The sequence below is a fragment of the Pagrus pagrus genome (genome assembly GCF_965226575.1).
Source record: "Pagrus pagrus genome assembly, chromosome: 3".
In the NCBI taxonomy this organism is placed as follows: Eukaryota; Metazoa; Chordata; class Actinopteri; order Spariformes; family Sparidae; genus Pagrus; species Pagrus pagrus.
The window spans coordinates 16,954,537-17,098,715 of record NC_140187.1 but is presented as its reverse complement, the minus strand read 5'-3'; the positions used below and the strand labels follow the sequence as shown (position 1 = coordinate 17,098,715).

The 144,179-nt window shown below is 41.5% G+C and overlaps 7 protein-coding genes across 8 annotated transcripts in view; 3 read left to right on the top strand and 4 right to left on the bottom strand.

The window, feature by feature from the left end:
* Nucleotides 1-14,812, bottom strand: part of erc2 (ELKS/RAB6-interacting/CAST family member 2) — a 42,204-nt gene extending 27,392 nt beyond the window's left edge. Inside the window, exons 1-2 of the mRNA XM_084348842.1 lie at nt 14,613-14,812; nt 7,626-8,439 (exon numbers count right to left, since the gene is read on the bottom strand). Coding sequence (XP_084204968.1) covers nt 7,626-8,303 — 678 coding nt within the window. The 5' untranslated portion in view covers nt 8,304-8,439; nt 14,613-14,812. The remainder of the gene's footprint in view (nt 1-7,625; nt 8,440-14,612) is intronic.
* Nucleotides 14,813-25,592: 10,780 nt separating this feature from the next.
* Nucleotides 25,593-100,239, bottom strand: bsnb (bassoon (presynaptic cytomatrix protein) b). Of its 2 annotated transcripts, none has more exons than XM_084349434.1 (13): nt 99,926-100,239; nt 91,316-91,706; nt 72,900-73,823; nt 46,507-47,298; nt 38,750-45,082; nt 34,644-36,738; nt 33,385-34,271; nt 32,823-32,934; nt 32,585-32,731; nt 32,367-32,422; nt 32,027-32,145; nt 31,323-31,533; nt 25,593-28,894 (listed from the first exon to the last, which is right to left on the bottom strand). In XM_084349434.1, the coding sequence occupies exons 1-10, from the start codon at nt 100,102-100,104 to the stop codon at nt 32,382-32,384; spliced, it is 11,901 nt and encodes a 3,966-aa protein (XP_084205560.1). In that variant the 5' UTR covers nt 100,105-100,239; the 3' UTR covers nt 25,593-28,894; nt 31,323-31,533; nt 32,027-32,145; nt 32,367-32,381. The 2 variants fall into 2 exon arrangements, with proteins under 2 accessions (XP_084205560.1, XP_084205561.1); XM_084349435.1 differs by having other exon boundaries at nt 34,644-36,735.
* A 3,001-nt stretch (nt 100,240-103,240) lies between these two features.
* On the bottom strand, nt 103,241-112,823 carry bap1 (BRCA1 associated deubiquitinase 1). The gene is made up of 17 exons (XM_084349134.1): nt 112,639-112,823; nt 112,317-112,346; nt 112,125-112,179; nt 111,798-111,930; nt 110,648-110,767; nt 110,467-110,528; nt 110,161-110,303; nt 109,073-109,151; nt 108,847-108,970; nt 108,236-108,377; nt 107,943-108,121; nt 106,484-106,617; nt 105,901-106,364; nt 105,099-105,319; nt 104,810-104,902; nt 104,643-104,715; nt 103,241-104,154 (listed from the first exon to the last, which is right to left on the bottom strand). Exons 1-17 carry the CDS (start codon nt 112,673-112,675, stop codon nt 104,021-104,023), a joined length of 2,223 nt encoding a protein of 740 aa, XP_084205260.1. The 5' UTR covers nt 112,676-112,823; the 3' UTR covers nt 103,241-104,020.
* A 430-nt stretch (nt 112,824-113,253) lies between these two features.
* On the top strand, nt 113,254-128,322 carry rad54l2 (RAD54 like 2). The gene is made up of 22 exons (XM_084349354.1): nt 113,254-113,373; nt 115,050-115,248; nt 115,455-115,743; nt 116,019-116,155; nt 116,245-116,385; nt 116,477-116,709; nt 116,815-116,997; nt 117,113-117,246; nt 117,324-117,520; nt 117,663-118,005; nt 118,113-118,290; nt 118,816-119,046; nt 119,265-119,383; nt 120,294-120,412; nt 121,148-121,247; nt 121,332-121,537; nt 121,771-121,940; nt 122,792-122,988; nt 123,234-123,418; nt 123,569-123,658; nt 123,748-123,840; nt 124,376-128,322. Exons 2-22 carry the CDS (start codon nt 115,101-115,103, stop codon nt 125,392-125,394), a joined length of 4,512 nt encoding a protein of 1,503 aa, XP_084205480.1. The 5' UTR covers nt 113,254-113,373; nt 115,050-115,100; the 3' UTR covers nt 125,395-128,322.
* Nucleotides 128,323-129,019: 697 nt separating this feature from the next.
* On the bottom strand, nt 129,020-131,029 carry cyb561d2 (cytochrome b561 family, member D2). The gene is made up of 3 exons (XM_084349355.1): nt 130,614-131,029; nt 130,485-130,522; nt 129,020-129,649 (listed from the first exon to the last, which is right to left on the bottom strand). The coding sequence occupies exons 1-3, from the start codon at nt 130,741-130,743 to the stop codon at nt 129,146-129,148; spliced, it is 672 nt and encodes a 223-aa protein (XP_084205481.1). The 5' UTR covers nt 130,744-131,029; the 3' UTR covers nt 129,020-129,145.
* A 3,554-nt stretch (nt 131,030-134,583) lies between these two features.
* rassf1 (Ras association domain family member 1) lies at nt 134,584-142,642 on the top strand. The gene is made up of 7 exons (XM_084348036.1): nt 134,584-134,688; nt 137,324-137,842; nt 139,508-139,632; nt 141,237-141,341; nt 141,439-141,727; nt 141,806-141,921; nt 142,034-142,642. The coding sequence occupies exons 2-7, from the start codon at nt 137,551-137,553 to the stop codon at nt 142,181-142,183; spliced, it is 1,077 nt and encodes a 358-aa protein (XP_084204162.1). The 5' UTR covers nt 134,584-134,688; nt 137,324-137,550; the 3' UTR covers nt 142,184-142,642.
* Nucleotides 142,643-143,725: 1,083 nt separating this feature from the next.
* The window catches only part of tusc2b (tumor suppressor 2, mitochondrial calcium regulator b), a 3,881-nt gene continuing 3,427 nt past the window's right edge, over nt 143,726-144,179 (top strand). The window contains exon 1 of the mRNA XM_084349142.1: nt 143,726-143,882. The gene's annotated coding sequence lies outside the window, so the exon portion shown is untranslated. The remainder of the gene's footprint in view (nt 143,883-144,179) is intronic.

Below are 144,179 nucleotides of genomic sequence, written 5' to 3'. Positions count from 1 at the left end.
GATCATATTCACAATACACCTACAGACAAAATGTGACTTATCACTGAGGTTACCTTTCTGGAAAGAGATGAAGATGCGTTTTTAAATGGCTGTAAAAATGGTTCCAATAAAATCAACTATGATCACACATACTGATCTGGTATTCGAGATCCAAAACATTGTTATTAGTAGTAGCATTAATATTCATAGTCATAAACAACCTCCACATTACGCTTGTTTAAATATCCACAGTGCTAGTACAGTAGTAGCATTAAAGGGTGACTGCTTATGTGAAAAATAGTAGAATAAAGTCTTTTGTGGTTCCAGAGGAAGCTGCATGTAATCTGATGAATTGCCTCCAGTGATGTCACTCAGTTGTTAAGTTGCATTGTGGGTGATGTAGGCACCAGGTATAAAAGGCTTTATACTATTTTTTAACATATGCAGTAGTACTCCCCAAGACCTGTAAACACAAACAACAAATTTGAAATTGGTGGAGTGACCCTTTAATGACATTAGTAGTAGTGTAGTACTGATCAGATAATGATAAGATAAGGTATTAGGTAAAAATTTAATTTATTGATTAACAATTTGAGTATTTCTTTCAAACAAAATTACTAAACAATGCTGAAAAAAACATCATTCTCTGGCTCCAGCTTCTCAAACATATATTTGAGGTGTTTTTTTGTGTATGTGATATTAAATTGAACATCTTTTTGCTGTTTTTACAAAACGACTAACAAAAAGATGGCTCTCACACACCAGGGCTCCAATCTCCACGTATTTAAAGCACCAAAATAGTTTTGTTTTGTTTTGCTCATTTTACTCAGCACCTGCCCCCTTTATGGTTTCGATGTGTGTGTTTTTACAAAACAAGAAATGTAAAGATGTCTCCTCACTCTTTGGAAAATTGTGATGGACATTTTTCACTATTTTCTGACATTAACAGATCAAACAATTATTTGAGAAAATAATTAGCAGTTTAATCTATAATTAAAATAGTCACCATTTGCAGCTCTGATTTATTGAATCAATTAACACAGCACAATTAAAAGAAGCAGTGTATCAATCTTGAAACATATTCAAAGAACAAATACTAAAGTAACAAACTAATTGTATTTTCTGTCTCTCTAACACTCCTTCTTGGTTCATTTTGTCAGCACAGGACAGACAGGATGTGTAAGCGTGTGAAGCTCTTCCGACCACCAGAGAGCAGTGTTTGTGATGTTTGTGACTTTTCTGCTGACTGCTGCCATCTTCAGTTTTGGTCACACTGCCTCGTGTGAGTCAGTGCTATTCGGTCCGGCAACAGATATGAACATGAATCTCAAATTCTCAATTACATGCGCATGCAACCACATGCTGATATTTCACTTGTAAAATCTATTTTATACTAAAGAAACGATCTGTAGGCCGCTATTGCAACCTTCAGAGTTATCTTCCTCACATGTAGAATCACAATGTGCATAGAAAACACTTAAACTACCTCATCTTACCCATAAAACATTAAGTCCCTGCACACATTGACCTGCTGCTGCCCTTCTTGTACTAAATCCATTTTATTGTGGCCCAGAGCAGTGTCCAAACTGTTAAACTGAAACCTTTTTCTCTCTCCTCATATCTTCTGTCTCTAATCTCCCATGACATCGCTCCCTCTCCCCCTCTCATCAGTCCTCCCCCTCTCTGCCCTGATCAATAAGCTGCCGTCTTGGAACTAAACTGCACGAGACAGTCCAGTGACTCCATTTGCATGATTGCGCTGTAGGTGAAAATGACTATAAGGCCTTTCCTCCAGTATCCTCCAGCAGAACCGGACCAGTTCCTGTGAGTCAGTCATGACTCAGCGGATATTGACATTGTGGTCATCCTGCCTCAAGAGAAGGCTTCTGTTTCGCTGCATATCCTAAAATTGAGCTTCCAGAGGTTTCACTGAGTCCAAGAAAGATGTTGAGCTACAGTGCTCCCGCCTTTAACTGACACCTGGGGCAGCCAGGGGTAACTGCCTGTCAGAAATCCTTTTGTGCAGAAACACAAAATCCTTCCGAGAGCTACAACAGACAACGAGTCCTATTCTGTCATTTCACCCCCAAAAAACTCATCTCAAAATGCCAGAGGCTATATCTGCTTACATGCAGCTTGATTACACACACACAGACGCAAACTCGAGGTAGATTTTTTTTTTAACAATGTTAGCATTGTCACATGAGTTTAACTGTGAATTAACGATACTAAGAGTCTACAGGCAGGCTAGCGGCTAGAGCCGTTGCCAATGATTTACCAAATCAATTTGATTCTCATTCACGAGGTCCAAATTACATTGCATCAGATTTGATTTGATTCATTATTGATTTAGTTAGGGTTGTTTCAGGTATAATACCAAGTTTGGTTGGATATGAGAGATTCTGACACAACTAATGCTGCAAATTGTACAAGAACCCTCTGACCTGGTGCATTATTACTAGCAGTGACAGCACCGGCTGGTAATGTTTTTAGTTTCTGTGTCCGTGTGTGTCATCATTGTAAAATGTTGTCCTGGGGACACCTTCTGTAGAGGGAACTAACACAGAATTAATTTGTAGTATTTTGCTAGGTGTTTATATATCTGTCTGTGTCTGTCTGTCCATTCGTGCATCTGTCCATCTGTCCGTCTGTAGACAGATTTTTATCTGCGAGATAGCGTCACAAACGTTCAAGATACAGCAAAAAAAAAAATGGGCGTGGTTCATGGTTGTGCCAGCTGGTGTGACCCCATTGTGAGATGGTCTTTAGTTAAAAATATTAATTTCAGTCTGGACTGAAGTGATGGACAAACCAGCTGACCGACATCCGTGACTTCACTAAAAATGTGTTGTTCAGGCAGACATGTAAACTGTGAACACATTGACTTACAGCTGCTCTGAGCTGCTACACAGATTGATACTCGCAGCTGGTGACATTCAGTTCTTTAACCAGGTGGTACAGGGGCCTATAGAGCTGCTATATCTGTGTGATTTAAGAGAGAGTGGGTGTGTTGAATCTGACAGATGGACAGCTCTGAAGCGCTGAGTCAGAGCAGCCTACTGCTTACTACATTCGTAATCTCAGTGTCGTATGCCGTGATGGCTGACAATATACAATTACACCCCCGGCGACGGCAGCAAACGCGGCATTTATTCATCGGTGCTCAGCTAAAAGAAAGGTAGAGAGCAGAGGAGGTGAGTAACACTGAATTCTGAAGTTCTCCTCATGGAACAGATCAGCAAACTGGAGAACTTGATCAATATCTAGTCTGATAAAGCCAAAGACTGATCACTCTTTAGGCTTCTGTTAATGATAATATTAAGTGTAAAGTGTTTTTTAATCTCAGAATTTGCAGCATCAAGTCCCGGAAAGATTTAAAGATGGCCCTCTCAGTCCGACAAATTACACTCATGACAATGACGATAACGATGATGATGACTCCTACAAAAGTCATAATGTTATAGAAATATTATTAAAAAAGGCTGCGATGCACTTTGCATGTAAATATCTTGTGAAAGAATATTTTTCTTCCCTTTTCAACTGATTTTACACATCGAGGTCTGCTCACAGGTCTTGGGGGGCTCTGGGGGTGTTGAGTTAGAGAAGAACAAGTTTACGGTTTATAATAGCTGTACAATGTCAATACAGGCTGCACATGCACCAGTACACCATTAGGCTCTGGCATATGTACTATGTATGACAGTTATATGATTGAATGCTACATCTTAAATCATTGGCTTCCCATTTATGAAGCTTCTGTGAAATAGTGACGTGAAGCCATTATTTAACAGTGATTCTGCATGAAAACCAGACAGCCAGTCTACCAGCACAGGCAATCACACAATCAATAAACTATTCAAGGAAATACGAAGGCTGGGCTTCATCTCTAAATGTCACCAAATTAATGCCTTCACAAAATCGAGAGTCATTTATACGTGTCATTTATAAATAATGTGCAAAAGGATCAATATGATTGTTTTTTTCTTGAGTGTCACAGTGGGTATACCAACACTGGGAAAGTATACAGTCAAGATAGTTAAAAAACAAGGAATGAGTTGCTACTTACATTTACACTTAGTCATCAGTATCAAGTATATCCTGCATATTGTTCCTACTTTTTAAAAATCAGACCAGAAAAGTGTGGGTTTTGTTCTGCTGTCTAATTCCGTTTTTTCCCGGTTCAGAGGGGATATCTCTTTATTACTGGATTCTCACTTTGCTTGTCAAGATGGACATTTTTGCCCTGTTGGCTCTGCTCTAATCTAAAACTGTGCTGTTCTGGAGAAAAAGACACCAGCCAACTGTAACACATCTTATCCGCTTTGCTTTGTTCCTCCATCCTCCACTCCCACCTTAATCTCACCAGCTTTACCCTCGGTGAATGTTCCCTGCTTCTCTGCATTTCATCTCATCTTGTTGAGATGAAGTGAGGAAGAGAGACTCCTCATTTCATCACCTTCCTGTCCTCTGGATGAAGCAGCAGCCATCTTACGCGCTCAGACGAGGGGCTGGGTTGCTACGGGAAGTACAGTATCAACGGGCTCTCTGGGCTGTTCACATGATACATCCTGTGTCCTCATGAGCTCACCGTGTCACGACATCACCAGAAACATCGATACCTCTGCTCATCATGTGTATATGACAGCTGCATGTGTGTTTGCCACAGAGCTGGATGTTACCTCAACATACTGCATTAATGCACGCTGTGTAGTGTGCACACCTGCTGAATCACGTGTGCAAACAAATTATTGTGACTCTCACACACAAAATACAGACTGCTGCTTATGACTAACCCTCTGCACACACATTAGCAGCTGGCACAAACACAAAGGGAAGAAAAGTGAACAAAAACAGACACTGCACACAGCAGACTGTATGCTACACACACAGAGAAGTAACACACTGTGCTGAGACACAAACCTGTTCACATGTTCACACTTTCACTGCTCAGTGACATGTAACAATGTGCAGCTCACAGTAAAGGATTATAAAAATATGTCATGTCTCAGACATGGTATCCATGCACAGACAGAGCAGTGCGATATGGGAGGCTCAGCCTCCATTTTGGGGATTGCATTGATGAGGGCTGACTGGGTGGCTGAGCAGCAGTGGTCATGACTCAGTCAGATATGGTACGCTCTAGCTCACACACTTCCCTCCAGCAGCTCTCGTCCAGCTTCAGCACGGCAAAAAAATCTGCTGAATTCAAGTCAAAATAGTTCAGCATTGTAACAGCACGAGCTTTAGTACATTAAAAATGCACCTCACAAATCAGTCCTGGGCTAATCATTACCTCCAGCCATCATGACCATCGTCTGTCTTGATTAAAGCTCTGCAGGCTGTGGTTGGTATTTCACTCACAGTGGAGAGTGTGCTTTACAAAACAGATGAAAGACAAACTCTGATGCCTGATTGGATTTCCTCTTTCCCTAAAAAGAAGCAAATATAAGCAGATCTTATTTTTCACAAAGTAAAGAATGCATGCCATTTGCTCAAGCTAATAGAGGCCTGAGGCACCTGATGCAATCGCAAAGGGCACTACAAGACAGATGTAATGATTGGCCTGAAATTACTCCATTATTAATGAGGCAATTTGCTCCTCAGTCAGCCTCTAAAACCATCCCACCGTAAGTATACACTTACGTAAGGACGCCTCACAGCCCAGAAATCAAGATAGAAACGACCAATTATAGTAACACGGCACATCTGCCTTTTATTAGCCGACATACTTCATTAATGACCCTACCAGGAAGGATATAAATATAATTCAGTGCAGTCAGAGCGAACACTGATGGACAAGGCTGAGGATAAAAAAAAAAGTATTCTCTTTGTATCGAGCACAAAGGCATGAAAGCCCACACTGTACAGCTCTCATATTCTCCTGGACACATTCAGCTCCCACATGAAGCCGAGCTAAAAATATATTCAAGGATTCACGCTGAGTATTTAATCGCACCGAGCATAAGGAATAAGTGAAATGATGAATGGCTTGGGCCCTGTCGTAGGCACATCCTCCTCCCAAACACTGTCCCTTACACATTTCCATGAATCATAAAGATATAAAGGACTCAAGGTTCCTCCGGCTCCCCTCGAGGGATCACCAGCAGGTAAAAACCCATCCAATTTTCAGGCTCGACATCCTTCCCTTTAGCAGCATGGCACTTGCTTCAGGGATGAGCAGGCAATTCCACTCAACTCAGGTAAGCCATTTGTTCTAACATATACAGAAATGCAAGCAGACAGGCACAAATACAGACATTTAAGGGTCACGCTAATGGTATCCTGCGGTGACCTTGAAGGGCGGAGTGACAGTGTCTGCCGCTTTGAGTAATGAGTGGCCTACTGGCTGCCCAGAGTCTGACGGCATCACTCAACCAGATGGACAGAAACGCTGACAGACTGGCACAAAGACCACAACCAGCTGGCAAAATTCAACCTTTCCGTTGCTTGGGGCGGCGTGCAATTAGCTGCATCATGCCACAGCCCACCTCCAAAAGGAAAAAGAAAGAAACGCTGTAGAGCTCAATCTAGTCGGTCAAGCAATACGCTGACCTATTGCACAATCTACCCCTGTGTGTCGTGCACTTTTATCCTTGCAGCTGAAATATCAAACGACAGAGAGCTTTATATCTAAACATTCTGTCTGTACCGTAAGGAAGCAAATTATTTGCCGTTATATATATCCCAAAGACAAGCTTAGAAGATAATGTAATCCTGCATCTGAGATTAAACCCCAAAATCATCCTTTATTTCCATTTCCTTGCAGCCTAATTTTCACTCGACTGTCAGAAAAATGAGCGTGGGGAGAATTTGTTGAATTTAGAAGAAGAATTTAACTAAATCTAAATTTTTCTACATTTATTCAGACTGTTTATATCTACTTGAAGATAGTGGAGGCCAGCTGAACAGACAGTGAGAGATGATCAAAGTCAGAATACGTAAAGGAAACACAGAGGAAAAGGGAGGAGAGAGAAACAGTAAGACAGAGAGTGTTTAAGCATCTTTGACATCCGTCTCTGGGCCTCGTGCCTGCTCTTGTCAGTAACTGATTTAACTGGGCCATGACTACACACCCACATTGAAAGGATGCAAAAAAATACCTTTTGACATCGCACACACTGGGGTCAATCTGATGATAACCTCTGAGAGTAAACTAAAACAAACTCATGCTGTGGCCAGATTGTGTGCAGAAGTTACGGTTCACCTGCTGGCAGCGACAACGTGCTTTTCATTTTAGCATTAATTGAGAGCAGGTTTTCAAATATGTGGATTATTAAATGGTTTCTTTTCAAAGCGCAAGGCTCAGATTTCAAAAACTAGATTATAGGCGACTAGATTAAAGGGTTTTGTATTTCCTGTGGCTCAAGTGGTCTCTCTGACATTGATTCTGTACTATGCGCTGAGAGTGTGTGTTAAATATTTATGCACACAAGAACTCTTTCCAGAAAGGTTTCCACAAGTATCGAAACAACATGACTGACTGCAATATTTCTGTGAATTCTTGGATTGAGGATGACAGCGGTCTATTGCAGAGAAGAGAATGGCGAAAGCAGAAACACACAGATCCAAAAAGAAAACAGAAAGACAACAGACTGGCAGCAGCTGAAATAAGAGTGGATTATGACAGCTGAGAGGGCTGTTCTCACCTGGTTCTCCTCATGAGTGACTCTCATCTGCTCTTTGAGGATGGATGTGCGAGCCGCCTCCTCTTTCCTCATTATCCTCTCCTTCTTCAGCTCGGGACTCCAGAAGCTCTTGATGCTGTTGGTGGAAGATCCCAACTTACTGTCCTTCAGGTCAAGCTCTCTGCGCAGCAGCTCATTCTCCCTCTGCATATCCCTGAGCTGGGCCTGCATCTCCAGCAGCTCCCCCCCACTGCCCCGCACTGCCTGCCTCAGCAGGGCAGAGGGCACCCCCTGGTGGTGGTGGTGGTGGTGCAGCATGGAGATGGAACCCAGGTCACTGTAAGACAGAAGGTCAGCGTGATGGGGCAGCCCCACTGAAGCGATGTTGGGACTGCTGCCCATGGCTGTGACGCGGCCCCCGTACATGGCCCGACTGGTGGCGCGGCCGAGAGTCATAGTGCCTTTTGGGTAAGTGGCAGTGGAGCCCACGCCCTCGTGGTCGCTCAGGTACATGGGCCCCGAAGTGGCATAGGCAGCGTTGAGGGACTGGATGTTCTCCATGGAGAGCGTCTTGCCCCCCGCACCACCCCCGCCCCCGCTGTTGGCCCTCCGATGGCCCAGTCTGGGGGACCTTGGCAGGCGCGGGGACCGTGCGGGGCTGCTCTCTATATGGCCTACAGCTCTGGCACTGCCGTACATGTCCTGTGAATCGGCGGGATAGCCACCAGAGGGTCCTTTAACAGGGGCGCACTGAAATGAGGCTGCTCTGACTCTCTGAACCGCACATGGGTGAGTTATTTCATGCCTTGATAGGTGGAGCACATCAAAGTCGGATCTGAGGAAACAAGAGAGAAGCACCTGTTAGATGAACAACAACTGTTTGTACAAGTCAGATCAAAGAAATTCATTCACTTGTAAAAATACACGGTACACCCCTCAGATACTGAGCAAGTTTAAACGAACAGATTTGGCCGGCGAGACGCTGCTGATGTTGGCTTTAAGACTGGATTAGTCAACATCAGCAGCAATCTGTCACATTTTATGTGGCTACTATTTCAAATGGCATTCAGGGATTTTCCCAGCATCATCCTGGAACTCCCACTGGCTAACATTTATCTCCATCCCATTAATGCTGCTAATACAGTCAAGACAGACAGTGCAGCTTTACAGCCACTCAGTGTATCAGCTAATTAATAGACTAATTAAGACATGGGATACAATGTCATGGATCAAGGTTTATTTAGTTGTCAGTTTACAAGACAGAATTGCACAATAAAATGCAAGTTTTAGTCCCTTTATAAACTGCAGAACGGATCTTATATCACATCAAGTTGATCAAGTTTTTTAGATTAGTGTTAGTATCAGAGTCAAAGACCTATTATGCTTTCTCATTTCTTTCCTTTACTTCAGTGTTTCATATTGGACATTTTGCATGTAAAAGATCTTGAAAGTTCAAAAGGTCCGCACCAACAGAAGCTCCTCTCTCCCACAGAAAACTTTGTTCCTGAAACACCTCGTCAATAATCCCGCCTTTAATCCTGTATCTTTGTGACATCAGCCTACGTCACCATGGCACACTTTTGCATAATTTATGTCTAGCTGCTAGATTGGCAGGTAAGAATTAATTTAGCACAGTTGCTCTGTTGCTGTTGCTGTTAGCTGTGCTGGGTCAGGCGTGTGTGAGCTGACCAATCAGACTTGGTATTCGGAAGGAGGTCTTTAAAGAGACAGGAGCTAAAACAGAGCGAGGGTGAATACAGTGCTGCAGCGCTGGACCGTAGGAGAAAACTGATGTTTTTTGATCATTAAAGCATGTAAACCTCTTCTAGTAGTAACCCAAAATACAAATAATGAAACTTCAAAGGCGCATATGTCTCCTTTATGAGTGAGTGGACTCTCTGACTCCCACATGGTTAAGTCTCATATTTTCTGAAGAGAACACAGTGATTTTAGATTCAGGGTTTATTACTGTAATGAGTGTAAGAAACTGAAATAAAGTAAAAGATTATAACCTAATCAGAATTACACAGAAACAGAGCTGTTTGTGCTGTTAGAGAATAAATCAACATACACCACCGTGTTGCACCAAACACAACTACCAATACAATACCCTCAACTCAATCCAATAGAAGTCAATTATAAAAGACATAATCATAATCCTCTGCTGCACTGTATTGTCTCATGAACACAAGGGATTTATAAATTAAAACAAACAAGGGATGCCACACCAGTCACAATATTCTATACAGCTTTTCTAGCCACAAATTTAACTAGAATTAGAGTGCATACCTCCGCCAAGGCACACACTCCTTTTGTACTCACTCATAGATACTAGCCACCTAAATACTGACCTGATTTTCCATGCATTAATACCTAAGAAATTAACAAAAATGTTGAATAATGCCCTATCTCGCAATGTTAATGAAAGTAAGAAACATTCATGGATGTATCCCTTTATGTGAATCTACACCAACACAACTAATGAGGTCTATTCTGAGCTAAGACCCATCCCATTTTAATGGAAATCCCTTTAGTAGTTTTTGTGTAATGCTGCTGACAAACCAACCGACCAACAAATGGACACGGATGAACACATACTGTAACCTCCTTGGCAAAAGTAATTAAAATGGCAAAAAATGAAAAGATTTTAAAATACTGCAGATCTTGCTGGCTAACTAGAAGTAAAGGATGTGGAAGCCTTAATTTTTAATGTGGTAATAATGGATTCTGCCATTTCACACCACAGATATATCACAGTTTATAATACATTTAAAGCTCGAGGCGACACACGATCACATGATGGCGGTGTCAGATGGTGGATATCTTTGTAGGTAAAATAAACAAAGCTGTTAAACAACAAATGCTGAAGACAGAGACGGAGTTTGTTAATGTCACCGGCTGTCTGGTGATGAATAATATTGGACCGTCTGTGAACAAAAAAAAGAATTAGCCTCTTCCATCAAAGTGAACTACAATACTTTCTCTCCGCTGGTGACACTTGCTGCTCAGACCCAGTTGCCATGGTGACTATGCCTGGGCTAACAGAGATGAAGCACCTTGTTAGGGTAGCACAAGTTTCCAAAAGGTGAGAAAAAAAAACGTAGGTGACATGACCGCCTGCAGGCTCCATGTGAGCTTTCTCTTTGTCTTCATGCATATTCTCTTATTTTTCTCTTTGAGGGACAGATGAAATAAAAATTCAGGGCGCCGACAACCACGTGTCAACAGGTCTCCCCTAAGATTTTGGATGACAGGAACACTCCGCTGCATTCGCTGAAGCATCGTCTGTGTGGAAACGCTCGGCCAGGGGGCAATCGCTGCGTCCCGGCAGAGGAGATCAGACAGGACGCTATCATCTCTGTTAGCTGTATTAAATTAAACGTGTCTAGAGATGGGATGGGACACATTTAAAACGGCAGAACACATCAAGCAAAATTCGCTGAAAGGCTTGGACAGAGCATGTGTTCAGATTCAGGCATTCGGAGCCTATGAACAGTGTGAAATAATATCTCCTTTTCTTCTTTAGTCCCTTTGAGAGACACAAATTAAAATCTAAATATGCAGACATGTGCAACAGCAAACACTGCAGCTCTTATCTACAGTGGTCAAGCTTGCCACGTCAGGTCTGTGAAGTCCAGTTGGTGGATGTTTCAGAAGCCAATGGGCAGTACAGGCGAAACATCTTGTGATAACTAACCTGCTGCTGTATATCCAGCCTGGTGAGCCTCATGATTTCTGTTCTCTGTGGTGAAACTGTTGGTGACGATGATTCAGTGGACATTTTTTGAGGCCATACTGTGGTAAAATATCCTATGAAGCATCATTCGGTCAATGTTTGTTAGGATCAACTTTTCATGACTGTTCCTCTTTAATGAGGTTTTTCTGTGTGTGGTAATGTTGTCCTCATTTCTCTACCACTGATTCAGGCACTGACTTTCTTGCTTGTTTTTGCCTCGAAACTTCTGTGTTTCCGTGTTTGTCAGCCCCCTTACTAACGCTTTTTTAGTGATATTCAACTTGAGCTGTGATTCACTCACGTAGCTGCCTTTGTAATTGTGAAATGCAGGAAAACTGTGTAATGTGATGAGGGGAAAAGTTTTAAAAATGATGCCAACTGTGCCTGTGCTGGTGGGCCAGTGATCTGGGATGTGTGCCATTTGACCGCGACTTCCACGCTTTGATTCCAGCTGGGGATCTTTGTCGCACGTGTCCTCCCCCTCGCTCCTAATGCTTCCTGCCAATCTTCACTGTCAGCTATTCAGTAAAGGCTCAAATGCCAGAAATGTTTCCTTTAGAAAATCATGATGACATATGCCAAACAGAGGGAAACTGCACTGGGGTGAGGAGTCACGCAAATGTTGCTTGAAAGAAATAAGTCTCAAATCAGACATCTTCACTGCTGCTTGCTTCATTTGTATTGTACAGTACAATGTTTCTGCTTTTCTGTCCACCAACTTATGTACTTTCTAATCACATGGGTGTGCCACAGTCACAGACTGTACTGATTGATCGCCTGGAGCTTTGAAGCATTGGAATGGGAAAATCCATGAGGGATGATCAAAGAAGGTGTAGGGCTGCTACTAAGTGAACATTTTCATTATCTGTTGATCGGGCCAGGCAACTAATCAATATCATATTGTTATCTTGATATTAGAATATACATCATCTTAGATTTTGGATGTCGTGTTGTCTTTTCCTTCTTTTAAAGGCTGCTTTACGGTAAACTGATGTCATTTACTGATCAGACTGTTCTACTCATTCTAATACTTTCCTTTACCCAGTCATTATATACACATTAATGATGATTATGTGTCAGAAAAGTCGCTATGTTGATAGTTTGTAAGAATAACAATAGTCACCCCTACAATATGTAACATCAATATCAAGTATTTGGTCAAAAATGATGCATATTTGATTTTGCCAAATATTTTAAAATATCAATATATATATTGTGTATCTCAATATAGCCTAAAAGCACTGCAATATCAAATCCTATCAGCACTTGTACAGTGGACATATAAGTGAAATATGGAATAAACTGTCTACAAATCCTTGACAATCATTGTCTACATCAATGAAAAGCATTTCTCGGATCCTTTAATTCTTCTTTTAAGACGTTGTTCTACGGTAAAAAATAAATAAATAAATAAATAAGGGGGAAAAAAGAAAAGCAATCTATATTAACGAGGGCTGGACGTATAGCCTTAAATAATAATGTGATAATCTGAGGCTATATCTGATATTTTGAAATCTCAGTACTTTGACAAATTATTAACATAAAGAGATTTTTGCTAAATAATCATCAGGATTGTGGATATAATGACTAAGTGTGTAAAGGCAAGTATTAGCACAAGGAGAACAGTCTGATAAGTTCAGAAAATGACATCATTTAACTGCGATGCAGCTTTTAAAACCAGGAGGAGACAACACTTTATGTTGCCATATGACGATATAACAATATCCTAAATCTAAGACGATATAGTCTCATATCACGATGATACGGATGTAACCCAGCCCTGGCGTTAACAGATTTCACCCACACACATCCACACAGCACAGAAGCACATATCTCAGGAGGCTGAGCAGAGGGAAACGACCAATAAGAGAGTATGGTTTTATTGCAGAAACAGTGAGAACACAGGAGAACCACAAGGGATGCCAGCTGAGAATGCCAACTGTAATCCTGGACACCACCCCCACTCTACAGTAACTTTACAAAGGATGGCAACACACAGACGATGCATGAAGTATGACCAAAATTACTAATGCTTATTTTCCAATCAATTATGAATGTCTGCTCAAGGCTGTTGCAGCGTTTTGCACCTCATGGCCACGCTGTCCCTGTCATTGATTTCTCGCCAGACGTCATGCACACACTGCTCAGGTATTACAGGGCAACTACAGCTAACCAGGGCCCTCAAAACCTGTCTGCAAATGCCAGTATGAAGAAATGATCAGAGGCAAATCACAGAGCAGTGGTGCGTTAACAGCGGGGAGGATACAGATGTTCTGAGACAAAGATTTCACCACAGGCGATGCTGCTGCTGCTGCTGCTGCTGAGTGTATCTGTGGAGTCAGGGAGGACTGTTTCCTACAAGGCTATCATGACATTTTGAGAGCCCAGCAAGCAGGCATTTTGTCCCCTCTCTGGCAGAGCTGTGTAGAATAAGACTCCTGGTTGAAGCCACAGTTCTTTGGCTGTGAGATTTGAGGTCAGGGCGCATGTCTAGGGCAGGCATTTCTCTATAAATAGACAGCCTTTACAATGGGGATGATGATGGAGAAATTGTGAAAAGAGGTAGCCTACCATCAGTGCGGTGCAACACATGCAGCCTCCACATCACGTATTCTACTACAGAGTCTGACGCCCCCGTGATTCCCATTGACTTCAATGGTTGGTTGGATGGATGAGAAGATGTATGTGCTATTACAGATGGCCTTTGTAGTCACCAACCTCAGTCCTGCCTATGAATAAGAAATGGCTCGAGAATGTGTGAAGCGTCCCCGACAGATGTTGCATCCTAATCACGCACAGGCAGATGTTTTTTTGTTTTGTTTTAAATAAAACACCCCTGTTTATTCTAATGTCTCCTGACGCGTGTGTAGGCTGAATCACATCTGATGCAGCATAGGAAGCACGACCGAGCCACTGACAGATGACCGGGCCTACATTTTCGATGGCTCCAGCGTGGTGCGCGTCGAGCACCTGACTACACCAATGAAATATTAGTCTAACCCGCCGGCTGAAAACCTTTATTTTGAAATACGGACGCTGCTCTATCGCATCAACACGGCGTTTAAAATGCAAATGCACCGGTATCAAGTGAGCACTGACTGGCTGTGTGCATGCAATCAACGAGCACGACACGAGAAGGGTTTTTTTTTTAAAACGGACACAGCCGGAGGTTTTTTTATATCCGCCAGCAGACACCTCACGCGTTTCCACTGTCTTTGCCTCTATAACGCAACGCGCATTGAGTGGGAGCGGAATAAAAGGAGCAAATGTACCTTGATCGATGTTAATTCCTCTCCTTCGCCGCTCTAGACGGCATCTTGTCGCCTCCATTCACCCCAGCAGCCTCTCTCAGCATCCTGCGCTGTCATTGGGCAGCGGACGCGCTCTCTCTCCTCCTCCACACAGCAGGGAGCAGCATCACCACTACTGCAAGTGGCAGCTGGCAGGAGGGGCTGGGCGGAGGGGATGCGGTGGAGGAGCGGCCCGCACTGAAATCTCACATCATCTCGGTGCTGAATGGAGAGTAATTGGCCGTGCCCACTCTCCTTTAGTTGTAGATGTGTGGGTTAGTTTTTTATTTTTAATTCGAGTCCCTTTTTGTTGCCAACATTACAGTCTGGTGTGGTTCACAGTTCATGTCAGGTTAGGTGGGTCTGATTCAAAAATTAAATGTGTAACTTGGATCAGCAGTCAGACCTGTGGGCAGAGGCAGCCGCACAGTTTTCTGTGTATGGTTTGTATATTATTCCCGGAAATTGGGCTGTCAGGCAGCGTCTCTCCTCCCACGCCTGCACCACCCTCATCAAGTAATAGAGAGCTGAAGCCACGCCCCGCCCGGTGGAGCCTCATGGGATCTTATTTCTCTCCACCCACTTGTTTGCTTTTTGTAAATATCTTATGTTTTTCTATTTATTTTCTATTTGACTTTGTGCATATTTCCTGATTCTTTTTTACTGTACTGTTGCATCTTGAGCTGTTGTAACAAGTGAATTTCCCCGTTGTGGGATAAATAAAGCCAATCTTAATCTTTAACTTAATCTTAATCTTGATTTGTCTTTTCACAATCGCCTCTGGTTTGGTTAAAGAAAGTTGTTGATTCACTGAGTAAGACGTGGAAATGTTCCACCTCTACATGACTTTCTACACCCGTTACCCCTACTTTCTCTCAGTCTACTGCTGCTTCACTCGTCCCCTGCCTGCCATGCCTTCTCATACCCAGAGTCCTAGTTATGATCAGTCACCTCCACATGGCATCTGTCAGAGGCTGGATTTGGTCCCGTCTGGTGTCCAGCCCCGTTGACCATGGTGACATCCTCCAGTCAGTCTTCAGTCAGCTAATGGACACTGAGCTACTTGCTAACGGCAGCTAGTCGATAACTTACAGCCAAAGATGACCTAAGCAATTAGTATAGTGAGAAGCAGTTGGCTGTTCTGCTGCCCCTTTAGTTTTGAAACTACATTTGAATTCTGGCCATTTCTTATAAATTACACCTTTAATGCTTCACAATAAATATGTTGTTGTATTACCAAGTGACTGGACTTTAGTCTGCTAATCCTAGCGAAGGAGGAGGAATTTGCACACCTGACAGTCTGAACTCAGGGCAGCACAGTCCCCACTCTTCATCTGGCATTGTAGTGTAATTTCTTGCTCCTTCATTACTCTTGCACATCTGATCTGGTTAATTCTTATTGGCTGAGGAAAACAAAGCAGCATTACCCCGACACTGCTCACACTGAAGTGGAGTGAGTGTGCAGGAGGAGATGAAATAGAGGCTTGTAGCACATGGAGAGACTCGCTTTCCTGTCTAGAGTCGGATGAGGAGATCGATACAACTCTCACGTCTGTTAAGTATGAAGTCATAGCCAGACGCTTTGCATAGCTTAGTTTAAAGACACGATGCAGGGGGAGAAAGCTAGCCTGACCTGAATCTATCAGCGCCTCTAAACCACATTAACATGTTTTAGCTCATTTGTTGAATTCATGAAAACACAACAACAAGTGTAATAAAAATGACACATTGTGGTTTTACAGGTGTTGTGTGCCAGATTAGTTCTTGGCCCAGGCAGTAGGCCCAACTTCTCAACTGGTTGGTTGCCAGGTCTCAAGAAACAAGAAAGCAAATAAGTGTATTTCCCGAAGTGTCAAACTATGCCATCATGTTTGAACTGTAAGCGATACAGAAGTGGGACCGACAGTGGCTTTAAATCAAACAGTTGGTGGAAACACACAACCAGTAAAGCAGTGATGTAGTGTCTTTTGTAAAACAATGAGCCGGCTCCTCTCCAGTATTCAGCCAACATAAATCAGATTTGCCTGAGGGCGACCACAGACCCGGTGAGCGGCTCTGACGGAGGAACTTCTGTTGCTGCATAAATCAACCTGAACTCATGACATCACAAACTGTGACTTCACCGTGAGTTGAGTACGTCCTTCAGAACTGTCAAACAGACAGGCCCGCAGGCTTTTCCAGAACAGAACAATGTCCCCCCGGCTCCTGACTCCCTCAAGCCCCGGCAGCCTTCAGGCCTCCTGCAATTACAGGAAGTTTCTCCCAGTGTTGTTCATTGGAAACACTGACGATAAGTGTGCTTGACAGAGCCCAAAGGAGAGGCATCAGCATTTCTGCGGCCTCCACACAAACACACAGACTCTCTGTCTCCCTCTTTCTTTCGCTCTCGTGCAGACATGCAAGGTTAACACACAGGAAAGAGGGGAAATGTGTTCAGCGAGAAGCCCTTTGTGCTCCAGTTGATTGAGTGCCTCTTCCTCTATTGCACTTACATTTCCATCATGAGGTCCCAGCAGCAGGTGCATGTGAGGCCACGTAGAGGCATTATTCTCACGATTTGACCTACAATATGCTCCTGTGTGTCAGTGCTGAAGTGCTGCCAGAAATGTCCCCTTTCCGTCTCCTCGATTTACCTCAATTTTTCTCCATCATCAACATCTGAATAAACACAGATTACACTTTGGGTGAATGAAAGGCCCACGCTCGAGAAGAAAGAGTAAATTGTCTATTAAGTTACTTAAAGATAGAAAATTAGATGCTTGCACTGTCAGCAGTAACTAGAATGGTTTCACTTGATTTTTTAAATAAGGATCCATGCTTTACTCCTTGACAAATTAATAAACATGTCACAAAAACAATCTTGCAGTGTCAAAGAAATTGAGAAACAATTCCTGGATCCGTCCCTTTATCCAGATTTGCACCAAACGTTAATGGGGTCTATTCTGGGCTGAGACCCATCCTCCATTCAGGTTTAGAGGAAATCCGTCCAATAGTTTTTGTGTATTCCTGCTTACAATCCAACCAACAAACCACAAATGGACACAGTTGAAAACATAACCTCCTCGGTGGAGGTAGTAAGAAATTAAATTCAAACAAACCTGCATTACCCTGTGCCAAGCCAGCATGGGTTTACAACACAACAACAAACTAATATCATTGCATAACAAATCAAAATGAATTAAAAGAAAAACATCCAAAAAGATCTAATTTCCACAGCTGTCCTATTGTGAAGGCTACAAGATACTCCCTTCCCCCATGCTTTTTATGGAGACAGATAGAGTTCGCTATTAAACACACAGTATGTTATTTCTCCTACGAGGGGTCTCTCAATCTAAATAATGAAAGAAGATAGTTTGATGACGTTGTGAAGTAGTGTGGGATCATGGAAGTTGTTGTTAAACAACAACCATTGGCAATAAAAATCGACCTGGTGTGACTCGTGCCGAAATCATGTTAATTGATTAGATAATGTTTAACATTATTTTCATGTTATGTTTAGTCATTTCCTTTTACACTCTCTGACGTATCACCTGGTTTTCCTCTTAAGTTCTATCAACAGGCCACCAAATAAAATGCAACAATACCTCAAGTAAAACTACAAACATTTTAACACAGAAACGTTACATAGATAAGCTATTATGAAATAAGTTGCGATTGAGAAATTATCAAAACCTATTATCTCGCTATTATGAAATGTTAGTCCATACAATGTCACTTTCCAGAACAGTGGGAAAAAAGTCACTGCCACCTCGCCTTCGGCCAGCCACATGTATGGACCATATATACATTTGAGAGTACTGTATACATGAACTGTGAGAGCGAGCAACACACCAACTAAAACTGAGCGTCACCTGTTCCATTTGACCTTAAAGTGATCACAAAAAAATCTTCATCAGCGGCGTTATATAACCACCAGGTGGAGACGAAGTGTATTTGATGTCTGTATTATTAACGCCAAACACTTAAATTTGATGGCAAGTGATCAAACTATGAAGCCAATTCAGCCAGAGTCAGTTTGAGATTCAAATGAATTTAAAAGTGATTAGTAGATTTGTGTCATCGTCATGTTAGCTTCGTGTTAACGTCTATTTCTAGCGTGTCTAGTTTTCTGAACCAAATGTTTTTTATTCTTTAGCAGTTTTTATAAAGAAAAGTTTTACAGAGAATATTTATGCATGAGGCTCATTATCACTTCTGAGCAGAACGATACCCCAGAAAGCTAATGAGCCTGATACGGGACAGTTGTGTTTACTGTGATCTGATCCAAGTCCATGTGGGATTGAAAAACTAAGAATTTAAATAAATTATTATACAATATTATTATTCAGAATGACAGTATTGTCAGGATAGGCTTGGCTCAAATCTGGCATACCGGTATGAATAAGCTGGCTGTGTATGAGGATCAGTTGGATCACTACAATTCAGCTAAACTTCAGTCCACTTTGCAGATTCACAACAATAAGGCACACGGGCATAAAATTTGTAACTCAAATGTCCAAAATAATCTTATGGTTGCCAATAGCTCCTAGCAAAGAAGCAATATATTCAAAAGCTGACAAGCTGAAGCACCTGACTTCTGGATGTGGATGTGTCCTGTTGCAGCTTGCTTGTCAAAACTGTGATCTCTTGTGATCAGAAGCAGCCGGAGAAAACTGAGAGAAAGCAGACTCGTAAACAAGCCTGCGCATGATCAGGGTTGCACAATGAAATCTGATTCTGATTTAATGAATCCAAGTCTGTGTCCTCTCAAATGTTGACGTGCGAACCGAGTAGTGCTCCAAATCTGTTTTGCGCTTTAGTCATCATTATGCTTCCTGTTCTGCAGTTTTTCTTATTAAACATTCATAATAAAAAATTCAGGTGCGCTCCTTTGATGCAAAGTATGAGGAAGAGTAAAGATGGCTGTGAAAGCCCAATACAGGACACAGACTCAGCGAGGTTGTCACAGTACATCAAGTTTATTGAATACAAGCTTTAAACCTGCAAGATTTTGGGGCCACTTGAGGGCATCTGAAACACATTATAAATACTGCACTAATATACAAAAATATAAACACAACACTTTGTTTTTGGTCCATTTTCTGAGTTTTTTTCATGCACACAAAATAATTACCTCATGCAGATTTTGAGCACAAATCCAATAAGATAAGCCATCCACCTGACAGGTGTGGCAAATCAAGATGCTGATTAAACAGCATTCAGGCACAGGTGTTCCTTGGACTGGTCACAATAAAAGGTCACTTTAAAGTTTTTTGTTTTATCACACAACAAAATGCCACAAGTTTAGAAGGAGTGTGTTCTCGGCATGCTGACTGCAGGAATGTCCAACTGTTGCCCATTAAGTGAATTTTAATTTCACTACTATTTATAAGAACCTTCATGATGTCTTTTTTCAAGTTTAAACTGCACATTTTAGAGTGGCCTTTTATTAGTGGCCACACACCTGTGCACTAGTCATGCTTTAATCAGCATGTTGATATGCGACACCTGTCAGGTGGATGGATTATCTTGGCAAAGAAGAAGCGCTCACAAACGACACATTTGTGCTAAAAATCTGAGAGAAATAATCATTTTGTGTGCATGGAAAATGTCTTCATTCTTTTACTTCAACTTGTTTCAAAAGTTTGCATTTTTATTGAGTGCATTATCAGCTTTTAAAAGTTGATAATATGCAAATGTGTTAGCAAACCTTTCATCAGTCAGATTTCTGACACCCTGGCGAATGTCCAATATTCACTCTCTTTTAGCTCTGGCTTTGTTCTCCACCAGCTCCTGAGGGAAATATCTGTCTCTTTGGCTGTTAATCCTTCACACTGTTTGTCCAGCTAGTCATTAACTTTGTCTGCCTTTATTAGGAACATGTTGATTATTTCATCATTATGTCTTTTTTTCCCATCTTTAATTTTGCATAAACAAATAAAACACTGAAAAGCTAACTGAGCATATAATATGTAGAGAATGAAAAAACAAATTAGTAGAAGTCTGATTTTAATTTAATTTAATTGGGGAAATACAATGCAAAACATATCTTATCTTCAATACCAAGACTTTAAAAGCACATAAATCATGTACATATTCCTTTTATATTGGCTTATATTGATTGGTAAAGAAGCATAGCAGTTCTCACTTGAGCACATAAGGATGACAAGTATTAATTCATATGACAAAAAAGTGAATATAACCTTCCCAGTGGATCAAAGTAATCACAAAAGCACAGGTTCTCCCCTTTGAACCCAGTGAATCAGCTAATTTGTGAAAGTGATTTAAGGTTATAAATGCCTTTTTGAGGTGAGACAGCAGTAGTCCACAAACAAACCCTGTAGAAGGCCTGGAAGAGGATTGTTTCATTATCAAAGGGTTGTGTATTGATTAAACAGGCTGTCTGTAGGATTCTGAGGCAGGCAGATTAAGACTGTGAGTGACAGGTGAGCGAGGAAAACCTGAGCAGCCAGTTCTCCCTCGGCTCCTTTCGTTTGCCATTCTGCTTGGCAGCCTGATGGATGTGGACATATTCATGGCTGATAGAGTTGTGGGTCCTCTCTCTGCTGACCTCTTGTGGCCTGGTTACAACACATCAAAGTCATTGTAAGAGGCTCCTCAATCACTTCCTTTTAGATTACTTTTCTACATCAGAGAGGTCTCTGGCAGATATGTGGCTCAAGTCATTTGGTCCAAGTCATTTTTCTTGGTCCTTTGTTAAGGCATGTCAAGTCCACAGTCTTACCTACAGTATTGTGTCTATAAAGAGTAAAGACAAGGTATTAGCACCTGTCCAATGATGATGTTATTGGCCAATTTATCAACCCGATCACCAGAATAAATGTTAGCTAAGTACGTTTCTGCAAAACCACAAATAAGTTAAAGCTTAACGTTTATGTGGCAACCTCACGTTTGTTTAGGTTAAATCTTCTATTTCTCTCGTCACAACACTGTGCTTATGGGCTGGTAAGGTTTAGACAAAAAGCCCTTTGTTAGGGTGAGGAAAATATCACGGTTTGGCTTTAACTAGTTTCTGCCGGCACAAAAATGTCTGGAAATCTCCCCACGGAGTCGAACTGCAGTCGCCCGCTTGGATGCCATCCCCTCAACATCCTGTTGTGAAAGTCAGTTAATAAGCACACAATATGAGCGCGAAATGCCACGTTTGGTACAAATGTCAACCCTGGACACATCTTTAGTTTGCAGAAACGTTAACTTCTAACATTATGTCCTGGTGACCTGGCTGCAATCGATGAACTTATCTTGGTTTAAACTAGGGAAAACTAATAACTTCATTAAAGCTTTTATCCTCAATTTCTTCTCAGTGCAAAAAGAATATTCCCTTACCATCACTTTTAAACAGTGAAATACTGAAAGCCAGACTAAAAGAAAAAGTAATTAACTAAAGTGAAAGTGAGCTGTCAAGTCAAGTTGCAAATCATCAAAAAAGCGAGTCCACATCTCTGGTTTCTGGTCTGTTTTACGCTTAGAAGAAGTAGATATGGATGGGTATTCAAAAGAAATGTCGCAGTGGCATCATAAATCAATCGCAGCATGTGCTTACATCACAGTGAATCAGCTTAATTCTTAGAAATGGGCTCAAATATGGTAAGTGGCTGTGATGGCACTTGTAGCAATGACAATTTGTTGGATGAGTGGTCCTTGCTTCCGGTAGTTCCTTCCTCTACCTCTACACGTCACGCTTCCCACCAGTTGATGATGAGTCACAATCCTCCTCTGAGGTCATTGCCGATGGAAACCGCTGGTTAATCCTCAGAGGCTGAGGCTCCCATCATGACTTTCAGGAAATGGATGAAAGCAAGCATCCCAATTATAGTTTAATGACTTACATTTAAGACAACTTGTAGGTCATGTGACCTATAACTGAGGACAATAGTGACAAACCATTAATCATCCTGCTGTAAACAAGCATTCACCTGCTCTGCAGCAGGGGATGGGACAGAGAAGACCACCACTGCAAAAGAAAAATTTAAAGAATGTCTATTAAGTAATAAAGTGTACGTGCAGCAGTTTCATATATCATGATGATTTTAACCTGATGGATAAAAGGTTGGACATCAGTACGGTAAAGTCGGCTGCTGCAGGGCTGGGAAATAAGTCCTTGTTAGAGCCAAAATTGAGCACTTAAGGCTTCGTAACCCTCTCATTGATGGGTCGTAGAGAAATTTTAATGGTGTTTTTAACCTTTGTGGACCCACGTCGCAATCTTCTATATGAAAAAATATATCTTCTATTAAGTATAATACTTGCTTCCTTGAAAATTGCTGGTAAACGTCTTTGGCACAGTTGGTTATGGTTTGGTACAGCAGGGGGTCAATTTGCTTTAAAAAACACTTTCACCTTTTAAATCCCAACAAACACTTTCCCTTCTCCAAGACTGCTCATATCTCAGACTGTGGATAAAGATGTTTCACGCTTTCAGGAATCAAAAGATCATTTCTAGTTTGGGTTGCTGCTCAGAGACTGACCTCATTAAAGAAACCAGTGACCTTCTTTTGGCAGCAGAACTGGGTGAAAGTTCAGTTTAATCCTTTCACATCTTAGTGTGGGCTTTGATTATGTAGACCATGCAATTATAACTGACCACTTCAAATTCTGGATTAGCAACAAGAACCGAGCACTTAAACTCAGCGTTAGGCCTCATCCTGCTCCACTTGGTGATAGTGTTGAGTTATCTTCTTGCTTTGCTAATCTGACAACATGCTGATACACATATTATTGACTCTAAACAGGCAGAATGCGTAAATAGTATTTGCCAAAGGCTACCAACGGGACTCCAGCTGCAAAAAACTTGCCAAGAAAGAAAGAAAACAATAACAGTATTACATGTGACAGTAAACATCCAAGATTAAATGGTAGATGTTGAATTTTTGGAAAGAAATATTGTGTGTAAAGATACATTTATAATTTAGCAATCTGGTCTGCAATCCTTCCATTTCTGTGCCTTACCAGATGAGGGCAGCCAAGATCTGCAGATGTGACTAATGATGCCTGACTCTTTGGGAAAGGGGAGCTGCAGGATGGATTGCAGTTTCACAGTAACCTGATGGCCCATTCAGCTTTGTTACAGTAGAGTAGCCCTGGGCCACACATTCAAGCACAATACAGGAACATGACAACCTGTGGCCTCAGTTTGCCTGTAAGTTAATACCAGAGCTGCACTGCAGTGTCAGCGTCAATGTGCTGTTCTCTTAAGTGTTAAGTGTATTCCTGCCGTGAGGAATACACATATTTACACATGATTAAAAAATAATCACACTCTTTGTATTCAACAGTGGAATCAATCTTTAATAGAGGTTTTATCTGATGAGCTCTCTGTTGCTTGGTTGAATGGGGCAGGCCATGTCATGCTCGAGACCAGGAAGGAGGCATTCAACTATGTTAGAAACATCACTTTTGAGTAAATTTCCTGAATGTGTAGAGTGATTCAGCAAAAGACCCGTGGGGAAAGGTTTGGTCAGGGATCAAAGGCGCAGGTGTGTGCTTGTTGATGTGTACCTGCAAATAATGTAGAAAATCAATAAAAAAAACATTGGACACACAAAAATAACCCCTGAAAAATGACATGGCACACAGGAGATGAGCCAGTTCCTACATGCCTACAGCCTCCATGTTAGATCCGTCATAAAAGAAGTGATTGAAGCCATGAATGTCAAACAACACTTGAATACAGCAATATGAAGTTAGAATTGAATTGTCCTAAATATTTCACACCCCGATTTATGTTAAACACGAGCAGCTCTCATGTGACATCAACAATCCTCATGTGATAGCAGCGTGTTGACACCCCTCAAAGTAAAGGTCTCAGCATGCGTCAAATGAACTGGGACATAGAAATGTGTCATCTGACATCTAACAGGAAGATGTTTTATGCGTGTTCTCAAATGGCGACACTTGAATGTGGGGTGAAAACCCTGCTGCCATTAAGAGGGACCATGAGTCACACTTCCAGGCAGGGGAGCACAGGAAGCTGCATTAAATCTGATAAATGACCTCGAGTGATGCCACTTGAGTCAGCACTGGGAGGGGCAAAAATGAAAAAAAAAAATAAAATAAAAAAAATAAAAATCTGGGAGTGAGGAGTCACACAAAAGTGATCTTACCAGAACTTTGTAGTCCCTTCTCTAAAAACCTAGCTTTGTAGATACTCATCTCTGTGTGAGGCTGGCAGCTCAGGGCTACATTAGCTGCTACTAGCATAAAGGGCCCCGACACACAGTATCTCTGTTGACCTGCATTGATTTTGACACCTTGTTTTATAACAGAGGAGCATGTGAAGCCCTCTTTTAATTAATGGCGTTGCTCTCGCTTGTACTGTACTCTAATGAAACATTAGAGAAGTTGTGTGAAGTACAAAAAAGCTTGAGAGTTCAAACCTACATACTTTCACAATTCACAACAAACTCTAGCCTTTGTAATGTGACAGTTGGCTCCTTCTCTTTGTTGTAAATGATACTAAACTATAAAATAAAGAATTTGAAGATGCCACATTGGGCTCTGGAGAATTATAATGGCATAAAAGCATGAGAAAATTGAAACAAAGTTAATAACATTAGTACATATTATAAGATCACACCACACTGTACCCACCAGGACAATAATTCTAAAAATGCCTGGAGAATTTAGCAAAAATACAACTGTTCAAAATCTCGCTCTTTTCCTGATACACACATGCAGATTCAAACGCACTCACACCTCCTTCTCTCCCTTTGGCAAACACTTCTTCTCTCGCTGCTCCTGCCTCTACTGTGCCACCCAAACTGGGATAAGTCATCGCTGCTTCAGCGCGTAAAGCCTGGTCTTATCTGAACAGTGGCGTTGCCTTCTCGGTCTTATTGTTGATCTCCCCTCTGTCTGCAGCAGAGCTACTACACAGCTTACCAAGCGTCTCCGTCAGCACTGCAAGAAAACAGGTGACACATACATACATACAAACACACAGACTGAAGACAGTAAACACGATATATTCCTTTTCTTTTTATTCTTCTCTCTGTTTGGAAATTGCAGGGTCAATATTTTCATTAATCACATTACTTGACATGATGCACCAAAATTTACTCTATCTGTTTACAGGAATACACTGAATAGAACACAAGGTTTCACAATGGATACACGACTGACGTTTTGCCCATTGCACTTACAACAGTGAATGACATTTTCCAGATTTTTTGATTCATTTTTTTCCCTTCCCTTCCCTTTACCCTCATCACCTCACAGATCACATCCATCAAACTGAAGACCTCCTGATAGTCTGACAAGACATTCTACTCTGCAGTTGTTTGTTGGAGGTTTTTTCTTCTTGTTTTACAAGCACGATATGTATAGAAACTATACACAGACTGGATATGTTTCTGAATACGAGTTTTGTTCCACTGTTGTAAACAGTCAATACAAGTCAGCCACATACACTATGCTTATGCAATAATTAGAATAATCATCATCATTAGTTTCATCATCATCCTCATTATTGTGGTAATAAATATTCTTTTTATACACAAAAGTTGGCAGCAAATACGGCATGGGGATGCACATGACAGCCGTACTCAAAACTCAAAAGCTGTACAGAAGAATGACTTTGTATTTACAATAAGAATGTGTGTCTGTCTGCTTTTCTGTCAATCGGACGGCTGCACCGAAGGCTGTTTTGTCTCATGCACCTCATATCGACCAGCTAGCGTCTCCGCCTCTTATTTTGATACAGATCTTACGCTGTTCTGTTGGAGGCACTTACGCAACCTCCACATTTCTGCACCTCATCGATCAGCGAGTGCTACCAGTCAGGCTTGTGCTTTCAAAATGACATGCCCTGATTTGTGAATGACTGGCTGAACATTTTTACTCATCAATATTCTCTACGTTGGCCTGTGAAAGTCAAGGTTCGTTAGGCAAACCTTGGTGAAATCATGCCTTACCTTTTTTAATTCCAAGAATATAAGATCTAATCATGCACCTGTCCAATGGCTTGGCTGCTGAGTGGTTTAATCAACAATGAAATATCCGATAGAAGCATTCCATTCACCCCACAGGTTATACTGACACCCAATATGTACACTGACAAGTATTAATGAGAAGTGCTGACCATCTGTATCACAGGTTTATAGCAGCACGGACAGTCACTGCAAGCCAAACACTGAGGAGCCCAGGTCAGCCAAAAAACGCACGGAAAACTGAATGAGGGCTTACAAACAGCCAGACAAAGCCAAGCAAACCCATGCTTCAAAGCAACATGATGGTGGACATTCAAAACTGACAGTCTACACAGTTTACCCTTTGGCAACAAGTCCCCCGACAGAGGGGGTAGTGAGGGGTCAAAACATGCCACGAAAATAAAAACAATTCTAGATCAATATTCAATATTCAAATTCATACAGACAAGTTGCTAAGTAAAAACATTTTCATGACCTTTTTTTTTTTTTTTTTTACTCTTTTAGTTCATAATTTTGTTGTTTTCTTGTGAATACAGTGATGATAATAAACTGTTTTAGGCTGAATCACTTCCAGGTTCAAAATCAGTCATTGCATAGAACGTTTGAATTGATAATTGCTTTCATCCTCTCCTATATCTGTATGTGTGTGTGTGTGTGTGTGTGTGTGTGAGTGTGTCTTTGCACAAATAGAGGCAGTGGGCCCAGCTTGTTAGTGAGATCATCTTGTAGGTGAATTAGTAACCTCATTAATCAGCAGGAGGTTAACAGGTCTATTCAGTGGAGAACACAATTAACCTTGGCTCTGACGTGTAACTAGGATGCAAAGTGTATAATGTGTGAAGTGTGTGTGTGTGTGTGTGTTTGCAAGAGATAGAGAGAGAGAGTGTGTCTGTGTGAATGTGTTTGTACCTGTCTGCATGCTAATGTGCATCTGCACTACACATGCACGTCTGGACGCGGTACTGTGGTTGTAAACCCTCTGACAAATTGTATTACGGCTATTTATCGACAGATGTGTTTGATATTTCCCATCACTAATTTAAACAACATTTATACGATTGTGCTATATACCATTTTCTGCATGCTATTGCTTTTAAAAATCAACAAGCAAATTATTTGATGCAAGAAAACAGATTCAAACAAATAAAAAGTGAAAAATATAAAGTTTTACCAAAGAAAAACACAGAACAACAAAAAAAAGAAAGTCACCGGAGAGTGATTCCATAAATACACAGATGACAAATTTACATAATTAGATCTCTGATTTGTTTTATGTACATACAATAGTATACAGTTGTGTAAAAAGAAATGCATGATGACATGGACATTTTAAAACATGTGAGGTATACAAGTAAAAACATGTACTGAATAAGGCTCTTCCATTCAGTGAATATCAGGCAAAAATGAAAAGAAACTAAAAGATGAGACAAATCAATAAAAAGGATAAAACCCCACTAGGGACTTTATCCTTTTTATAGTCAGCCCCAGAGCGTTACAGTCAGCTCTGGGGCTGACTATAACAATGGCTTTGCGATGGCTGATAAAGAGCCGTGGCCACTCTTTCATTTGGTCCTCTCATCTGTGTGAATCTCACACTTTGTGGGCACACCGGTAGTTATTCCCTTCCCTAAAAACCTACAGCTAATGACTAGTGGCATCTCATAGGTGGTGAAAAAGTATTTGATATGGGCTTCTTTTTTTTTCAGTTTTTTGACATAGTTGTGCGTGCATTCTCATGTCCACGTTTACACAATGCATTCTGTAGACATCAAAACAAAAAGAGGAGAAATAAAAACACATTCAAAGAAAGGGTCAAATTCCCTATACTGGAATGTACTGTAGAGATCAGAGAAACCAAGCATTCGAGGATTGTGGTGGAGTTGTCAGGTTGGTTGTCATTGCCGTGATACACCTCGTCTACTCCAGATATGTGGTGTCATTGTGGGCTAAGACCGGTATCTTTGGTACCAGAAAAACCTATGAAAATCTGACTTCTTCTTTCTTCTGTTTTTGTGTATTTTGCATGAAAAGACTCTAAAGACATCAATGTAGAATCAAATATCCTTGCCAGATGTGTAGTCCTCAGACACGAGTGGTGTGAAACATCACTGAAACTCCCATAGAGGGCGCTGTGGGGCTTCCTTTATTGAGTGGTTGAGGCATGCAAACACGCTGAATTTCTCCCATGATATCCAGGTGCCTCAGTTAGTGGGCCTTTTACTGTCACACGGATCCCAGGAGGCTTTTATAGGAGAGGAGGGGAAGCAGGACTCGCGTCCCCCCTCCCCCTCTCTCCTCCGCTTCACCACATCCTCATCATTGAACGTTGATGTCATCCTGAAATAAAGACAGTGAAGATGCAAATGTTAGTAGGAAATAATTCATTGTAAATGCACAATATCACAGTTGCATATACAAAATGAATACTGCAATAAAGACTAAACCAATATAAATAAAGTAAATAAAACAAGGTATAAAAATATGTATTAATCCAGCCCTCGAAAAATTCCGAATGTTTTGCAAAGGCCATTACACAGCTGATACCTTCTGCAATGTTTATGTTGCAGCTCTGCTAGCCCACTCTCCCTCTCTTGCTTCTTGTGATTCTCCAGCCAATCAAAGCCCTGCTGCCGACACCAGCATTAATCCAATGGGCTGAGCTGACTGGCCTGCTGCTCAAAGAAGCCCTGAGTCGGGTTTATCTCCACATTCCCCCACTACCCACAGACACACAGATGACTCCTGATATTAATCTGAGTGTCAACACAGACAGCGTAACAGCTGAATGAAGGACAGTCATTCAAATGAACCACAACTTTATCCTGCCCAAGTCACAGCATGTGTTTTGACAGCCGCTAAATAAAGTGCATTGAAATCTACTTTATTTGCACTTCTGCACTTCTGCTCCATTGAGCAGAATTAGTTTTCGTTAGCTCATTCTACCATGTAATGAGTGATGCTTACCATGAGTCATGAATCTGTGTGCCTGCATGAGTTCTTGTCCCTGTGTGTCGTTGCGTGTGTGACATTAAAGCAAAGCCACAGTTAGCCTTCTCAGGCTAATTATAGCCCTGTGTGCTTGGCCCAGATTATTTGACGATTGTGGAGTCAGAAGGTAAACTGTACCAGTGCTGACCTCCCTTGTTCTTGGCTTTGGCCTCTCACCTCTGCAGCAGAAAGTTCAAGCAGGGTGTGACTTTAATTACCTGACCTAACACAGCAGCGAACCGGTTAAATTTAACACTAAAGCAAAAAAAAACACAAAAAAACAAAAGGAAAACCGACAACAAAACCAAATTCAGCAAACAAACACTGATCAGCCTCAACATTATAAGGACATTTCTAGAAAAAGTGCAGTGAATAACAATGATCCTCTTGTTATAATGCAATGTTCTGCTAGGATACCTTTTTTCTTCATTTATGTGGATGCCACTTTACACACACCCCCAACCCAAATTGCAGGCCAAGTGTAACCACCCCTCCCTTCCTCACAGCAACTGCCCAAGGAACTCAAAAAAGAGCTCAAGGTTTCAACCTGGCCTCCAAATTCCCCAGATCCCAATATGATTGAGCATCCGTTGGGACACAATTAAAGGAGCCGTCTAAGTCCTGTTACCAGACACTACAGGACGCCCCCAGAGGTCCTGTGTCCATGCCTCAACGGGTCAGAGCAAAGCCTGATCCACAGCTAGGCCTCTGTGGATCAGACTGGTTCCAGCATGTCACACGGATGCTCAATGAGACCGGGATACGTGGAATTTAAAGGCCAGGTCAACAACTTGTACTCACTGTAGCCACTTTCCTCTGATATCATGGCCAGAGTGGGAAGCTCAAATGTTTTATTGCTGTGTTCCAGGTTGCAAGGTCTATAGATGTAGGGAATCTGACAAATGGTTATCGTTTCACAGCTTCCTGATAGATCAGCAACTGAAAAGACGATGGGTAGTGAAAATCTGCATTCTGATCGGAAAGGCGCAAACTAATTCTACACTAGAACGGATACATCCGCCATGGCCCCCTTTGTGCTCACTCGCATGTAACAGCCACCTAAATATGCCAGATTTTTTTCAACAAGATCCCTGCATTATTCCCTAAGAAAATAACGAAAATATCTCACAATGTTTAAGGAGGTAAGAAACAATTCCTGAATCCATCTCTTTCTCCCAATCAACACCAAAAGTGAATGGGGTCTATTCTGGGCTGAAAAACTCATCATCCATCCAAGTTTCGTGGAAATCTGTTCAGTAGTTGTTGTGTAACCCTGCTGACAAACCAACCAACAAATGAACACGTGTGAAAATATGGTAAATGTAAAGGTAAATAATAACACACATCTTGGAAAGATTTATTTAAGCCTCGAAGTGAGGCTTAAATAAATACCGGATATCATACCGGATATGGTTGAATGCTAACGTTAGCTAATCTTTTCAGTTGTTGATCTATTCTGAAGCTGTGAAACGATAACCAGATTCACCAGATTCACCAGATTCCCTACATTTATATGACTTGCAATCTGGAACAGAGGAGCAAAACATCATCCCAGGATTTGAGCTTCACACCTTAAGCATGATGTCAGAGGAAAATGGCCACTGTGTAAATATGGTCTATTCCGGAGCAGTTGTTTTTGGTGTGGTAGGGTGCATTGTCCTGCCAGAGGGACACACTGGCGTTTGTGTGGATGACTCAAGATCAGTGTACATACATAAGAGCACACACACACCCATACATACATAAATGCGTGTGTGGAGCTACTTTAGTCACCTACCATTGGTCTGATGAGGCATCAGACGTTTCCACAATCAGCATTCTGGGACTGTAGTTCTCTGAAGGCATCCACTTACTTACAGGCCTCTTCAGTCCTCTGCTCGTGTCTTGTAACACCATGCTGACGAAGCATCAGCCTTTTTTAATTCACTTCAATCGTGTGCCCATGTCTGGGGAATTCAGTGCTGACAAGGCATCCTTTGATTCCAGCTCTGTTCAGTAATTTGGGGTAAGGGAAAGGTGCAGCGGATCAGTCCGAATATACAATCACAGGATTTAATCAGTCATCACTTTCACTTGAGTCTTCTCATTATGCAGCCACGGACTATGCTAATTCATGTAAATATCCAGCTGATAAATCACTTAATCCGTTAATCAAAAGTGTGACAGCATTCTATGTTTTCACAGCCTGGGGTCTTGTAGTACTGAATAAAACAAAAACTAACAAGGTTTCACCAACAATCAGCAGTTTAACAAGTTACCACATTATTGCTTTTGTTTTACATGATGCAAGTGTCACAAAAGTGAATAAACACATTATTACACTTTGAAATTGTTTTCTAAAATGACATGGTTTTCACTCGCCTAGTGGAGCAGGTGACACAGTGTTCATCAAAAAGACAATGATCCCCCCACCAAAATTAAACACGTCCAAAAAAATTATCCATTTCTCACGGGATAAAGAAGAGTTAAAGAGATACTCACTGATGCCCTCAGGATCTCACTTCCTCTTCTTCCTCTGTCATGTGAAATGTATTTAATGCAGTTTCATAGGTTTTTCAAGTACAGAGCTACCAATCCATCTCATTTCAGCTCTGCATACCCTGGAAAAAAGAGAACAGTTGAGTCAAAATAAACAAGTGAAGCGATAACCACGGACACTACCAATTCTCAAACAAAGAGGAGACAAATTCATAATTTTTGTTGATAAGCAGGCTGCCATCTGTTGTCTCCCTTTCTGAAAATCAATTCATTCTTCTAAATTGAAAGTTTCACTAAAACATTTTGACTCCCTAATAATGCCTAATAATAAATAATTACTTACCCTCCTCTCTTCAGTTCACCAAAATGAAGTGAACTTCTTCCCGAGGCCAGACAAAGCTGCAGGAATGACAAAGAGGAGACAAATAGAAGAACTGTGAAATACCCTTCTAAGGAATCCCAGTGTCTTAATTTATGCTGTAAAAATAGACTCTACTTTAAAATACACTGAAGAGAAGCTGTATTTCAGTTTCTTAAACATTTATTTATTCATGACCGTACCATCTCCCAGTTTCCCCGCCTGCTCTGCTGCCCCTCCTTGCAGGATTTTGGTGAGAACATTGTCCCCTTCAGCAGGTGGCTGTCCTGCTGCAGCACTGCCTATACCTCCAGGTTTGCTACCGATCCCAACAGGGGCGGCCTTGGAGCCTTCAAACGACAAACAACATCACTATCCCATATACTGTCATTTACCTGTGGTCATTGTGTGGGTTATGGTAATGGTAGTACTGAGACTCACCGATGCCTGTTAGAGGCGGTGTAGCTATTTTAGTAGGCTGTGGTGCTGCTGGGACTGCTGTTGTAGTTTTCATTCCTGGGGCTGCTGCTGCAGGTGGAGCATCCATTTTTGCCTATTGTTAATCAAACAGAGACAAATACAGAGTAAGGGCACTATATTTTGCGACTATATACTATTACTATTACTATACTATTATTTTAGACAATTCTAAATGTAATATCACAAAAAAAAATATAATACATACATATGTATATATATATATATATATATATATATATATATATATAAAATATATAATCTAACCCAATTTTGCATCAGCATTGGGGTGAGTAGGACTGAATTTTCTGTTTTGGGTGAACGTTTTCCTGTAATGTTTACCAAGACATCAAAATTATGGTATTTTATGTCGAGAACTATTATCTGTCATCATAATAAACCTCTCAGCAATATTTCAATGACAAAAGTGGCAAATTTAGGATTTTCAAGTAGCACGTCCTCAAGAAATATATAAAGTAGGATCAATTAATGTAGGAAAAGTAAAACCAGGCTTAGGTCTACTCACAGCTGTGGTGGCTGGCTGCCCTGCTGCAGACCCTCCTCCTGGCTGGCGTCCCTGTGCTGGGGCTTGGCCAGATTTGGGCTGCTGCTGTGCTGGTCCTGCTCCTGCGGTGGTTGTTGTAGGCTGGCTGCTCTGAGGGGTCTGGCTGTGCTGCAGAGGTTGTTGCTGCTGCTGCTGCTGCGGCTGCTGATGCGGCTGCTGCTGCTGCTGCTGCTGCTGTTGTTGTTGTGGACCCTGTTGATGTTGCTGCTGGGCCTGCTGGGTGCCATCAAGTGGTTCAGCTGGATGTCTCCCAGACTGGCCCTGACCACCTGACCGCTGCTGCCCAGCATGGCTCTGAGGGGACTGCTGCTGCTGCTGCTGTGGTTTAGGCCCTGCTGCAGAGGGGTCCTGCCTTCTGGAGGTTGTGCGTTCTCCTTGGGGTCTCTGGCTCCGTCCTCCAGTGCCGTGGTGATGACCAGAAGCTGGGTCTCGAGAGAATTCGCCTGAGTTCCGGGGGCTTGCCTGGGCGGAACGGGAATCTGGACCACTCCGTCTTTGTGCAGGTGTGGAGTTTCTGCCATCAGTGCGGGCATTTGGGTCTTTGGGGTGTGTCCTGGAGGAGCGGGAGGACCTTGGATCCTCTGAGGAGTGGCGAGAAGAGCTGTGTCTGCCAGAGCTGCTGACAGTGTGGTGACGGTGGTCTCGTGATGTTGTTGTGGAGGAGGGGTGGCGTTGTTGGTTGTATTCATCCTGGGCAGAGTATTCCTCTGGAGGTTCGTCATAATCATGGTAGGTGTGTTTACTACGCCTACCTGTGGATGAGTGACCACCATGATGTCTTGAGCGATCAGAACGGGCCTCCCGTGGCTTCTCAAACCAATCAGTCTCCTCTTGGCCCAAATGATAGGCTTTTTGAAACCAAAACAAAAATTATCAGTCAATTGTTTTATGTGCCGAGAGGAGTAGCATGCAGATTGAAGCCATGCAAAATAACTGGGGAAAAAATGCTCCACATCCCAGAGCCATGCAAATTTTTTGAGGAATCCAACAGAACAAAACAACTTAAAAAACAGACATCACCACACACTAAAAAATGATGCGTGCAAAACAAATATATAAAACAGGCATTTTTGGCTTATCACATGGAACAATCCATTAAAAAAAAAGACAAGACAAGCGAAGTAATAGCGTTCTTCTCAAAATTCCACACTTCGCATGCAGTCCCTTTCCACCACACAGGAACGAATGTCAGGCAGCACAAATTATTCAGCACCAGTTACCTTCACTGTCAGAAACAGCACAGTGCATGTCATCTACGAGGTAAGGGTCATCTGGTTTATAGACATGACTCCTGGGCAGGTCCTTCTTGTGATGATCCTGCACATCTGGCAACGAATGGCTGGAGCCGTACTGGTTCCTCACATCATGGGCGTCTGCTATTCCAGTGCCTCTTCCCATGCCTACAGGCTTCCCGACAGGACTGAGCGGGCTCTCCTCTTCTGAATTCTGGTTGCGCATGGGAGGCCTTCCACTGCGGCTGCTTCTCTGAGACCGCTCCATGGCATCCCTCTCATAGGATTTACTTCTGTGGCCTGTGGCGTCTCTAGAAGAAATCTTGTCCATACCATATCCAGTTGACCTTGACCTCCCAGAGCTGTACATGCGGTCCTCCTCCTCAAGACCCTCGCGACTGGTGCCATAATATTTCTGCTGATCATACGCATTTTTCTTCATCCCGTAGGTGACATCATCCTGATGTTTCTTGGACCTGGACACAACTGTACAGCTGCCTCCTGTTGATGTCGTCATCGTATAAGAGGCAAGGTCAGACTCCACATCCCGTGCCTCCTCAATAGGGGAGAATTTAGAAATCTTCTGCTCCATCCCCTGCTTCCTGTGCTTACTACGTTTAGAGGAGACGACTGCAGGGGCGAGATTCTTGGGCGTGAGTTTGTGGCTACTGGAGTTGCTCCGTGATGAGTGTTTATAATCATCATAATAATACGAAGAGCCACCACTTACTGTGGTGCTGGTACGACTGTCCACTGTACTGTAACCCGTTGTGCCTGTAGGTCTGCCATAAGCATCCACAGGCTCATCTTCAGGCCTACCATAAGCACTGCCACGTGCAGGGCCATTCTCAGTGCGATACCGCCCTCCTACAGGATGGCCAAGAGCATCAGTGGCTTGGCCAGCGTTTTCTTTAGTCAATTCACTGATGTCTTCAATCATGACGTAATTCCGAGGAATATTCTGCTCAAGGTTAGAGGTGTAGAGTCCATCTGAAGCATAAGCAGAGGTGGGGCTCTCCACACCATGCGTCAGGCCAGGCTCAGGGGGACGGTATTGTCCATACGCGTTGCTGTAGACTGAGCCAAAGTTGGTATCTGGAGCCGATGTGGCCACTGACACTGCTGGGTTGCTGATGACCTCATAGTTGGTGGGTAGTTTTTGCTCAAGGTCAGCTAAGGATGTTTGCCGAGGTCTTTGATGGACTGTAAGGATCTCTGCCTGGGGCTGGTAAGAGAGACCAGGCTGGTAGGAGCTGTGGCTGGGGTAAGGAAGACTCTGGCCTGGCATAGGCTGACCAGGTGGATGGAAACCCTGGTGACCATGCTGCTGCATGCCAAGATCTGTCTGGTAAGAGGACTGGCCATACATGCGGGAGGAATAGGTTCCCTGGTTTTGGTAGCCTGGGCCTGGTGGAGGATGGGGCTGGAATGTTCCTGGCTGGGGTGCAGAGGATGAAGGGTACTGAGGAGGTTGGAAACCTATCTGCTGGTAAGCAGAGCCCTGCTGCTGTGTTGATGGTTGACTTTGAGGATATGGATAAGACATATAAGATGAAGTTGAAGGATACTGTGAGGTTGCATTGAGGTCATTAGTAAACTGACTCAATGGCGCAGTGCTGGGCCTTGTCAGAAGACCGTTAGCATCAAAGGTTCCTGTTGCGGCTGCCAGCCTGAGGTTATTGAGCTCACTGTCTGACATGTAGTCCCGAGCGTCACCCATACATCTCAGGTAAGCCAGCTCTCTCCTCTCTCTCTCCTTCACCATGGTCTCCTTACGTTGGGTGATCCCGAGCTCCAAGTAACGTAGCTTGGCGTCAATCTCTTTCTCCTCTTCCTCCAATTCAGCCTGCTGCTTACGGAGTTTCGAAGACTCTTGTTCCACAGCCTTTAGTTCACTCAGCAGGCCGGCCTTGGTGACACCCTGAGCAGGTCTGGGTAGGACCCTCTGGGGCATGCCAGGAGAGCTGTACATTTGTGCTGGAGTAACAATGGGGAGTGGAGACTCCTCTGGAGGGGGGCTGGGAAGAGTCCTCTTTACTTTCCTCATCAGAGAGTTCTGCTGCTGCTGCAGGGAGGCCATCTGCTAGGAGAGGCAGAGACACATCAGCAAACACTGAGCTATAAACAGAATGTGTTTATGTAAATTAGACTCATTACTGTACAGTGGGTACTCACAGAGGGTCTGTACATTTCTTCATCCCTAGACCTAAGTCAGGAGTGATGCAGCCTGATATGTTGTCAGGCTACTTGAAGTTAATTAACTTATGTAGTATGAGAGCGATGACTTCATCAGGAGTTTAATTAACACAGTTTGATTTCATCATATTGATTAAAATGTTGTTTCACTGAAGCCAGACACTAAGTGACATTCTTCCTTTTATGCCTGATTAATAGTGTTAAGTAAAATGTTGAGAGGTGGCAGTCAGTGTAACGCAGAGTCCCTTAATTACATGGTAATATTGCAAAGGGGCTCAACTTAGGTCTACAATTTTACCATGTTACTTGGTGTACTAAACAAGTAACATAAGATTAGTACTTGCAATGAATCAAGTATTAAATATGTCTATACCTGTACCAATAAGCAACATTTGTGTTTTTTAAATGTATGTCTAATTAGCTAAATATGAGATCCATTGTCATAATTTTCTTTTTAATTAAACAAAATTCTGAACAAATAATGTGAGTTTGAATAGCTTGGTAAATGTAAGCATAAGCATGAAATGCTAAAACATTCTTTACAAATCACCAGAAGACAACTATAATGAAGCAGTTGTGTCTTTTGATTTCATGTATTTTTCAGAAATATGTAAATTTTCCCTTTACTCCTTTGATCAAATATCCACAGTTTCTGGCCTTTTTCCACATTGCTCAAAATATTTACATATGACATGCAAGTAAGAACAGTCAAACACTACTATAAAAAAAGACATCTATGCTGGTCTAGTACTTACAAAATAGTTGTGCTGGGTAGATCCATGGTGATTTTTTTTAAGTATCCACAAGAGAACCGTGTATGAAACACTAACACTTTAGATTAGAGGTAGAAATGTGTAAAACGCCTGGAATCTGATTTCTATGTTTGCTTCTCAGACTAATTTTGGTCTAAGTGCAGAGCAATGTTAATTTACTTTGACCAGCTGCTAACAATCAGGAAGACAGCAAAGCACCACCACATTGTATGTCCCCTTGGCAAGTCTTAAGGGTTTGCCAGATATAGAAGACATGACAGAAAGCGAGAGAGAGGGAGAGAGAGAGAGAGAGAGAGAGGAAAACAGACTAAAAGAGTAGAAAGGGGAAAGATAAGGGAGGAGATATAGCAGAAAAGGATGATGGGAAAAAGCTTTTCTGGCATGGCCAGCTGCTCTCATGAGAACATTCTGTCACCTACTCGATGCCAGATCCTGTGTGATCAACTATATCCACACAAAGCATATTCTGAATACACATATATCTATTTTAAATTGTGTTTTTGATTCTGAGACATGAATCGACAAACACTTGCCTTAATTAAAATGAAGCTTTTTTTGTTTCTCTATATGCTGATTGGCATTTTAAAATGTGAAATGAATTAAAAAATTGTATGGGTGTTGGCACCGGTAGCACTTGAAACATTTAATGAAATATGAAATATGAAACATTAGTTTGTGTAAAAGATGTGACAAATTTTTATGTATCTTGTATAATGTCAGACGTTTAATACTCCAAATATACTACAAATTTATGATGCATTAATTAATACTCCAACAAAAACATATAGCATATTATCCCATGCAAATAAATATGTATGGCAAACTTGAAATGAGTATATACTGTATATCGGCAGCAGAAACATGCTGCATGTTGTATTTCATAAAAAAGACTCACATCTCTGTGGGGGACCTAAGGCATTATACTGATTTATGCACTGTAGCTTTCTTTGAAGAAACTGCTCCAGATTTTGCTGGGATCTTGCATTTCTAAAAATAGATATTTCTTCTGAATACTTCCCCTAAAATCTATTTTTTTAATATTCTACTAATTAATATTTTTGGTAAGCCTTCATGAAATCCAATAACTGATAAGTTGAGTTTAAAGAAAAAGCAATGGTTTCGTACCTGACTGTTGGACAAGGCTTGCTGATGATATGGGGAGAACCTGTTCTTGGCAGGGTCCTCTGATGTGGGGCTGAGAGGCTTCGGATCGGACATGGAGCGCTGCACACTTTTTATGGGTCTTGGTAGGGTCTGGTGGCGTTGGGGTGATTCAGCAGTAAAGGCCTTCTGCTGGGGTGTAACATGGGCCTTGTTGAGTTTCTCCTGGGAGGCAAATGTTGTCTCCAGCATGCGATGAGGAGACAATGGAGAGACAGGGGAGTATAACACCTGGGGAGATTTGGGGGGCTGGCGGGATGGAGACTCATTTTGTTGCTGGTAGCCAATTTCAAGGGGATCTGGTTTCCTCCTCTCAAACTTAGCAACTCCTTGGAGTCTAGGAGAGGTTGGGTCAGATGTGTTCGCACCTACTATATGAAGACTTGTGGAGTACGGACTGATCGTTGTAGGGACACTCAGCTGAGGGACGACCACACCCTGTGACTGAGACTCTGGTTCTGTCTGGCAGGCCAGACTCTCTCCTTTGTGGGTCCTTTCAGGGGCTGCTATGTAATGTAATAGGTCAACCTTTGAGGTCTCTGCCATGGTAATGTGGATTGCAGGAGAAATCCTGCCCAGTTGGTCAGGCTCTGTTTGGCATGATGAATCATTTGTGGTCTGACTAGCTATACTTGAGGAGGCCACTTTAGATGACCCATCTGATTTAGCTTCACCACTGGATTCAGAGTGCTTGGATGCACGTGATCGCCTGCGCCTTACTGGCTGCTGGTCCCATTCTCCCTGGTCCTCTTCATCAGTCTGCACACTGCAGTCTGCAATACGTCTTGTTCTCCTACGCCTGTTCATGAATCTGTCCTCTCCATCTTCATCGTCTGTTTGCACACAGCTGTCTGTAATCCTTTTCACAGAGTCCTCTTCTGAGCCATCCCTCAGCCGAGGCATGGAATTCTGCTTTTTCATAATCTTGGATTCTTTGTCACTGCTTCTCAAAGACATTTCAGAGGCGGAACTATGAATAGGTCGAGCAGACACCACGGCTTGGACCACTTGCCCATCCTGCCAAAATTGAACACTCTGTCCATCTTGTTGAATAACTCTACCACTCTGGTCACAAATAATGAACCCTTGCGTGGGCCCTCCTCCAACAACTACTCCTTGTAAAGTACCCTGGGCAGATGTTGCTGCTGCTGCCGCAGCTGCTGATGCAGCGGCTGCTTCTGCTGCTGCAACAGCTGCTGCTGCTTCCACTGCTGCTGTCTTTTGTCTTTTCTGTTCCTCCAACTGTTGCTGGAGCTGCTGCTGCAGAGACTGAATTTGTTCAAGCTGCATTCTCTGCTGGGCCAGTTGTTCTCTTTGCATTATGAGCTGTGTCTCCCTCTCTGCTTGCTGTTGGTGTAGGACTTGCTGTTTGATTGTATGTAGTTCTTGAATCTCACGCTGAACAAGTAGTTGCTCTTTTTCTCGGTGTCGCTGCAGCTCCATACGATCTCTCTCAAGCTCCTCGTGTAGACGCAGCTGCCGTAATTTCTCTAGTTCAACACGCTCTCGCTCTAGCTGCAGCATGTGCTCTTGTTGCTGACTCAGTCTCTCATCTTCCTGACCTTTCTGGGCATCTGTAGGAGGAGAAAGTTTGGACGTTGGTGCTAGGGCAGTACCTTGGGGTGTCACTTGTGGCTGGACCTGTGGCAGGGCTAATGGTTGAGGTTGACTAATGGGTTGCACTTGAGGTTGGGTTTGAGTCAAAGATAAAGGTTCAGTTTGAGCAGGTAACTGCTGTGGCTGCATTTGAGCCTGCACTGACTGGACAGTTGGAGGTTGGCCTTGAACTTGAGAGAGGGATGTACCAATCTGTGAAGGAAGTTGAGTGCGGGGTGGCTGTTGATCTGCTGTGGTTTGCATTCCAGTTGCTGGTAAACTTTGCGCTCCTAAGTGTGTTGCAGGACGGGTTGGTGAAATGGTTGCAGCTGACTGCGCAGCAACTGTAGTTAAAGGCTTTCCAAGGTACATGGGAGTTTCCTGGTGTAAGCTGCTTACATCAGGCACACTTCCTGATGGTGTGGCTGAAGTAGGGTACTGGTTTGGAGGAGGGTAGGAATATGGTCCCTGTGTAGACAGAGGCATTCTTGGAGTCATTTGAGGCAACCTGGTCAGGCTTGCCAATGGTACAGCAGTTACACCTGTTGGGTATGGTCTGTAAATTCCTCTAGGCATGGGACGCAGGACAGAGGCAGGCTGGGTGGTAATTGGCAAGGTAGAAGCTATGGGAGTGTTTATGGTGGAATATATCATGCCATCACCTCCTCTCATAGCAGCAGGGTACAAGGCGCGTAAACTTGCTTGTCTAGCATTTATTAGGTTCGTTAGGGTTTGGCCGTTTGCTGTTGGTCTTCCATCTGGGCCATACAGCAGGTTAGCTCTTATTGATGCTAAACTTTGCTGGAGATTTAGCCGAGCTAAAGGTCCACCTCTTCCAGCCCCATATGGCCCCAGCTCAGGGTTATTTCCATATCGGCTCCCAAACTGGTCCACTGAGTTAAGAGCCGCACACATGCGACTGATCTCCCTGGCAGTGGTTGCACTGTACTGAGCCAGATTGGAGTCCTGTGATGCTGCTAGGTCACGTGAACCGTAGGCATATTCTGAATTGATATTTGACATGGAGCCATATCGGCGAAGGGGTAATGAAGGGGCTGCAAAATCTCCTTGTTGACGCAAGTCTGTGTAAGATCCGTACTGTGCTCCCATGCCAAGGTATCCACCATCATAAGCTTGACTCATGCCACTAAGATCTACTGCCAGACCCCCCTGGACATTACTCTGAAAGTGACCAGCATCAGTCGCAGAAGGCAGATTAGTATCAGACATGGAGGGCTGTATTCTTCCTAAGGGGACTGCGGGTGGTTGATATGGTTTATGTTCCTCTGTCACCCCTTGTGAGGCTTGAGGCTGTTGTTGTTGTTGTTGTTGTTGTTGTTGTTGTTGTTGTTGATGTTGATGTTGTTGTTGTTGTTGTTGGCTGACATTGTAGTGTGGTGGATGGGGAGGGTGGGCTGTTTGAGAGGTTTCAGTGGTGGGATTATTATCTGAGGATACAGTTGTAGGCTTTTGAGTGAATGACCCTGAACAGGAACCAGCAAAGGGCAATTTGTAAACAACATCACAACAAGCCACCTGATTTTCTGGTTTGATCTGTCCAGTGAGATCCAAGACCTGAGGAGGTGGAGGAGGTTCCTCTCGCTTTACCAGTTGGGTCACTGTGGCACCCTGTGATGTGTTGCTCTCATCAAGCTGCACCATCATAACGTGGGGCTTACCCGTGGACAAGTTCATTACTGTTGGCTTGTTTTTTAGCTCTAAGGCAACTCCACCATAGATTTCATGGGGAGCATTAGAAGCAGGAGCCCCAGACACTGATGGTGGAGCCAGAGGGGACACTTTTGGAATGGCACTAGCAGTCACTACAGCCTGGGCACTGGTTGTCTGGCTCACTACGAGGTCTTTTTTCATCAGTAGTGGCTGGACCTGATTAGCTAAATTGTAACGAGCAAAAGAGGATTGCTGTTGGTGCTGTTGGAGCTGCTGCTCAAGAAGCTGTTGCTGCTGGAGGAGCTTCTGCTGCTGTAACTGCAGTTGTTGCTGTTGTAAACCCAGGTTCTCCAGACAGGCATCAATTTTGGGAATAGATGGGTCAGTAACCATCGGCTTATTCTGGGTTAAACACACAGCTGCTCCAACACCCTGCCCCAAATCCACACGGTTTTGCAAAGGATCTCCATACACAACTGGTGTCTTGGGTTGGGACATGAACATAGTACCTGCGACTGTGATGCTAACTGTGGTTGGTGTTGATAAAGATACATGTGGTTGCTCTTGTGCATTCAGGTTCATAATAAGAGGTTGCACCGCTGTGTGTCGACCAGATGACTGCTCTGATCCTAAAGAGTATCTTCTTGTGTCAGAAGCAAGGGATGTCAGGTCCATCCCCTGGTCTGTTATTATAATTGGAGCTGGCCTCGCTGGGGCTCTCAGATCCACCACATTGGTGCTTGGAATATTTGAGATTTTACAGAGAGATATATTTTCCATAGATCCACGACTATATGCAGTTGTGGTTACCGTGCTAATACCAACATTAACTTTTTCAACATTTTGAGCCATTTGTGGAGAATGTTTGGGAGACTGTGATGGATGCATTTGTGGTGATGTTGGGGAACTTGTGGAATGGGGCTGGGAGCTGTACAAGGTTTTACAAGTTACCTGTGTTGGTGATGACAAAGGGGAAGTGGAAGAATTTACAGTAAGTGGCTTGGCAGGACTTGTTGTATCAGAGCCTAGTGTTATCACCATCACTGGTGAATCTTGAGAAGACTGTTGTCTGGCAAGACGTGGTGAAACTGCCCTTTGAGGTGTCTGAGCTCCATGGGATGCTGCAGCCGATGTAGGACCACCAGGCAAAGATGGCAGCTGCCTGCCACTACCACCAGTTGGTCTTACAGATGGCGCATGAGTTGGGCTTTGTGTTGGAGAAGTTATTGGGGAGACTGGAGGGCTTGGACCTTTGAAAAGGGAGAAGACTTTGGAGCTAAGGGAGGATGCTCCAGGGTCAGGTGATGCCTGTGTTGGCCTCTGGGAGCCCGGTCTGCTGCCGGCAGGCACTGTGCTACCTGCCTGTCGAGGTGTGGCAGTTTGACTGACTTGGGCTTTGGTTGTGGCAACTCCAACAACACCTTCAATTTTGGCACTCTGCGTCATCATCCTATTTTGTGTTTCTTTAGATAGATGCTGTGCTGCATGAATTCCTGGAATTCTTGGATCACTCCCTGTTGTGGAGAAGGACATAGGTGCAGTAACCTGTGTTGGGCTTGAGCCAGGGGTCAGGGAAGTTCCTGCTTCAAGATGATGTTTGTTGTCAGGCTGACCTTTCTGCTGTCCTTGCCTTTGCATGAGCTGTGCTTTCTTCATCATCTCCTCATAGACCTCTTCAGCACTTTTTAGTGTTTTATCAGATGGTGACATTGCTGATGTCTTTTCTGTGGGGGAGTAGAGTGATGTGAAGGTTGGAAGGTTATATTCATTTCCTGATTTGTAAAGCTTCCCACCAATCATCTCAAAGCCCTCTGCCTCCGAGTCCATAGATGGTGAGTATTCAGAGCATGATGATCTGTGAAGCTCCTCCATCTCTGCGGCTTGTCTCAGCTCTTCCGTTGGTGATGCATCCTCAATAGGAGAGAGATTACTGGGGGGAGTTTTGGATCTTTCCCTGCGTCTCTGTGCCCGTAGCTCCTCTTTATCCCGCTTTGTTTTTCGAGCAGTACTTCGGATCCTCTGTTGCTCAAGATCTCTCATCTGCTCCTGTTCTCTAAGCAGTTCTTCCTCTTCTCTGAGCTCATCCTCTTCAGATGAATCCTCAATGGTTGGCAGCAGAGGCCCATGGGATCGATGTCGAGCTTTCCTCTGCTGCTTTGCCTCCTCTAGCCTTGCCCTACGACTAGGGCTGCTGTCACTGTCATCCTCCATGGATGACACAGATGTGGGTGATGTTCCAGAGGTGTAGCTCGGAGTGGTCGCAGGTAGGGTGGATGAATACTCTCCCTTGGACCGCTCCTCAGGTGAACCAGTCAGACTCTCCATCTCTAGCTCAGGCTCTCGTAGGTCATGCTCAGTACTGAGCTCCATGTCTCGGTTGTAGCTGTTGGTGTTATTCAGCTCAATAGTTTTAAAACGCCGAAGGCCTCCAGCCATTACAAGATCTTCCTCTTCATTTGCCTTATCTGTTGCTTTGGTGTCATCCTCAAAACTATTTGAATGGTGAGAGAGTCGCCGTCTCTCTTTGCTCAAATCCCCACTGGTTTTATGTCCCCTTTTAGTCTTCTGGGTTCCTTGTTCTTCTAACTCCTCTTCATCGGCACTCATCTCCATAATTTGCCTCCTCATAAATTCCTCATCTGTTAATTCTTTATGTGACTTCTTCTGTCTTACTGGCAATGGTGAGAGACCACTTTCACTGCTGTCTTCCACATAATCATGGCGAAGCTTACAACTGAGTTCGTCCTCTGATTCTTCCCGTGCTGCATCATCCTCAGGACTGTAGTCCCTGTCCTGTCCTACAGACAATGAATGTGGCCTGTGCTTTCCGTCTGCAGTAGTCTTTGACTCTAGCAGAGGCTTCATAGAGCTCTCTAGCTTGGTGATTTCTGAGGGGATGGAAGCGCCTCTTTCACTGAGCTTGATTCCTTCTTCCCGGATCTGGCCTGTAATCTCCCCATGAGAGCTGGAGATCCCATCTGAGGAATATCCAGTGTCACTTAAACTCTGTGTACTTGATTTGTTGTAATCCTGAAAAAAGAGAGAAAGAAAGAGATAGGTCAGAATAAAAAAAATGGCATATTTTTTTCCCCTAAATTAAGTCATGGCAAGTTCTATTACAAGCCTCAGTTCACACCTTGTATCACATTATTTCATCAAACTCATCAGCAGTAACATGTTCATGAGCATTTTTCTAGATAATAGGGAGTAGAATTAATGCACTGGATCTAATGCAGTTGGAAAAAGTCTCATACTAAGATAAAAGAGAATAATTACATTGGATAGAACAAACTCTTCAAACAACCAGATATAATAACACTTGAGGCTAAAATCAACCCAAATATTTACTGTCCATTACATTTCGGTGTTAAACAAATTGGACTGCATACAGTTTACACATCTGTTTTTCATCCCTGAAAAACACACTAATTTAATGTCAAAATATTTCACTCTTTAAGTATATAAAAAGTACAACAGTATAATCCATCTGAATCTTGATCAGAGATTTTATTTTGACTTGTCTGTGAATATAATCTTATTTGGTATGTTATTTAAGCTATTGATCATATTCTATTGATTTGGGTTCAGTTTGCCTGTCAAGGTTTTGTACACACAGATGGATAAATACACTGGCACACAGAGTGAATGTAACAGACAATTGAACATACAAACATCTACAGACAAATGTCATTTGGTTACATGCTTGATTGTCATCTTTGACGCATTCTCCATTGCATTCTTCGAACCGTTGAAGAATAACGAAACATGCTCAGAATGCTTAGAATTTCATCACGAAGTGTCACATTAAACAAAAAGCTTGCGTTTGATACAAATAAAATAAAAGATACAAAACCAGGTGTAGAAATGGGGGAACAGGCTGAAAATGAGTAATGGTGACTGAGACAATAATAATGATGACAAGGATGATATGGATGACGATGGTGATGATGATGATGATGATGATAAGGATGAAGAGCGAGGTGATAAGGATATCATGATGACAAAGAAAGTTACATTGAAATTATTTAAACAAAGGTGTGATCAAAACATATTTTATCTATTTAATAACTATCATTACTAACATTATTAGTAGTAGCAGAAGTTATGACTATTACTAACTTTAATAGCACTGAGAATGAACATGATGATAAAAATGATGATGATAGAATGATTAAACTAATTATTATGAACAACGAATAAAAGAAAAGAACAAAAGTTTGGATAACAGCAATAAAAAAATTATAATTACGAGAAGAAGATTGAAAAAAAAGACAGATAATGATATGATGATGATGAAAAAAAGTGATGTGGAATGAGTGATGAAAAATGATGATGATGATGATGATGATGATGATGATGATGATGAAAAATGGTTACAATTAAAAAATTAAATAAAAATCATAATGGTGAATCAAGAGTAACAGGTGAAGGCGAAGAAGTTGCAGGTAGCTCACTTCATGGTGTCTTGACTTCTGTGCATCTTCAGTGATCTTCATGTCTTTTGGTGAAGTGATAGTCTCTGACAAAGCCTTCTTTGGTGAGGCCTTGACGTCTTCTTTTAGAGATTTAGACATGACTTTAGTCTTCTCCTGGCTCTGCGGCTGTTTGCGGGCCTGGTTGTTACCTGTGGGTTTAGACTGAGTGGGTGCTGTTTTTGATTGGTTGGGAGAGGCCTTGGCATGGGTGGGTGCGGCTTTACCAGGGGTAGATGACGCTTTCACACCAGAAGGACCCTTAGTCTGAGCAGAAGGCTGAGCAGATCCCTTTGTCTGAGTCGGCCCTTTGGCCTGGCTCGGGCCTTTTGTTTGGTTAGCAGACTGAACAGGGCCCTTACTTGGAGCTTGTGATTGATTAGGACCTTTAATTTGAGGTCCCTTACTCTGAGCTGAGGGTTGTGTTGGACCCTTTGATTGAGAAGGTGGCTGAGTTGAACCCTTAGGTTGGGCAGAGCCCTTAGTTTGAGGGGAAGCTTGGCTGGGGCCCTTGGCCTGAAGGGCAGGCCCAGCCTGTTTCACAGGAGAAACAGGGCCACTTACTTGGGGACCCGTTGGTTTCAGTTGTTGTTGGGGACCAGTGGGCCTAGGCCCTGAGAGTTGATTGGGCCCTTTCTGCTGAGGTGGCTGTTGATTGGCTGTAGCAGGTGGCCGGGGGGATCCCACGGGCTGTGGACCGGGAGCTGGAATATCTCCCAAGCTTCCTGACAGAGCCCTCTGTGTCTGGCAGTTCAAGCAGAGCCATTCTTTCTTCTGGAAAACAAGCACAAAGAGAACATATAATCAGGCAAAAGCACATGGTTTCTTGTAACACTGTTAGTCATTTACATTATTCAACAATGCAAAGTACCATGACTCAGTTTTCTTCGTGTCAGCTGGATGCCAACTGGTGCCGACATAAAGCCAAATAGTTTAAATGGGCAGCAATCTGACTAAATTAACATTAATGCTCAACATTGGTGTTACCTTTGATATTGACAGTGTCAACGCATTATTTGATTACTATTTATGATGATTGATGGGTTCAGAAGTATGAATGTTTAGTTAAATAAATCAACTTAGAAAGTTGTTGCACTGTAAACGGTCATGGAGTGCCAAAGACTCAGTTTAGCGAGTCTGAACAAGTGAATATTTGAAAGCCTGTCCAAACAGGGCCTTTCATCTTTTCCTGAAGACTTAATCATTTGACAACATTAAGCACTCTCAAACAGGGTACACAGAGGCAGAGTGCTATGTGAATACAAATTAACACATCTGTTAATAGATTGGAGGAGTGTAACTGTCATTAGACCTTTTATGGAGCCCACAGCAAATCTTCATTCTGCAAGAGGAGGATTTGTCCTTCACAGCCATCCTCATTGAACCTTGTGTTTAGAGGTACTTATAGAGCCTGACACTGCTAAAAATCTTGAACAAAACCCATCAAAGACAGGATATTAACATAAACAGATTCAATTTCAGGTCAATGCAGCAGATCGATGGAACTGCTCAATGGAGAGAAATGGTTATATTACAGGTTATGAAAGCTGAAAAGGGAGTAGGGGGCACCATGTTTGTAACACAGCCCTCCATTTCTATGATAATCATCTGTGCCTGAAGCCTGAAGAGGGAGCGTTCTCGTGTCGCAGTCTCATACAACAAAACAAATAACCTCATAAACACCTCCATTGCCGATTACCATCTGCCCAATAAATAATTTCTTTTATTGGCGTCACACTTAAAAAGCAGAAATACAGAAGACGCACTTCAACAACATGCCCAGAAAACAGCTGATAAATAAAAACAATGCAGGTGTTGAATACTGTATCAGAGGACATCTTTACTGTGGTCCAAACGGTCTAGATGACAGAGAGGGTTGCAAATATATGATTTATTTATTTATTTTCAAATGCCCTTACATTTTTCTCATGATGCAACTCTCAAATACAATCAGTACTCATGGTGGAAGTTGGAGCGATTCAGTCACATCAGCCACATGTCTGACATGCTGGGTACCCTAAAGAAGAGTTATGTGCTATAATCATATAAATAATGGAGGAAAAGCAACGAGCAAGACCAAGAGAGATGGAGAGTGACAATCTAGTCAGGAATATCTTATCAGCACGATAAAGATCTTAAAGATGCAATATGTGGATTAAAAATGAACCAAAATTTGTAGTCAAAATGTGAAGACTTAACATTTTTGACATTAAGGTTGTTGTTACTGTTGACAGTATTGTCTGATTCATGGAGTGATAAAAAGAGATATCCAAAATTTTCTCTGACTCAGTGCATACTTCATTAGCTAATGCCTAGTTTGCATATTAAAACAAAACATTTCCGAAAATTTGTAATACAAAAAATGATTGTCTTGATATAAGTAATCAACTGGGAAAGTTTCGTGGTTAAATATATTCGTTATTTTTACCCCATTCACCTGCAGTGTCTTCCCCTGGATCTTAATCTAGAAAGCAGTGTTTGTCTCCAGTGATAAGGTGTGGGCGAAGGACACAGTCTGTTTTCTTTTTCACCTCATACTAAACCCGTGTGGAGAAATTGATCAGACGCTGTGTGAGTGAGAGACTGATTAATTCTTCTCCTCCTCGTGGGTGCTCTGGATTCCTCATACTGCCACAGTGAAGGGGGGATACAGACCATCACAGGCCACTTCTACTATTCGTCCAGTAAAACAGATTTCTACTAACAATGCTTAAGCGCTTGCTGATGTGGGTGGTCGGAGAAAAAGCTACAGCCAAAATGTAACAGAAGGGCATGAAAAAGGAGGAGGAGGATGGAAAAACAGAAAGAAGAAGCGGTGGTAGAATAACGATGTTGATTATAGGAAGTAGAGAGAAGGTGGGGATGACGATAGCCACAAAAGATGCCATATTTACTATGTGTGATGCTGTTACTGTTTATTGATTCCAATCAATCTAAAATAAATAGCTATTTATGAGGTCACAGCAGATAGCGTGTCTGCCTGGAGAATCACAAATAAATATTTCTCTGTCATAGGAAAATCACAAGAGGCAATTTCCCTGATAATTTTGTCGATTAATCATCAATTGTTTAGTCTATTAATGTCCAAGGTGACGGCTTCAAATGCCTGCCTGATGTGCTGAGAATGATGTCCAGTTTACAGCCATACAAGTCTAAGAATATGAGGATTATTCTCATTTGATGAGCTTAAACCTGAGATTTTTTTTTATTTTTGCCTGAAAATATTTAAACAATTAATTGATCGTTGATGGCTATAATTACACCGATACCAATACATAGCCGCCAATATAAATTTCCCCATATCAGGATAATTTATCAGTCTAATATTTGTCATGCTTTCCTAACAAATCATTCAATCAAGTAATTGTTGCAGGTCTAATTTAAAGCTACATTCATCAGTTATAAAAACAAGCTGAGAGACACGCAGCCCTAATTGATATTACTATGGTGGCCTTTTTTAGTTATTTCAGTCGTCATGGCAGTGAACAATTGCCAAATTACATATTCAGCATACACAGAGCAATATTATCATCCCATCCCACATGTAAGTCACTTTTAGCACTGGTTTGGTCTCCAGCAACATCTGAGTTAAATATTTTGGCCACAACTATTAATCAGCCAGTTTTTTCTCAAACAATTGATTATCATTTAGTCTATGTAACATCAGAGAAGAGTCCAGGGTGATGTCTTCAAATGTCCAAAACCTAAAACATATTCAGTTAATCACAATAAAAGACAAATAGCTAATGAATTCAGTGCTGCTGGTCTTGGGTCTTTAGTCGGCGTACAGCTGCCTAATGTGAAGAGAGCGCTGAGACTAAACTTCTCTGATATGGAAATTTTGATGAATTCAGTTTTGGTAACTGTACACTTCAACTGTTCCTCTGTTAACAACAACTCAATTAGAGCCCTTATGCAACACAAGTGTTAAATTATGCAACTCCCTAGTTTAGAAACGGTAATGTTTGAATCATGACTACTGTGAAAATATGCAGTTCATGCTGGAATAGTGTGGGCAGCTACAATGTTTTTCAGCACAAAATAAGAGTGTGTTAACACTTGGCTAGTTGAAAAACCTTTCAAGGACAGTCAAACCACAGTGTCTAGAAGAACTGTTGGCAACTGCTTTTAACTTACACCCACACACAATAAATGTAAATGCAATATAACATAAACAGATATTGTGGCGACATCTGAAATCTATGTTTAACAAGCTATTTTTAATGGCGCTCTTTTTCCATTGAGGTGGAACCTTTCTTAGCGTGCCCAAATCCTGCAGGAATCTGTTGTCTCAACTGAGACCACGGAGCGTGGATGGAGCCATTGGCATGCCAAACAGACAGACTTGCTTTGTTTTCATCTCTCTCAAGTGCTCTACTGAGAAGCTATATATAAACAGGTGCAGTACTCTCAGAACTAGCCATCTGTGCCGGCTCTTGCTCATGTAAAAAAAAATAAATAAATAAATAAATAAATGTTTTTGTGCTACTGAAGCTATGCTAAAGTATAGACGGTGAAGGCTATGCTACGTGTGTTGACTGCACGCACACATGTATCCATCTGATCACACCCGATCCCCTGAAATCTCTCCTCACTTCCAACTTCCTCAAACTATATCAAACCTGCTTTCTGGGGTATGTTCATAACTGTAGAATTTAACAAGATACCTTAATTAGACACTAATAAACATTTGTCTTCCGTGAAGGAGCTTTCTTCCTGCCATTTTGGCACTGCCAAACCTCCCCTCTTTGCTCCTGAATCAGCATAACATCGCTGCGTGGGTGAAATGGAGAGAGGAGCAAGGCCAAACTGGAGCTGGGAGTAGCAAATTATTCATGTAGAGTGTTTTAGCTTGTATAGCAGTCAGCGATGTGGGCTGTGCTTCCTACCTCTCCCCACAGTGTGGAGAAAATCAGGTCCGTATAAAAGACCGAGCCTCTGTGCTTCTGAGACAGGCCTTTAATGCACCCTGAAAACAGAGCAACCAATTCACTGTGGCAATCCCCTTCCACTTCTTAACTGCCCGCTGAGAAACAGCACTTCAACAGCTCAATACACAGAAATTACACTCCGGCTCAAACTACAAAAGACACAGATAATGAAATATTTTCTTCAAGCAGAAAATAATTCGTTTTTTTTTTATTGTTAGCACCAAGAAACTGACTTACTGTAGCTCGACAGCTCACTTTTTGTGTTTTGGGGGGGATTCTTCTTGAGGGTGTGTGTGTGTGTGTGTGTGTGTGTGTGTGTGTGTGTGTGTGTGTGTGTGTGTGTGTGTGTGTGTGTTTAGGTCTATTCTCTGTGTGTGTGGCACAGTTGTGTGGCGGCAGCAGGCTCAGTTTGTTCGTGAGATCATCTTGTTAGTAAACGGCTAACCTCATTAAATGGCAGGAGGTTAACTTGTCTGCTCAGTAGAGAGTGTACTTATCCTTGGCTCTGAACTGTAACTTGGCTGACAAGATGGCACACTGACTGTAATCTATCAATTACATTTGAAGCTATTGGTGTCTGTTCTTATCCTCTTGACATGCAATGAGTCAACAACAGAGCTTTTTTCCAGCATTCAGTTTGAAGACACTGTGAGAGGAAACTTGATTTTTTAAACACTTGGAGAGAACCTGCATCCTTCTGACAGTCTCTACTGTCACCAGTGCAGCTTTAGCACCATTGTGTTTATTGCATCTTGAATGAAAATCTCAATATGTCATATTTAACATTTCAAATTCGACTTGAACCTTGTAGTGACTGTTACGCAAGACAGTCACAGTGAGAACTTGGTGGTTAGAAGACAAGCTAAATCAATTTCTACAATAAAGCCAGAGCTGCAATCCTGTCTAATGTCATGTCCTTATATCACCAAGTTATAGCTAATCTTTAACGGATAAGTTTACCCAAATATTAAGTTATTATCTGCTCTTAATTATGCTGATGGAAAGTTGGGTGAAGTTTCTTAGTCCACAAAACATTTCTGGAGCTTCACAGCAAGCGATACTGTGTTGCAGCATTCTTTAAACAACTGAAGTAGATGGAGACTTGTTTTCTTACATTAAATACATTAAATGGCTCCATACAGCTCGTCCAGCATAATCCAGATCTCCAGAAGCCCTGACATCCCACACTGAGTTGAAAAGATGCTATTTACATCATTTTTTTAAGCAGAAATCTTGAATAAGCTTCTAAGCTAAAAGCGTTAGCAAGCACCTCGTCTATAGTGGGTGCATGAGCTGGACCACGCATTGAGGGTATAAATAATGTCTTTTAAAATCAATTTTGGATCTCTGGGCTTCTAGGGACTTGGATTACGCCGGACGAGCTGCATAGAACAATTTCATGGTTTATTTTTTCGAATAAGAAAATTCACCTGACTTTCCATCAGCATGAGGGTGAGTACATAATGACTGTTTTTCATTTTGGGTGAACTGTTCCTTTAATATTGTATGTCTATGAAAATGAAAATGATTTCTGCAATGTCCCTAAGAGCTCAGTGCTGCTTGACAGATGTGGCATAACAAAGCGCTTTCCGTTTATCTCACAGTAACAACAACACAGGAAGAAAAAAACGTTTTTACATCTAGTCTATAATGGAGTCGTGAATGCAGATTTTTCCCGGGAGATTTTTCGCCCAGTGGCAGACAAAACTGCATCATGAAAGTGATGTTTATGGGACAAGCCTAAACACTGATGGTGTCATTATTCTACAGCCATTATACTGTGCAATCAACATTGACCTCATAATGATACATTGGAGCGAAAAACACGTATAATGCCAGTTTAAACATTCATGAATGTATGATTGAGATGTTATTGCAGTGTCTGTGTGACGGGGCGTGTTCATCGGTTTGTAGTGTGTCCTGGAAACTGAGTTTTGTTTCTGTTGTTAACGTTTTCTCCATTTGCTGTATGTGTTTCCTGTATATCGTTGTGTCATTGTCATTGTGTTTGCAGCTTGTTTCTATATTTGTTTGTTTTCTACATCTGTTATGTTGCATATGTGTTGTCAGATTAGTGCAGATATTTATGGGGGCATTAAATAGAAATCTACAAAATATTTATCTTCATCTTAAGAGGAGGTGGGTGAATTTTGAAGCTCTTCCAACAACTGTTTTCACTGTTGTACATCTCTGCAGTAAATATTACAACACATACCAAGAAGATGATCTTATGCACATGGAGTTTGATTCATAACGTAGTGCAGCTGCAGTATACAGTAAGTGTTTATTGTGTTTGGCACAATAGCAAATGTGAATTCTGCTTTGGAGGTTTTCGCCGTTCAGTTGCCAAAGTACCAAGAGTGAAGCTGAGGGAGCAGTTAGTGAGTGAACCCGAATCTGCAGTGAGACACAAGAGTGGATAGTGTGAACACAGACAGTACAGTGATGCTCCATCCAGTCAGCTGAGAGCCGGAAAAGCTGCCCTTTCACTGTCAAAATAATGAGAGATTGAACACTGCAGGTTACCACAAGGAAAAGGTCAGAGAGATTGATCCCATTCTTATAGATTGATCCCACTCTCAGAGGGGCTTGCTGAGACATTACAGCCCTGATCACTCACACAATGTGTGTGTGTGTGTGTGTGTGTGTGTGTGTGTGTGTGTGTGTGTGTGTGTGTGTGTGCGCGTGTGTGTGTTTCTGTATGCAACCTGCATGTGTACATGCAAGTATGTGCATGACTACATCTGGTCTGTCCATGTCTATGCAAGTGTGGTTGTGTATAAATGTATGTGTATGTAATGCAGCGAGTAAAAAATACTAATTATCCACACTGTGAACACTTCATGTCGATTGAGACTAAAAGAAGGTATGTGAAAGATACTTTAAAACAACGTACAACCATTTTTATCACTTCAACTTGTAACGATCCAATAAAGGCAGAAATGATGAACTCCAGGCTATAAAAGGTGTTCTTCAGGTTGTAAAAAACGTAAACAGAGTTAAAGTAAATAAATTGCAAATCCGTGCAGAATGATCTTCCAGAGTGTGGCTCAATTGTTTATTTTCTGCAGATTCCATGCTCATCAATCAATTACACACTTGCAGAAGTAAGAGAACCTGGAACCTCACAGAAAAACTCAAAAAAAGTAATCATCGAGTTAAAATGAGGACAGATTCAGCAACAACGTGGCTTGTTTATAGCCCAAAAGGTTTTCTATAACACAGAACTTGTGAACTATTTTCAAGATATAAGAGAGAGTTTTAAAATGAGCCGCCATGTTGGTCCGGATAAAAATGTTTTCTTTGTTAGTCAAGCATCCACTGCTGGGGAGCGACGCAAAAAGAGTCTTGTGGACATATATCATTAAGCATCAAATTTAAACCTATAGTAAGTCTGATTGTTTTATGAACAAAGCGCCAGCAAAAATAATAAAGATACAGCAAATTTTCATTCCTTTCGAGTTGTGCTTCTGGCCTCCTGGTGAATGTAAGTCTCTCCTTTTGGCTCTGGTTTGATCTCCATAAAGTCTTGAGGGGAATGTCTGACTCTTTAGCTGCTAAATGTTTCACTATGTTCACAAGTTTGTCACTAACTGTCAGATACTGTAGATTCAGAGACTATATTATGCTTTTTGTTTTTTCGCCCCTTCAGTGTTTTGTAGGTTCTTGTGGATGTAAAAGATCTTGAAAGTTAAAAAGGTCAAAGTCCGCACCGACAGAAGCTCCTCTCCCCCACCAAAATCACTGCTCCTGAAACGCCTCGTCAGTAGTCCCGCCTTTAATTCTGTGAATTTGTGACATCACACTACATCACCATGTCACACATTTGCACAATTTATGCCTAGTGACTAGTTTGGCGTGTTAGAATTCATTCAGCACAGCTGCTCTGTTGTTGTTAGTGGTGCTGGGTCAGACGCCTGTGAACTGACCAATCAGAGCAGACTGGGTATTCGGGAGGGATAATTATATATTTGTTCACTAAGACTTTACAATAACTGTCATAAATGTATAGTTAATTGAGAGTTAATTAAACATAAGTTAATAGTTATTTCACTGTAAACAAATGATTTAAAATGCTTTATAAACCATTTATTTTAAAAGTATCTGGATGGCCATTATAATGAAGTTGCAGCTGATCTTTTAAACCCTTACAATTGCTTAATAAATGATCTATAAGTACTTCATTGTTTGTTAACAGTGAAATAACTATAACTTAAATTTAATTAACTATAAACTTACCATTTATTAATGATGGTTGTTATAAAACGTTACTGTTTCTTCTTGTGCACCTCATTTGTCTTCATTTCTCTCTTAAATAACACTGAAGTGGTTCTTATTTATGGGTCAGTGACTGCAGCTTCTAGCTGAACTGTAACTACTCAGTCTCTCTTCATGAGTAGAGGTGAAACATTTTCTTCAGGGAGAGATCACTACAGTGTGTGTCTGTGATCTGCCTCAAAAAACTCTGCTGCACATCACATCTTTTTCTCTACAGGGCTTTAATAAAAGGTCACATTGCTCAACAGCTCAACTCAGAATCTAGGTCATACATCACAGACTTTCTTCTTGCAACCAGTTGCAATCACAAAATAAAGACTTGGAGACTATGGAGCCAAAAAGTAATGTTGACAAGAAATGTACACAGACCTACAGAGCCCAACTGCTGGTTAGGTAAGAATATTAAAGAAAGCTTTAACACTTCCTACCCATGGAGGGAGCCAGAGAGCGCACAATTTCATGTGATATGGAGCCCCGTGGGAGCACACACACCCACACAACAACACGAACACACAGAGCAGAAACACAAACACTCAGAGTCAGATTCAAGCATCCTGCTAAATATTGCACTTGGAGTAGGCTGCACATTCAGCACCAACCATTTTCATATCTGAGCTCTTATTCTCTGCACAATTGCTGGTGTCAGTCACACCCATCTGTCCCTTTTTATTTCTGATGCACAAATACACACGATATAATTAAAATGCTGATCAGAAACTTTACAAACACACAAGTGCAAGCTGACATACTGCGGGTAACCTACACAACCTCAGCATTCTCCTCTCACTGTCAGTCAACTCACAGTGAGTGTCTGTCCCCCGCACGGTTTCTCTGCCAGGAACCAGACCACAAGCTGTGAGCAAGAAATGTCAGCTGTCATTAAATGCTGTCACAAACCTCACCGAGATATAATATTTGAGGTGTTTGTTAACAGGAAGGAAAGGAGGATCACTCCCCACTAAGTGGCAGTTTTCACGAGTGTAAAGGAAATTACAAATGTAAAAGAAAGCTGAGGCAATGTTGGAAAGACAGCTACAAGGAAAAGCAAGCAATTGGAAACGTGACAGCAGTGCATGGCGACATTAAACACTGTCACGCATCATGTGTAATCCTCTCCCACAAAGTTTTACTACTGAATGTCAAACTTTGTCCACCCTCCTTCTTACATGAATTCTCCCAAAAATAATTCAACAATAGCTTTCCCATTTCTCCCATCGGCAGTCTTGGTCATTATTTTTGACAATGCACAACAAAAGCGGTGGCCACGTCAACCCTCAAAGGAAGAACAAAGAGCTGAAATAAAGAGGAGAATCACGTAACAACAAAGGCAGAAATCATCATAATAATCCTTCAAGTTCTGCGTCTCACAGAGATTAATGAGCCGTACGACAGAGGAGGTCATAATTAATTTGTAACGACTGAAGGTCAGGGGAGCAGAGGGTCATTGTGAATTATTAACTACCATGTTCACAGGGGCACGCTGCCAAGCAGGTGTGAAACGGGGTGAATTTAAGGTGAGTGGGGAAATATGTCATGCACAGTTTAGTGCCAACACACATATACACACAGACACATTTAATACCAGTTAATGAGTTAAAGGAACTATGTGGGCGCATCAACGCCCACAAACACCTGAACACACAGCGTGTGAAGTACTGACTCAAACAAATGTAAACAAAAGTGCAGCAGCAGCAGCAGCAGCAGTCAAGAGTTGCGAGAAAATTCACTACATATACCCGTACTCACTGTATTCAATCCTGTTTCAATGCAGAAATATTCACAATAGGAAACAAAGATCAGCAGAGCAGGTTACTCTATCAAATTGTTATGCACAGTCTGAATGAACAGTGCTTCAAGACTACCAAGTGCGCAGCACGAAGTGTGAGCGAGCACATGCCGCGGCAGTGTGCCAGGCTGTGCCACGCCACACCACGGCTATGACAGGTCAGTAAGAGTCAGCAGGTATATAGGTCAATCCCCTGGGACTCCTTCAATGGGGACACGTGGTCAGGCCTGTGGATTAGAGAGGAAATGAAGGATCATCCACTGAGCAAGCAGGACTCAACTGCAGTCACAGTAGACTTCCATACAGGGCGTTCAAAATCAATATACAAAATATAGAAGATGATCACAATAAGATTTTGTTTGTTTTAAATAAATATTCCTCCTTCTTCTAACTCAGGCTTACACAACACAGGCATGTTCAACGGGCCCCCCTGCAGGTAGACAATCCAATTTTGTGAGTAGTCACTGAGTAACAGTAATGTCAAATCAGCCTGAACAAGGTCACATTTTAAGAAAGAGAGGAATCTTTTCACAATGAAAAGCTACTCAGATTTGAAAATAATAAAACTCTGTTAAAAACTACAGTAGTGTCTAAAGTGGAAAACAAGAAAGAGACCCTGATATTATTGTGGGAGGCGTTGCAAGATCCTCCCCAACAGATTCTATATGTAGACCTGTGAAATTTAAAAATATGCTTCATGTACACACTTTTGAACAGAACTCAGCAGAGAAGGCTCTGCACCACTGCCTCTGCCTGCGTCCAGCTCTGATCTACCGCAATGCACATTTTATGTAATAAACAAATCTGAACAAGATCAAATTCACCCTCGCAAACTGTAATACCATTCAAATACAGCTAAGTGGCTATATGTTTTCATCAGGACTAAGAGTTTACAGCCACACTAGTAGTTATGTAACAGTGTACTTTGGTAAAGCGGTGCTCTGAGCTAAATGCTAAGGTTGGCATCAAGTGGCAACACCCAGGGGCTGAAAAATGAAGCCAACGTGAAAATACAAAAAGCTGCCGTTCCTCGAATGGCCACTTGAGGTGACTCCAAAAGTGAGTCAATCCCCAAAGACTCCGTGTTAAAATTCCCAACTTTACAGCTGGAATAACCATGTTTACAGCCTGGCACACATCATGGTTTTGATCTCTATAGCAAATTTCTATGACTGTCTCGTTAAAATTGTACAAACACTTTTCACGGTCAATGGTCAGCATGCTTTCATAACATTTAGCATGTTAGCACACATAGACACATTTAAAATGAACGACATTTTCACCCATAGACAGATGGTGCTACCATGGCTAAAAGGGAGAAATGTATATTTAATGTAAGAACATGATTATTTAGGGTTTTTTGCACAGAAAAATCACAGTATAAACAGACATTAAAATCTAGCTCTATCCTTTACTCAATTATTACATGACTACTGAACAAGAACAAGCACACCACCACAGTGTTCACAGTAGAAGAATATTATTTTTTCACAGCCTACATGTGAACAACTTTTTCTCCAGCAGAGTGTGTTGCTGCAGGACAACAGTGTGACATCTGCCATTAAGTGTGTGTGGCTCTGATGCCTCTCCAGGGGCTGGACAGAACAGGGTCAGGTCATGTTTCTGCTCTTTATTTACTTACACTGTCGGTTTCTATTTGTTTCAGCGGGGGCAACAGGTGCTTCCTTTTGGCCCAGCAGTTCACATTGGCGGGACTGTCCTGCCTCAGTTTGGGGGCCCTCGATACATAAATAAGAGTGAGAAGCACCAAGACATCCAAGTGATCCCACAAGCTCATTTTCTCTGACAGCTTGTTATATGTATCCACACATTTTTTTGAAGTGAGTCTGGGGATTTCTACAATTTCAGCTGCAAGTTTGCATTTAGAGGAAGTCATAAGATTTTTCATCCCATTTCATTTACTTTTATTACACAGGAAAGATTAAAAGCAGCATTTCAGATGTTCAAATGTGTTAGATATAAACTGGTCTGACTCAGCTAAAACTGGTTTACAGCTGGTTCCTCTTGCCCTTAGAGTACATAGTTTTTTACAGATCTGTATCTGCAGCCCTATCCATAGGAAAACAATCTGCAAGAATTATACAGAATATGTGGTAAATGTACACTTCTATCTATCTATCTATCTATCTATCTATCAATCTATCTGAGAGCAGGCAGCAATGACAATAGCTTACAGACAAAAAAAAAAAATTTCTGATACTGTTATGTAAACAATTTCATCATAGAAACAACCCAAGTGGCACCTTAAAACAACAAAGAGTTGTTCAGATCTATAAAAATGACCATTACGGACGCACCATCATATGAGGTAATAAACAAGGCATATAATAAGCCTAATCCATCGCCTCAACCATGTCTAAATATAACTGAATCTTTAAGGGGGATTCTGTGGATCCACCTCCTTCATCCCTCAATGAAGTCAAATCTTTCCTGGAGGACAAGAACAACCCAATATCCCTCTTCACACAATTCAGGACTTGTAGGACAGCATTCAAAAGACAACTGAAGCTGTTCTACAGGCAAAGGATGCTACTCAACTGTTTCCTAAGTTGTTCTTTTTTTTGTTGATAAGCCTTTTAGCCCTTTTAGCTCTGCTAATTTGCCCTGAGAATATTCCAAATGAATTGCAGTGTTTATCCCTCTGCAATCTTGCTTAAAAAGCACCCAGAGTAGCAGCTCGCAGCTCAGCTCAGTTTAGAGAATGCACCGCTCACTGTGGTCAAACTGTCTTATGCAGTCAGTATAAGAAGGCATCTTTGATGTGTCTTATTTTCACTTCCTACACTACCTCCCCCTTTGATTGTGCAGTCATATTTCCTGACTCATTCGCTGTTCTCCACCTTTTCAGGCTTTAATCAGCACACAGGCTTAATGTCAGCAAGATAATAAGACACACAGCCCCAGCGTGGCTGACTGAGATTAAGTCAGATGTATGCACTCGTCAACAACCGTATAGTTTCTCTGCAGCATCATGCAGAGGATGGGGGATGCCATGGGTAATTTGCTCACTCCCATGGACTCACAGCAAGATTAAACAGTCCAATGTGCAAAAGTCCTCAGAGGCAAACACAGAATAAAAGCAGTGGCAGAAACAAAAGTCAAACCTCTGAACATACATCTGTTTTCCGAAACATTTATCAAGCTGCAGCCAAACAAACCTATTTTACACTGTGGTTGGCAGCCGAGCCAAAACAAGTCATGTGTCCCGTCGCATATGTCTGTCCCCAGGACAAGTTAATCAGGCTGTCTCCTCAGCCCTGTTTTATTTTAGATGAGATTCTAATACTGCTGCCAGGCAATTCTACAACTATCAACCAAGCAAATACAATTCACGTATCTCGCATTTATCTTTTAGACAAGTTATTAAATCTGTAACCTATCAGCAGTGTCTACTCAGATGACTTCTTCACTGGAACACGTTCAGCAAAACTTGATGTCGTCTGACGCTACGCCAGTCCTCAGACACATTGTTCACTGCAGAGAAACATACATCCTTTGAGTGAGCGTGGGACTTCAATCAGTATGAGAGAGGTATGTAGAGACATAATCTACTATACAGAAGGTAAAAATCACAAACAGTGGTCGACTGTCACACAGAAGCAACAGCAAGTCTGCACTTTAGATAAAGTAAAACATATACAGATGATTAATATTCTTTAAAGCAGGGCTGCAACTGTTGGATATATCGATCCACATCATCATCTTAAGGTTGCGCCTTTATTTTAAAATTCCCCTTTGCACGTTGCGTCACCTAAGCCCACGTCCTTAGCAAACATTTAAACAGGGCCAGCGTCAGACAAAAAAAGAGAACAAGGATATTTCCCACGCTCTCAGGAATAAATCAACAGTGTGGAAATATAATGGATTTCGGAGAAAAGATGAGTCAACAAATGGAGAATCTCACCCAGACGTGCGCTAACTTCTCACAACGGCAACCTCGGCTGATCTGTTTCCACATTGTTAGGCTGAAAAAATAAATTCACACTGAATAAGTACTGACAAATAATACACGGAACTTGTTAAGAAAAGGTCTGTTAGCCACTTGGCTAATTTATACAATGTAAAATACCATAGGTTTAAGCTAATGGTGACTAGCGAAAAAAAATGTTCTCCTTGACAGATATTATTTAATTATTTATGTGTTCTTAATTTCTCTACGGTCCAAATCAGAATAGAAAGTGGTGGCAGCTTCTTCTGAAATGTATTGTGTTAAATTAGGATATAATATGGTCTCATTTCAATCGCAGGCCCCTGAATTAAATCATATCATAATGACTTTCTGATAGTTGGCAAATAACATATTGTGGTCCAAAGAATTGATAATTGATGATTTACACCCCCAAACTTCGGGCTTGTATCATAGTTTGTCTAAAAATCATTTGTTGATGCTAGCTTCTTGTTTATGCAGAAAAAATGGTGTATGTACTTCTAATATTACCACAATACATTACCTCATACACTGTAAACAGTTTCCTTTATATTCACAGTGAGTTACTGGCAGCACAATTATCACAGTTGTATTTTCATTTACAGTAAACTACTGTAATTGTACTTTAATGGAAGTAACAGTTTGTATACTACAAAACAGTATTTTACTTCATTTCTTACTGCATTTTGTGATTTGGTTTATTAATGTGGGCTATTTAACCAATTTCAGAGGCTGACATCTTCATAGGAAATATATTTCATTTCTCTTCTTCATATTGTGGTCAAGTTGTTAATGGAAGGATGTAAAAGGTGGAAGACCCCGTGGTAACGTGTGAATGATTCTCAAAAGTTCAAAATGCACTAAGTACAGTTTATTGATCCGACATCTCTGCTGCATCTGTTTGTACATAAAAGCAACAGGGATCATTATCTAGTTGGGTTTTTTTTTGCTAAAGGAACCAACTGAATAATTAAATACCAAAAATAAACCCTTTATATGTTCATTTGTGAGGTAATGTGTTTATACTAATGCAGGTAAATGAACCCATTAGGAACTATGACCCTTCCTTTAGTTGTTGTGTCACGCCCCCAGCAGCAAACTGCAACGTCAGTAGAGCCCCGCTGTCTTCACTAATGGAGGCAGTGGGCGCACCGTCTCCTTGCTGAGTGTAATGGTCCTGCCAATGCTTTTGCTACTGTTGTTATAGGTTGTCGGGTGACTGCTCAGAGCAGCAGCCCAGACCCTCACTCACTGATCTGGTCATCTCCACTGCTACCCGACAGCTGCAGCACTGAGAAGATTAGCAAGGGGTTAAATGTAATATCTGAGCGATCATTGAGCTTTATCTCTTTCATTTTGTCTCTCAATCTCCTGCTCCCTTTCAATATAGCGCTCCCTCTGTCTGCCTGTTGTTATTTTTGTTCCCCTGACATACAACTCCGTTCCATAATCTCACATTTGTGTTGCCTGCCTTTTAGTATTTGCAGCCTCTAAGCATAGTGCACACTCAACTAACCCCCTCCTTCTTTCCTAATGCCAGCATTAGGGAGTAGGCGCATGCCTGAGGTGGTGCGGGGAAGAGAGAGCGGGTGCACCGATGAGGCTGGTGAAGTGATGCGTTGAGACAGGAGGACCCAGTAGCAGGGGTGGGAGGACTGCTCCGCCCCACCTTTGTGGGTCTGACAGCAAGGATAGACACAGCACTGCCAGGGGCCCCCGGAGCATCGCTAAAGCTCGTTAGCATAGCCACCAGGCCTTGAAGATGATGAGTTCTGAAGAGGTGATTAAGCCAATGCTGAGGTCCCTTCTAGGCTTCAAAGCACATCCCCTCACAAGGTACGAAGGAAGGGCATTGGAAGACAGACCCACAGAAAAGGACCGGAGGAGTAATTCAAGTTCAATATGGTCACTGTGCTCCGAGACGGTCATTCATCAAAAGAGCTGATATTGCTGCTGGTGCAGAGCTCGGAACAGGTCGAGGTTGACCTCAAAGACATCTCATGAAAAATGAACTGGTGGTGCACAGAAGTTTAGCAGAATAAGGCACATATGATGCAATCCCAGTGTCAAAAGGTGCTAGTCATTGTAGATTTTCCTGCCACCCTTTTCTATTTCCAGTCACTCTTCAGCTTAGAGAAAGGAAAAACAGTGCTGGCAAGAAAAGTCCTAGGTCTCTCCCGAATACCATTTTTGGAGCTTTGCAGCTTCAGTGACAATTACCAACAAGTATTTGAAGGGGGGGGTCCTCGCTGGTATTTATGTGCTTGGGTGTTTACCAATACTACCCCGGTGCTCCCAGCCGCCAGCCTACGCCTGTAACAAAGGAGCTTTGGACTGGGATAGGCCGGGCTAGCTGGTTAGCATGCTAACCTAAGTAGTTATCTTTGAAACACAGTGCAAACATCATTTTGTCAAAAAAGGCAAAAGTACCATTTAGTTTTGTGTAAAACTGCTCAGTGAACTACATCATCTCGTTCAATATATATCACCAACACCAATATGGCTGTCACCTCGGCATAGAGGGTAAAAAATCATAATTAATCCGGCCATATTGACAGCTGCAGCTATTTGAGAGAGGAGTTAGTCAGTTCTGCGAGCAAGCTAATATACAGGACCGGCTCTTCAAGGTTTCTGTTTGGGGTTTTAGTGACCGTTAAAAGAGACCACGTCACTTACGCAACTGCTGGGTGTGCAGTCTTTCTAATTCCATATTTTCAGTCTTATATTTCATTAGTTTTATAACAAACTGTGACTTTCTTAGGTTGAAAAATTATCTTTTAAATTGACAAACATCATATGTGTAATTCATGGCACAATTCAAACAGGATGAAGAAATGATAGGTTTCTAGCAATTCACGACCGAACATATTTGTTTACATATTTTCTGAAATAAAGTCCCACGGTGGTCCACTGGAAGTGGTGTGACTTTGCCTCTCTATTACAGAAATCTTAAAAAGCATAAATAGACTGGAAGTTCACAGCAGTTTTGGGATCTTTGGGATCCTCTATAGCCCTGGATCTTTCAGCCAGGCTATAGAGGAGTTTCAACAAAGGGTATGCAAGTCCAGCTCAGTCTGAGCCCAGAGCCTGCTGCCAAACACAAAGGTCCCAGAGATGAGAGTGAGTGGCATTTAAGCCTCCAGACCAGCGAGCCATCTGTGCTGGGTGCCAGATAATCTCGACAGGAAGCAGTCATTGCTTTACATCACACATCATCTTCCTGTCCAGTGCAGCATGAGCACACGCTGAATTTCATCAGGGAGTATACTGTGGATTGTGGACATGTACCGCCTCATTACAAACACAGGATTTCGGCAGAAAACCTTTGTTTCACCATTACAATCTCTTCAGTGCTAATTTGTTTATCAGGCAAAGTCAAAATGGCATTGTCTCAGTTTAATCATCCAACAAGGCTTACTATTCTCAGATGGCACTTATTTGTGTGGGTGGATCTTTACAATGGTGTGTTGGGGTTAAGCACCGTACTCAAGGGGATCACTACACTCCCTCAACACGGATTAGAAACACTCAACTATTAGCTCCCTCAACAAGGCCCCAAAAACACACACACACACACACACACACACACACAAACACTTGTCTTTCTGTGTCTGTCTCTTTTTGTTTGTGTCCGTATCACCTCTTATAAATACTCTATCTTATTATGTGCGGGGGGTTTTAAAATGCTCGCCCTGCTGCCAGGTGCTAAATCAACAGAGCGCAGACTGAATCAAGAGGGCTGAGTACCCGTGTTGCAATGTCAACTGCGAGCGATTCAACCAGAAGTAATTGTCAATTCAATCAATGTGTCAACAGCAAGCAGTCTCCAACTAAGGCGTGTAGACAGCAGGAAGAGGAATGCAAACGGAGGGAGAGGAGCACCGAGATGTGCAAAGTGAAGGAGGCTGACTACGACCGAAACAAGAGAACAAAATAACCACGGTGTCACATTACAGAATGTCACAGGGAACATTTTATGTATCTGGCACGTCACATAAATCTGTATAATGTAAGAGAGCTGCAAAACATTGAAGCTGAAATAAACTAAGGTACAAGGCAACAATTAAATATTTCATAAGAATTTATTTCTGCCTTTGGCATGCTGGCAGTTTTACAGCGAGGTGAGTACAACCATTCAATATATTTGAGAACAGGAGGTTGAAGTACAATGATGTGTGTAGGTGTCCATACTGTATGAGTATGTGGGTGTGTGAAAAGCACGCAAACGTCAGATGCTACCATTAGCATTTTAAAATGGTAATCAGTAGCAGAACTCAATATGGATTGGTTAAAAATTTAAATCCTAAGAATTTTACATAATGTACATAAACACATTTTCTTTGCAATGATCCGTAATATTTCAATTTCAATTCACCAAATTCAAAGGCGGTATTGGCGATAACAAAGCACCGAAAGGTAATGAAGAAAACTCTGACAGTGTCAGAGATGTTTTTTGTTGAATCAGTGAAGGGTAGTACTTTTTGTTGAACTCTGGAGTCTTGACTGTTGGTGAACAATTGCCTAGCACTAACCTGCAAAAAACAAGATAAAGTCAAACAACAGCACAGCCGTCAGCACTGAAAAAAAAAAGTCAACCAAAAATGGATTTGAATCGTGAGCTTAGATGCGAAAGTCAAAGCAAATGGATTTGGAGAATCGTGACACGTCTTCTGACAAATACATAATGGAAACAGAATATTTTACAGTTCAACAATAAATCTATTATTTGCTATTGTCCAAAATGACATCAGTGCAGACAACCCTGACTGAAAAAAGTGTTGATTCTGTGTATAGCATTAATAAAACAGAATTTCATCATCAAATCTTTTTTGACATTTGTCAGTAAAACAGGTTGTTTGCGAAAGATTGCATTCTGATTTAATTGACATTGATTGTTAGTTGTGTTTATTAAATACAAATAAAATCATTTATGTGCCTGTATCCACAGAATAACACATTGTTTCTGAACAATGAACTGACAAATATTAAAAATCCTTGTTATAATATTACTCAAGCCAGACTGTGTGGAATCTGTTCGTTCCCAGTGTTGTGTTTCAGTGGGTGTGAATGCATGCATCCTGGCATGTTCAGCAAGTGTAAGAATCATGTGGGTGTGTGAATCTGATTTCTTGCAGCAGGATTTTATGTGCACTGGCTTCAACAAGCACTTAGTATGTGCAGCGCAAAGGAATATGGAAGTAAAAGGCGACAAGCAGCTGATTGAGGCTGGGTGGGTGTTTGAATCCGTGATGGTGTACCATCGTCACTTTGAGAGCAGCCAGGCTGAGCGCGGCAGGCTTGGATGCATGATGCCGGCAGCCATCTGGCTTTGGATGGGACTCCTGAGGGAGACACAGGCTGGTGCCAACCTTCAGAAAACACTTCCAGCATGTTTGAGAATGAGAATGACATGTTCATCTATACTGTGGCTCTGTGTGAGAGCAGCAAGCGTGTTGGTGAAGGGCTGTGACACATTCACAAATACTACATGTTCTACATATGTTTCCTGTATGCCGTGTGCGTCCTTGAGGGCACTGCAGTCTTGAACGTATTTGTAGTCCGAAATGGAAAAATAGATCATTCAAGCTACGGATATGTAGCTCTCAGCAGCTGTTGGATTTACAGTAAGCGACTCTTCAGCTGAGTCAACATCATGTTGCAAATTTAAACCTCATGTTGAAAGGGTACATTTTCTGCTAAACTATACCTTATGTGTGACTTCTCATTATCAACATTTCATCATGTGCTAACTGCACAGTTTTCCACAACCTGTCTTCAAGGCACGTAAAAGTGAGCCAGTATAGAGTTACTGCAGACAGCGATACAGACTGTTTAAAGGTCTCTCTTTGCACAGTCTCTATCTGTAATTGCTTTGTCACAGCTGAGAATATTACAGAATGAGGCTGCGAGAGTACCCTTGTGTGTGCGTGCATATGCGTGTGTCCTACTGTATGCGTGTCTACGGTGACATACTAATGAGGTAGGTAAACAGCAGACAGAATGTAAAATAATGAGCAATTTGTAGGTAAATATGTTGATGTAAACAAGTTAGTTAAATGCTGGCTTCTTTCAGCTTTGTATTGTTTCTGGCAGAACCAATCTTTGTGACCAAGGACCAGAGCCAGGAGAGACCACAGATGAACCTTGCTCTGGCACGCAAGCAGTAGGGCTGCAGCTAACGATTGTTTTCATTGTGACCATTACTTTCCTGATTTATAAAGTAATTGTTTAGTCTACACAATATCACCATTGTGAAAAATGCTCATAACATTTCCAGGAGCAGAAAGTGACGTCTCCAATATCTACTACCTACTCAATGAGAAAATTGTTTCTGTACTTCAAACCCTTACAAACTGATGGTAGGAATGTCACAAGTCAGCAGCTCATGAACATACCAGCACAAAAATAATGTGACACATTAACTTATTAACATCAGCCATTGCTATTGGTAAACATCGACCAGGTGAATATCGGCCAATACCGATGTTTGGTTGATATTTATTTATTTAGCCCTTTATTTTGCCAGGAATATGCACACTGACATTCAAAATTTCTTTTACTTGGGAGGTCAGGACATACAAACTTTTGCATAAAGGAACAAACAACTAACAAAATAAAATTTAACATAAAAGAAACAAGCAACTAATTTAAAACAAGCAGTAGATTACATCAAGACAATGAATTTACCAATGTACATTCAGTAGTCAAATATACCTTAATCCTGTTAATAATCTTCCATACTTAAATACTCAAGTTTAACTTGTCTCTGTAGCTCAGACCAAGACGAAGGAGCAAAATCTTCAAAAGCACTTTCACCAAAAACAGTGCAGGTTTGAGGAACGACATACATATCATCACGGATTTTTGATTCCCAAATGAATCATAGAGAGCAAACGCTCGCATCTCAAACACAATCTGCTCCTGATACAAACACCTGCAGTAAAACTAACCCTCACCTGCACGTATGCATTTCTCCTCTCACACACACATGCACGCACATGTATACACACAGGCATCAACACACGCTGACCTCATGTGACATGAGGAATCAAACACAGCTCTCTCACTGCTGCACACTGCATGAACTATTTATAATGTTCTCCCTCGCTGAATTATTGATGAGCTATGTTTTCTGTTTCTCTACACTTTTTCTACAGTTCTGTGAGATATTCAGCTCTTTTGCTAATGATCCACTCAGGGCCTCTCGTCTCGTTACAAACAGGGCACACTTCTGTATCATAATAATAGACACACGGAGTCAGATCAACGCGCCTGCCCAGCCGTGGGAACGAAATGTTAGGCATATGGGAAAACTGGCGATTGGAAGGATACTATTATAGTGAGACTGCTGGGAGCTGAAACGTAACTCATTGTGTCAAACACACCTCCGTCTGTATTTACAGTCGAGAAAAAGCTAAGGCGTGGCTGCGTCTGCTTCGGAGGGCTGGAGTCGTGGATGGAGAGCCAGAAAGACAGAGCGATTCAGGAATGAGGATTGACATGCAGCGTAGCGTTAATCAGATTGAGCAGCTCGACACTCCGGTGAAAACATTTTATGTCCTATTTACATCTAAACTCTGGGGAGACGGCAATGACACACGTTTGGTTTTAATCTCCTTGAGAAGCGTGGTGAGGGAGGAAACAGTCCCAAAACAAGGACATCTTATTTACTCAGAGCCACACATGACTTTCAGCACTAATTGATGTGAAATATTGTGCGATGTAACAAACAGTTGGCTTCCTCTCACTCATTATCTCTCGTCCCCCCTCTCTCTCTCTCCCCCTCATTCTCAATCTATCACCTCATTCTTTCTCTCCTCCTCCGTTCATCCGCTCGCTCTCGCGCAGACGCTGGCTCTCATCGTCTCATCACACATTAAAAAGGGGGCAACTATTTTTTTTATAGGATAAAGCCTCAGCCTAATTTGTTCTGAATGAATTATGCATTGTCTCACTCATGGGGTGACAGAAAATGTATTTTCATGAATATTTTCTAGCATTTTCCCTCATTTTCACAAGCTAAAAATCATTTTTCACAATCCTTTCAAAGTACGGTATAATTTCATTACAGGACATCTGATACAAGTGATACTTTGGGCGTGACATAGTTAAGGCATAGTTTTTTCACAGTTTTCTTTTGTTGAATAACCTTGAGTCTGTGAATTAGTGTGGCAAAAAAGTCAAACCTGTCCAAGGTGAATACCGTTTATAGCCACTTTAAGCAATTGCTGTTTTTTTTTTTTTTGTTGCTGCTGTAATTACTTTGGCACATAATCAGCAGCTCAGTTGCATTTTCTCTCCATTTGTGTTGTCACATTTTATTAGTGGAAGCATTTCCTCAGCCGTCAACAGACGACGACTTTGTTTACTGTAAATTGTTTCTTCTTGTAGCCGGAAACACAGCATTTGTATAGATGAAGGCATACAAGCGAAAACCAGTTTGACTAGTTGCTGATTTTTTTTTTTTTTTAAAACAACAAAAAAAAAAAACATAACTGCGCCTTTGACTCTGACTGAGACGTCTGTTGTGGCTCTTTTATTTGTTTTGTTTCAACAATACCAACCAAATACCGAAACCAATTCTACTATGATAATGGAGTTTGTTTGTGTAGCCAAAGCCTGATATAGCTTATCCCTCTGTGCCGCAGATCTGTGTTGCTTTCCAAAACTATTAAAAACACATAAATGAGCTACGCAACGCGACATGTCCCTTGTTTACCATGATCTTGGGCAGTGTAGTTTATTTTCAGTCGATCCCACATCATCCTCCTGTTGCTGTCAATACTTCTCAAACCTTTCAACCATGCCCCCTTTCAGAGGCTGAAAAAGTTCACACCCCCTCCCCACAACTTATAAAAAAGATCCAAGTTGAATTTTAGAGAAATAAAGGTCAGCACAATAGCATCAGCAAACTCGTCAAATCACAATCATTCAGCTTCGTTTCACTCCAAATTTCCCCCTGCAGTGGCTCTGTGCAGAGAATGTTTCAGAACCACTGTCCTGAAACAACGGGAAATAGTCCCCAACAAAAACATAAATCACTTCTGTTTCAGTAACACTTGATAAAAACTGCAAAGCCAAGCTTTCTTAACCCTTTGGTGCACAAGGGATGCAAACTCCTTCTAGTGCACAACATGGCTCAAACATGACTGAAAGAAATTAGTGTTTCTCTGCTTTATCTTCTGAAATCAAATTATGTTGCAATTTATTAGTCCAAGTATTCATTAAATATCTTGTTTTTGATGACCACGTATCACTATTTTCATTTTAGCTTTCCTACTTTCTGTATCGCTGCATCACGTTTATACTTAAGGGGCCAAAAATCACCCAAGTACGCAAGTGTGATTTAAAGGCGGAATTTGTAAACTGTGGCCAGAATTTGAAGGTAACTCTAAAAAATACGGAGCAGCATATTACCAGAGTAACCAACAATTGCTGCTCTTTGCTAGCTGTCATTGGCTGCAGCTAGCTACCGTTAGCTAATTAGCTCATGGCTGAGTTACCCATGGAGCCAGTGGCCCTAGAGTTTGTCTGAACCGGGACCTTGGATTATTCAGAGCAAAGAATAATAGATTTAATATTTTAAATGTGTTTTTTCTTTGTCACACAGAGCATGTGATTTTTATTTTGTTGGCCTAGCAAATGTTAGCTAGAAGATAATATGTCAACAGCTAGTTTTCTAATAGTGCTGGACATATTTCTCTTTCTCAATAGTAATAATGGATGCCGGGTATCCTTGACCTAATGTTCAAATATTGTCATATAGATGGAATACAATCTTTCATAACAATAACTGGGCTTCTGGCAGAAAAGTCAAGACGTACTTAGAGATGGACTCACATGTTGTTTGTTTTGGTCTTAATGGGATTTCTTGATAATAAAAAAATGTAGAAATCTAGCAGGCCGTGTCCTTTAATATATTAAATCTAAGTGGTAAATGGTTGTCATTACCCAGTTGTTCAGCCTCTCAGCATAGATATTGATGTGCTCAATCAAATCAAACACTCAGTCGAACCAGGCCACATGAGAAAATGATGCAGCCACAGGCTTTGTAACCACACCCTCATGAGCACAGAGAGCAGTGATTACGATTCTGCCTGAAAAGACAGAGAATCTGAAACAGAGAAACAGCAAAGTTTGGAGAGATTAGGTGAGGATGAAGATGAAGAACGTGCCAAACAGGCTGTGGAAATCAAGCTGAGAAACCAAAAATCAAGTACAAAGCCTCACACCATGTCCGAATGGTTCTCACCCGCTCTGGAGTGAGCAAGCCTGCCAGCTCGCATGGATTGACAACAAAACGTGTTCACAGGTTTGGGAAGAATGCACCTTGAGCTGGATTGAGTCGCTGACTGTAGCCAGCGGAGGAGAAACTCACCTAAATGACCGAGTCTCTCATGAAAACAGAGCAACAGCAGTCTGAAAGTTTTTGCAGACTCTCAGCATCTTAGCAGCCAAGCATGAAAGGGACGCCTGACAAACAAATTATCTCTCTGTTTCCATAGCGATCTATGAATGGCCTGTGCTAGTGCCTGTGACAGCCAGATGCCTGGGAAGACAAGGCTCGCCCATAAAAAGCCAGCGCTCTGCAGAAAGCCTGTTATTACTGCTATCATTCAATTGGACTTGATTTGCATAATTAAACTCTGTTATTGCCTGGCTCTGGAAGACTGCAAGTCTCACCGACTATATGACGGAGGACAAGGGGGCACTTAAGAGAGGAATATAGCCTCAGCTGACCCCTGGATGTGACTAATCAATAAGAAGATTATCCATTAAATTGAATTTGATAAGGCTCCGTTTCCTGTAGATTGTTCATATATTTCTGTGCAGCTTCGGGGCAGAGTGCACACTGATGAGGTGAGTCACACCCTGGACTTCACTGTGTTAACTACATGAAAGGCCCTGACAGAGCAGAGCAGAGCAGGTCCTGCCGAAGAAACACAGACAGGGAGAGGAGAGAAGAATAGAGGCTTACATAAAGCCTACACATCTAAATATTCACCATTCTTGTGCAGAAATGCTCTTTTCGTACATTTCCTCAGCAATAAGTATTTTGGAGTTATTTGCTGATCCCTCGTGTTTAAAGAATCAGAGCAAACAATAATGGACCATCCCTTAGAAATACTAAGAAACAATAGAACCAGCAGAGACACCAAGGTGATCGTGAAGAACCTCAGAGACGAAGCAAACAGAAGCAACGCGTTGAGCCAAATACTTGATTCATGCCCAGCTGTATCCTGTAAAATGCAGCTTTTTACTCCAAGACCAGACAGCCACAAATGGATAACAACAGAACCCATTCAACTGCACAATGACACAGCATTTTTCACAGAAACACGTCAATAAATCATTTCATTTAACAGATACATGGTCTGGAAGCAGAGCAGATGACACTGTTACAGCCGAACAGATCAAATCAGAATCTTACCTCAACTAGGTGTGGAGTGGGATTGAATCCACACATGTTGCACACCTGCTGGTGGCACTGTGTGCAGGTGTTGTAGTTGGGTTGTTCTGCTGTGTTGCCGACGTTGAGGTTTGTCTTGCAGAGAGGACAACAAGCTTTGGGTTTAGAGGAGTCCGGGGGAGCGTGTTGTTGCTGCTGCGGAGCAGGGGCTCGAGGCCCTTGCTGCGCAGGCTGAGGTCCTGAGGGTTTACCTGCCCCAGGCCCTGGACCAGGAGGTCCCCCTGGTTTGGGGGCCGGTTTGGGGGGCTGTTGTTGGGGCTGAGTAGTCTCAGATATGAGAGTACTGGCTTGGTTGAGAAGAGAAGCACCAAAGCCAAACAACTTTCCAAAAGTCTGCTCTGGAGGGGGAGGCTGTCGTGAAGGGGAGCTCCCAGCACTGCGAGTCTGGTCCTGGCGGGGGTGGCGGGGTTGGTGGGCGGGAGAGTTGCGGGACAGATCAGGCTGGGACGGCGCTTTGGCCATTCCAGGGAGAGGGACTGCCCCTGGAGGGGGCTTTATATGTTGCTGACCTGGGCCAGCTTGACCAGTCTGTTTGGTAGGGCCAGGTGCTGGATGGGCCTGCGGCGGATGGGCCTGTGCAGGATGGGCCTGTGGCGGATGGGCCTGCGCCGGATGGGCCTGTGCAGGATGGGCCTGTGGCGGATGGGCCTGCGCCGGATGGGCCTGTGCCGGATGGGCCTGCGCCGGATGGGCCTGTCCTGGAGGCTGCATCTGAGGAGGGGTCTGCGTCTGGGGTGTAGGCTGAGTCGCAGGATCGAGTTTAAGTTCTGGTTTGGCTGCATGAGAAGGAGAGTGTATCTGTTGCTGACTCTTGGAGCGTGGTGTGGTCATGTCCATCCCCAGCGCTCTCTGCATCTGACAGTTCAGACATAGCCACTCCTGAACCTGTGACAGAAAAGATAAAAAAACAAAAAAAAACAATGAGAACAATCTAAGGCATCTGTTCTTCAACTATCAGGGTGGAAATTACTGCAAATTAAATAAATAGTTTGACATATTTGGAAATTTGCTTATGCTTGAGATTGATAACATTCTCATGTCTGTACATCTCCACTCGTGGTGACGAAGTGACTGCAACCAGCCAAGACATAGCCCAGCACATATCTCCCAATAAAACCACAACTTTTTTTTATACTTTAGTATTTTATGGATTAAACAAACAAAAAGTAATGTGTCATTTAGTGAGTTAAGAGGTACTGATCAGATTTTGTTACATTAGGAAAGAGCAAGGCTGGCCGTCTCATGTTTTTAGATGGTATGCTAAACTTAGCTAAACAGCTGATGATGATAGCTTCAAATTTACTGTACAAAATGTCAAACTATGGCTTTGATAAAGGCTTTAACTGACAGGGCTATTGTGTATGGATTGGATAAGATAAGTGGAGATGAGATGAGATGTTGGTGGCGTTTGTGTCTTCGCCCTTCATTCCCCCTGGATGCCCCTCTTTCTTTCCACTGTCCAAAGAGATGCAAGTAGCAAGAACTAAAAAACTCTAAATTGCCAATGGGTGTGAATGTGAACACGAGCGTGTTGGTGTGCTTGTGTGACGGACTGGCTGCTTTCCCTTCCCTTCTGATCCAATGCATGCTGGGATAGCCTCCAGCCTTCTCTGAATAGGGAAAAAATTGTGTATGGAAAATGACTGAATGAAAGAATAACTGTGAATGATGTAAAGTATCTCATTGAGGAAGGATTTAAGCATCACTGTGCCTCCGCATGAGCATTTATTGGAAAACATCATTTACCCATAAACAAATGTGTGGGAAATAAATGTGACAGACGGGCTGAACTCTGGACGTCTTCAATAAATCATGGCTGCCCCGGATTTTGTATCTTCCCTCGCTTCTTTTCTGGGTCTCTTCCCTTCTTCTTTCCCTCTCATTACACAACATGTTCTGTTTCTCATTAAAATCCTCCAGCCATTCTCCTCTCATTTCTCCTGCTGTTGTCATTTCCTTTATGTCTTGGCTTCTCCCATCTTATTTCTTGTTCTCTTCCTGCTCCATACAGGCACATTAGAAGGTGAAAGTCAGAAAGAGGCCCTAGTAATGGCACATGGCCATACGTGGTAATTGGCATCCTGGTGCTTTGACAGCTGCCACACTATTGTAGCTGTCTTGCATTCGTGGTCATTACATAATGCCTTAATGCATTATAAATGCAGTCAGGGAAAGGTTGTGTGAGGGTTGGAGGTCCAGGGCACAGAGAGCGAGGTGGGAGGCCTTGCCGTGAGCTTTTTCCTTTATACCTCTGGGTAAAAAGTCCCTTTGAGCCTGTAAAAGATGGATTCAGGAAGACTGTGGTTCGGCTGTCAGCTGATAATTTTTAGGACTGTGAGAGCTGCCAAAGACCGGACTGAAAATACAGAAGGATCTCTTCACTTCTGCTGTGTGCAGTCAAATGTCTCTGCAAGCCTGTGGCCATGCAAGATTGATTCAGATATCAAAAACAAACAAACAACACACACACACACACACACACACACAATGTCTGAGTTACTACCAAATAATGTTCAGAATGTGTTTATTCTTGTAATGCTTCTTAATTAGGTTTTATTTCAACAGTCTATTTATTGCCAAGCATTATTCCATACATCACCTGTTAAATACACAATTTTCTAGAAGCTAGCGGGCTAGTTGTCACCTCACACTTTAGCAACAGTAGTGTGAGTCACTGAACCTAAAGTGTAGTATTCCTCCACATATTTCAAAGCGCTGACTCACTGCTGTGCTTTGACTTTTACTTTAACAAGAAGCTCTCCTAAAGCACTAACTCAACCCCGGCTGATAACATCTAATTTCGCCATAGCCTGATAAATAGACTGAACTGCCATTTTGTTTCACTTCATTATTCATTTATTATTATTCCGCATTTGACTAACTGAGAAAATCGAGACGTGGGCAATGATTCAGAGGTCTGGAACCAGGCTAATTTCTCTGCTCTCCAGCGGTAGAAATCCTTGACGAAGTGATACCGAAATGCACTTTGTATTTTCAGTATGCCCTGACATTTCCATTAAGTTTGGCTACAGGTGCAACAGAGCACGCATCAGACCACACTCGTATAATCAAGCTAGTTGTGTTGTAGATCTGCAGAGCATTTCAAACAGGTATTAGGTGATTTTCATTATGAGTGAAGGAACAAGGAGACACATTAGCACAATGAATAGCACCCCTGGTGTTGCGCTCACTGTCAACTGCTTCCCCCGGTTGGAGAAACAATCCACCAATCAGGGGGAGACTCAGAGATCTCCCACAGGCTCACATAGGGACATAAAATAGTTTTCTGATGCAGCTCTTCTAGACTTTTCCAGTTGAATTCTAATGAATGCATCAGGCTCTGATAATACAAAGAGAGGATTCAGGGTGTTTGTGACACTCGGAAAAATGTCTTCATGATGTCACAGCTGTTCTTTTTGTAGCAACTGTGTATTGGGAATAAGTCTTTTTCAGACCAATTAGCATTTAGTGTTTCTGCAATAAAAAGTGTAGCCATGGAGCAGAAATCATCTCACAGCCCAACACTGTTTACAGTAGCTTGCCTTGAATATGTTTTAACTGATACCACTGTTTCTGCTTGGCATGACCTGCCATACTACTACTGGTTAGTTGCCTTCATTGGTTGGGTGGGTTCGGTTCAGAGCCCTTGAGTAGAGAGAGTCGCATCATCTCTGTTTACTCCAATGGACCATTTTTTTGAAGCAATGGAAGATCGTGGAGCCTCTCAATAGTTCCCAGAAGTTAGTTGCAAATACTAGCAGCCCAGTACTGTAAATCAATCAGTCAATAAATCATGTGTTTACTACCAACTGCCAAACACTGTACTACTCTCTATCTCTCTGTATTCATGCATTTTAATTGCCCACTTAGACCTTCCTGGAACTATCTGAAGTCTCTGTGAGTCACGTGACGATCAGCATTGTGAACATCTGCTGTTGCGACTCTCTCTACTCAAGGGCTCTGGTTAGGTTTAAGCATTAGGAGTGAAATTGGTCAGGGTAAGGGTAAGATTATATTGTATATGAATAATAGAGGGGAGGGTCATGGCAAGAAAAGCAGTGGGATCCTTAAAAGATCCATAAAGGCGTGTTAAGGGCAAGCCCCTGTAAACAGAGATGGGCTGTGAGGTGATTTTGGTGACTTGTTATTGCAGGAAAACAAAACACGCACTGGTCCACAAAGACTTTTCCCCATACACAATCATTACAAAAAGAACAGCTGTGAAATGATGATATTTTTCTGTCGAACCAGGCCGGCCAGTTTGTGATAGGGTCAGGTTTGTTCACATCTGTAGAAGTTACTGCCTGGATGTGATTCCAGTTACGCACAACCACAGAGATAAGATTTTTAATTTATATCTTTGTGTACAGAACAATGCATTATCATGGTCATCTAGTGACAGGGAAATTCAGGTCAGATGAGGTGCAGGTGTGTCTCTCCACCCGCACCTCATCCCCTCATTAGTTTAGTTTGTATGTAAGCCTGTGTTGTTCCCTCACTCTTTGTTGGTTCGTCTGTTTTCGTCCAAGTGTCTCCTTTTCTCCTGTGCCTGTTCACCGGTCCTGGTGTGTTCCCTGTGTTCCTGATTTATTCCTTGTGGTTTTTCTGGTTTGTTCTTAGTTTTTGTATTACTTTGGTATTTTCCTTTGTCTGCCTTTTGTTGCCAGTGTTGTTGCCTGCCCTTTTCTCAGTTGGATTTTGATTTTTAAGTTATCAGCATTAAAGCCTGCTTTTTGTTCATTTACCTGCCTGCCTCTGTGTGTGTCTTCTGTTTGGGTCCATTTTTGCATAAACGTGACCAAGTGAGATATAATTTTCTTTCAAATAATAATTTTTTTTTTTTTTTTTTTTTTGCACTGACCAGGATCACGGCTTCCACCCCAACTTCCTTACAGAATCTCTAAGTCTGTCAGTCAGTCAGTCATTCAATAAGTCACTATTCACAAAGTAAGTCAAAGGCTCAGCAGCATCTTAGCCCTGTGTCTGGTCCTCTGCCAGCTCTCAGTATAGGCAGGGATGTGTCAGTGGTTTTCTTTGTCAATCAGAGAAACTGAGACGCCGGGAGCGAAGGTGAACCCAGGGGACAGTCAGAGTAATGTGGACCGAACCAACGCTGGCGCAACTAAACACCATTCAGCACAGCACTCCTCATCCAATTAGCGTGAACCCCTCTTTCTGTCATTATTATTATTGTCCTTGGGTTTTTTTTCTCTTCAAATTACAGTTAGGATAATCATATTAAGCCCATTGGGAAAAAACTGACCGGAAAAACAAAGAAAGCAGCTGCGGGGAGGGCGAGCAGCTATTTATCAATTTCATCGTGTCTCTGCTTGCCTCCGCCTCATCTCTCCTTCTCATTCCTCTCTGCGTCCCCCTTGTTATGAGGCAATCATGTGGATCTTTATGAAATCTGATCTGTATCAGCAAAAAACAAGCGCACTGCACACTCTGTCTCCTGCCCTCCATCTCTATCACTTCTCTGGTGCAACCCTCCATCTTGTTCTCCTTCACCCGTCTTTATTTCTCCTTCTTATCTGCATCTCTCACAGCACATCACTCCCTCTAACTCTCTTCCTCCATCTCCATCTTCATCTAAAGAACACATTTTTGATGGCTCTCATCCGGTCCTTCTTTCATTTGCTTGTAAGATGTGTGTGTTTATGTGTGTGTGTGTGTGTGTGTGTGTGTGTGTGTGTGTGTGTGTGTGTGTCAATGCTGTGATCCACGTCAAAGGTCATAAGCCGGGACCGGAGCCCGCGGTTCTGCGAGAACTCAGCGTCTGCCAACAGGATGCTCGAGCACCGTGGTTTCATGAAGAACAACAGCGTGCTGCCAGAAATAGAACCTTTTAGCAGTGAAGGCCCACAGAGACTTGGATATGGATCAAATAATGAGAGCAAAGCATCCTTGGCAAAACACATACACACATATTTATATTTTAAATTTTATGCTCAGTTTTGGTAAGATCAGATATTATTAATCAAATCATCTAGAGCTCTAACTAATGGTTATTTTTAACTATCTGTTACATTTTCAGGAATATCTTCATAATTGGTTGATTGTTTTTGACCGTCCAAAGCCTAACCTGACGCCTTCAGATTTCTTCTTTGTTCAACTAACATTTCCAAACCAGAAGATATTCAGATGGCTATCACATAAATCAGCAGCAATTCCTTACATTCCAGAGGCTGGGACAAGCTACTGTGTGGCATTGTTGCTCAGTAAATGACTAAATTATTACTTGATTATAAAAAATATTTAAATTTTCTAAACGGTAAAGAAATGGAAAATGATAACTGAACTTTAACTGAACTCTGAATTGATCTCGGTCCCCCACATTCCTCCAGGTTTTCACACCCAGGTGATAACTCTGTTCAGAGACCCATCTTTGAGCTGCCATTTTTTCCATCCATCTACATGTTGTGATCGACTGAACATTATACAATTGATGGTGATATCTAATACTCAGACTTCCACTTTTCAGGTCTTCTATTCCACTGCCTTTTGCAGTGAAATGATTTGATCTAATCAGGTTCCCCTGACAATTTGACTTACCTGTTGTGTAAACCTCAGTAAACTTAATTTACACAGACTGAAAAGGATTAAGTGAGGCATAGTTGTATCCTTCCTTTAAATTGTTTTGCCAGTTAAGGGTATTTTACACTGCAATAATGGCACACGTGGACATGGAGAAGTTACAGTTAGTGTGTGTGATAAAGAGGCACTAAGCTAAGTCTCTATCCACTTTTTTCTACGTTGTTTAATCTCAGGTAGTGTCAAATTTTGTGAATCTGACACCACAATGCAGCGAATGGATACATAATTCCTGCACTTTGCCTTTTTAGGGGGATTTTGCTTTCTTCAGTTTGACAGATATTGCGATGTATCATTAGATGACTGTCTTGCAATGTATGGATTACCACAGAATCCCTGTATCATGATGCCATCGTTACCATGGGCAATGTATTATGAATCGCATCGTGAGTTAATTTGTGATTCCCATCCATATCAACAAATTACACTGATAGCAATCAAGTGCGTTGATTTTTCGGACAAAACATTTGTTTAGACGTGGATCACAAATTGTGGCTTTAAGTAACAAATTTGGGTATTTTTCTTCAGCGCAGGCCTGAACAGAATATTCCTACAAGTCGCAAGTGTGAGAAGTAGAAGAAAAAATAAGACTGCTAAGAGGAAAGGCAGAAGGGATTTTTGCTTCACACACACACACACACACACACACACACACACACACACACACACACACTCACATGTTAGAAGATGTAACACAAGTTCACAAAGTTTCCCACTTCACTTATCCAGTTTGCATTTGTTGACAGGCGTGAGACATCATGCACTCCATCATTTCCCAGGAAAGCTGTGTGAGGAACATGCTCTGAGACAGACTCAAACTTCAACCGAACAAGACTGCAGACAAAGAGAGAAGCTCCGTCTCAGAGATCACAATGCGGTATCACCATGCAGTACGTACAGCAGCTGAGCACTGCAGTTGGGGATCAGGATGCCCAGAATGCAGCGGTTTATCAATTCCTTGCAAATTGTGCCAAAAGTAATTGAAATTCCTCCCAATGCTTCTCTCTCGCTCTCTTTCTTTCTCTCCCCCTCACTCTACCTCTCTCTGTCAATTTGTCTCTCTCTGCCCCTGCTCAACTAACACTCAGTATTACAAACAACTACACAAGTGAAATCCCAATAAAACAGTTTTACTCCTGGAAAAGTAGAGATTATTAGTGGTTGTGGTAAAATCACTGTTCAAATCTTCTGTTTATTCAGCAGGTGTGCTGGTGCAGTGTGAGGCACGCCAGGGAGCCATACTGTTACTGCAAATTAGTGCAGGGTGGTGGATAGTATTATATCTTGATATATAATACAGGAGATGGATACAATGTAATGAACACCCATACAGTAACATGAAGAGAAATACAATAAGATACAGTATGCTGCTACCTTTTTTGTCGAGTGGTGTCAAATATGTTTGAGGCTGTATTTTGTGCTGTTTTGTACCAGAGGGCATTGCTATACTCTACTCTAGTGTAGCTATTGTTGAATAACAGACAACATAAATACTAAAACACCACCCCAAATTACAAACATTACCATAACATGCCTGCCTGAAACAGTCGCAATAACAAAAATGGAATCTGTTTGTTCAGATATATTTTGAGGTCTGATGAGACATAGATGTATATAAAATATGCACTGACTTGATAAAACCTTTAAAACTAAGTAAACAGTTGTATAGTACATTCCTAATATAATAACTAAGATTGAAGGAAGCCTAAAAAAGTGGGTGAAAAGAAAAAAGCCTGTCAGATTTAAAGACACCAGTGGCAGAAAAATCAAAATAATAAACTTTTTTTAAAAAAAACAAGGTTACAAAGTGGAAAAAAAAGAAAAACAAACAACAGCTAAAAAAAAAAAGAGTAAAATGATAAAACCCAGTAACTTATTTAACAAATTCATAAATGCCCTTTTATAAAAGAAGGTTTAAAGAGAAGACTTAGAAGATGCTAATGATGTAGCCTGCCTGATTTCAGGGGTTCAACAGTCTGGGGTCTCTGACTGCAAAGGCCCGGTCACCTTTAGTCACAAGCCAGGACTTGATAACAAGCAGCAGAGCTGCGTGTACCGATCTTAGGGAACACCCAGGCACACATGGGATCAATAAATCTTTAGTATAATTTGGGGTGAGGCCATTTAATGCTTTTAAAGTGAGGAGTAAAATTCTAAAATCAATACGAAATATAACAGGTAGCCAATGTAAGCTTGCTTGGACAGGAGTAATGTGCTCATATTTTTGGACGCCTGTTAAAAGTTTGTGCAGCAGCGTTCTGTACTAGTTGGAGATGGTGAAGGGAACTGATGTCAGTACAAAGACATGAAAAAGTAAAATTCAAGAAAGTTAGAATGGCTGATTAAACCACCTCAATTAGAGGAGACTAGCCTGCTCAGAAGGAATTCTTGGTTCAGTCAAAAATAAAAATAAAAGTAAGTATTTTAATTACATGTAAATTTTCCATCTAATTCTATTCCATAAATTCAATGTAAAGGGTCAGACCCAACATGATAATAGAGCTGAGAATTTACATGCAATTTAAATACTTAAAGTCACTGGCGTAAACCTTTGATAATCCTTTCAATAGAAAATATTAGCGCCTATAACCAATAATAATATTAGTGATGCTGCTGTGCTGATACATAAATAATGCGCTCCAGATACAGTTTGGTTAACTTAAGAGTTCATACAAAATAAATCACCGTACTGTCACCATGTGGCAGACACTGAACTTTAAAAGCGTTTATCTTGTCTTTATATTGCAGAAGCGAAGATAGGAAAATGGACCAAAGAAACTCTATACCCACCTGAATTTAAACATACTGATTAGATGTGATGATTCCTATTATTCCTTGCTGGAGAGCACAGCCCGGCTGACTGAAGTGATTTGGGACTATAAATGCAGTGAGTTATGGTGTAATAATTAAACTCAGTGTCCCAGATTTAGTATCTGGCAGTTCTCATTGCAAAATATTTTGGTATATGCAAAATTCAGCATGTAGTGTCTCAGCTGGATTCTTGACCCAGTTGATACTGTTTGTCCAGTTAAAGCTCGAGTCTGTCACAACAGCCATGTGCACTGAAACTGTGTCATAAAAACAGTTTGATATTTTCTACATGGTAGTTTAATACCATATATATAGTATATGTTCAGTGAGAAGTTTCCTGTCTTAAATTTTTTTTGAAAAAATGACAAAACGCTTAAAGGAGACCTATTATACTTTTTTGTTTTATTTCCTTTTCCCTTGTGTTTTTCAGGTTTTTGTGAATGTAAAAGATCTTGAAAGTTAAAAAGGTCAAAGTCTGCACCAACAGAAGCTCCTCTCTCCCACAGGAAACACTGCTCCTGAAACGCCTCGCCAGTAGTCCCGCCTGTAATTCTGTGACTTTGTGACATCACACTACGACGCCATGTCACAGATTTGCATAAGCTGTAAGTTTGACCTGTAAGCATTGATTTAGCACAGCTGCTCTGTTGTTGTTAGCGGTGCTGGCTCAGGCATGTGTGAGCTGACCAATCATAGCAGACTGGGTATTCAGGAGGAGGGGCCTTAAGAGACGGGAGCTAAAACAAACATTTCCGACAGAGGGGGAATACAGTGTTTTATGAGCATTAAAGCATTTAAACCTATTCTAGTAGTAACCCAAAATAAAGCATGAAACTTAAAATGAGCAGAATATGTCTCCTTTAATCTCCAAATTATTATTAGTCTTCTGAGACTGTTCAGGTGCTGACACTGTGCTGTTTTCAACAATGAGATGAGAACCTGATCTAAACTCTAATATGCCTGTGTTTTATCTAGATAACAATGATCTAATAATGACTCAGATATATACCGTACCTACTGTATCATATGTGTCAGAGAATAGCAGGAAAACAGCTTTAATTCCTTCTGAAGCCTAAGTTGCTAACTCAGCAGATGACACACACAGACAGGCTGAATACCACTTTCTGGTTGGAGGGAAAACAAGGGTGAAACTCTGCTTCTCTTTGTTCTCACAAATTATTAAGCAGCTAATTTTCCTGCAAAACCTTTGATGACAAGCAAACCAATTGATTAAATGTCCATTCAGACTATATTCAGTCACTCATTCATTTCTTCACCAAGACAGACTTCTCTCTCAACAATCGATTTCACGTACATGCCCATGGCCACCCGTGCAATCCTAACATTTAACTTCAATTCATGGGAAGCTCAAGCCAACACAGCTGAGTGATCCACAAAACAACCGTATTGTCTTACATTTTGCCGGATCTGAATGCCACTGAATCTCTTGTGCCACATGCTGCAAAGTTTGAGGGGGATTAGAGATGTCTGATGCTAAATATTTGAATTAATTTGAGGGGATTAGGAAAGGCTCTGGCTCCCTTGAGGTATAATGGACTTATCCTTCAATGATATGACCACTTCATCTTAGTTCAAATTCATTTTTCACTGAGTTATTATTTGTATACTCGTTCTCAGAGGAGTCAGACCATGGATACTGTTGAATTATCAAAATGTGGTCACTTACATAAACGTTATGCGTGTTATATGACACCTCAAGGAGCTCTCAGTTTGAGGCGAGCAATAAACTTGAAAATTCTCTAAGTAATGACAAGTTGAAGTTCAAACTAAGATCAATACTGTACCTGAGACATTCACCTCCCACAAAGTTGCCTTGAAATAAATAACATAATGTTTACTTATGACACTAAGGACAGCTTGTTCTTTCATGTTGGTGATACTGCAGCAGCTTGAGAAAATCAATTTTGGGCCTTGTGATTAGAAGCTGAGCAACATCAAAGTTCAAGTCAGCCGAAGCAGCCCTGTCTCTAACTGAGACTCTGCAAGGTATCTGATCGCTGTACGTGTGCAAGCAACTGACCAACGCAGTGACTCATACTATCTGCTAGTCACAGCTAAAAACCCTCTTTTACACAGAGAGTGCTGGTGGAAAAACTATTTATGGACTACACTCAAAGTTCTAAATTTACCCAGGAAGGACACCTTAAAGCAGCGATGACTAAACGTGAAAAAAAAAACTTGGGGGAAGTAGAACAAGCTGTAAACGGAACACTGATATTATATCACCTAAAGTTGTTGTAGCTAAAGTGTTAGCAAACTTGCCAATTAACACGTCCAGCAGACACAGAGCAACAATAACATTAGTTTGGAGTCGTGTTTTCTGGCCACCCGACCAGTAGACAGTTTGAGGGGGGATGAGGGGGATGCCTTGCACTTGTTAGCAAAATGACCAAAATGAACTTTGCTTCATTTCATTCCCTTGTAGCACAGAGCGTGCAGGGGCAAAGGGGTTGTTAAGCTGAATCTATTAGTCTAGTCTGTCTGACTCATTGATCCTTTATCTGACTGAGCTCTGTGCACGTTAGAATTTATGGCCCCGATCATGGCTCTGAAACATCAGCACTCTATCTGTGCCGTTTACTGACGAATCCATGCCGCTGTCTGTGGTGCTGAAGAAGCAGACAGATTTGCAAGTGCGTATTTTTCTCTCGGTCCCGCCCTTCTGTCAGTTTTGTCCTGGATCTACAATATTCTAAACAATATTCTATAAATACACAATGCTATACTATATTGTAGCCTACTTACTCTGTAGAGTAGTGTCACTTTCATGATCAAAGTGTCAAGTAGCAACGTGTAGTTGAGAAAGAACGAGAGGCTCGTAGAGACACACTGCTGAATATTGTGTCCTATATTTCTATGGTCATTTAGTCGTAGCTGAAAATACACCCCCAGTCCAAGCCACCTCTGCAACAAAATATCAAACAGATGACATTCTGCAGATGTAGTCTTTATTATCAGGTTAGCATTCAGGCAAATCATCAACTACATCCGACAAATGTAAGCCGAATATTTTCTCTGCCTTTGGTCTGTTTTGGTCTCCATCAACTCGTGAATGAAATATTTGTTCCAATTAGCAATGGATTATATGTTTACCAACTAGTCTGTCTGCTTTCAAGTTTTGGGTAATCAAACCAAAACAAGGAGTAAAAAGATGCTAAAATGGCCCGTAGAGCCAGGGGTGCCACCAGAAATTTCTTATAAGGGGGCCGGAGGGGCCCACTGAAAATTTTGGGGTGGTACCTAATGTAAAATATCAGATACAAGTACAGTACTCATTACTGAGAGTACTTGTAAGTGGGGTGGCCAATGATTATATATAAATAGATGGCAAATTTTTGGATAGTTTGCTGAACTTTTCTAGTGCAAGTGTCAACTGAGGCCACCCACCTGAAATATTTCGATGGGGGTCGAGGAGATTAATAGAGTGCCTCTGCAGAGTCTCTTGTGTGGGCGCATTTGTTAAAAATATTCCTCAGCTTGTGGGATTGTTGGTTAAAAGAGACAAAGACACTTCCAAGGCACTCTTCAAACAAATGCATTAAAAAGTCATCGTTTCATGACTTAGACAAAGAAAAAGAAGAAATCCATCTCCAGAGTGTTTTGGCAACGCTAATGCCTTCATCATGGAGACGCACACCAAACTGCATACAGAAAAGGGTTCATATTCAAAAGTGCCCCAGAATTATTTTTTGGATTCATTTCTGTATTTTGTATTTTGCACTGTGGCGCTTGGAGCTGTAGAGTTGCATGATATGAACACTCTGACTATTATGGTTAATTTATGATGATGCTTTTCTCTCCCCTCCTGTCTCCTCCTGCTAACACACAGCTCTCTCTCTCTCTCTCTTTTTTCAGCTGTGGCTTCTCAGGACCGGGCCATCGTTGCAGACAGAAGGAGGGTAGGATCTATAAATAGAAATTGGACCAATTATAAAGCAGATGTTCCCCTGTATGATGGTGGGAGAGCACTGTCGGGAGGGGGGGTGGGGGGTGTTGTCTGTGGTACTTTCACTATCTCTCACCAGCTCCTGTTCTCTGTTGTTTAGTCACCGTCTCCGAGTTCGTCTATGACTGTCTCATTTCTCTTTCCCTGTCTGGTGTTCTCATTCCCTGTTTCATCACAACGTTTTAACCAACACCTTCATCATCACTATTTTTTCTGAAACACCGAACAATGTTTTTTTTACCCTCCTGTTATCTACGTCATAACATGATCACATGCGCACACCTACATACAAGCTCACGTGTATGATTGCTTGCACGTTCTCAGCCAACGTTTCTAAATAAACTGTGCCGCCTCGGCTTGACTGACAGCCCTGTAACAGACTGTGGCACACAACATCCATTTGTTGCTCGCTGTTTACATCTCTCTAAATTGCGTTCCCATCACCAGGTTGTTTTGACACAGCTCTGACTTGTATTTCAACAATTGCTATGGTTCCTCTAACAATCTTCCATGAGCAGAGATTGTCTTCATGAGAAATTCATCTGATAATGCAGCTTCTCGCAAAGGAAAACTGCTCTAATTTATACTTTTGATTCCAGGCTGGAGATACCATTTGGGACTTTGTGGTGAATAAGCATAATCTAAAAGATCCAAATATGGAATCGCCCTCGGTAATCAACACTTTAATCAGCACTGCCATCTCTCTGTAATTTGAGGGGAAATCCTCTACAATAACAGATTTTGCTCATATTATCCCTGTAATCTGGGACAGTTCAATCAGTGTCTGTAAACTCTTTGTAAATAGAAACTCATCTCTCACAAAGCAGGACGTGAACCCAAACTGAACTTGTGCTGTTATCAAGAGAGAATCGCAGAACTGCGATAAATGAGTTACTGATTTTAACATGAAGTGCCACAAGTGATTTTTCTATCAAAACAAATGAAAACAAGAATCACAATAACAAAGATATCTGCTCCTGCTTAAAGGGACCGTTCAGCCCAAATCAAAAACACATATTTTCCTCTTACCTATAGTGCTATTTATCCATCTAGACCAGGGGTTTACAACATTTTTGAGACTGGGAGCAACCTCAAGGAGAGAGTCATATAGAAGGATCTTGTTTTATAAAATCTTTTAGGTGGATGGTGCTGTTCTCTTGGAGGGATGAAAAAAGGTATAAAACGCTAAAATGGGTCGCCAAATATACTTGGGCCCGCCCAAGTAAAGTATATGTGTGGGAAATACTACTACTACATTAGGAGACAATCTAGGTTTAAGATGCCCTGCAAGCTACTTACATGCTCACTGTTGGCGACCAGGCACCCACATGCATTGTGGTGGCGACCTCTGATTGAGACTCTCTTGGCGTGAGTTGCTGAGTTTAGGAGATATTGGTTGTGGAGTTGTCTGCCTTCTATCAAAATAATGGGACTAGATAGAGACTTGGCTTGCGGTGCTCAAAGCACCAAAAAAATACATTTGATAATGCGACAGCAATGTCTCTTTCAAGAAATCATGACCCAGTTACTCAAGATACTTTACAAACCATGTTGTGAGAAGTTTCACTGTTGAAACATTTCCTTTTTACACCTGCCAACTGTATCACAGCACAGAAGGAGGCATGCATCTTCTCATGTTGAAGAGGCTAGCTAACTAGGTTAACTAAGTTAGCTAACATCACAGCTCAGCAGAGGAGGAACCCAGTAATGTTTACTTCCCATGCTGTCATGAGCATGAGAATGTTGCACATGGGGCGGCACTTTGAGCACCACAAGTGCCATCTACTTCCATTATATTGGAGAGAAGGCAGAACACTCGACAGCTGACATCTCTAAAACTCTTCTACTCACACCAAAACAATCTAGATGGATCAATGGCACAACAGGTAAGAGGGAAAAAAGTGTGTCATTTAGATTTTGAGGTGAACTGTCCCTTTATAAGGATCTTATTTAGCATGTCTATCCCTTCCTCTGGGTCTGTCCTCACCATCACTGTAATCAGAATTCCAGCCATCTCAACGTTATCATCACCTTGATCGGCAACAACGCGGCCATCACAAATTCCACTGATGAGCGATAAGGCTGTGTTAGATCTTCTGCAGCCAGGCAAAGGCCCAATCCATGCTAAGTAGGTTAGGGGGGTAAATCTTCAGGTCTCCAGAGGCTGAGCGCTTTCCCTCTCCCTGTCAGCATCTGACAAGCTCACCAAGGCTGAGCTGAAAAATACCCATAACATCCACCTCCACAGTTCTCTTTACTGCCATGCTCTCCTTCACTCGCTGCCACGATCTATTCTTTACTGTCTGTCTCCGCTTTGCTCCACGCATTTCTTTCTAGTCCTTCCATCTCCCACGACTTCCTCCTTCCAACTTTTGCAGAATCTCCCTTCTCTCACACACACAAATGTGCACTCAGGCAAGTAATACATTTACATGCACATATCTACAGTTCAAAAACCAAACATTTTACTGTCTAAATCCTAGCATTTATCCAGCCTATAGTCGCTCTGATAGCCTGTAGGCCGACTTAACTGACAGTGCATCTTGGCTGCAATTTGCAACATGACTCAGTGAAGTTGATGTGAAACTTTGTGACAGATGACACAGCCACACTTGACTCACAGTAACAGCGAAGCATAGCCTAATTCAAATTAGGCAAGTGATTTATTTTAGGATGAAGGCAATAGGCTTTCTCAGCTACCTGTTAACAGAAATGACTGTTTAGATGCATATGAACGAATGTGAATGATGGGGTGATGTGTTGTACTGCGTTCAGTGGTGTTATAAAAAGCTTTGTTTGGGAGAGGCTCTGGGCGTGAGTTGGATGCTCACTAGAGCCTGTCAAAAAGGCTGGATGTAGCTGTGTTCAAGTGTTATGTTCTTTGCAACATCAGCTATAGAAGAGCACAGCACTTGCTCAAGATAAAGGCCTGAGATCCATTACAGCTAACGGGAAGTGACCAATATGTTACTGAGCACTTCAGCTAAGAATTGTGTGATAACCCAGGTCTTTGGTAATGAAAGGTCATGAGCCTACCAGATCATTAAACACTTCATCAATCAAGGCAAACAGTGGCTAGAAGTAGGCCGTTAACAGCTCTCAACCAGCATGCAGCTAATTCACATTCTCACTCGGTCTTCACTCAGCCTGTGAGCCGGTCACAGCCAACTCGATAACAATAGTCATCACAGACATTACTCACAAATGTCAATGAGAATAAATTACCACAGGACAAATTAAACCAAAGTGTAGCTTCTGAATCACCAAAAACGTACACTCGCTGTAAGAGACGTTGTATTCCTGTTAAAACAATTTGTCAAGAGCGAGCATATATGACGTGTACACTGATGGCACTTTTTCAAACGATGCCACCTTCCTCACCATCACCCACTATGAATGCTAAGATTGGGTAGAGCTGTTGTATAGTTGGGAGGAAAGCAAATACGTATCCTGAAGAATTATGACCCATCTGTACCAGGGGAGGACCTGCAGCCATGCCTGCCGTGCCCCCTCAGTTTGGCCTTTTGCCCCTCAAAAATTACGGGCCCTGCAGCTACAATGTCCTTGATGCCCTGCCCACACTGCTCCAATGTTATTTTCGCCATTTTCTCCTCTGCCTCTTTCCTGTCAATACGGTATTTAGACACCAGTGTCTTGTGTTGAGATTTTTGATTTCTTATTGTGCAAAACCAAGTGAAACGCTGCGCACATAACAAGCATTGGGTTTGATTTTCAGCTGGGTATGAACGGCTGGAAACTGAGCTATGTTTGCCGATAGTTTGACACAAATCTAGCAACACTCAATCAGGAGACTTCATCAAACTCACCCTGTGGCTGCAAAGCTGGAGAGAAGCTGTGACTGATGGAACTTTTGAGAAGAGATGGCCGACTGAGCAGCTGAAGTAAGAAAGTCTGATAAATGATCAGTTACATGCAATAACAGTCAAAGGTAACGTTAGCTAATGCTTGCTAGCTTTCTTTTAGGTAGGATAGCACTGGTATTGGCTTTAGCGCCCTCAAAAAGAATTAATGCCACTAAAGGCCAAGTGGCCTCACCCCTAAAATGATGAAATTAAATTCTTCCACTGTACCAAGCAGCCAATATACATAATACGACTCTCACACAGACAGCTGACAAATTAAAGGAGAAGCGTCTTCAAAAGATATTGGGCCACCACCACCCAGAACAGCCTAAATCCTCCTTGGCATTGATTCTCCAAGTCTCTCTCTCTCTCTCTCTCCTGGGAGGATTGAAAACCATTCTTCCAAAAGCTATGTCCTCATTTGCTATTTTGATTATTGTGGTGGAGAGCACTGTCGAACACACCTGTCCAAAATCTCCCATACGTGTTAAATTGAGTTGAGATCTGATGACAGCTAAGGCCATATCATTTGAGTCGCATCATTTTCATAGTCATCAAAACATTCAGTGAGCCCTCATACCCTACGGATGGTGGCATTGTCATCCTGTAAGAGGACCCTCCATACTGGGGAAATGATGTGACACTAAACAAGGCCTGAAGACCCCTGGTCGTGCTTTAAAGCTGATTTTTGTCAGCCTGATCACAATTAAAAGAATGTCTGTGGACATGTTTATAAAATATTGGGATTTTATTGCATGTTTCATTCAGAAACCCTGGACGTCACACGGCCACCTCATTCCTTCTTTTCTCTTCAGCCTTCTGGCAGTCTGTAATACTGTATGCCTGAATTCATCCTGAATCTGTTTGTGCAGTCGATTGCACAAAAGCCTTTTTTTTTCTCCCCATTTTCGCAGTGTTTTAGATGTTTTTGTTTTCCATGTGAATGAACCGCGACAGATGCTGACTGTGTTTGAAACTCAGTACAGAGTGACAGCGGTGACTTCACATGCACACCATCTCCACTATGTTTACGTGTCGGGTCAGTCATCAGGTAAACTACCATAGAACCGGGGGAAAACATAACCATTCCCTATAATGAATAAACACTTGTATGGTCCTTTCACATAAGCAGCACTGCCTACCTCTGTGAGGTGAGGGTTGGGGTTGAATCCACACTGGTTGCACACCATGCAGCGGCACTGTGTGCAGGTGTTGTAGCTCGGCTTGTCATCCCCGGTGCCCATCAGGTCGGCGGTTTTGCAGACGGGGCATAGTTTGCTGCTGGGCATGGGGGCAATTTGTGGCACAGAGTAAGGGGAGGTGGGGACACTGCCTCGGTCCGGGGACACGGAGGGGGACCTCCCAGTCCTGCTGCTACCCACATCCACCTGCAGACTCTTTCTGGCCACATGACCCTGGCCCTGTTCTCCTTGAGGTGCGGCATGCTGAGGGGTGTCGTGGGAGGCCAACCTGTCCCCCGTCCCGTGACCACTCTGGACTCCTGCCTTAGGTCCGGGGTCTGACAGAGGTGGTCTAGTGGAGATGATAAAGAGAAGACAGAAGTGGATATTAGACTATTTCCAAGGTCCAGGATGAACTTTCATGCTCGATATAAAAATAATACATATTGAATAATAGTAGAATCTCCTCCTTTTTGCAGTTTGGTATTTAATTACCTCCCTAGCACTCAAGCGTTTAAAACATTTTATTATACATTGTAATATGTACAGTATATTTATTTTACACTTTGTCTGAAATTGTGACATACATGCACACTTTACTGTCTTTACATAAATTTGTTTCATTTCTTTTTTCCAGTCTTATTTTTCACAGTGGTCAGTCACTGCTCACATTGTTTATGTGCGACAACCTTTGATTCTGACTCACTCTTTCTTTTCAATTACACCTTGTGGAAACTCACCGCAGCCCATGGCAGTCTAACTCAATCACAGACTCGCACACACATTTCATTGATGTCATCACAAACTTCCATTCTTTCTTCACTGATTCAATCACATATATAATTCAGATGTTTTTATAAAAACAAAAACTCAACATGCTCGGGGTAGGAGATAATATATTGCATTGATCAGTCTAAATTAAATTGGGTGTGATTAGAGACGAATGGTGAGGAAAAGATGGAGTTAGTCATCGAGAGAAAGGATAAATAAAAGCACAGGAACGTTTGCTTTTTGTTATTACAGCAACCTTGTTTGTAGACCTCATAACATTTTAGCACTGCTCAGTAAATATATCTACCTTGTACATTTGATTCCAAGTATATATTTTTTCTATGAGCTGCAGTTAATGTTCTCAGTAGGTTTTTATATCTGTAATCTCGACTTAATTTCAATTTCAAGGAGCAGCACTTTATATTTTGGAACTCTTCAGCTGTGAGTTGCATGGCAGTAAAAGGTTTTATTGTTGCTCATACTATGATATCAGACTACTCAAAACGTTGGCCAACAGAGAGGCATATGTTGAATATTTTATATTGCCTCTCAGTTTCTGTGAAGTGCTCCTTGTGGCTTGTTTTCACTCTTTGAAGCTGTTCTGTTCTGGCCTCCGTAATGTGTTTTGGGGTGGAACAAAGGTAGTGTATCAGACAACAATATTGTAAACTTTTGGTTCTCTTGCTCATTCTGGCCCTTCGGGCATTCATGCCAATAGTTAAATAGGAAGGGAGGATTTCCACTGTCATAACAACTTAGACCTTGTTTTGTCATGCACGTCATCTTCAAAGACAGCCTCAGCAGCTGCTCTGCACCCACAGTGTGAAAATGGTGGAAATAAAGGGACGAATAAAGGAATTAAAATAGAGCATGTCAGCAATTATGAGTCACAGCTGATGGCGTGAGTTGCTGCACAACTCAAACCTTGTTCCACTCTCCACAGGAGTCCTGTGTTCACCGCAGTGAGCCCATCAGGATACATCTGCACTTTCAAGCCATTACTGTACTGTTCTGACAGTGAGCTTGACCACCACTCCCACTCTGTTTGAGGCGAAACTCGACTTTCAATTATATTTCTAAAGCTACAGATAGTGGACAACTGAAGTTTAAATCTACCCTCACAAGATAGAAGGTAGTTTCAGTTAATAATAATCACTTGAATGGCAAAGACACCAAGTGGAGTCTCTTATGACTTATGCAAAGCCTCAGGCGTGGCTCAATGATACTGAAAGAGTTTGAACTGGAAGACACCATTTCAAAAGATTTTTTAAGATAGTCCCCTCCACCAGCAATTGGGAGCCCAGTGAGAACAACTTGTGGCTTTGTATCTAAAGCACTGCAAATTGCTTGCTTACAAAGTGGATAGTGAAGGGTTTGTAAGCTGCCAATCTTTTGTAACGGGAGCTCCCTGTGAAACTTCCTAGTGTGAGGAAGCAGAAAGAGAGTTAGATTCACTACACAGCCTCAATGATAGCTGTGACCATATCCCAGTGTCACTTAAAGGAATAGCTCAACATTCTGGGGAACATGTTTAACTTGTTAGATGAGAAGATCGATACCACTGTTATTTCTATCCAGTAAATGTGAAGGTACAGCCAGCAGCTGGTTAGTTTAGCTTGGTACGAAGACTCACAGACTAGAAAAAGAGGGGGACGGCTAGTTTGACAGCTAGCCTGATGCAACTTGATGTTTTCATACTTCAGTTTTTGTATGGATTGAACAATTGTGATTTAAAGGAACAGTTCACATGAAAATGAAAAATGTAGTCATTATCTACTCACCCCATGCCAATAAAAAGTTGGGTAAAGTCTCATAGTCCACAAAACATTTCTGGAGCTTTGCACCAAAACAGCGTTGTAGCTTTCTCCTGAACAACTGAATTAGATGGGGACTTGCTAAGATAAGAGATTATCTTAAAGGTGTACATTCTTTTCAAATCAATTTAAAGACAAGTGGCAGTATATGGAGGCATTATATGTTATTTTCTGCTGTGTTAAGTCCCCATCTAGTTAAATATTTGCGGCGAATGCTGCAACGCTGTTTTACTGTGAAGCTCCAGAAACGTTTTGGGGACTACGACACTTCATCCAACTTCGCATCTGCATGGGGTCGAGCAGATAACAACTGAATGATCATTTTAGCTAAGATAAGCTAAGCTAAGCGGCTGCTGGTCCAGCCATGAGTGTGGTATCAGCTTCTCATCTAAAGTAACTCTTAGCAAGAAAGCATGTGTCAACCTGTTCCTCTAAAAGACACAGTGGACATCATGTTTTGAACAGACTTTATCGACACCGTCAGACAAGACAGGTAGGACCCATAAGTCACACCAAGCCAAAACCACATTTCTAGTTGGTAGAATGTCTCCAACCAGAAAAAATGTGCAGGTTTGTACGTTTAAAGACAATCTATCACACAAATGGATATACTAAAGATTTGGTCATTCGGGGAAAAAAATCTGCTTTAATTAAACAACAACAAGAACAAATTATTTCTTCATTTGCAAAATGCCCAATATTTAATGGGCCACTAATGTGTGCAACCATCAGAGCCTGGCCGGCTCCAGACACAACAATTTTGATTAAAATGTTATGTTCAAATCCATTTTCCCTTTGAGCACAGCATGAGGACAGTATTCCTACAACATCAAATCAGAGGTCAGTTCAGTAACATCTTCGCACCCAAGTGTGCCCATTTCTCTACTATCCCCCAGCAGTGTTGTATCAACACCATGCTGTACCTGACAATACCAATCCTGAGAGCATAAATCACAGTATTGGCTGGCACAAAGTGTTGACTCAATACATTACTTTGAAAGGGTTTACTGTACAATAAAAATCATTGCAAGTAAACAATTTATATTTTACAAATAATTGATGTACACATCTATTATCCATAAAAAAACAAGTTGCCTAACATTGACATCTGATTTGTCAAATATGTCCCCTGGACCAGGGGAAAGATCGGATAGCCGAGTCCTTTTTTTTTTAGCCTGTATCAGTATCCCCATAACGGAGATTCTATATGTTTCTCATTGATTTATTCCTCTGTGCACTGGAAATGAAACTGGGAAGCTGGGGCCTCAGAGTGAAACCTATCTTGTGCTGTCCATTAAGTAATATTTAAAGGTCAAGACAGACAAGAAGCAGATGCATCAAACTTGAGTGTACTGACGTGTTGTTTGCTTGTCACAGAGAAATTCATGTTAACGTCCACAGTGAAATGTCTGCTCACTGACATTGAACTCGCACTGCTGTTTTCACAAGGTGTCAGGAATGTCACTGACTTTTGGGAGTAAAATGTTTTTTTTTCACAGAGGGAAATATTTTCTACCTAATAATTATTCAGCGGAGTTGAGCAGTTTGATTTGGTCGTGCTGTGTAAGGTGGACAGCTTGATTGTTATACAAGGGTTTTGCTGTGTTGAAGGGCTTTTATAAGCTCTTATTTAGCTCAACATTAAAGTGGAACAAAGGGGACTTGACACACATTCAAGTGATCTTTGTCAAAAATACTGACAAACGCATGCTCTTTAAAGAATTAGCTTTTGGTTGCTGTTGTAAGTTATCAGATGTCAAAATAGAAAAAAGGGTTGCAGCGATAAATACTGGTTTCAAAGTATACTGTGGTATGAAAACTGATGGTTATCATACAGTACCATTTGCATTTGCTTATCTACCATATTAGTGTTATTAAAAACATATCTAAGATATTTCATATCTGTCAGGACATAATATTTTAGCAAATATGTGTGTGTTCATCCCTCTGTTTTTCAATTTTTTAAGGCTTATTCTAACTTAAACTTAAACTTAAATCACTAATAATAGCGTAATACCCTGAATCATGATACCGGGGGGAAAAAAGTTCAATGTGAAAATCTTATTTCCGTTGCAACCCTAGTAGCAAACTACCTTTCACCGCATTCACATAAAATGATAAGGGATCAGACACAAAATTAATGCAACAATTTATTTTTCCATTAGCCAAAACTGTTTTTGAGGCTGCAACAAATAGAATCAAGTCGAGGCTGTAACATTAATCACCTAACTAGTTATTTGTGTTATAGGCCACAGCACTTCTCATTTCCATTATTCACAAAGATTTTATCCTTCTGAATCAGACAAGGTTGGCAAACCCTCAAAAAATAACAGATGAGCAGCTGAGACATGGATGAGAGAGAGCTTACTGTAGAGATAATATACTCCCATCATGTTGGAGCTGTAGTGCTGAAACTTTAAGTCTCCCACCTGGCGTCACGTGAAGCAGACTACATCACAATCGCAACAAGGGGCCCTTGAACAATGATCCCAAAGACAGCACACATACTGTGTGTTACAGCTGCCTTTTGTTTTATGGTGATTGTTCAAGCGTCATACAGGTGAGTAGCAGCGTGCACCATAGGCTCAGCTTGTGTCTCTTATAGTCTTTGACTTTCCTATAAATATATATACGTGGTAATGTATGAAAAACCCAGAAGGTCATTTAACAACATTTGCAGCTGTTCTGAAGGTATTTTCAGAATCTAAAAAAACATTTTGTCCTTACTGCATGACAGTTTCCCCAAGTTGTGCCTCTTTTTCCAAATCAAAACAAACATGGTAGCCAGAATGACATACGTCTTTGCTTAGTTTGTACAATATGAACCCAAGTTTTTCAATTATAATTAGTTATATTTCAGTCTTGATGTTTCTTACCAATATCCTCTATATTCTGTAGTTAAAAACACCTACATGATGATTGAAATGATCAAAAATGTTAAAAACACTATGTACAAGAACGAACGGTAAACTATTAACAATATATACAAAGTGAACTTTGAAAAGTGCAGTATTTTAACGAAGTCATGGATGAAAAAGCACTCAGATAACTATAGACGGCACCGGAAGCAAAAGCATGTGCACATATTAATGCGTTATTTTATACAAAATAACGCATTAATATTTTCCTTCTGTTTTCAAAAGAGAGCAGGACGTATATCATTTCTGGCCACTTAAATTATGAGTCACAAGTTCAGAAACAGATCAAGAATGTTTTTCATCATACAATGGGTAACATATTTCCTTCATCCACACGGTTAAAAGAGTCTGAGGATTGATGGAAATACATTAAGAACAGCAGTCAAGGTTTTTAAACAACCTTCTGGGCTTTTCAAACATTGTATGGTGTATACATTTCTGATTATCTGAAGCTCAGCTCAGTGTGACTCGAATGCAACGGTAACAAATGAGGGGCACAAACTGTGGTTGGGTGCACCAGTGTGCCTGCTTCACACTACACCAACCACTGTGTCTGTTCTGCCAAAATACACATGGAAGTTGAGCCTCAGTCGTTGAGTCCCAGTCTGAGGGGGTGCAACACACTGAGCGAGCACGTTGCAGCGGTTCAGTTGGCTCAGCCACCTACGTATAATGTACAAACACATATTGCTTCCTTTCTTGTGTTCTCGCTTAATAATCTTTCATAGGCTTTGTTATTCGTTCTATCGGACATCTGAACAACGCTACACTCCCAGTGTCTCTCAATCCATTTTCTTTCTGTATCCTACAGTTGGGTCATAAATAATAAGAACTGCTTTTGCATTATTTGTTGGAGTTGTGATAACCATTTGCTCTGTGTTGGCTACATCGTGAGCAATGCTTTCATTGCTGAGGGTAAATTAATTATGAGGGCGCACTGTTTGTACACTGATGCTTATAGAACACGACTGCGTCCATTATAATTTTCAGGGTTTTTCACGAACTGCAACATTGTTTGGGTTGTCTAATGGATTTGTGATTGATATTGATTGACACTGCTTAATGATTTACACTGTCTGAAAAGAGCCAACATCAATGGCATATGTATGACAGGCTGGATCAATTAGCTCTCAGTACTTTATAAATTATGCTACGACATGATGGAGCAGTATTTCTCATAAATCTGGTCGTAAAGTCAGGATGACTGTGCATTTGGTCCAACCTCTTATGATGAGAGAAAGAGCAGGCATGGAGGTGCTTTGTGTAGGGTGACTCCCATGTATTCACATATTCATATATGGGCTCAGATTTAGCTCCTTGACTGCAATGAATAAAATATAAAATGTCCTGAGCAAAAATGCCTATAGACTTCTGAATATGGCTATATATAGCATATTATGTCCCCATTCATATTAATAGGCAAACTCAAGAAATGCCGCTCATTTTAATTAAGATGAAAGTCTTTTATCTACAGCTCCTGCCCATCCACCTTCTCATTGTTTCTTACGCTCTCACAAGTTCTTTGTGGACGAGTATTTGAAGGCAAAGACGTACAGCTATGATCTTAATACATTTCAAGATATACACTCTCTCTCTCGTCCCATCCCTCTCTGAGCCCTCGCCATCACCTTATGAGACACGCCAGGGTGGATACCAGAGAGAAATCAAGCCATAAAAAAATCATGAGGTTACATGGGAGCTATGAGCCTTTAAACCTGCCCTGCAGTGAACATACAGGATGAACAGAGAGTGCAGAAACACAGACGGGCCTAAACATTACTAAAAGGTGCACGATTTTCTAGTTACAGCACGGAGCACGTCTGCCATCATGCCTCACGATCACTTTGTGTCATGACACAAATCGAGCAGTAAGTCAATGACAAAAGCCTGCGCCTTGAACGAAGGTTTGCAGCATGAAAAAATCCATACATCTTTTTTAGACGGCGGGCTGAAATGCAAGTGGCGAGAGAGAGAGTGTAAGCTGCTGAGGCGAATCTAAGATGCAGCTGTGCCTCCGCTCCTGTGCATATTCAGGTCTACAACTGTTGAACGGTGTAATTAAGGCAATATCAGATCATGTTGGAAGGGTAAACCCTCCCACACACCCACACAGTAAATGGAGACCTACAGGCTACATGTGATTAAACACTAATCATTTTGAAAAAGGCTGATATTTTAACAGCCTATGGTGCCTTGTTGTGGTAGTTCTCATATGCAGCTGCCAAAATAATGGTAATATTATCATGTGAGGCTGTTAATGTGTCTGGGCTCAGTGTCTCAACACACTCTTCCAGCAGAAATTTTTTTTATTTTTTTTCTGTGCAGTTGACAGCAGTGAAAAACAATTTTAACCCTGGCTGCATATTGATTTGGACTGAGATCTGATAAGTGAGACACATACAGGTCTGTGTGCTCACGATGAACACACCTCATGGTAGCACTGTCATCCTACACATGACACAGACGCCTCTTCATCATCAGGAGGAAGGTGGTTTCTCGGAATGACTTTGTGTTTGCTGGCATTCATGTCGGAGCATGTTCAGGAAATCAGGCTGTAATGGACCCGACTGACTGACTGACTGACTGACTGACAAACATCACAAGCTTTGACAGATCCATTCCTGAATATTCACATCTACTTGCCTCTCTGTGAGAATAAAAAAAAATGTCGCTCATTCATTCATGATACTTAGCTCCTGGCGCCTCGGGACAGACACCGTGAAAAGCGGGCGTAGAAATGCCCACTGAAGATACATTTACGTATTATTGATTGTGCATCGAGAGCGTTGCGTGTTAAATTTCGACCCAAATTGACGTTAAGCGACCGGGTGGCGCTGCCAACGAGCGGAAACGGGTCTCAGAAGAGGGGTGGTGAATTGTGTTGACAAGGATATTGAAATAAATAATTAAGAGCCCATTCAAGTCTATCTCCACGCAGTCGGTCGAGCCTATATCTACTCTCCACATCGTACAGATGTACCGTACGCTACACGCCACGCCACCGCCGTGTAGCCTCCCCGATTTCCCCCCACAGTTTAGCGGAGACGCGTCCTAGCTATCGCGGCTACCTGTTAATCCCCGGCCCGGGTGCAGCCCCACTTCCTCCGGCTGGCGCTCCATTGCTGGGCTTGATGAGCTGTCCAGAGTCCGGTGGTGCTGAAATGGAAGCCGGAGCCCCTGCAGCAGGGACGGCGGGGCCGGGCTGTCCCGCCGCTCCCTCCCCTTCCATGCTGGCCTCGTTCCCCATCGCCTCGGGATAGGTCTCGACGGAGAGAAACGATGTTGTAGATGGGTCTACAGCTGTGGTAAAAACTCAGATGAAACTCAGCGCTGCTCCCCTTCCGCCATCATCACCTACAATTCAGCATCCCGCACGGAGCACGCGCGCTGACGGAGAGGGCGAGGGAGCGCGCTGACGCAATGGGTGGGAACTGTGTGTCTCGTACGTGCGCGCTCGCGAGGCTCGGTTATCTCAAGTCACCACGTAAATATCTGTGAGCCCTGTGTGGAGACCACTGGGACCTCCCTCATTCAGTCGTTGCCTCATAAAACATTTGTTTTGGAAACATAAATTGTGTAAACTCACTGGCTGCGTGTTTAAAAGGAACAACCCTTCATCAGATGTGTCTGTATTTTAGATTTTCATTCCTGTGAGGGGTCCACGGTATTAAACTATTTGGGTGTACTGATCATTTAATGATAAAATTATCTGAAGCTGAAACTTTTATTCAGTTAATTGATGTTCAACCAACAGACAGCATATATTTTAAAAAAAACAATTAGGCTCATAATTTAAATAATTTAAACAAAAAGGCCAAAGATATTATTTTATTAATTTATTTATTTATTCATTAATTAATTTATTTATTTATTTTTGCTTCCTGATTCTGAAACGTGTCTATTTGGGGTCATCTCAGGCTTTTGGGATTTTAAACTAATTACATTTGGGTTTTGGACTCTAAAAAGGACACTACTAGTTGTGGAGAAGAAATTCAAACTCAGAATTTTTATATTTACAATATTAATGAGGTAATAATACAAACTCAGAAATATGCATTTTTTTTAATCAACAAACAAGCTGTTCTCAGGAAAATAAGGTCCCCAGAACACTGTCTGAAGCTCTAAAGGTGGCAGGGTCCGCCAAATATAAACAAAGTAAAACAGTATGAAATCATGTTGTCCTTTAAAGTCACTTTGTTTATTCAGTCATGAAAACAAAGAGTTTGTTTATTTTGTTTGTTTGGGCATAAAAAAAATCAGTCATTAAAGATCTTTCTCTTCTGATTAAGATTTCTTCCCCCAAACTACACAGTGCACCTTTAAAGGGTAACGCCGCCAATTTTACACATTAAAGTGTGTTTACATGTCTTGGAGGGAACTGATGCATGTGTGAAAATAAAAAAAGCTTTCCCTTTTTTTCTGCCTTCTGTGGCTCCAGAGGAAGCTGCATGTAATCCCATAAATTACCTCCAGTGATGTTGGACTCATTACCATTTAAAAACAAATGATAAACAAATTGCAAATGTGTCTACCTTTTTCATCACTGCTGGCTAAATTACCCACAATCCAACTTTGCTACTGAGTGACATCACTGGAGGCAGTTCATCAGATTACATTAAGCTTCCTCTGGAGCCAGAAAAGGCTTTATTCTACTTTTTTCACACATGCAGTGGTACCCCCCAAGACCCGTAAACACATTTTAATGTGTAAAATTGGTGGAGTTACCCTTTAATGAAACAACACTAAATGCATTTATCTAATTCATAGCAAATGTGTCATAAGGTTTTAGTTTAAATAAATGCAATTAAATAAATTAAAAGATTTTCTTGTTCATTTAATCAGACAAAATAAGCCTTTTGGATGTGTCAGCTTTGGCTTGTTGATCATTTAATTAAAAAAATTCTCTGAAGCTGAAACTATTATTCAATTAACCAATGAGTCAACCAGCAGACAATTATTCAGCAACTATTTTTGATAATTGATTGGGCTAATGCTTTAAGTCTTATGAGCAAAAAGGCCAAATACTTTTTTGCTTCCTGATTTTGTAATGTAAATATTGGCTGGTCTTAACAAAATTAATTTTGGTTTTGACAAAATAAGCAATTTGGATATGTCAGCTAGGTGCTTTGGGAAATTATTTTCTAGCATAGTTTAGACCAAGTTAAGCAACAAATCCAGAAAAGTAAAAATTGATTACTTCATAATGAAAATAACTGTTAGTGTGCGGCCCCATGTACAGAGGCTGTGTCCTTACTGATGCAACCCTTTGTTTGATTCCAACCTGTCACCCTTTGCTGCCTGTCATCCCCCCTTCTCTCTCTCTCTCTCTCTCTCTCTCTCTCTCTCTCTCACCCACATTTCCTTTTACTTGTCTTAAAAAGCCATGAGAAGTAGACCTAATCTTCCTATTTCTCTCAAAGGTTTGATTGACAATGCATATCATCTAAATATGATATGAATAATGCAAATAAAACGTTTTGGACAAGCGACAATGTCAGCAGCTGAATTATGCAAAGGCTACGGTATGTTTTGCAAATATGCTATTAGGCTGTATAATGAAGCCAGCTGCAGCTATTGGTCTGTATCTTTAAACCAAATTACAGGCGAACAGTGGTGACATAACACTACAGCGTGGTTTATTCAACTCCAACATCTGCTCCACTGAAGATATGTGGTGGAGGAGTTTTTTTTTTTTTTTTTAGTTCCCTCTCCCACATAGGCTACTGTGTGTTCTTTGCTGCTCTGCCAGAGACAGTGTCATTATTATAAGATTATAATACCAGTGCTCAAACATGTCCAAAGTAAAGACTGACACTGGGCAAATAGGATCAAAATGTCATGTTGAAATTGATGAATTTTACTTATCACAAGCTCAGGATATCTAGTGATAAATTATGTTATATATTATATATTTTTTAAATTAAAACTTAATGAATGTAAAAATATTTTTTGGATTAATAAACCGTAGCTGTGCAGCATTTTATTAGAATTGAAATATAACAAAGAGCTGTTGTGGATGGAAACTGGAAACTACACAAGGAATACTACGTGTTCATCTGAATACACATGTATATCACCGCCCAGCCGCCATGCCACATGACGTCCACTTTTACTGTGAATGATTCTCCTTACGGTGTAGTAAAATAGATGGTCCCATTCGTCTCTGAAGGACTGCCCTCCCTAGTGTACACCGACTGTCACTACAATAAAACACTTGATATGAGACACCAAAGAAAACAAACCTCATAACAACATTTGTAAACATGTTGAACTATAAAGTGGAACCCTAAATCAATTCATCAACTGTCATTATAAAACTCTGTAATCCTATAGTCTCTTCACATGAAAAAGATACAAAAAAAGAAGTCTGGATTACAGCTAGCTAGATATTTTCAGGAATTTTATTGTTGTATGAATTGGCAAGCACAAAGAACAACTGAACTCGGTGTACAGGTCAGCCATTTAACAGATACATATGTACAAAACACACAGCTCACTTTCAGGTACAAAAATAACACAAAAGCTTGTTTTTCATGTGCAGGACCTCAAGAAAACATACAGTACATACACAGCGAGAGGCCCTTAGTTGAAAAGACATTCCAATGAAAAGACAAAAAAAGTCTTGATGCATCACGACTTCTTCTCGAGTTTAAAAGAATGTGATTAAAAGACGCTTTTCATGTTATGAAGTGAGACTGAAATGCTCTGGGTGAATAAAATACATGGCCCTTTATTGTCAAAACATTCAATACTTTATTGGCACCATAAAAACATGAGTGAAGGTATATTGATTTGTTACCAAACTGTATATTTAGTGACACACTAAACTGTACTGACCACAAGACTGTAGAGAGGATATTATGTGAGATGAGAAGCATTCAGTTGCATCACTGGGGTCATGCCTTTTTTCATATTTACAATTTGTCAATAATAATGGCGCGAGAAAGAAGAAAATGTACATTGAGACTAAAATGGTGGTACATACAGTATATACAAAAATGATAAAAGAACTAACCAAACACGTCGTTGATTTCATGAAGAAGAGGAGGCTCTGACTAAAATACAGCACTAAACTGCCTTTAAGAGAAAGTTTCAGAAATGCATCCATTTCTTTTTCTCTGTGGTGATTGCTCGGTGCTCACAGGAATTGTGATTGTTTGTTATTACTGGCGCTTGGCTTTATAAGGTCGGGAGCGTTTCCTCCGGTCGGGCTTTCTCTGTTTGTGCAAGCGGCCGATGCTCACTCCCTGTCGACGACGCACAGAAATGTTTTGCTCCACGAGGCTGGCCAACATTCCTGCAGAATGAAGGGAAAGGACAGCAAAATGACAGATTTGTTTAGCATGTAACAAGTTTTTTGAACATGTATGGCGGTTAAAACGTTCTCATGTTTTAGTCTTTCTTCTTCTTGATAGGCTATGTAAGTATATCAAATAAATATAGTGCAGTAAAAAAGGACAATATTTGCCTCCAAAATTTAGTGGCAGTATATCAAAATTGTATTTAAGTGCAGTACATGTGTAAGTTGTATTTAGATACATTCCATCACCAGTTACTAAGATTTTATTTTAACTGCAGGTGTCGTATATCGGTCTCTTTGATTGTCAGCAGTTAACGGCTTAACAGATTTCTAAGGTTAACTCATTAACTCATTAAGTATAAAACGTGAAACATTTGGATACTAACAACAATGATCCACCACAGATAAACCAGGAATTTAAGTGGACTTCACTCGACATGTGGTTTTGATGGAACAGTTAAGGGCAAAAAATAGTGCAGATTTACCTTCTTGGGCCAGCATTGATATGAAGGTGCAGATGAACTCATCATAATTATGGGTCCTCCTCTGATCATCAATCTGATCAAATGAAAACAAAAGATTTTGATTAAAAGACAATTAAAAAACAGTCTCACCAGATATATTGGATTGGTTCCAGGTTAACAAAACCTACTTTGTATTTCTTTCTCTTCTCTACTTCCTCCTTTAGATACACCTCATAGTTGGCAATGTCCGCCTCTACACACTTGAGCAGTGCCAGCAGCTCCTTCAAGAAACAGAATAAGATTAACAGCTCTGCGTGTGTTTGTTTATTATATATTTTTAGTGTACAGCTTTAGAATCAGTTCCCTAATTGGCAGCACAAGCAAAAAAAATGTGAGAGTACTGTGTTATGTTGGCAGGCTGAAAAGCAAGGTTCATACTACAGTGCATTATAACATAAGGGACATTCTCAGACTTACTTTGGGAGAGTATTTATCCCCGGGGGGCTTGCTGTCTGCAGCCGTTTCCATGGCGTTGGGCGTTTCCTTTCTCACCTCTGCTCCATCTTTGCTCTCCTCTTCCTTCACCGCCACAGACGGTCCCTCATCTGCCTTGTTCACTCCTTCCTTCTCTCCTGCCTTCTCTTTGTCTTTTGTCTTCTCTGGAGTGCAAGGCTGCTTTGTGCCATCAGCAGCCGCATCTATTGCACAGGCAACAGATAAAATAACAGTCCATTGAAAGTAGCAGGACAATACATTAACAAAAGTAGCAGGGTTTGGAAGCCTTTAAAGCACTTTTTAAGGGGTCTAAACCAAAACGTATCAACACATGAATGCAACTGCAAAAAATAAAGCTACAAAATTCCTTCATACCCAAAGCAATCAGTGTATACTGTCACTTTGTTTATTCTACCAGCTGTTCATATTCAAAAAGGTATAATATGTAAGAACTGGAATCCTGTCAAATTAATACAAATACAGGGAAGCATATCATCAGAGTTACAGCTAACTGCTGCTAACTGTAGATGAGCTAGTTAGCTCAGTTTGCCCTTAAAAAAACAACTGTTAAAATAAAGCATTCTCCAGTCTTTCAGGACCCTGTAGTAGTGTATGTTATTCTCATTAAGCTCACCCTACACTGTTTACTTCCAACATCTAAAATGATTAATATGCTCTGACTCTGCTTGAAACATTAAGTGACATTGAAGTGCTTGCTTCAGCAGAGTCTTTTAAACCATCCCTGTAAATAACATGGACGACAGCAACGATCTCTTCTGCTCACCAGATGGAGGGAGAGCAAAGATGACTCCGTCCTCCTGCAGGTGTAACAAGGCTATGCTGACAGAGGGACCCAGTTCTCTTACAGCACGGTTGTGTCTGGAGTCTAGCCTCAGCATCTCATCTTCTCCAAACAGTACACGAGACAGATGGGATGCAACCGGGCTGGATGGGCGCGTGGCAGCCTGCGAGCGCGCGGGTGAGCGCAGCGGCGAGTTAAAGGCGCTGCCAATCTCAGAGGCTGTGTCGGTGCTTTCGTTGCTGGGTGTTGGGGAAGGCTGTGAAGCAGATGTGATGCAGATGCCCCCGGTGCGCCCTTCTGTGCGCACAGAAAGGGGTGTGTTCAGGGCGTCTTTCCTTTGGGCCTCTTTCTTAAGTTTCTCAGCCAACACAGAGAGGGCAATCTGGCTCTCCATTCCTGTCGTTGCCCGCCCTGTTCGTGATCGCAGACTCGCCTTCCGTCTAAACCTAAATGAAGGCAAATTCAAAACATGACCAACTGAAAACACTTATTGAAAGAGCTTTAGCCTCCTTCAGTCGGGTCATAACCAGAAACATGATACCTACATGCACATTACAATGCTAACCTGTTAGGTGTGCCAGTAGAACCAGTTACTTCCTCCTCATCATCCTCATAGTCATCTTCATCATCCGAGTATGGGTGTTGCGGAGGCGCTGCTATTCGAGAGCGACCGACTCCAGCAGCAAGATCCTCCTCCTCCTGTTAATCAGAGAACCATTATAAACCTCCAGAGAATTGTTAACATGATCATACGGGCCATGAAAGATCAATTAGGGCTGCCTTCACAACAGGAAGTACCAGTACAGTGGTTTATATTTTCTGAATAATGCCACCTGACCAAATGTGCAAAAGAGAGTAATGGAGACTCAGAAAATCAGAGAGGAAGAATGATTTTCAATGATAAACAAAGAGAAATGGCACCCGCGGTCAGATCTGAGACAGACTGAGAGCAATGTGTGATCTGTGCCGAGCAGCAAGAAGACTAGGACAGCAATGTTTTCATACAACTCAATGTAACACCTGACTCTGTCCTAGCAAATGGGTCAGGGCGGATATAGGGTGTCATGAAGGGCTATATAACTAAAACTGCCTTGTCTTGGGAAGACTGTACAGATCAAATGTATTTCCATGGAAACAAAAACAGCGTCATCACAAATAAAAGCTGGAAAACTGACCCACATATAAACCAAAACACCCATCAATCTTAACCTTTACCCTGTAATAGGGCTGCACAACTAATCAAAATATAAGAGAAATCACAATATAGGCAAGTGCAATTTTAAAAATCACAGAATCTGCAATAAAATGTGTGACAAAACAGCATTATAATGTAGTACTGTAGTGCGGCAGAGACGTCCTGGCCTACAAATCTGTGAGGCAAAACTGGTCATTCCCACTAATCGGGAATCATATCGGAATTGTAATAACCGTAATATGACTTCTTTTTTTAAACCATACTGTGCAGCCCTACCTTGTAACTACACTATATACTATATAGTATAGTTAGCTATATAGTATAAAGGCTTGTAAAGCCTGGTACTCATTTAGTACTCTGGTGTGTGTGGTTGGTGTGTTGATTGGTATTGTTAAAAACAAAATTTAATTTAATAAAAAAAAAAAAAAAATTATAACGTTAAGTCAATGAGTAAATCAGCAGAAAACAAATTGCCAATAATTTTGACTAATTGTTCCATCATTTTAGAGCAAAAAACTGCAAATGTGAAGATTTGCTGCTTTGCTGCACTTGATAAAAAAACTATTATAGTAAATAATAAACTGGGCTTGTTGGTCAAGTTGTTTGTAGGCTTGTTGGTCATATGGAGCAAATGATTAATAGAGCACATAACTGGCAGAATAACTGAGAATGAAAATAATCAGTACTCGCAGCCTTAAACGCAACTGTTATCATACAAAACAACTGAAATTGGTATAGAGAGTTCTGAACATGCACATGCACACACACACACACACATGCTCACGCTCAGTTTCTGACCCATGACCTTCACACTTGACTTCTCCTCTACCTGCATTGGAGACTTGGCATAATTGTGGTTGTCCAGGAAAGCTGGCAGGCGTTGAACGATGGGGTTGGGACTGGTGACTTGCTGCAGGCCTCCTCCTGTGGGGGCAGGTGGTTTGCCCATGACCTTAGAGTTCCCGGAGTGGCTCGTGGCATCTTTAGACTGAGCTCCTGACTCATCCACTAAATCGAAAATGACAGTCAGGTGTGTTTCAGTTGAAGGATTTTGACAAGCCCCTACACAATTTACAAGATATGTTCCATCAAAAACTGGGCAAATAGGGACAACCGACGTACCTGAAGCAGCCTGGTCAGTCCTGTGGGATGTAACTGGCTCAGAATCTGTCTCTTTCTTGATTGCAGAGGTGCTATCGTCAGGAGAGGCAGAGTCCTTCTCCTTCTTGTCATGGACAATTTCAGGCTGAGTGAGGCGGATCATCTGAAGACAACATACAAAGCATATTCCATTAGACTGAAAAAACTCGTCACACCATTGCTTCAGAGGCCGCTAAGAATACAAAAGGTCCTCTTGTTTGGTTTGACTATTCTGGACTACTGTAGAAACACAGTGGTGCGACATGGTGGACTTTGTGAAAGAGAAGCCGCTCCCTCTGTGGAGGATCATTTGAAGGCAATGAAGACACAACCATTTATTGAATGTGATTATACACTAATTAAAACATTATTATGAATATTAGATTTCATTTCTGCCAATAGCTCCTATATCCTACACAGTGGACCTTCAAGACGTCAACAAATGATTTTCAGACAAAGTATGAGACAAGCCCAAAGTATATGAAGAATGTCTATTTTGAAGCTTTGCACAGAAACAGCCACAGAAATATCCGACCTGACTCTGCAACTAAAGGAGCAGTGGTGTTATAATGTGCCTGTAATGAGTTCCTGACCTTTTGTAGACCCTCCAGAACAGTCTGTCGATTCCTCTTTAGAATTTCCAGTTTAGACTCATATTTCATCCTGCGGTCAGGCACCACTGCCATCAGGTTGAAGCGAATGTCATGGTACGGCTCACTGAAAAAGAGCAGAGCAGCAGCATGAGAATGAAGCCTTTAGGGTGTGTATGTGTGTAGAAGGTGAACCATCGCAGCTCGAGCTGACTGGCTCAGGACTCACCCGGCAGTGGCCAATCCAATCCTCTCCATGATAACACGCCGAGCTTTATCAGTCCATTCCTCTTCCTCTCCCCAGGGCCCTGAAATAGAGTGAAATATTATACTTTAATTAAGTAGCAATTTCCTATGAGTTAACTAAAGGGTATACAACTAAGGGTAACTCCACCACTTTGCCATATTTAAGTGTGTTTGCAGGTCTTGAGTAGTACTACTGCATATGTGAATAAAGTAGTATAAAGCCTTTTGTGGCTCCAGAAGCTGCATGTAATGCGATAAATTACCTCCAGTGATGTCACTCAGTGGCTATGTTGCACTGTGGGTAATGTTGCAGTGTGGGAAATGCAGGTTTTGAAAAGCACCTCACTAGTCTAGCATCGCACTTCTCTAACACTGTTCCACTCATGATGGATAGTTTAAAACACTCAAAATCCATTCAGGAGAACCAGAGATATCACCTCTTTTATTCCACGCATCCTTCCTCCTTTTCAAAACCTGCCGCCTTCATTATCCACAATGCAATTTAGCCACTGAGTGACACCACTGGAGGCCATTTATCAGATTGCATGCAGCTTCCTCTGGAGCCACAAAAGACTTACACTACTTTTTTTCACATTTGCAGTAGTACTCCCCCAAAAATGTGGAGTTACCCTTTAAGCTAAAGAGCCTCAAATGCATTCATGTCATTCATAGCAAATGTATCATATGGTTTTAATTTAAATAAATGCTCTTACATACATTTTAAAAGATTGTGTTGTTCATGCCAGGAAGAGCACTCCATTGTTTTGGGGCTTTTGGAGCAAAAGGCTTGTTCCCTTTTGGTTTTAATCAATGATAAATGAGGCCATACCTGACCTCAGGCTACACACTGATTTAACAGTGGCTGCAAATAATAATTTTCAATTCTCTCAAAAGGTGAAGAAATCAGAGTAATGGTTCGAAAAAATGTATCAGTGTCAATGAAAACCCATCTTTAACATATGCATACCCTTTAAGATGACTTTGTTTTAGTGGTTTCATGGCAGCCAAAATGTTACTAATCAGTGTGACAAGAACAGCTCTGAGAATGTCTATGTCCGTGTCAGTTCATACCGTGGTCAATGGGGTACGCCTTGAGCCCGTCAAGCTCAAAGAGGCGGTCTTTGATGGGCACATAGCTAACAAAGTGGAAGGCTTCCATGGTCCGCACTGCACTGATCCCATTCTGTTTCTCCGGCAGGTGCCTGGGCTCCGGTCTCCATAGAAACACAGAAAGAGAGCCTCAGAAACTGATGAATGCACAGAGCCTGACATCTCCCACAGTACAGCAGACAAATCACAGAGGATTTTTCCCGTCTCACAGAATCAGAGACACCCGAACATTTTAAAAAGGAACCACTGACTGTGACTGTAACCCACCTGGCATGGCTGTTATGTGCTCTGGCAAGCTCTGGGGCATTTCCTATTGCGTAACCTTTACTCTGAAAACGCATAAAAATCAAAAGTTAAACATGACAGCGGGCGAGGAGATTGGACAGGTGACTACCTGAGACCAAGAAGGCGGCTGTAGACACACGAGTGAGTGTGAGAAACATCTTACCTCTGGACTGAAGCCTTTTGTGAAAGCCTTCATACGACTAAGGGTGGTGCCGAGCTCAACACCGCTGCAGTTCAGAAGCACACTCAACAAAGCGTGGGTTGCACATGAGTTTGGTATCAGCTAGATTTAAAAAATGACAGCGTAAACACAAGTCCAGGTTAGAATAAAACTATAAATATTTTTCTATGACCATTATTGCAAGACGAATAAAAATGTAAGGATTTTGAAGGGTTGTGAGCAGCAAAATGTCTCTACTTTGATGACTCTGCATTTTTTTAAAATTTGAACTATGGTGACCTCATGTCTTTCCTAATTTCTGAATATTTTGATATGTGGTTTTATATATGTTTTTATTTACAGCTTCATTTTGCCAGGACAGTCTCTTCAGATTGGGACACTTTTAGAGGAGTGCTGAAATCATTAGTTGATAAATAGTAGTTCACTGAAAATAAATAGATCCAAATTATCTGAGTGGTTATAGTTAACTTTATTTTAGGTATTATTTTATACAAATTGGCTGCGATTGGCTCCTAAATGAAGGAATGTATACATGCACACATTTTTCGCTGGCATTTCATACAATATAAAGATTATGATTATTAATTAACATGGTAGTGGAGAAGGGGTAGGATTAATAAGTGTATGCTTTTTTCTACTACCTTTCAAACATGTAAACCTTGTTGTTTTTTGAGAATCCTTTATTACATTTGTTGTATAGGTTCACTGTTCTTTCAGTTTTCGTTTTGTTGTACTTGACTTGTTTTTTGAAAGCTTTAATTTGACTGTTTTTATTTTTACATATTTGAAATAAAAATATATCAATCAATCCACAACATTTTTTTTGAAAGCTAGCAATTCTCATAAATGTCTTTAAGGCCTAATGAGTTATGAATGCCATTTATTATCAATTTAGTTAATTGAATGATTAAACAATGACTCGAAATCTAAAACCACTGTTCTCTAACACAATTGTCAAATTTAGTCAAGATTTTCAGTTTATCAGTGAATGAAATTTGCTCTGGAGCATCATGGATATATAACACAACAGCTCATAAGACAGCTGCTATACACTTTGTGATATCAATAAATCTCACTAATGAAGGCTTAACTACAAAAACTGCCCAACATCTATGATCACATGAACACTTACCTGATGAGCGAAGAACATATCATTTACAATTTCCTCATCAATGACGGACGTCTCATCCACCAAAGTGTTAACTTTCCTCCTGGATCGACGTTCCTCGATCCACTTGAACAGGAAGATGAAGCCATAGACGGGACTGAAAAATAATGATAAATGATTTTCACATGTTGCTGGTACAGTCTAACAAGTGGCAAGAAAAAGAGCGTCGTTTGTTTTCAGACATGAGCTTGGACATCACTACTCAGCATACCTGTCAGGTAGTTACTGTCTTGATTCACTTGCAATCATTGCTTACCAAACAGATCAACCTGACTGGTTACAATATTATACCTTTGACACTTGCTTTGAAGATCATAGATTTCCTCCACTTGGACACCCTTGACACCTACAGAGTAGACACACACAAGGAAACACTTTAGCTGTCTTTATCAGCCCCATTAGACTCATACTTGGAGTTGTAAGTATTGGCAATTCACAATACGGCACTGTGAGATGTTTAGCCACTGTTTTTAAGCTACTCACCAAAATCTTCCACCAGCAAAGTGAACAGTCCTGAAATTAAGAAACATTTTATTAAGGGTTCAATAGCTAACTAGAATACAAATAAAAGACCAGTACATTAGGTTTTCTGATAACGTTACTCCTCCTCATATTTCGCACTTTGGTTACTCGCTCCATCAACTTCACGACACAAAACACTTAAACATTTAACTATGTTTTACTCTTGCATTAAAGTAGCTCTCTAAGTCTGGTAAGTCGAGCTGCTTAGGGGAGCTGAACTGCCCATCTGGCTTTATGTGAATGCTAACGTTAGTTAGCTGTGTTGTCTATTAAAATCTCTCACCTGGATCACTCTCGAGCTCCAGCCACCCTTTGTTCATTTTCGCATGTGTACACAGCTGACTAATATCTAAGATGTTGTCCAGTCCATGTCCAAACGAGGGGTAAGAATATTTAACGACAGCGCTGTATCCATTCACGAAAAAAGCTGTGGAGAGCTCAAGATAAACACAATAGACAGAATTAGCCGCCTACAAATTACGTCATCAAGAATCGACGGTTTGTCGCGAAAAATAGTCCTACCTTCAACTTCCTGTTGTCGGAACTAAGCGCAAAACAAGCAATGAATGAATAAATAAACACGTCAGTTGAGCAAACAATTTGTATTTTTTGTTTATTAAGTATATCTTTCAGTAACGGATATAACATCTACGTGAAACAATACCCAAACATTTGTAAACAACAGCGAGGGTGATATCTTTTTACACTTGAAATTAAAGGAAATTAAAGTCTATTTTGCCTTTTAAGGGTTTAAAGACAGGTTATTCAGACTCGAAGTGTCGCAAACAAACAGAGTAAAACGTTTATTTATCCGTTTACTTTTCATGTGCATTGTTGCCGGACTTTTTCGCTCACGGAACGTTTGTTAGAGTAGCCACTACGGGGACGGTATTTATAGTCACACTGGAAAAATTGGAAATTAGCAACGTTCATTTACACACTTACACTACGGATTAATTGATTTATCGTTGTGTGCACAGCGAGGTTTATTGAAAAGTACAGCACAGTCGCATACAAGGTAAGCTCCAACAACCGCCGGATGTTTGACTTTAACTGACGGGTCTTACCTAACCGAGAGTGTTAGCCTTGTTGTAATGCAGGCTAGCATTAGCTACGTGAACGTCCCACCTACACAATATAAGATTGTTATCTCACAACGACGACCAACAAAACAGTAGGTCCGACAAGAAAATCTGCCTTATTCCCCCAACCCAGGTGACGACCAGCCACTCGGGTTTGCCGCCACTACTGCACAGTGAATAATTCAACAATTACGTTGTTTCAGCGTTTGAATTTGCGTTTATTGTTGTGTAATTAGCTAGCATATTAGTCTGCTGACTCAGCCTGAGAAACGAGAGTATTTATGTGCTTTCAGTTAAGTAGCCCAATAAGCTTACTAACAGATGCTTGCTATTATTGGTAACAAACACCAACAACACAGTGATAGAAGAAGATAGGCTGCAGAAGTAGCTTCATGCTACTCGTTAGCAACACCTCCATCCAGGGCTCCAGAGCCGCTGGATGAAAGCCCTCCTATTGGTCAGGTCATGTGGAGCGCAAACCTAAACATGAGACATCCATTGTGTGATGGACGGTGGAGCACTAATGTAAACATACATGCAGCCTAATAATGATAGCACAATTTGTACAGACAACAAAGGAGACTGAACTCTGTACAGTAGTGATGTAGCTACACCAAACTTTCCTGTCGCACAAGAAGAAATTCTCTAAATGTAGAGGTGGGTCTTCCATCTAGTTCTGATTTTTGTAGTGCTATCATCTCAAGAATATTTTAAACATCTGTCCATGCCTTTTTCATTGGTTTATGTATTAATGTTACCTTGAAGTCTGTCATTGGGTCAGGGCTTGATAAAGAATAAAGTTAACTTATGGTTACCCATTGCATAGACAACCGCTTGGGGTTAGGGACAATGTTAAAGCTACTACAAGGAGCTGCTTATGAAACAGTCTCAATTTAATACTGATACCTCTGTATGTCTTCCATAAGCAAGCAAGACAATCCGCGAGAAGAGTAACTATCTCTATGTAGTTTTTCTTGAAGCCTGCCACGGGGTACATGTGCAGACTGGAAGAGGCTGTGTTTACATTTTCCTCGGTCAAGATACAGCGAGTAGTATGTTTCCCAGTCATAAAGGAGCAGGAGGAGAGTGTTGTTGTTTTGACAGTGGAAACACTACCACTTTTGTCCGAAGGGGTCTCCGAAATCATGAAAATATTGGAGTTCCTTGTAGTAGCTTTGAGTACAAGTTGACGTAATCGGACACACAAATCAATGAGGGCGCAGATTTTTTAACAATTGTGATGTTTTTATTGGTTTTGCTTTCAGTTTCAGTTCCTCAAATTAGCTGCTCCTACTTTAATACGTGCTAAATAATTCCATCATGTCCCTCCAACTGTCTGACACCTGTGCTGAGTCTGTATTCATTAGAGAACTGACTCCAAAAATGTTCCTGGTGTACAAAGCTCTCAATGGTCTGGCACAAGATTATATAGCAGACATGTGTAAGGTAAAACAAGCCAAGAGATCACACACGTGTTAAGTCACACATCAGTCTTGTTTTAAGTTTTTTCCTCCCTTGTCGTCAGTGTGACATAGCTGGTTGTAAAATCTCATTGTCAGATGACAAGGTACACCATTTTAGTGTAAAGATGTGATGTGTTTTATCGTCTCAGGACTCCTGATGAAGGTGTGTAGGTAATACTTTGAGAGCCTTGCAAGACGCCATGTCTGAAGAGGCGATTTCAGAAAGTGACCTGGAGCCCAGCCTTAACAGTGAAGAGGAGTACGTGGAAGATGAGGAAGAGGAGGACTTGGAGGACATGGAGGAAGATGAGGATGAAAATGATGGTGACGATGAAGACGATAGTGTTGGTGAGTGACAAATAAAATGCTTATTACTATAATTTCATTTTAGTGTAAACTTTGGGTGTAAGTGTGTGTGTCTGTGTGTGTTTGTGTATTTCATTTTCTACTGATTCATGACAAGGAGATTAAACATGTTATAGCACGTGTATATCAAACATTAGTGCTTGTTAACTAGTCTTCAAAAAACAAAATACTGTCTATTCTCTCTCAAGAACGACCTGCGAGTGCCCAGGATGGCAGGGACTCCACTTCACCTACCTCCGGAGAGCCATCCTCACCGCCTCCATCTGGGCCTGCGTCCCGTCCATCATCCAGGTCTCCCTCCAGGCCTGCCTCTCGCTCTAAGCCTCCAACCAGCCCAGAAAACTCGAGCAAGATCAAGCCACCTTCCAGCAAAACAAAGAAACAAAAATCCTCCAAATTAACCAAATCCTCAAAGTCTTCAAAAGGCTCCAAACCTTCCAAGCCATCCAAGCCTGCACACATGAGGAAGAATATCAGGTACATGGATCGTTTTGAAATTTTCCATCAGGTGTATTACATAATTAATTAATTCAACCCTCTAAGTCTCAAATATATTGGGGTTCCCCTTATTTGCAATGATGTCAATATACAAAGAAATATGAGTAGAGTAAAACATTTTTAAAAGAGGACATTACTCAGTCAAAACAACTGCAAACTGAGGTCAAGTAGTTTTAGATCCAGCGGCAGTCAGAGTGTCGCTGTTAGCCTTTAATATTTGTATGTAAACTGAACGTTTTTCCATCTGCTTACAGAAAGCTGCTGAAAGAGGATCAGCTGGAGGCTGGGACCAAGGCTGCTCAACAGGAGGAGATGGAGAGGCGGAAACGGCTGGAGCAGCAGAGGAAGGACTTCCCTACCCCAGCGCCAACTGTCCCAGAATCTCAGCTAGGTGACTGTCCCTCTGAATATGACCTTTCATATTACATTTTTTGCACTTTCTATCCTAAATCTCCTGATACTTTCCAATCTCTCCAAAAGTGGATGCTGCTTCACTTTTAGGAGAAGTATCTCACTTGGTCCCTGGTCTCCTGAGCAAGCAGGACGTGATCTGTCTGGACAGCAGTGGTGATGAGGATGAAAGAGTAGACCCCAGTCTGCCTGGACTTGCAATTGGAGATGGTAAGATATGTGATATTTTTTTCCAAGTGATTCCATAAAATATAAGGATTGAGCTAGCTGACAGATTGTGTTTACCTCCATGATGCTGCAGATATAATTGAGCTTAGTTCCGGGGACGAGGACGCCCTGCAGATAAGCAGCGAGTCGGCTGATGAGGACGCTGATGGCGCCAGTGCCTCAGAGGAGAGCAGCGGGGCGCACACCAACGACGGTCTGAATCTGCCTGATGCCCAGGGTCGGGTGCTGGTTAATATCAATCACCCTGCAGACGAGAAAGACCTTTACCTCGCTCCGCAGTTGGCCAGGGCCGTCAAACCTCACCAGGTATGCGTATTCACACTCTCTCTCGAACCCTCAAAACATGAGCACTCGGCAACTTAACTCAGTCCAGCTTGTTTTCTCTCAAACCAATGTCTCCTAATTTCTCAGATCGGGGGGATCCGGTTTCTCTATGATAACCTCATCGAGTCTCTGGAGCGGTATAAGACCAGCAGTGGCTTTGGCTGCATCCTCGCACACAGCATGGGGTTGGGCAAGACTCTGCAGGTCATCTCCTTCATTGAGATCCTACTGGGGAATACTGAGGCTCACACTGTGCTGGCCATTGTTCCTGTGAGTAATCCAACTGTATACGAAATATGTAGTCACTAGAGCAGGCATTCTTGTTCCCTGATGTTCCCTATTTTATTTTGATTCAACTAACCTCCTTTGTTTGCTTTATTAAAAGGTGAACACGCTTCAGAACTGGCTGACGGAGTTTAACCTCTGGCTCCCACCCCAGGAGGCCCTCGCCACTGAAACTGACCCTGCAGTAGCCACAGGCCGCAATTTCAAAGTTCACGTCCTCAACGATGAGCACAAGTAAGTAGCATGTTGTGTGTGAGGTAAAGTATCCACTGTATATGAGCTGTTAATCACACTGACTGTGTGACTTTCAGAACAACGCTGGCCAGAGCCAAGGTTGTGGAGGACTGGTCCAGAGATGGAGGGGTGTTACTGATGGGTTATGAGATGTACCGCCTTCTGTCCATGAAGAAGAGCTTTGTGATGGGCAAGAAAAGGAAATCGAAGAAGCCCGCAGGACCAATCATCATCGACCTGGATGAAGAAGACAGACAGCAGGAGCTCATGAAAGGTCAGACAGAGAGTGAATTTGAAGATTTTAAAAAATTTATGAATCTTAAAATCAACATAATGTGGGAACTTAAAAAAGGGTTAGAGATACAGATGCAAACGTGTGATTTATTTCAATTCAATCTTCCCTTCCCCCTTTTAAGGTATTGAAAGGGCCATAACACGGCCTGGCCCAGACGTGGTGATATGTGACGAGGGTCATCGCATCAAGAACTACCATGCCAGCACATCACAGGCTCTGAAGAACATCCGCTCCCGGCGCAGAGTAGTCCTGACGGGCTACCCTTTGCAGAACAACCTCATTGAATACTGGTGCATGGTGGACTTTGTTAGGCCCGATTTTTTAGGCACACGTCAGGAGTTCAGCAACATGTTTGAGCGGCCCATTCTGAACGGGCAGTGCATGGACAGCACGCCTCAAGACGTGCGCTTGATGCGCTACCGCAGCCATGTGCTTCACAGCCTGCTGGAGGGTTTTGTCCAGAGGTAAACTTTCTGTCAGCGCTTGATTTAGTAATTGGACATCTTGAAAATAAATCTCACCTTTCTGAATATTGCTAACCTGTTCTCTGTGCGTTTCTTCTGGGTTACAGACGTGGTCATGATGTGCTGCGAGACCAGCTTCCGTCCAAGGAGGAGCATGTGATCTTGGTCCGGCTCTCTCCCATTCAGAGGGCGCTGTATACCGAGTTCATGAAACGCTTTCGAGAAGCAGGGAACAGCGGCTGGCTCGGTCTAAACCCACTCAAAGCCTTCTGTGTGTGCTGCAAGGTGAAGCTGTTTTCCGAGCTGTTAGTTAGAAAACTCAACAACGTGTCTATACTTTTTCAGAGATGAGTCCTGAGTTTCATTTTGATGCGACTATTAAAATGCTAATATTAGAGATGATGATAATATCAGCACATCATTTTAACGGCTAACAAAGGCCTTAAAATTAAATATCGGCATCTGCCACAAAAAAATAACATTTCTGCTGATATGAAGTGCTAAAGAGACGCTTTAATTATGCATAGGCTAAGTAGTTTTCTTAATTTGCCAAGTGAATATGTACATTTTGAGATGCACTGTATGTCTGCACCTGCTAGTGGGCCATCAGGATAAGAGAAGGTATAATAGTATGTTATTTCCACTACAGGAAACACTTCATGTTCTCTGCAATTAGGTAGAAAAATATGTGCATACTGTGTGTCATCGACATCTGCAATCAGCATATGGGATATCTGTGAAAACCCAATACCGTGCATCCCTAACTGCTTCGGCATTTTTTGATCATGAAAGTCTCCTTTCGTCTTCCAGATCTGGAACCACCCAGACGTCCTCTATGAAGCCCTGCAGAAGGAGAATCAGGCCAACGAGCAGGACCTGGACCTCGATGACATCACTTCAGCTGGTAACACCCGCTGCTCTGCACCGGGCGCTGGCCTCAAAGCCAAAGTAGCTGACTCAAGCAACAGCAAAGTCAACAACAGCCTGCCACCGCTCAATCCCTCCCAGGATAGAGCCAATCAAGTCATCACATATGAATGGGTATGTCATGACAGAAGCTGTTTTCTCTGTAGCTTCGTTTTACAGCTAAAAGAGTCGACTTGTTTCAAACCTTAAGCTACTAACAGTTGAATATTGAAAGATGCTTCTTTGTCCAGAACTGATTACTCTGCACAGCATGTAATCTCTGTTTGTTGTTGGTTTGTTGTCTCCTTCTTTTGAGTTACTTCTAACAGCCTTTTCTTATATTTGTGTCTCAGGCAAAGGACATTGTGTCAAACTACCAGACAGGAGTTCTCGAGAACTCTGCCAAGATGGTTTTGCTCTTCCATTTGATTGATGAGAGTGTGGGAAGAGGAGACAAGATGTTGGTCTTTAGGTAACTCCTCTGCTCTACATACACTGCATTAAACACAAATCCACCATTAAGCAGCTTAGAGAAGAGGTTTCTTTGTGCATTTCAGTTAATTAATGAGACTTTTTTTGGAGGTTTATGCAAACTGTTGGACGTTAATATTTTAATCCTCCTACGTCTTATGAGATTTTCTGCATCATTTCCAGGTTACTTTTGCAAGCAGGAATTTGGTGATGTTGTTTGTAGCCATATATGTACATACAGCATTTCTGGTGACTCCACAAATTTTACACATCAAAGAATGTTTACAGGTCTTGAGGAGTTCTGCTGCAGACATGTCAAAAGTGGTATAAAGCCTTTTTGTGGCTCCAGAGGAAGCTGCATGTAAGTTGACAAATTGGCTCCAGTAATGTCACTCCGTGGCTATGTTGCATTGTGGGTAATGTAACCCACAATGCAATGCAGCCACTGAGTGACCCAACTGGAGGCAATTTTTTTGCGGGCGGCTGTATCTCAGGAGGTAGAGCGGGTGGTCTAGTAATCGGAAGGTCGCTGGTTTGAATCCTGGCGCCCCCTAGCTGCATGTCGAAGTGTCCTTGAGCAAGATACTGAGGCCCAAATTGCTCCTGATGAGCAGTTGGCACCTTGCATGGCAGCCTCCGCCATCAGTGTATGAATGTGTGTGTGAATGGGTGAATCTGACAAGTGTTGTAAAGCACTTTGAGCTGTCAGTAGACTTGAAAAGTGCCTGCTTTAATTTATCAGAGCCTGGAGCCTCAAAAGGCTGTATACAACTTTATTCACACATGCAGTAGTCCACAGAACACTGTAGTTAAATGAAGTCTATTTTATTTCATTATAACATACATTGATTCTATACCAAAGTTCTTGTCTCTTACACCATTCTTATGTGTTTCTGCTGTGTACCCTCCAGTCAAAGTTTGTCCACCTTGACCGTCATTGAGGACTTCTTGTCAAAGAGACCCATGCCGGCGGGCGTCTCCTCCCCCGACACTCCGGGCAAAACCTGGGTTCGCAACCTCAATTACTACAGTGAGTTCAATCTGTGCTCTCCGTCTAAACCAGCAATTCTGCAGAGGGTGTCGTCATCAGCACAGAAACCTCAAAGCTCTGATTGTCTTTATTGATTTGTTACCAGCAGCTGAAATTTCTTCAGTTCTCCCTTTTTGAACATTTGGCAAGTGTACCCTGTGGTCTGGAAACAAGTTTAGGAGCACTATATAATACTTACAATTTGACAAAGATGTTTGACATTGTTCTTTTTGTGTATGTTGTACATGTTTTCCCTAGAGAGAGTTATAGACTCCTACAGGCATGTTGTACTGCTCTGCCAGGATGAAAAAGTACTTCTCCTGTAGGAATTCAGTAGAAATGTCCATGATTGAAAATCTCCCAGGTTGATGTTAATGGGGCTCTGTGTAACAATTTGAAGCAAATGAACATGTATTAATCACTTTTTTATTGAGATCTTCTTTGTCTCTCAGTTGATTGGTTGGTTGATTGGAATTATTTGTGAGGGACTTCGGTCTGATTGTCCATGACAGTCCAAAGGATGAGAATATTTGCACATTCTCGAGGGCCTCATCTTAGTTCCTCTCTCCACTCCACTAACAGAGTGCAACAGTAGCTAACATAAGCTTAGAAATGGAGGCAGCTTGCATAAATTAACAACCAGTTTCCAGCACAACACATGATACTTCATGTTGCTGCAAGTTCAAGTGTGTTCAAGTGCTTCAGTGTTAAAAGACGTTGTATGTCTGCCTACAGGACTGGATGGGAGTACATCTGCCTCAGAAAGAGAGCGACTTATCAATCAGTTTAATGACCCAGAGAACACCGCAACATGGGTCTTCCTACTTTCTACAAGGTATGTGTCTCTGCTCTCTAGTTTTATTTGATCTTTTCCACACTGGGAGACGCTTTGTCATTCATTTGCTGTGTTTTCTTTCAGAGCGGGCTGCCTGGGGGTAAACTTGATCGGTGCCAACCGTGTCGTTGTGTTTGACGCCTCTTGGAACCCATGTCACGATGCCCAAGCGGTGTGTAGGGTGTACCGCTATGGTCAGAGGAAACCCTGCCACATTTACCGTCTGGTCTGTGATTACACCTTGGAGAAAAAGATTTATGACAGACAAGTCTCCAAACAGGGCATGTCAGGTAAGAGATTTTTACATGTTTGTTAGACATTTTATTTGAGCATTCGCTCAATCTCCTTTGTTCAAATGGACACTTGTGATTTTTACACGTTTCAAGTTGCTACTGTATTTTAAGTCTTGCATAAACATTGATATTATTGTGTCATACTTAAACATATTTAACTAGATCTAATATGGGCAATTACCTGAATCATGTCCAGTCTTAAAATGTTGTGTCTCTCTGTGTGTTTGAAGACCGAGTGGTTGACGACTTGAACCCAGTGCTCAACTTCACTCGTAAGGAAGTGGAGTCACTGCTGCATTTTGTGGAGGAAGAACCTGGCAAGATCTCTCTGACGTCCCCAGAGGACATGGAAATAGTGATATACCAAGCTTGTCACCTTTACCCACACCTCATCACCAAGGTACAGTCACATGATAGGTTTCACTCTGAAGCCTCTGCAGAGAAAGGCAGCTTTGTTTAAATATATCTTAAATATTTGTTAACTTAGTTAAAACTGATTCTGGTGAGTGCAGCTCTGAATGTTTTGATGCTCTTCTTTGTGCTGTGTGTGTGTCATATGTTGTAATTTACGTCAAGGTGGGCCAGTGGCTTTGGGCACAAAATACACAACCTTCTGAATGCAACAGCACTTACCAAAAAATCTCAAAAAAAGACCAGAAAGGCTCATCTTCCAGATGAAATAGGTGCACGATACGGATATTTTTTTTACCTGAAACAGATTCTCATGGCCGATACAGTCAAGATAACTGATAATTTCACATTTTTGTAATTTAAAGAGACGGTTATAAGCTGTAGTTTATGCACACCTGAGGGTAAGAAAGGCAAAGATGTAGTGAAGAAAGATGGATGTAAAGGTGCATACCACTACCTACTGTATCAGAGCGTGTAGTTGCAGTTCTTGTGTCCATGAAAGCGATTTGGCTTTGTGTTGTCATCTATATTTATCAGCTATAATTTCACTGATACCAGTAAAAAGATAAATTATCATCCCGGTATATATTGTGCATCTCTAGTAACGGTTACATTTCCCCAGTTTACCGAGTAAAACTGAAATCCTGTCTGAAAAGGGTTGTAAACTGTCCATGGTGAAATAAGTACAGCAGCAGAGGAAAAGGACAAGATTGAAACTATCTTCTTAATGTTGTGATGCTACATAAGCAGTGAGTTTTCTCTGGCATGGCAACCTGCGTAGAAAATCTGACCTGATCTGATCTGTAATTCAGTTTCCTTTTTACCCGTTTGTCTCTGTAGCAACCTTTCCATCATGAGTCTCTGCTGGTGGACCGCAAGGAGTCCAAACTGACCAAAGCAGAGAAGAGAGCCGCCAAGAAGAGCTACGAGGATGAGAAACGAGCCTCTGTGCCATACTCTCGCCCCTCGTATGCCCCCTATTACCCAACCAGTGATCAGACGCTCACAAACATACCAGCGTTTAACCAGCGCGGCTGGTGGGTTTCAGACTGGATTGTTTAGCTTGCATTTCTTCTGGGTATCTCATGTATTTGTTTATGTACTGGCTAACAAATGCTAATGGTTTGTTTTTATGGTAAAAACTGTTTCTGACTAGCTCTTCCACCAATATATATAGAAGTTTGTGCATTCAGGCAAAAACACACCTCTAAAAATAAACTCACTCACTGTTAGAGTATGTGTGTGTGTGAGCGTCTCATGAGTTCAGCCCTCATATTCTCAGGCGTCCCATGGCACGGCCAGATGACAAGCCTGTGGCAAGTGTCAGGCCCATCCAGTCGACCCCAATTCCCATGATGCCTCGCCAGGTCGGCATGGGCATGGCTGGGTCCAGCTCTGCCAGCAGTCTGCCTGTCAACTTCCTGCAGAAAGCTGGAGTTTATGTGCAGAGGATCGTCACCACAACTGGTAATGTGTCATATATTTAAATGTTTAAATCTCCGAAAGCACCACACACAAAGTGAATGAATTTACATATTTGATGTTTCAATAGAGGAAACGTGAGTAATGTCTTGTGAAACCAGATAATAACATCATCCTTTTTGCCTGGATTTACAGATATAGTAATCCCAGGAGCCAACAGCACAACAGATGTTCAAGCTCGAATCAGTGCAGGAGAGAGCATCCACGTTATCAGAGGATCTAAAGGTTAGTTGCAACAACACAACCATTGCTGTCTGCATACGAGGCATTTTGAGTTACCGCCTCCATCACTTGATGTTTTTCTTCCACCACAGGCACCTACATCAGGACGAATGATGGAAGGATTTTTGCTATTCGATCTGGAAAGATCAGTCGACCAGCAGTCGGAGGCTCTGCTGCTTCAAGAGGTATGAATTCATATTGATAGTTCTTGGTTCCGGCTGCATAGTTTAACTACAACTTACACCACTTTGATGGTGGTGTTCTTTTACAAATGAAGTTCAGCTGACTTGTCATAAGTACAATACAACTATGTAGAAACAGTTGTATACAATGTCTTCTGTGGCTCTGAAGGGAGATTTCTCAAGTCTGAGAAAATAACCAAGTGATGTCATTGTGACGTCATTACAGTTATCTGTGATTTGGCTTTAAGGCCTTTCACCACATGTCCTTTTTCTTCTTTTTTTGTACGACATTGCAATACAAAACATGTAAAAATAAATATTGATTGAAGGTGTAGAGTTCTTATGTTGTCGGTGTTAGGTGAGGAAGCACAATAGGGAATCACTGCTTATAATTTGTTAATATCTAATATTTATGAATTAAAATACAAACAGATTTTAAGCAAAGTGTCTTATTTCTACGATTGACCTTTCAAAACTTAATTATTCAGAGGCACATGTCTCCTGACATTTCATGACTGAGTTTCTCTCTCCCCCACAGACTCCCATGGCCCCCTGATCCATCCAGTCAGTAATGGCTGTTCATCCCCAGGGGATCAGCAGCAGCCATCCCCCAACGGGGAGCAGCAGTCCTCCTCTCCCTTAAGCTCTGAGATTCTCAGAGAGATCAGCCGCTACACCTCATCCACGGGCGATGCCCCCGCCGGTGTGGGAAACGAATTGCCATCACCATCAGACGTGTTGGCTTTACGGGCGGGGGATGAAGGCAGCTCACAAGGCAGCGAGACCGGCGATCTCAGCAGGCAACTCACTGACGACATCCTGAGTTCAGCTTTGGAGATGCGCGGCAGCAAACGCAGGAGTTCTGACAGCCAGGGCAACACACAAGTAGGAGGCAAACGCACCTCTGCTGCAAGTCATTTCCCCGGACTGTCCATGAGCCCTGGTGGGCTCAGTTTTCCTCCCGTGGGTCTGAACTCCTCCTCCCTACTGGGGAACCTAGGACACATGAGTCATCCACTTCTGATGGGTGGCAGTGGTGGATCGTCGTTCCTTCAGACACCGGGACAAACGCTAGCTGACCTACAGACCATGTTCCCTTCTGCAGGTTCGGACCTACTGAGACAGTCTGCCACAGGGAACGGACACCTGCCCACCCCCTCCTCGTCCTCTCTTCCCACCGTTTTCTCCTCCGCTTCCACCACCATCCCCATGTCCTCCTCATCGTCGGCAGCACCTTCTTCTTCACTGGCGTCGGGTTCTCTGCCTCCGTACTTGATGAATCCCAACATGGCCGGCCTGCTGTCGTCAGGCTTCCCTCTCAACTACAGTCAGTCCCTGCTCTCTGATTCCAGGATGTTCCCCACCCCTCTCCTCTCTGGGTCAGGGGGATTTCCTGCACCTAACTCCAGCTCCACCACATCCAGTTTCCTCTCCCATTTCAACAATCCAACCTCCAGCCTGTTGGGGGCAGCTCTGACCCAGCCGGACAGACATCACAGCGCGGAGAACGGCGGCAGTAGCTCTGATGATGACGTTATAGAGGTGACAGGACAGTAGAGACTCAACAAGTCCTGGAGGCAGTTTCATACATAATCTTATCAAACATGGTTAACATAAAGTTCATTAGGGATGGGAATGGTGACACATTAAGTGAATACATTTTGTTCTGTTACATTCTGAATGTGCGAACACATCAGAAAGTGAGGTCAAAGAAAGAAAAATTGTATTAAATTCTACTCAAATGAAGTGACTGGGAATCTAATATCTGTCGATTGTTTTCTATATTAATCAATAAGTTGTTGGCCAGTAAAATGGCAGGAAATGGTGAAAATGTCCATTAAAATGTTTTGTTTTGTTCACAACCCAGAGATGTTCAGTTTACTGTCATGGAGGAGGAAAAGAACCAGAAAATATTCACATTTACGAAGGTGGAGTCTGATAATTGTGATGATAAAAAAATTACTCAAACCAGTTAATTGATTATCAAAATAGTTGGCAATTAATTGTTGAATGCCTCCCTAGAATCTGAAAAAAAACCCCAAACTTTTCAAGAACTAGAAACTGAACGTTAATCCTGACGACAAAATGGAGTTGGAGAGAAGTTAAATGCGGTTCCGCCTCGTTGGACATTCACATAATCATTTGTGATATAAACTGCATTCCCATTCCTAATGTTATCATTCACTTTGACACACTCAACACACACTCAAAAACACACACACATGGACTCTCACCTGCAAATGAGAGAATCAACTTGTACCTTAATGACTTAATGAAGTCAGAGTAACAAATCCTTATGCTGAATATCCCAGACTTGTTCAGCTGGAGCATCAGAGCAGTGGGAACGGACCTTTGTCGTACGGGGACCAGCTCAATTCTTTCGCGGGGGCTCTCCAGGCACAGCCTCTCCTTGCCGCGCCGTTAGTTTAATTTCCTCTGAATTCAGGTGGAATAATGTGATGAAAACCTGTTGGATTGTCTCGCGACATAATACTGCTGTGAAACAGTCGAGTGCAAACCAAATTTGGCTTGCTGTTACACGTGTCTGCGGAGCGCTAATTCACTCATTTTTCTTCAGCGCAGTTTCCTTTTCTAGTTAGCTAGACTGGAAAGCTACACACCACAATCAACAATAACAGTGGCTAGAGAGAGAAAATCCTTCGAGGCTTACCTTTAACAGAAATTTTAGGCTTTCAGAACATATTTTAGTCTTTAGCAATTTGATAGATATTGTAGCATCCCCTGTTGAAAGGATATTATGTGTTATACTATAACTGAACATGTTGATACTTTGTAAATAGTCATTATCATTGTTTATAATGCAAGTCAATACTGTGCAGTGTGTAGATTTTGGTTGTAGGGAGATGGTTCATTATTACAGCGATGATCACAAGAAATATGCCCTCGCATTGACGCCGAGGGAAACAAATTTACGTTCAACTTTATGATTTCCTTTTCTTTCTTTTTTTGTTCCTTACAACTAAAATGAATGTACTTTCATGTTAGCCTTTGATAACACGGGCTGGGACAAGGATTCGGACTGTGTTCTTTCATTTTTAGCCTTAAATAACACAAAGGGGTCTTGAGTCTTTTATCTTAGTACATCCTTTTTACAAAAATCTGTCGGAAGAACTACTGAGCATTCAGACAGTCGGTGTCAAACTCAAAACACAAGTGTGGGGCAGGTTCAGCATTGGGACTAAAGGCACCAAGTGTGGAAGCCAAGAGGAGCGCAAACCAAGGTTTAATGTTGCTAGCTCATTCGCTAACACCTGTCTTTAGTTGCATTTCGTTCTTCAGTGTCCTCTCCATCATCACTCAGTCAAGCTACATGTAGTTTCATAAGGGTTACTTTCAGAACCTTGCTGAGAACAAATATTACCTAAACTGTAGAAAACATCACATTCATGCTGCCCAAGTGTATAAAACCTGAAGTCTTTGTAGCCGCCAACCATCAAAAGCAGATAACGTTTCATACAACAACCATCTGTGACTGTGAGAGAACCAGGTCAGGAGATGTGGTGGCCTTACCAAACTGACAGTGCCATGATGTGGTAGCTGTTCACAGAGGTGCGTCTTTACAAGCAGTGCAGTGTAAGTAGCTTCAGTCAGTCGTGTCAGTCAGTATCTGCAGTGCTGTAGGGAGTTTAGGTCTTCGCTGTTCTCTGTAGCCTTGTGTTTCTGTGCTGTGACACCTCAAGGTATGTAGATTTAGGAAAGTCCCTTTAGTCCGTTGGTTAAATAAGCTAGACACAGTGGTTATTAGCCTTTAGAAAACACTGGATAACCTGAGAAAACAGGTCATTCCCTATGAAGTTACAATTTTTTATTTTCTAGAGCTGTTTTCTCGTGGGGACCTTTTGCTCCCACAATCCTGAGTACTGTTCAATTTTTTTGTTTGATTTGCTTCCGGATCCTTTCTCTGTTTTTGTTCTGGATGCTTCATTTCTATCACGAGGAACGTCTCCAGTTTTCTTCATCACAGTTTTGGAATTTGTGATGGTTTGTTTTGAAGGTGAAGCTAGCACTTTGAAAAAGGATCATATCTGCTTGCGAACCGTACGAGGTACATCACACCGATGCCATGTCTTCATTCTCAGTCTTCTCAGTCCGTTGGAAACACGTTTGAATCTTTTGGGAATCACAAGTTTGTAAAACAGAAACCAGTTTGCCATTTCTCGTCAATTATGTGCATTTTTACGTTTCGTGGGGATTCTTCATTTTTAAAAGAATGATTTTTATAACTTCTTATTGGTGTTCACTCTCCTGGCAGTTGTTTCCCTTATTTCAGTGTAAGTGTCTGAATTTTATTTATTTATGATGGAAAATATATTGTTTTTGTAATAACATTTTTTTTTAACCTTTTGTTCACTTTGACCCCTTGACGGCTGATCCAGTAAGAATTTCGTACATGCAGCCTAGCTCGCAGCAGAATATGACTGTGTTATCAATGTTATTTTAACAATAAAACACTCTTCTATTGCAGTGTGAATCTTTTACATATCATTTTAATTTACAACATATCTTCAGTATGATATCTATTCTTATCTTATTTATTCAAACATGTGACAAGTAGTCGAATACAGCATAAATAATCAAAAGGCAGGATATTAAGCAACCTGAGATACAAAAATTCAACATAAATTCATATATTCTGGGACGTAGGAACAGTGAGGCCATGTATCCAAAAACCGTCAGAGGAATTTTTGACTAGCCCCCAAAACATCCTTTTCATGTTTTCTTTAGTCATTTTAACACATTACATATTGATCCTTTTAGATGACCCACATAAACAAATGAAACCATCAGTGAGAAGATTGGCTATTTCTGTATACTTTTGTTATTTTTAAAGGATAAGTTCACCAAATCCAAATTGCTAATTAGCACGAAACACAAAGCAGAGCTGAGGCAGATGGGAATGTCATTGATTTTGCATGTATTTGGTCATAAACTAAAGCTAGCGAGGCTAAAGAAATATCAGAAACCACTCAAAAAAAGCCCTACAAGAAGGTTGATTGTCTCCAAATTGCTAGTTAAAAATTAAGTAGACATGACCTCAGTGTCCTCAATGATAGCTACAGTCCTGTGTATATTGTGTACAAAAAGCAAGTTAAGAAAAGTATTTCAGTATCCATTATTTGGCACTGGTGCTTCATGAAATAATAAGACCTTCAAAAAGGCGTACAGCTGCAGAAATCACTTCTTTTTCACTTTTATACAAATTAAACTGATTGAAAATATAAATCTCACAGGCAAAACTCAAGTATTCAGTGGTTGTTTTGTGATAGTGTCACTATTGGGTCTTCTGTCAGGACTGCAGCCGTCTCTTAGCCATGTACGCACTGGTGACTTGGTTCATTATGATGAGGGCAGAGAGAGCAGGGCAGAGTGCTGACAGGTACCAGGTGTATTCCCTGACAGACGCAGCGAACCAGGCCGAGCTGAGGCCGAGCAGCAGGCTGGCACCGCCGAGCAGGTATGTGACGAGTCCAGACGCTGCATGGTAGCGTTTGAGTTTGGCCAGGGACCAGCCTTTGGCCAGAGAGTGGTAGATGAGAGGCACAGCTGCCAACGACTGCAACCCCACCACACACACTGTGAGCAGGCCCAGCAGACCGTGCCACGAGGTGAAGTGGGGTTTACCGTTCAGGTGTTTGTTGTAAGAGATGGCTGCCACACCCAGGAGGGCACAAGACACACAGAGGCACTGCAGGACCCAGTGAACTCGGCCTTTTGTCTTGTGTGAAAACCTTTTGATGGGTGAGCCATGGGGGGAGAAAACGAGGATGGCTTCTGTCATGAAGAAGGAGAACTGGTGGAAAAGAAAAGAAATCTAATCAGGGCTGATGCTCACCATTATTGTCACTATTGTTAGATTTTCTTGATTCGTCGATTAATGTCTTGGTCTATAAATTGTAAAAAGATCTCTTATGCTATTTTTCCTTTCCTTCTGTGTTTTATATGTTCTTGTGCATGTAAATATCTTGAAAGTTAAAGAGGTCAAAGTTGGCACCAACAGAAGCTCCTCTCTCCCACAGAAAACACTGCTCCTAAACATCTTGTCAGTAGTCCTGCCTTTAATTCTGTAACTCTGTGACATCACATTACATCACCATTCAACATATTTGCATAATTCATGCCAAGTGACTAGTTTGGCACAAGTGAATTGATTTAGCACAGCTGCTTCTGTTGTTGTTAGCATGGCTGGCTCAGGCCTCTGTCAGCTGACCAATCAGAGGAGACTGGGTCTTTGGGAGGGGGTTGGGGCCTTAAAGAGACAGTGTTTCTCATGGAGGGGGGATACAGTGCTGCGGCACTGGACAGTATGAGAAAAAATATATATTTTAGAGCATTAAAGCATGTAAACATATTCTAGTAGTAACCCAAAATAAAATTATCAACTTGAAAATGAGCACAATATGTCTCCTTTAACTATTAATTAACCTAATAATGTTTTATCTTATCTCTTCAAATATCAAATGTCGAAGTTAACATGTCGAAATTGTACACCTGAGGAGCTGGAACCAATGAATATGGGGCAGTTTTCTGTGGATAAACCAATTGATTACCTGTTTCAGATCTGAAAATGGAATATGGAGGGGTTTTTGATTGAACTTAAAAGATTTATTTTGAAGGCTTCAACTCACCGCCAGTGTCATGAAGAAGGGATGCCAGGAAAACAAACCTGGAACAGAACAAACAGATGAAGTCAACAAAACAAATGTTACCCGAGCGAGGACAGTGACGTGGAGATGTTTGAACAGCAGAGCACTCACTTGAACCAGGTCGAGACACGACTGCGATGAACACAGTGAAGACAGCGCAGATAATGTGGGTCAGCGCCGCAGAGCCTGCTCGGATATAAGCGTAGACCCGAGGCTCAGATTCACTCTCTTTGTACACCATGTTAAAGGCTACAGACAGCCGAGGATGCTCACCGTTAACCGACCTACGTCAGGCTTTCACCTAAAGTGCACTGGCAGAGAAAATACGGAAGTTCAGGCTGTTTTTGGTCAGAGCTCTGAACTTTGTCTTGCCCAGACTGTTTTTGAATATATCTTTAGATAAAGTTATGTAAAGTTCAGCATGTCACCGTGTTCTCAACACTGATACTGACCACGCAAGCCAAGCTCATTATTTGAAGGTCTAATTAATTAGTTTAGTAATCAAGAATACACCGGCGCGACGTGGTTATGACGCTTCAGCCAGAAAAACAGGACTTCCTGTTGGGTTTTTCAGAATAAAGCGTTCTTTTACTAATTAATCGTCGCCCAATACATATTATATATTATGGATATTATATAGAAAATATAATAATAATAATAATAATAATAATAATAATAATGATAATAATAATAATAATATAGAAATATATTTAAATTTCTGATAATATAGATAATAGAAACCTCAAAATGCGACTTCCTACAGAAATGATCACTGCCCACTGTGCTCAGATTATGAAGAAAAACTCATAATTGGAGATCCTACATCAGCCTATTGATTTATTTTCATACATTGGGCAGCCCTGTTCTGTGGTTAAATTATTCTCAGTTTTGAATCAAAAGCTTATATGTTAATGGTGGTACATTCGAATCTTGACTAACCAAGCAGCAACTGCCACATCAGGGGCCGTGTTTTGTGTCAGTTGATTTGTGTTAACTCACATGCTTAATCAATTTGACAAAATGATACATTTTAAATAAATGAATTATAACCAAACAATCCTACAGACAATTGTCTCAGTTCTCCATTCTCCCAGATTTTGGCTGGAAATCCTTTTTGAATGTGAAACAGAAAGAGATCAATGACACAAAATCCTCAGCCCTCATTATTTTTCTTCTAGACTGTGATTTTACCATTAGTCATTCAGCACAGAGAACATTTTTGCGTGAGAAATGAAGAATAATGGTAGCTGTGAGTCCAAGTGCTCGTTTCATACAAATAAATATTTTAGTTAAACCTGTTTCTAAATGTTTAACTTTTCACGCTTTTATTCTGAAACCAGAATACCCGGAAACTTTCTCCTCTTATTTTGGTGAATTGCACCTACTCTCCTCTTGGCTGACGTGGATGCCTTCTAGAAAGATTTCAGGCACACATGAAACCTGTGGGGGTTTTTTTCCTGGTTCACTCAGGATGCTGTAGACACAGAGTTGTGCTTGAAGTCTGAAAGTTAGACTCTCTTCCATGTGGGTGACTGTTTATATTATTGTCTCGTTCAATTAAACTACCACAGATGGGCTGAAGGTTGCAGTGAGTGTGAAATCTGTTAGGGTGCATGTTGTTGGTTGAGCTGGCGGGTTCAGGATGTACACCACCCATTCCACATCCAGCAGCTCAGACAGACTGGTCAGCTGTTCTTAGGTTATTGTGCTCCAATTACTCTCTAATAAGCTTGTGACTGTGCAGGGCCTCCACACTGGGCAGCCGGCACAGCAAGAGAGAACAACAACATGGTCATTCAGTGCATGCCTCGCTCTCTCTTTCTATGTCTGTCTTATAATCACTGCCACTGGTACACTGTTTATTCTTTGTTTCTTTGTTTCTTTTTCTCTGAGATTAGTCAGACTTGGCACTTGCACTGTCCAGATGGTGGCACTAAAATATAACATCTAAATTAGACATAATCAGGACATCTGGAAACTGGTTACTTTGCAGATTAAGATTGTTTATACAAAATATATGATAATTATATAAATATGATGCATTGTTATAGATGTCTCTGCCCAGTACTATATAATCGGTCATAATAATTCAGTTATAGGCCTAATTACACGACACTTGCATTGTTTTGTTTTTTCTGAGTTGTATGTTTACATTGAATACATTTTGCTAAAAGTACTTTCCACTTTTATTTAAGTTGTTGGGTAAGATTCTGAATGCAGAATTTAAAGGTGCACTATGCAACTTTCTTACAGGCCTATGAACAGACAGTGTGCTTGATAGAAGGAATAGCAGTTTGCAAGAGCGAGCATGAGTTTTAGACATACTTTAAAGCCATATGTTTACATTTGTGTTGATAAAGCAAAACAGGCTTGTATTTTGAGTTATGGTGGGGTAGGACAACAACATTTCCCATCACCCATCTAGAAGTCCTGCAGCTCAAGAATATAGGAATATATAACCAAAACTGTTACTAAAAAAAAAAGCTTTTTTGTCTTTTCCTTCCACCAGCGTTTTATATTTGTCCTTGTGCATGTAAAAGATCTTGAAAGTAAAAAAGGTCAAAGTCCGCACCAACAGAAGCTCCTCTCTCCCACAGAAAACACTGCTCCTGAAACACCTCGTCAGTAGTCCCGCCTTTAATTCTGTGACTTTGTGACATCACATTACATCACCATGTCATACAGTTGCATAATTAATGCCTCACAGCTAGTTCAGCACATAAGAATTGATTTAGCACAGCTGCTCTGTTGTTGTTAGTGGTGCTGGCTCAGGCGTGTGTGAGCTGACCAATCAGAGGAGACTGGGTAATCAGGAGGAGGGTCTTTGAAGAGACAGGAGCTAAAACAGAGTGTTTCAGACAGAGGGGGAAAACAGTGCTGCAGTACTGGACAGTATGAGAAGACTGATGTGTTTTTGTAATCCAAAATCCCAAATAAAATGATAAACCTGAAAATTAGCATAATATGTCTAATTTAAAGGTCCTATTTGTAAGAAAAGTTGATATTTTTTTAGTCTCATTTCCAACTGCCAATACTGACACTATATTGATAAGAGAACAGCCTACATATGCCTTAAAGTTTTATTCTATGAATTTAAACATGTCTTTGTTTTTAATACAGCTGTGGCACATTTGTTGCACATTTGCAGTAAAGAGTAAGAAGACCTCTTCATCTACCCTCCATATTTGAGCCTGGAGGCTTTTTCCTCATGAGTCATTTCCAAATGGCCCTTAATTAAACATTAAACGGTCTATTCATTCCAAACTGACAGAGCTGCCATTTGAGAAAAGTGACTCTGTTTCAAATTGATCACTTCAATATTATCATTAGGAAATTTTGAGACTTTATTGACCAATTTAAATCCCTTTTTGATCTTAAAATGTTACAGACTAAGTTGTGGATTTGATTTTTAATGGACATCCTATAGAGATGTGAGACTTGCCCTTTCCGATTTACAGCCAAACATTCAATTTTCATATTTAATTTTATTATCCTCAAAGTCTTACAGCAGAAAAAAACACAATTCAGACACAAGGCAACTCAAAGTGCTTTACAGGGGCATGAAATGACATTAAAAGACATTAAAAAAACGAGTAGGAAGACATCAAGAAACAAAACATTAAAACAAGTCAAGAAATAAGAAAGTAAGCTAAAATTGAATAGGTTTAAAGGAGACAAGACTATTTTTTTAATTTTTAAAACTAAAATTCGGATATATTTCACTTTTAAAAATCACTATTTTAAAAAGAAAATAGTATGAAGGGTTTGTTCACAACCTGGCAACCCAGAAGTTTTAATTCATGGTTTATTTATCATCTTCAAAGCACTGGGACATGAGTTAGGTTATTAATCATTAAATAAAAAGCTATTTACAGTTTATAAATACTTTATAAAAGATGTATTATTAGAAAATGGTAGCCCACCAAACAAAAGCAGAATATGAACTCCATGTATGAGGCTACATTACTGCAGTGTGCGATCAGAGGGGATTCCTCCTGTGGTGCCTCTCTCAGGATGCTGTGAGACACACACGGGATTAGACGGTAATCCCACACTCACAATGTGCATGCGCAAACTGAGGTGCGTGCGTCGGCCGAGGGGACAGCTCGATGTTAATACAAACCGACAAACTGCGTCCACTCTCCAAACCTCCTCTCAGTGAAGAGGCGGTGATGAATTAAACGAGGTAAGGTCCTTTTTTTTTTTTTAAAGGTTTGTCTGTCAGAAGCTCCACAGATTTGTCCTGGGTGTCACTGTCAGAAGAGTTTGTCGTCCCGTTTCGGACAGGATTAAACCGGGCTGTCCCGTCACAGACTGAGCTGCAGTTTGCAACACAAAACAGATTAAAGAATAATCTAAAAATGCTGTCTTTAAAACTCAAGATGCTTATTCTCGGTCTCATACGGGGATGATTTGTGACAAATGAGCCAAGTATGCATGGATGCTCCCGGTCACAATGTGTTCTTGTTGCCCTGTGTGGATAATTGCGCCGTGTGGTGACCCACTTGGCAGATAGAGCCCCGGGTTGTTCGTATTCAAGTCACAGTGCAAGTTTCTCATGGACCTGTGGACGTTTTACACTTATTCTAATGATGACACCCCAGAGGGATGTGTTCACTTCTGCAGTTTGGAGGAGAAGTTTAGAAAATAAGGTCTGTTTTCACACAAAGTTTGTCAATAGTGATGAAGGAAGTGTTCAGATTCTTTTGATACTTGAGTCAAAGTAAAGATATCATGTTATAATATTACTAAAAGCAAAAGTGAAAGTCATACATGTGGATAGTACTTGAGTAAAAGTCTTAAAGTATCTCATACTAAATGTATTCAAGTGTCAAAAGTAATTTTCTGGCATTATATATACAGTACCCTAAATACAAGTAAAAGTAAAATATACATATATATTACATGTGTACGTATACACTGTGTAGGTCATCTGATAACCTGCCTGGCTGATTATCGGATCTGATATTTAGCGTTTTTCTCATTATCAGTGTTGTTGGGTTTTTTTTAAATCATGGCAATAAAATTAATGAATGTACTACTGTGGCTCTGATGTAGCGTGTAATCTGCAAAGTATATAATAACTAAAGCTATCAAATAAATGTAGTGGAGTAAAGGTACAATATTTGCCTCCAAAATGTAGTGCGGTGGAAGTATAAAGTAGCCGAAAATGTGCAAATGCCTCAAAAATCTACTTAAACACAGTACTTGAGTAATATTTAACTGTAGCTTAGTTACATTCAAAGTAAATTATGACCCACATTTGTTATCACTGTTAACTTCATGACAGTAGAAATGTTACACTGTAAAAGTACTCCGTTACAAGGTCAGGATTCAGTAGTATCAGCAAAATGAAGTGATGGCAAGTAATGAATTACATTTACTCGAGTACTGTACAATTTTGAGCAACATGTGATTTACTAAAGTCTTTCTGTTTCCTGCTTCTTTACACATCTTCAGCATTTTTCTCATTGTCAGTGTTTTTTTTAATAACCTGATTGCCAATAAAATAGACTAATTTACTATTTTCCTCTGATGTAGAATGTAATCTGCAAAGTAACTAGTAATTAAAGTTATCAAATAAATGTAGTGGTGTAAAAGTACAATATTTGCCCCCTAAATGTTAGTAGAGTGCAAGTATAAAGCAACAGGAAGGGGAAGCATTCAATTTAAGTACAAGCACCTACAATTTGTATTCATTAGGCTACAGTACTTGAGTAAATTTATTTAGTTACATTCAATCACTGTTTACGTCAATAACGGTGGGAATACTACACTGTAAAAGTACTCCATTACAATGCCAGGATTCAAAATCTGATCAAATGAGAGCAGTATCAGCAAATTGAAGTGGTGGAAAGTAACAAAGTACATTTATTCAAGTAATGTACAGTGGTGTGAGGTGTAACATGTATACATGATATATGATTAAAATCTTAAAACCAAGGCTGTAAGCTTTTTTACTTCCGCTATTGTGCCATTTGGGTATAATTTGGGTTTTATTTAAATTAGTTTTACGCTTTCTGAATTTGATGGATCAAACAGTTTTGGTCCACTTCTTCGTGAAAGTGTTTTGTGTAAAATATTCAGATTTTTTGTTTCACTGTCACACAGAGAAGAACATTAGGAGTTGTTTTGGGATTGGACAGGATTAAAGGCTACCAGTCATTTTGACCCACATTGGTTATAATCGTTTGAATCCTGATAACAAACGTTAATCTTTTATTTGTGAAGCCCATACATGTTCTAATACAACATAGACCTTGATTTTAAAGGAGACATATTATGTTCATTTTCAGAATCATGTTTTTATTTTAGGTCACTACTAGAATAGGTTTACATGCCGTAATGCTCAAATTACATCTGTTTTCTCCCATACCCAAACATCTGCACATCTGAAACAGCTCCTGTCTCTTTAAGGCCCCCCCCCTCCCGGTTACCCAGTCTGCTCTGATTCGTCCACTCACACATGCCTGAGCCAGCACTGCTCACCATGTCTCTGGTCAGCTCTGTCGTGTTTTCAGCTTCCAGTTCACTTCCCGTCTACCGTGAATATAGGCATACATCATTGAATGTGTGACATGGTGACATAGTGTGATGTCACAAATTCACAGAATTAAAGGTGGGACAACTGACAAGGCGTTTCAGGAGCAGTGTTTTCTCTGAGACGTGCTCCCTGGACTTTCTAACTTTCAAGACCTTTTACATGTACAAGAACCTATATAAAACTCTGGAGGAGAGGAAAACAGAAAGGCATAATAGGTCTCCTTTAAGTGATATTATTTGTATATTTGTACACAAAGTGATTTCAAACTGTCTTGCAGCTCCTAAGGACTGAGCAGCCACCAGTTCATCAGCACAACAAAACGATCTGGAAGTGACTGAATCAAAAAACGGACCTGATCCTCATTTCATCAGAGCCTGACTTCTCAGTAAGGATGCAAAGGTGCACATATTAACACTGTCTCCTGTCAGGACTGGATGTACACCCATACTAGCTCATGGACAGCAAGTGCTCACCTGACATGTCAGCGTCTCTATTAAGGACAGGATGTCTAAATGTGAGCTGATTGAGCTGAAGGACCTCAGTGTAAATGATCCCATTGAGCTGGCTGCACCTGCGGCCCGCACAGCCCCACCACCTGTGAACCCAGGGCAGCCGAGCCACTTCCATGTCGTCCGTCTGGTCGGAGACAGCGTCAGAATCGAGGCACCCTGGGGCCAGACGGGAGAGGCTGCAGTGGGTCATGACTTCCAGCCCTACGGTCAAGCCCATCTCACCTGGTGTGACCTGTGTGGAGAATTCATCTGGGGTCTTTATAAGCAAGGTTTACGCTGCACCAGTGAGTACCTGCAACATTTGAATATTACAGCTCCTAGTATCACCACAGACCTCTGTTGTTTTCAAAAAATGATGAAAGACTCGTCAAAAAGCCAAATTGTTGCACTGGGCGGCAAGTTTCTTCAATACCATCAACATGGGTGCTGTAGTTTATTTTGAGTGGACCGATTGTGTATTAATCCATGGCGGAAAATAGTCCCCAATAAATCTACTATTTTTTCCTCTTTGATTAACATTTGCTAGAAAACTACAATGCCCAGCTGTTTTGGAAAATTATTTAGCCATATTTAAAAATAAAATTACATACTGGAGACCAGGCATTTGCACAGATAGACCCCAAAAGGGATTTGAGCCCCTGCCTTTTTTCCTCTTGGCTGGTGTTAATTGTAATAATATTTTTCAATTAATATAACGAGGAAAACATAAATTAGTGTTAACAAAAAATGGATACATTATCCAAGGCTACTCCACCACTCCTTGCTATTTTCCTTTGTCATCCAACAAGCCTCGGAGCATTTCCGCAGGTTTGAGATTTTTGTGGACTTGCCAGGCTCGGGTGGGGTGGCACAGGGTGTGTTTGGGATTTTCTGATGGGTGCGCCCAGACACACCTCTCTCCAAAATCACATGATCCCTTCTTGAATGTGTTTTGCCTGCTTGTTTCACATAGATACTGTATTATCCAGACAGTAGAGGTGACAAAAATATCCCATCAAAAAATATAAAAAATGGGCTGGGGTGACCAGAAAGTTCTCTCTCATTTAGTCAAAAGTATTCTGATTCCTAATTATTGCAGCATTTGATACTATAAAATAAATCTATCTCTTAAATAAACCGATCCAAGAAAATGCGGGGTCCCTCCAAGTACCACTAGAGGGAGCTCACAGTTAGAGTTTAGTGGGACTCACACATCGTTGATTTTGGCAATAAGAAAAGAAGAATATAATATAACACCAGCCTTGTCCATTAAATTGTGTGTGTGTACATGATGCAGATGTTTCTCTGCAACCAGTGACTTAACAAGCAAAGACACACAACCAGCCACCTAATCTGCGTTGCATCAGACACAATGTGATACAGTCCATCAGGCTGTCCTGAATCATCATTCCCGCATATGGGTTTAATAACAGTCATGGTGAATGATTGTAGTCGCTTACACAATAACGCTGGTGTGAAGATAAAATCATTAACATTTTTTTTTAATGACTGAAATTGAGATAAAAAAAACATCAACCTCAATAGAAAATAACTTAAAATGCCCTCAAACAAGAGCTGAAATCAGCTCTGCAATAAAATAAAGTCAGTTCCATGGTCACAGCTCACAGGGCTCACAGGGCTCACAGGGCTCTGATACAGTCTACACCTCGGAGTACCACCAGACTGCAGGATGCTTGTGTTATTTTTCCATCCATGAGAAACTTTATCACAGAGTCGGTCCTAATCTGTAGGAAGCTCTGGAGAGCTTCATGTTTGACCAGACACATTCCTGGGAATGTTTATCTTTATCCTTTCACTTCAGGCTTTTCTGTCCCATCTCAGAATGAGACAAACAGGTCATCTCCCATTAAAAGTCAAACCACTAATTTTATTTTATACTTGATGTACAAACATTATGGCATGTTGCTTACAGTACGCTCTCTCTCTCTCTCTCTCTCTGTGTCTGTCAGACTGCAGTTACACTTGTCACCACCGCTGCCGACCCTTCATCCAGCTGGACTGCAGCACAGATGACAGTTTGTTAACAGACCAGGAGGATTTCTCTGTCGACTCCATCGAGACGGACACAAATGTGGTGAGGAACAAGAAAAAAACAATCACAACGCAGCCTTCATGGGATTAATTTATTATTTTTTTAAATTAGCATTATTTAATTAATTGTGAAGGTGGCTATGTCAAAGCAGATGGAGGCTAACAGATCGTCCACTGCTGTTCATCCGTGTGCCATATGTCCTCAGAGACACTGGTTTTATTACCTCCTCACTGTCAAGGCATTCATACAGAAAGTAATTTAGGAGAGAGCAGAGGGGAGGGGGTGACTTAACAACCTCACAATAAAACAGCTGTCTTTATTTCACTCCCACAAAAATGAATCTCAGACTACCAGCACAAGTTATCAGACAAGTAAAGGTGAGGTTCAAAGTCCATGTCCAAAGGGATATTCCATTAGGTTGTAATAAAAGGGCACCACAAGTATGCAGAGGGGCACCTGCACACAGAAAGAAGTGATATATTTATAGTGAGGGCACTTTACAACCTTTGTTCACTTGAAGGGCACTTTAGACTGTCTTATCTACCATTGGGGCATCTAAGAGAGGACTTTTGGTGTTTTCTTTCAAACTTGGGGGCTGAATTTCTCAAAAGTAAAGCTGTGGTTAATTATATATGATAGGAAACTGTCCACATCAACTAAAGCTGGACGATATGACTTTAAAATAATATAATTGAACTTTAAGGCCATATCGTGATACACAATACATACCTTCATATTTTGAAATCTCCTCATAAGCACTTCATCAATGTTAGGATCAAACATCACAACATTTTTAACCAAATAGGCTGTACTTTGATATCGATGTTGCAACAATATTGTGCGGATGACTTGTTGTTACTTTCACAAAATACTAATACAATGACATTTCTGATAGATAATCATCAGTAATGTGAACATAATGACTAAGGGGGTAAAGTATTAAAACAAGTGGAACAGTCTGATGAGTTCAGAACAGGACGTCACTTTACTATGAAGCAGCTTTTAAAACCAGGAAAAGACAACATTTATTAAAATCTAAGACAATACATAGTCTCATATCACGATAACGATATATATCGTATTGTCCTGTCCTAACGTCAACTACAACATTGGATGAAATATCAGGATAATTCCAGCAGATCTCCCTGGGACTGGCCCTTTTGTGAGGTTTTTATTGTCGGGGAGGAGCAAATGGAAATGCTGAGGTCAAAGGAGCTGTTGGTAGCATCAGATGTCTCCAGACAGAAGACAGAGACAGAGCAGGGCTGAGAAATTTCTAACACATGACTGTTGATGATAAAACAACACCTGAAGCTTGGAGATGACCTGGGGAAGAATAGCAAGTGAGGAGGACAGCAGCAGCTCGGAGCTGGAAGTTTATTTTACTGCACGTACGTCTTTCTTTCGCAAGGTCAGAAGATCAGCGGTGAGGATGTGGGACTCATCAGTCCTATAGGCACACGGCTGTTTTTACTTTCTGTTTGGTTAACTAAGTTAAATCATGTCTTTCTCTAGCTACAGCCAAAGAGCTTGAATTCATTTTACTTTTATTTGCATTCATCTGCTCCCTGTCACTTGTGAGGACAAGCTTTCTGCTGACAGTATGTGACCTATTTGCTGAACTCGCTCCTCTTTTCTTTTTTTAGGATGAACAGATCGACTGGGGTAAACAGAAGCTGACTGTTAGTGAGATTCAACACAAGGTTAAGGAGTATAATGCACAGACCAACAGCAATCTCTACATGGTGGTCGTGAGTGACTGTATTTTCATTTGTAATAGTTTGCCGACTTTTTTAATATTGAGTCCATTTCTTACATTCTTGCAAACTAACTCTGTCTACCTTGCAGAATAAAGATGGGTCCTACACTGGTTTCATCAAGGTCCACTTTCAGTTAGTCCGTCCCATCTCCCTCCCTCCTCGTCAGAGCCTCTGCGCGTCACAGGAGGAGGATCAGCGGGGCAGACTGCTGAAACGGCGGACGTCTTTCTACCTCCCCAAAGACACTGCCAAGCACCTGCATATAAGCTCCCAAACGCGTGTGCGAGAAGTCATCGAGGCGTTGCTCAACAAGTTCACGGTGGTGGACAACCCAGCCAAGTTTGCCCTGTTTGAACGCTCTGAGAGACAAAGTCAAGGTAGAATCCTCAATAATGTGCAAAAACCAAACAGTTAAATGTGACATTTTTAAGTGCTGAATTTTTTTTTTCCCTTAGTGTGCATGCGTAAACTGTCAGACGACGAGCGTCCCCTCTACCTGCGCTTGTGTGCTGGCCCCAGTGAGAAAGTCTTGAGTCTGGTTTTGAAAGAGAATAACACAGGGGACGTGAATGTAAGTTTCCATTCGTCTCTGAGGATTCATTCATACGATAAACTTATAATATATGCTGATAAAAAGCTGATACATACCGCTGCTTTTAATGAGAAATGTCTCTTCTCCACAGTGGGATGCATTTAGTTTTCCTGAGTTGTGCAACTTCCTGCGGATCCTGAAGCGCGAGGAAGAGGAGCACATACGGCAGATTGTGAAGCGCTACGCTCTTGCGAGAGACACGATGAAGCAGGCCATGGCGAAGATCAATACTCCTGGATGACTTTGAGTGATTCAACTCAGCCTCATGTTTAATGAAGAAAAACATTCTGCCACAGTGAAGAGTATTATCAGTTATGTAAAAGGGAAGGAAAGAGCTCAGACAATGAAGTGTTGTTTATGAAGCAGTGTTACATATAATGTGAACTACTTAATGGTTTAGGGCCTGCAGTTTTGTGCAGGCAGAGTCACTGTTATGAACTGAATGGGGAAAAAGTATGATCTTGGACTTAATTGGATGCAGTTCATTCTTAAAAGCCATGCTGCTTGACTCGATTATTTATAGTGGTATGAAAAACACATTATTAGTCTTTCTGGTCATTTATCATGTGATATTTAGTTTCATTTTTATTCTGTGAAGCCGTTTTTAAATTTTGGCACTTTAATGAACCTGTGACATGGATTTGGGCAAATTAAGATGTGAAACAATGTGTTTACATTCTAATTATCTAATAAACTGAAGTCAATAAAACATGGGTCATTTGATGTCATTGTTACGATTTTTTATTTCACATTATAACAATATTATCCAACTTCTTGACCTTAATCAAATAACAAAAAAGGTCAATTTCTACATAACATTGCTTTAAGTTTGATAGACTGTGTGTTTGAACATGTATGTGCTGTTATAATAGCCTCCACTCTTCAAGGAAGGCTTTCCACTGGATTTGTTTCAACATTGGCTGCAGTGATTCGCTCTTGAGTAGCCACAAGATCGGAGAGGTAAAGGCACTAAAGGCCTGGTTTGCTGTTGGTGTTCAAATTCATCCTCATTCATTCAAGGGTTTGAAGAGGTTAAAGTCAGGGTGCAGGCCAGTTAAGTTCTTCCACGCCAAACTGATGATTGTGTTTTATGCAAGCTGTTGCTGTACAGTTGAAATGACACTATTGTCTAAAACATTATGTTGCATGAAAAGCAGCCCAAAGCACCCAAAACTATGAGGTATCCATATGATGTCAATGTCTTCCTAATGGTACTGTACAGGCAGTAAGCTTATATTTAACGACTTATGTAGTGTATTTTACTTGAATATTTTCATTTTCTGCTACTTTATACTTTCACTGCACTACATTTTGGAGGCAAATATTGTACTTTTTACTCCACTACCTTTTATTTTATTTAATAACTTGAGTTGGTTGTTACTTTGCTGATTGCATGCAGCCTCAGAGCCAGAAAAGTACATTTTTTAATTACCTTTTTATCATTATTTGCAATTAGATTGAAAAAAACCCAAAAACAATAGTCCAATAATCAGAACAATGCTAAATATCAAATCAGATATCAAGCAGGCTGATAATCGGTCGACCCACTGAATACAGTATGTACATACATGTACTGTAATCTACATATACTTGTATAAGTGACCTTTACTTTTACCAATGTAATAACTTTTACTCAAGCATGGCTTTTGGGGACTGTTACAGCCCTGGCTGCAAGTTTTTGCTCCTGTTTATCACTCTAGCTGCTGCCATTGCAATTTTCTGGTGTCCCACTCCTGTCCATGCGGCGGCGTCGTCAGCTCACCACAATGTCTTTACCTGGTGCCGGAGAAGAAAGCGTAGAAGAAGAACACTGGTTAGCATAAACAGCTAGCGTAACTGTGTGTTTTATGGGGTCCTCGCTTGTACAGATTGAGCAACCCACCAAGACAAATCCATCAAAAAACAAATCAGACCTGCGAACGCTCCAAACCTTACTTTAGGTAAGTTTTCAACTAGCGAAGCAGAAGCGACAAACGACAGTTATCAGACCAGCTAACGTTAGCCGTGTCGGTAGACGTAATTTTGTGAAGGAGATAGAAACATGTTGACCTGACAAATGCTAATAACAGAGCGCTAACTGTCTGCAGCTAACGGTAATGTTAGCAGCCAGGACATAAAGTGACATAACAGCCACTGAAACCAACACAAGCAGGGGCTGTTTCTTAGCGGTCTTGACGGTTGGAACTAGCCAGCTAGCTAGTAGCTCGGTTAGCTCTCCTGCCCAGATAACCCATGTT

Coding starts and splice junctions, on each gene's coding strand:
- bsnb (XM_084349434.1), bottom strand. CDS start 100,104: ATGGGGAACGAGGCCAGCATGGAAGGGGAGGGAGCGGCGGGACAGCCC. Junction 45,083..46,506: donor AGAAGTCAAGACACCATGAA/GTGAGCTACCTG, acceptor CTCTTTTTTCAG/GATTACAACAAATCAAGTAC. Junction 34,272..34,643: donor TGCTGTTTCTGACAGTGAAG/GTAACTGGTGCT, acceptor GGTTTCAAAAAG/CCTATCATTTGGGCCAAGAG.
- bap1 (XM_084349134.1), bottom strand. CDS start 112,675: ATGAACAAAGGGTGGCTGGAGCTCGAGAGTGATCCAG. Junction 108,122..108,235: donor GACTGACCAGGCTGCTTCAG/GTACGTCGGTTG, acceptor TTTTCGATTTAG/TGGATGAGTCAGGAGCTCAG. Junction 104,155..104,642: donor ATCAATGCTGGCCCAAGAAG/GTAAATCTGCAC, acceptor TTCATTCTGCAG/GAATGTTGGCCAGCCTCGTG.
- rad54l2 (XM_084349354.1), top strand. CDS start 115,101: ATGTCTGAAGAGGCGATTTCAGAAAGTGACCTGGAGCCCAGCCTTAAC. Junction 116,710..116,814: donor GGGCCGTCAAACCTCACCAG/GTATGCGTATTC, acceptor CTAATTTCTCAG/ATCGGGGGGATCCGGTTTCT. Junction 122,989..123,233: donor GCGTTTAACCAGCGCGGCTG/GTGGGTTTCAGA, acceptor TCATATTCTCAG/GCGTCCCATGGCACGGCCAG.
- cyb561d2 (XM_084349355.1), bottom strand. CDS start 130,743: ATGGTGTACAAAGAGAGTGAATCTGAGCCTCGGGTCTACGCTTATATC. Junction 130,523..130,613: donor CGTGTCTCGACCTGGTTCAA/GTGAGTGCTCTG, acceptor GTTCTGTTCCAG/GTTTGTTTTCCTGGCATCCC. Junction 129,650..130,484: donor CCTTCTTCATGACACTGGCG/GTGAGTTGAAGC, acceptor CTTTTCCACCAG/TTCTCCTTCTTCATGACAGA.
- rassf1 (XM_084348036.1), top strand. CDS start 137,551: ATGTCTAAATGTGAGCTGATTGAGCTGAAGGACCTCAGTGTAAATGAT. Junction 137,843..139,507: donor GCAAGGTTTACGCTGCACCA/GTGAGTACCTGC, acceptor TGTGTCTGTCAG/ACTGCAGTTACACTTGTCAC. Junction 141,922..142,033: donor ATAACACAGGGGACGTGAAT/GTAAGTTTCCAT, acceptor TCTTCTCCACAG/TGGGATGCATTTAGTTTTCC.